Source organism: Elaeis guineensis, chromosome 4 (genome assembly GCF_000442705.2).
Source record: "Elaeis guineensis isolate ETL-2024a chromosome 4, EG11, whole genome shotgun sequence".
In the NCBI taxonomy this organism is placed as follows: Eukaryota; Viridiplantae; Streptophyta; class Magnoliopsida; order Arecales; family Arecaceae; genus Elaeis; species Elaeis guineensis.
Window position 1 is genome coordinate 102010693 of NC_025996.2, and position 144179 is coordinate 102154871.

The 144179-nt window shown below is 40.0% G+C and overlaps 1 protein-coding gene across 1 annotated transcript; it reads left to right on the top strand.

Moving 5' to 3' along the window:
- Positions 1–113439: 113439 nt before the first annotated feature.
- On the top strand, positions 113440–116265 carry LOC105034825 (expansin-A10). The gene is made up of 3 exons (XM_010910121.3): positions 113440–113785; positions 113904–114219; positions 115797–116265. Exons 1-3 carry the CDS (start codon positions 113524–113526, stop codon positions 116107–116109), a joined length of 891 nt encoding a protein of 296 aa, XP_010908423.1. The 5' UTR covers positions 113440–113523; the 3' UTR covers positions 116110–116265.
- Positions 116266–144179: the final 27914 nt, after the last annotated feature.

A 144179-nucleotide genomic window follows, 5' to 3' on the forward strand; every position in this document is an offset into this window, starting at 1 on the left:
TGCAGCGTATGAATAAGATTCCTTACACCTCGGCCATAGAGAGCCTCATGTATGCCATGCTATATACTCGACCTAATATTGCCCTTGTTGTGAGTGTCACAAGCATGTATCAGTCAAATCCAGATGAGGAGCACCGGATAGCTATGAAGAATATCCTTAAGTACTTGAGAAGGACTAAGGATTTGTTCTTGATTTTTGAAGGAGACTTTGATTTGTGAGTCGAAGGATATACTGATTCAGACTTTATGTCTGATCCTGATGATAGAAAGTCTACATCAGGATATGTGTTCATTTATAATGGTGGTGCAGTTAGCTGGAAGAGTTCCAAGCAAACCATCGTAGCAGATTCGACTACAGAGGCTGAGTATGTCGCTGCTTCGGATGCTACAAAGGAAGACTTCTAGTTCAAGAAGTTTATTGCGAACTCGGAGTTATGACATCAGATGTCATACCGCTGTACTGCGACAACAATGGAGCCATAGCACTTGCTAAGCAGCCGAGGTCTCATCAAACATCGAGCGACAGTTTCATATCATACCTAACTATCTCGAAAAGAAACATATCAAGGTGCAAAGAGTAGACTCTGCAGACAATGTGACAGACCCGCTGACTAAGCAGTTGAGCCAACTAAAAATGGAAGCCCACCTTGAGAAGATGGATTTAGATTTGTGGCCAAATTGGCTTTAGTCCAAGTGGAAGATTGTTCGATGTATGTTCTAAAAATCAATACGGCTGATATATTGTAATAAATCTAGGACATAATTTTATACTTAATATATTAATATGATCAATAAAAAGATAAGTTCTTTTTCATTCAAGTGTGATGTGTCCTTAAATTATCCATAAAATTAGCTTCGATACATACTCTCAAGGTATTGAGAATTAGAAACATATATTTCATTGCTAAATGCTCCATATTATAGGATCATCATGAAGACGATGATAGATCAGGATAGACTGACACATAAATCACTTTCTTCAGGATAGATGAGTCTTTAGTCTATTATGTAAAGACATAGGACGACGAGTGTGGATAGTTGTTAGAGAACAACTCGTATTGAGCGTGACCATACGAGAGTTCACTTGGATTTTTATTTGATTGTCAGTGATTATCTCGATGCTGTAGTTGTGTGACTGATCTTTTGACTTGAGATGGTATTACTACTCACAGTGAGGCTGTTGGAATTTGACTGACACATAAACATGAGTCTCAATGAGCCCTTATAGTGGATGTTGGCAATAGTTGATCCACTATAAAGGTAGGGTGTGCATCAAGATAGGATCTACCGATCTTGATAAAGAGGAGTAGTCCTATGAAATTTGAGAGGCTAAGTCTAAGAGTCTGTGGCCACGGCAGTGTGATTGATGGAAAAGAGTTTCCATAGAAGTCATAACTGGACTTGAGCTAATCGAATCTATTATATGACTGATGTTGAGGTTTGACGATTTATCCATGACCTGCCATCTAGTCGGGACTCATGATAGAGGGACTGAATCACACATTAACTATATCTAGAGGTTCATTTCAGTTCTATTGGGTTGTCACTATATACTACTAGATATCACTGTGGATTATGATAGCTCAATAGGATTGTTCTGGATCGATAATCCTTGCTGAATTAGAGTGGAATTGTTCCGACCCATTGAAAAGAGTTTTAATAATACAATGATAGAGATCATTGTATATCTTACTACCATATAGAATTAAACCTATTGGATCACACAACAAAGAGATTAGGTCTGAAATAAGTAATTGAGCTTATGAAGTATCAATTAGGTTTAGAGAAATCCATTAGGTTCATGGTAACCTTGCTAGCACATGATTGGACCCAATTTCTCTTTTCATTGGGATTACTTATTTGATAAGATAATTCTAACTTAATTATCTACTAATAACCTATATGAATAAGATTTATGAGACTCTAATTGTTGGGTGTCTAAGGTTATGGATCATATAAATTAAGGGTGTAAGTCCCTAATTAATTTTTTTGATAGTTATTCTTGGGCACCACCTTGATTTGATCAAGTTGGGCATGTCCATTGATTAGAGAGCCTTTAGTTCACCTTTGAGGTGTCTCTTGGGTATATTTTGGAGTGTCCAATTATGTGTGCAAGGGTTCCAATTGTTGGCACCTAAAGGATCTTTTAAAGTAAGTTGGATAACTTAATTTAATAGGAAACCCAATGCAAGTAGGACTTGTATTACATGATTGAATAGGATTCAATCCTTATGCCTATTTAAAGGGACCTCTCTTAAGGGCCTAAAGCATCCAAACTAGTAGCCCCTCATGCCTAGAAGAAGTCCCCATGCCTTCTCTTCCTCTCCCTTCTCCTTCTCCTTTGGGCATCCCACATGCCCCCTTACTTGGGACGTCCCAAGTCCATCATGCCCAAGCTATTGGGCGTCCCACCTATTTGCTGATTGCTAGTGTTTTATAGCAGCACAAAGCAAGGAGAAAGGCTAGAGAAGAGGAGAAGAAGAAGATCAAGGAAAGAGATCAAGTGTTGATCGCGATCCAGACTTCGTTCAGATTCAGCAGGCTGAATTTTTTGAGAATAAAATTCAGATTGAAGAAGGCTGTTCCAGGCTGATTCTGAGTGGATACTCATAGAAGTCAGATACTTCTATGTCTAAGAGAGAATTTTTTCTCTTTCAGATCTAGATTTGAAGAAAAAGATTGTGAAATAGGTATGTGATTTAATCACAATCTAAATTTTAGCATATATCAATTTCAGCATATGAGATAGATCCATATGGTTTTATATTTATATGCATACATAATTTAGATTAAAAATATTTTAATCTTGTTCTCTGCTATGGTATTTAGAAAATAAAATTTTAAAATAATTTGCATGTACCAAACCTCGAATTCCAACAAAAGGATTGTCCAACAACTCCTCAAGAGAGAGAGAGCATATGAATAGATTTTCATATGCTTCGACAATGGATTTTATAATGTACACCATGATATGTACAAGATCAGATATGACATACTCACTAGGGGTAGTGAGTAGATACCAATCTGATCTAGGAGAAAATCACTGAAAGGTCGTAAAGACCATCCTTAGGTATTTGAGAAATACTAAGGACCAGTGGCTTATTTACGGAGAAACTTGAAACTAGTGGGGTTCACCGACTCTAGCTTTCTATCAGACCATGACGATAGCAAGAGTGTCTCAGGATATATTTTTATCATAAATAGTAGAGCAATCAACTAAAAATATTTCTAGCAATACACTATGGCAAACTGTTTGCAAGGTGGAATATATCACAGCATCTGATGTCATGAAGTTGTGTGGTTGTGAAAGTTCATTGACGAGCTTGGAGTAGCACCCTCTATTGATGGCTCCATCCTATTATACTATGACAACACTGAAACCATTGTTCAAGTCAAAGAGCTGAAGTCTCATCAGTACACTAAGCATATTCTGTGTCGCTACTATCTTATCTGATAGATCATGAATCGAGATGACGTTGATCTTAAAAAGATCGATAGAAAAGAGAATCTAGCCAATCCATTTACTAAAGCTCTCAGAATCAAGGAGTTCGATGATCACAAATTGAAGATGGGTATACAATACTATACCGATTGGCTTTAGTCCAAATGAGAGTTGTTCAAAATTATGTCCCAAAGCCAATCGTCAGTCAATTGATGATTGTGCTCATATTTATACATTATATATAAATTTTTATTAATAAAATTATTTGATTTTTTTATCACATTTTGTCCATCTTCTTTAAACTTCTGTGTTGTGATGAAATCTTTAAGACAATGTTTAATCAATAAAGGAGGATTTGTCATTTAGTCCTTAAAATATGTTCGCGACCCAATGATATGTTGTTAATAGAATGATAGCAATATCAAGTATAGATCATTGTATGCCATATAGATTGATTGTCCTCTTAATCAAGGAGTGTAGAGACACTGGTATGGCATGCAGATGGAATGTAGAAGTATATTCGCATCGAACGTGATCAAATATCGAGCACTCTGCTATCAAGAGTAGCTCACAAAGGGTATATGGGTATAAGTATACCTCCGACCTGAGATCATCATGGTAACTTGTAAGCAGCTCAATATACTTTATTATCGGACTATCTGAATTTCTAATTCAGTGACGAAAGATTTCTGGGTGCAGTCAAGTACTTATCAAGTCGGTGTATGAGTCAAGATGGGATTGACCCCTCTAAATAAGTAGAAGTTAATGCATCAGTGTATTTCAATTTAGTAAAATCTTGGTCAGGATAATCCATGTGATAAATTTGAAAGATTGAAATATAATGTGGTTGACTATTTTAGGTTTGACAGTTAAACCCTAGGTTACCTTGAGCATTAGGATCAAAGGAATGAATTATACGATAACTATATTCTAGAATGTTGCTTTACAATCTTTTGACTTATCCGGATATCGGGTCTCATTGCTAGATGGTTACATCAATTAGTATAAGAATTTATTCCTATGCTACCGACTTAGGTTCGAACCGATGGGGTCACATACATTAGAAGTTTCGATCTGATCGGAGGCTGAAGAGTCTAATAGGTTCTAGAATGTTGCTTTGCAATCTTTCAGCTTATCTAGACATCGGATCCCATTGCTAGATGGTTACATCAATTAGTATAAGAATTTTTCCTATGCTACCGACTTAGGTTCGAATTGATAGGGTTACATACATTAGAAGTTTCGATCTGATCGGAGGCTGAAGAGTCCCACTAGATTGAACTCTAGTGAAGAGTCCACTGGATTGGGACTCTGGAGGAGAGTCCTACTGGACTGGAATTCTGCTGTTAATGGAGGATTTATTAGTAACTAGATTGCTAATTGACTCAATTTAATTAAGCAAAGAGGTTTGGATCAAGTCTAATTGAATTGGATTCAATTTGACTTGGATTGGGTTTTATTAGATCAAGCCTAATTGCAAGAAAAATTTGTTCCTGATTTGATCAGAGCTTGGATTCAGTTAATTCCTAATTAGGTTAGAAATTTATTGAGGAGATTGTATTCCTAAATTAGATTAGGTTCCTTCCTCTCATTGGGTCCAAACCAAATCTGATTTGGACTGAAATCAAATTAGAAATAAAAAGCCCCAGCCAACTGGAATTCTCTCCCTTGTACATGCCCTAGGTCCCATGCAATTCCTTACATGCAAAAATAAGTTTGCGTGAAATATTTTGGGTGTGAGAAAGGAGGGTACTGTTGAAATGCATAAGGGTTTCATGCATGCATTTCAAAAATTTTGCAGCGAAAGAACATTAGATTAAACTATTTAATCTACAGATACATGTATAAGATCTAATCTTAAAACTCCTACAAATAGATCTATGACATGAATTTATATGCATAAAAATTTGAATCTAAAACAACAAACATGTAAACCAAAAATCAGCATTCAGCAATAGATCTAATCTACTACTATTAGGGTTCCGAACCCAATACCTGAGCATGGGTAGTCAAACACCACGATCAAAAATGTGGATCTAAAAGTTCTCTCAAGTTTTTCGTAGTTGCATAAGCATCCGACCTCTACGGATAGTTCACACGAAGTCCTAGGACCGATCAGTCCTCTGTGGGAGTGCAAGCTCCCGCAGTCGGCTTTTGATGGCAGATCTAATTTGATCTCCTTCTTTGATCACCTCAGATATTTCTAATGTCAAAGATAGATTAGAGGAGGATGCTAGATAGTGGAGAAAAATTAGATAAAGACTTTCTTCTTTTTTGGTTTTTTTCTCACCCAGAAATCCAAGAATAGTTCTAGGTCTCTCACCCGAGAAGAGATAGATCTCCTCCTTTGTTCATGCCAAAGAAGATAGAAGCTCATCCAAACCTCATACCCCAAAAAAAGATATTTAATCCCTCCTTCCCTTTGATATCTCATGGTAAAAATTAGAGAGTAGTTGGTGCACAAAAATGTGAGCTTTTTATGGTTGTCGCGCAAATGGGCTTAGATAGGATAAGGGAGGGAGTTTATTGCAATTCAAACTATTTTAAATTTTAATTTAACTTCAACTTTTTCTCACCTTTATCTAACTTAAAGAGGGACCTACCATAGAATTTTAGGCAAATAAAATAATCAAGAACACTTCCTTTTGGTCACACATAAAAGGTATCTTCACAAGGAACCAATGTGTGGAAGGATAGGGATAGGTTTTAGGTTTAAATTCAAACCTTTTGAATTTAATTTAAAGCCAACCAAATTCTATCCCTAATGGGTGGCAAAACAAAGATTTTGGCATAGATTTTTAAGTGCACAAACCAACTTGTGCGATGAAAGAAGGCATGGTGTGAAGGGAAGGTGCAAGGGAGAGAGTTCCATTTGTCTAAGACTCTAGGGTTTAGCCAATTGGGTTTCTATCAAATCCAATCCAATTAAATCCAAAAAAAATATGATAAACCTAATATAATTAGGCTCCTATAACCTCAATTAAGCTTGATCAAATTATTAAATTAATTAAGGCATAGATCCGATCAAATCAAGATCATTTTTCTCTTACCGATTAAGTCATCTCATAACCTAATTAGACCTGACCTGATTGAATTAATTCAATCAAATTTGATCTGGACTTTAATGATCAATCAAATTAAGTTAATTAGTGATCTAACCACTAATTAATCCTTCATTAATTATAGAATCCCAGTCCAATGAGACTCTTCAGTAGAGTCCTCATCCTGTGGGACTCTTCAGCAGAGTCCCAGTCCAGTGGAACTCTTCAGATAAGCCATCTGATCGGAGAGGAACATCTTATGTGTGTGATCCTATAGGGTCGAACCTAAATCGATAGTATAGAAATATATTTTTGTACCAATCAGAGTAACCATCAAGCAATGGTACCTGATGTCCGGATAGGCCGAATGTATGCAAAGCAACACTCAAGAACCTACTTGGATATAGTTACCATATAATTCATTCCTTTGACCCCTGATGCTAGGATGACTTAGAGCCTAAATTGTCAACTCTTAACAGTACATCTATTATGTGTCTCAACCTAATAAATCCTGTGACTCCTCACAAGGACTGCCTTGGCCAAGGTCTTACTAAATTGAAACACAAAGCATTCTCTTCAATCTTTTAGAGTGGTCAATTCCATCTTGACTTACGCATCGACTTCATAAGTATTTGACTGTGCCCAGAAATCTTCTGATCTTGAATTAAAAATTCTAGTAGTCCGGCACCAAAGCATAGTGAGTTGCTTGCAAGTCATCCTAGTGATCTCAGATCGGAGGGACACTTATATTCATATCCCTTTGAAATAACTCTTGACAACAGAGTGCTCCAAAGTTGGTCACGTTCAGTGAAATATACTCCTATATTTCACCTACATCCATACCAGCATCTCCAAGCTCTTTTGTTAAGAGGACAACCAACCTATATAGCACACAATGACCTATACTTGATATGTCTATCTGTTGGAAAATATATCCCAAAAGCCAATTGCCAAGCTGTTGATGGTTGAGCAACCAAGTATTGTAATTGGTTTGTTAATAAATAAAATATATTTTTGGCATTTTCATCATAAGCTTTCATCTTCTAATGAACTCTGTTGTTATGATGAAGTTCTTAGGACTATTTAAGTTCGATAAAGAGAGGATTTATCGATTAGTCCTTAAAACTGTTCACGATCAAATGATAGGCTATTAATAAGATGACAGCTTCTATCGAGCATAAGTCGCTGTAGGCCATATGGGTTGGTTGTCCTCTTAACCAAAGAGTATGGAGACACTGGTATGCATACAGGTGAGATGTAACGGTACATCATCATTGAACGTGATCAACTCCAGAGCATTCTGCTGTCGAGAATGACTCTGATGGGATATAGGTATAAGTGTCCCTTAGACCTGAGATCAACTCAGTGACTTGCAAGCAACTCACTATGCTTTGGTATTGGACTAACTGAATTTTTAATTTAGTGATAGAAGGCTTCTGGGCATCGTCAAGTACTTACGAAGTCAGAGTGTGATCGAGATGGGATTGACCACTCCAAGAGTTAGAGAAGAATGAGTCACTGTATTTCAATTTAGCAAAACCTTGGCCAGGGTAATCGATCAGATGGATTTGATATTTTGAAATACAATGTCGACAACCTGATCAGAGTTACAGTTGAACTCTAAGGTGTCTATGATCATTTTGGTCAAGGAAATGAATTATATAGAAACTATATCCGTATGGGTTCTAAGGATGTTGTTCTACACATTCGACCATCCGATCGTCGGGTACCATTGTTAGATGGTCACTTTGATTGGTACAAAAATTTATTCCTATGCTATCGGCTTAGGTTCAACCTATGAAGTTACACACATTAGAGTTCATGATCCGATCGGATGGTTGATCAATGATTAAGAATCGTTCTAGGGTTAAATGATCAATACGATTGATATTTAATCTAGTGCAAGTGTTGCAGGAGGATCGATTAGCAATTTGATTGTTAATTAGCTTAATTTGATTAAGCCAATGGACTAAGATTAAGTCTAATTAAATATTATTTAATTAGATTTAGTTTGGGCTTGATTGGATCAAGTCTAATTGGTTTATTGGATAAGCCAAGTGTAAGAAAAAAACTAGTCCTAGTTCAATTAGGACTTGGGTCAACCTAATTTCTAATTTGATTAGAAAATTAAATTAGATTTAAATCTAATTTAATTTTAATAAATTAGGTTCATAATTGGTTAAGATTTATTTTAATTAGGTTGATCTAATTTTAATTTGATTTGATTTGAGATATCAAAATAAAATAAGTCATAAGATAGAATCCTAGTAAGACTAGGATTCCACCTTGCGCCACATAAGCCCCCCCATGCCCTCTCTCTTATTCCACGCCAATCCCCTCTTATTTTGTGTGACAAAAGCCCTCTCCTAGGTCTTTTCCATGTCCAAAAGGTTTTCTCTCTTCTTTCATACATGAAAAGTGGTTGTGGATCAAATCAAAGTAGGAATAAGCTTGGATTTCAAATTCTATGAGATAGAGTTTTAGAAATCCAAAACTCTTTTCTTTTTGCACCGAATTTACCTAAATTTTTTTTGAAATTTTCATAGTTTTTAGGGAACACATTGTGCACCCTTTGCTAGTGGTCCATGCATGAAAATAAGGAGGAGGCACCTAAGAGTTGGGTGCCCCTTATCCTGCCATATTTGGATAAGCCTTGACTAGGTATTTGATCTGGACAAGGACTCTATCATATCTCTCTCTATAAAATGAGTTTCTTCATGAAATTTTTGAAGAAAACAGATTTGAGAAACCTTTGGGGCATCCAAAAATCAGAGAGAAAGACCTTTGGGTCATGGATATATAATAGACACAAGACAGGGTGTCTAAGAGAGAGTAAAGAGAAGAAGAAGAGGGTCTTCTTCTAGGGTTGTTAGTTTCATCTCTTTCCTTCCTCCATCTTGAGTTTTCTGAGAGCATCTCAGATCTAAAACTCCTCCTCCTACTTTTCATTTTTGGAAGAACCCAAATCAAGAAGAAGGAGACATCGGATCAACCATCGAAGAAGGATCAGCGCAGTACTAGCATACTGTGCTGATTTTTTGAAGCAGGACTTCTGGTCGAGATTCGTAGGCTTGTGTGGATCACTCCTAGAGATCGGACATGTATGCGGTTTGCAACATCATTCTCAAGCCCGGATCAGCAAGGTTAGAACATCTAACTTGCAAGGTAATAGATCTGATCTATTGTTTAATACATACATTAGATGTAGTATAGAAACATGTTGATATGATCAACATGTAGTTCACGCTCTATATATTTTAATTTCTGATTTAATGCTATGTAATAATCATGTAATACGATCTTAGATCTAGGAATTTTTTGGTTTTAGAAAATAAATTTTGATTTATTTTAGTCTTTCACTATCTGATCTTGAAAAAGTTTCAAGATCTAACTCTGAAACCCTAGATCTAGTTCCTTCACTATCATCCTAGTAATAGCATATCATTTGATCGTGAACTCATTTTAAGGACTAAACGATAAATTCTTCTTTATCAATTCAAAATAATCCTAAGGACTCATCATAATACAGAAGTTTAATATAGAAGATGTACAAGCTTATGATAAAAATTATCAAATAAATATTTATTAATTAATTTATATATAATTACATTAATCAGCACAATTGTCAATAGACTGACGATTGATTTTGGGACACATTTTTCAATAACTTTCACTTGTACTAAAGCCAATCAGTATTGTATCGTATACCCATCTTCATTTTGTGATCTTCAAACTCTTTTATCATAAGGGCTTTAGTGAATGGGTCAGTCAGATTCTCCTTTCCATCGATCTTCTGAAGGTCGACATCACTTCGATCTATGATTTCTCGGACAAGATGGTAGCGACGTAGAATATACTTCATCCTTGATGTGCCATCGGCTCCTTTGCCTAAACTATGGCTCCAGTACTATTATAATAAAGCAAAACTGGACCATCGATGGAGGGTGCCACTCCAAGCTCAGTGATGAACTTCTTCAGCCACATAGCTTCCACTGTAGCATCGGATGTCGTGATGTTTTCCTCCTCGCATACAGAATCGACTACAGTATGCTACTTGAAACTTTTTAGTAGATAAATTCCACCATTTAGGGTAAAGATATATCCCAACATGCTTTTGCTATCATTATGATCTAACTGAAATTAAAATCAGTATATCCCATAAGTTTCAAGTCAGATTCTGCATAAACAAGCCACTGGTCCTCAGTATTCTTAAATATTTAAGGATGGTTCTCATCCAGATCTGATTGGTATCTACTCTGTTGGGTTCTAATGATGTAACAAAATATAAATTTTAAAAATTTTTATATGTATTCAATAATTGAAAATAAGTTTAACATTTAAACTAGACTATCGGAATACAAAAGCCATAGGAACACCTTGATGATTACAATCAAATAACATAAGCATGTATAACAAGAGAAGATCAGAAGCCATATACCAACATAAAGATCATGAATTGGTAATCTTGATATCTCTATGAGACTCCAAAGTAGAAGCCCTCTAAGGTGATCCACACAGGATTGATCAGGGTTCTTCCCAATTCGATATGGTGCTGCAGCCTTCTTCACAAGCTCGCTGCCAATCATCCTTCGCAAGAACAGGTTGCACCATCACTTGTATGCCTTCAAGATCTCTACAAGTACTACTTTAGATATTTTTTTCCAAATGATCAAACTACATAAAAAATCAAATCAGATGTTCGACACTTAAATAATCTGATTTTAGGACAAGCATCACATGCTTTCCCTTTTTCCTTCCTCTCTTCCTTTTTATTTTTCTTTCCCTTTTTCTTGTCTTTTTCACTTCAAATTTTTCTTGTCTTTTCCTCATCTAATCCCATGTTTAAACCACTCTTGGATTGACTTTTATGCCATATGGGATGCCCCTTATATAAGGTATGAAGGGGCGCCACATATTCTTCCAAGAGGCACCAACTCTTGGCATCCCTTAATTCTTACACGATGAAAATTAATTTTTCAGCATGGAAACCCAAGTGCAAGGCATAGAATAAGAGGTGTTTTATCTACAGAAGGACTCTTCCTCTACATAGAAAAATCTTGATGCCATCTTATGGCATGTGAAATTAAGGGAGCGCGTGAGAAATTAAAGAGCCCATGACATTAAGGACTCTTCCATAATCTCATCGCATATTTGTGACGTCCCATTTATTTTGTGGCATTCAAATTCTTTCCAAAAGAAGGACTCCTCCTCCTCTTCCACGCTATATATCCCAAGGCATCATCTGATGTCGCACAAAATAATAGGATATATGGAACATGCAAGGAATTTAAGAGAAGTATGAAAGAAGGACTCTCCTTCTTTAACGCCAAAAATAAATATGGCATCCCAATTAATTTGGTGTATGGCTTGGTGTGGAGGAGGTTGATCTGATATTAAACACTTTCAAAAAAAATTAGATCAGTCACCTATTTAAATATAGGTTCAAACCCAATCACATTAAGTCAAGGCTATAAGTCAAGGGTTAGTACAAACACCTTTGCACTAAACCCAATTGGGAACTTTGATTAATTCATGTGCTAGCAATTCAATTAACCCATTGGATTTATAATAAATCCAAATAGATTGGACCAAGACCAAATTCCTATTGTATGTAACCTATTGGGTTCCAAATCTAGCTAGCAGTGGACCCAGACTCATGTCATAACCCTAATCCGATTAGATTTGATCAGCTCAAGAGTCCCATCAACTAGGACTCTTCCTAATTGATTTTTGAATTAAACTATTTTAATTTCAATGAGTCCACAAGTCAAGATTAATATCTAGCAATGTATCATGACTATCCAAAAAATTTAAAATTGGGTAGAAATACCAAAATTATCCTTCCATTGTGAGTTACCATGCAATTCAATCATTCGATCACACAACATCTCGGAAAGGCCATGAGTATGGAAATATATCAAATCTAAATACTATCCATACGTATCTTAATTTGATGATGATGAGTTGGTTGATGAACCAGTAGAAATCTTTTTTACTGTTCATCCCTGCTCTGGCCAGAGACTCTCAGAGTCATCATCCTATGAGATCACATAGAATATTTTCTCCTCCTACAAGGAGTGACCGATTCTTTATTGACCACTCACAACCTTCATGCATACTTCACCATACCCAGAATATCTCACACACATCTCAAAGTAGTGTGCTAGGAAATAAATCAAAGGGTCCATGTACATAAGGTACCATGGTGATCTCAAGTCAAAGGATCACTTGCACCACTCTCACTGGAGAACCATATGTCGAGAGAGACATCAAAAGAGAGGAACATGCCTTATCCCAAAAGGCTTATCTGATCTGATTATCAGAGATAAGAGTTCCTTCAAGCAGAAGGACTCTTATCCATGATACGTCGATCAGCACCCTGGTCTGCACGCGTGCAACCAAAGAAGGGATATTTTCATATCCCTTCTCAGATCAGAAAAATCCTCAAAAATTTATATGAATTGAGAATTCAATCTAGATTCAGAAAATCAAAAATAGTGATAAAATTCTCATGAAAGAATGCTATGCTCTCACCTCTTCACACGAGTGCTGATCGTCATGCGCACAGGCATCAAGACCGACTTATGGCATCCATGTGGCATCCAGATAAGTCTGGAAAAATTCCAAAAAAATTATCAAAAATATCTTATCAAATTCAAAATATTATCACTAAAAGTCATTCAATCTAAAAGTATTTGATAGGGATAAAGACTCTCCAAATCACAGAGAGATGCGACATTTCTGCGCTCGTGTGCGAGACATCCTTCTTTTTCTAATTTTTTATCTTCCCCAAACATTCCAAAAAAATATATCTCATGCTTTGAGATATGTACCAGAGAATGGAGGATGATGTGAGTTATCACACATAACTTTAATCCCACAAAAAATAATATTTTTACTTCTGCCCATGCCAACACTTGTACGCAGAACCTGTTTTGCACCAAGAGTCCACCACAACTTAGACTCTTCATAATTGGTGTTAATATGAGACGTGGTGCCCCAATTTAGGCTGCTTCTAGGTGATATGTCTTGACCCAAATGCCTGCTAAATTGGGCTAGCTAATTAGCAAGGAATGGGATCAAATTGGTCTTCAAAGGAGCAAAGATTTCCACACGTGCTAGCATGCTTACCAGAACCCTGATTGAATCCAAAATTCCAATCAACCTTTTTCAAAAGGGTCCTTAGCTAAGTTTCATATGTGTATGACCCATTGGATTCCACATCTAGCTAGTTGTAGGTCCGGGTATAAGTTGACTAAATTTGATTAGATTTCAATCTAATCGATTTTGGTCCAATCGAGCTAACCTGAGTTTAATAATTAGAATCATTTCTAATTGGGAATCGAATTAAACTCTTTAATTCGGTCAAAAATCTATAAGTCAAGATTGACATCTAGCAACGTATCATTACTATCCAGAAGATATAAAATTTGATGAAAATACTAAATCTACCCTTCAGTGGCAAATTACCGTGCAATTCAATCCTTCGATCATCCTTGCACCCTGAATATGTTCATGAGTATGGAATTATGTCAAACTCAAACACATATTCATATTGATTCTCAATTAATCAATAATGACTCCAATAAAGAAACATTAGAAACTCTTTTTAATCTCCTTCCTGCTTTTGGCCAAAAGACTTTTCTGAGTCATCTAGAATTGAAAATACACAGGATGTAATCTCCTCTTACTAGGAGTGATCGATTCCATATTGACCTACTCACAACCTTTATACACACTCCACCATATCCAGAACACCCCGTACATGTCTTAATGCCATGCCTAGGTATGAACCAAAATATGGTTCATATGCACAAGATTCCATGGTGGTTTCAGGTCTAAGGATCACTTGCACAACTCCTACTTAGAGAACCATCTTTGACATGCAAATAAGACTTCCATTAGATATTCTCTTTCATCAAGTCAATTCAGTGGATTCATTTCTCAAATGAGCATCCACATCCTTGTATTAGTTTCTCACACAAGTGGCTAGTGAGATCTGCCACCCTCTCCATTGAGCATACATAGGATGTGCCAGTCTATCTGGAGCATTGATCTCTGACTCAATGCTTCTACGATCAGAAATATTTAAGATTAAGATTTTAGGATTTTAGGTCTCACTAGTATGACCCATTCATATCTTCTAAAATCATTATCCTAATCTTTAGGGTTCATCGTAATCTTAGACATATTAAGATGCAGCTAATATGATGAATCAATGTCTCAAATAATAAATGTCATTTCATGAGTTGAAAAATTTTAAAGAAAGTCCCATCGCAATACACTTACGATTGACTTATAGAGCACTCTTCTTTCAGATTCCTTATATCTCGATGATAGGGAGCCTCATGTACGCCATGCTACATACTCGACCTAATATTGCCCTTGCCGTGAGTGTCACAAGCAGGTATTAGTAAAATTCAAGCGAGGAGCACTAGATAGCTATGAAGAACATCCTTAAGTACTTAAGAAGGACTAAAAATTTTTCTTAATCTTTAGAGGTGATTCTGAGTTGCGAGTCAAGGAGTATATTAATTCAGACTTCATGTTTGATCCTGATGATAGAACATCTATGTCAGGATACGTGTTCATTTGCAATAATGGTGTAGTTAGCTGGAAGTGTTTCAAGCAACCCATCATAGCGGATTCGATCATGGAGACTAAGTATGTCGCTGTTTTGGATGCTACAAAAGAAGGCTTCTGGTTCCAGAAGTTCATCGGAAACTTGGGGTTATGACATCGGATGCCATGCCATTATACTGCGATAATAATGGAGCCATAGTACTTGCTAAGGAGTCGAGGTCTTATCAGAAATCTAAGCACATCAAGCGGTGGCTTCATATCATATGCAACTACCTCGAAAAAAAATATGTCGAGATGCGAAGAGTAGACTACGCAGACAATGTGGCAGACCCACTGACTAAGCATTGAGCCAACCAAAAATGAAAGTCCACCTTGAGAAGATGAGACTTAGATTTGTAACCAATTGGCTTTAGTCTAAGTAAGAGATTGTTAGATGTATGTCCTAGAAGCCAATATGGCTGACATATTGTAATAATTCTAGGACATAATTTTATACTTAATATATTGATATGATCAATAAAAGAATAAGTACTTTTTTATTCAAGTGTGATGTGTCATTGAATCTTTCATAGAATTAGTTTCGATACATATTCTCAAGGTGTTGAGAATTAGAGATATGTATTTAATTCCTAAATACTTTCGATCATAGGATCGTCATGAGGACGATGATAGATCCAGATAGACTAGTGCACAAATTGCTTTCTTTGGGATAGATGGGTCTTTAGTCTATAGTTTAGAGATACTGGGTGACGTGTGCGGATAGTTACTAGAGAATAATTAGTACTGAGCGTGACCATATGAAAGATCATTTGGATTTCTATTCGATTGTCAGTGATTGTCTCGATGCTGTAGTTGTGTGACTGATCTTTTGACTTGAGATGGTACTGCTACTCACAGTAAGGCTACTGGAGTTTGACTGACACATAAATATGGATCTCAATAAGCCTTTGTAGTGGATGTTGGTGACAGTATTGGGTGGATGTCTGACCAGGACACCACTTCTCAAAATCTTTTCGGTACTGTACGATGCAGCAGGAAGAAAGAAGAAATAAAATAAAAAATAATCAAAATATATGAATCAGTCAAAAAAAAGCTCATCTCTATGGGGCATGCAAACTTCACTTTGAAAAAAAAAATTTACAAGAAGAGATCTCACCCTCAACCCTCGTACACTCAATTTTTCTCTCACAGAAAGTTCTTCCTCGTAAAAGCTCTCTCCTAAAAGACCCCCTGAATCCCTGAAGCGACCACTGTCCGCTGTCCAAGAGCCTCCTGCTCCTTCTCAGCATCATCGGTTCCCTCTCTTTATGGGTCTTGATCTTCGTGCGAAGCCCGTCCATGTCCCGCGTCCAAGCACGGGTCCTCTCTCATGAAAAAACAAAGCCACAGCACCACACCCAGCCATGTTCCCTGTATACAGGCCTTAAACCTTAATTAGATAAAGATTAGGACTCCTAATCAAAGCTTAAAACCTCTCCAGCCATTGGATTGTCATCGTAATCAACCCACGCCTTCCGATCATGCTGCGATCCATAGAATAGTGCCGTGGACCATAAGAAATGGGTGGAAAATGAGTCTGCAGTCCATGCAGTCGGCCATTGACTACCCGATCCACTGTGGACTGGAGAAAATGGGCTCCAACAGTGTGCCTAGGCCTGGGCCAGCCCGCACACTACGCGCCTAGTCTTGGGCCGTGCCCCATGCACCTGAGCCTGGGCCAGCCCGCGTGCCCCGCATGCCTAGGCCTGGGCCAGGCCCGCCCACTGGGTCGCACCCTACGCATTCCCAGCCCGCACACTGGCCGCATCCCACCACGTGGGACCATGCTGCCACCGCTCCACCAGCTCGTCGCTGGCCACCGGCCATCCTCCACCACCTTAGTTTCGTACCATCTTCAAAAGTATATATCTCCTCCGTCCAAGCTCCGTTTGGGATGATCTTGATCTCGTTGGACTTCATTTTTCATCACGAACCTCGCTGTGGGCTCAATATAGATCGAATCTCAAGATATCAAATCTTAACAATCTTCACCTCGACTCGATATTCGATTTCTCCTAACTTCAAGAGCTTCTAGATCTCCTCGCCCCTATGCCTTAGGGCAATCGCTTGCTGATCATGGATGAGCAAACATGAGAGTCGAGCTAGGCTGCTCGATCCCATCTCCATCTATGCTGTGCTCCTCCTAATCTGAGACCTGCTCGGGGCATCATCCTGTGGCAATAGGAGTCTCACCTTGCGACGCCCCCTCTCATCCTCCTGAGTCTCCTATCTCATACTCGATCCACCTCCACCTAGAGCTCTACCTTGCTGTGGACTCCACCTGACTCTTGAAGCTTCACCTCGTACTGGGCTCTTAATCAGATAATAATATCTTCTGCTCCCCTTCTTCCCCTCCAGCACAATCCTATCGCCGCATAGCACCTTCAGGATTTCTCCATCGGCTACCATTTTGTAGGCTCTCGAATCCAATCTGCTCAGTGAGATAAGATTTCACCTGAAATTGGGTATGTATCGGACCTCCTTCAATCTCCTCACTGCACCATCATGTATCCTCCAGCTGACCATCCTGATGCCTCTGATCGCATAGTTCGATCCATCCGGTAGATAAACAGTGCCCTCACTATTCTCTAGGGAGTCAAACTGTTCCTCTCTACAGTATACATAATGGGTGCATGCAAAATCTAATATTTACTATTGGAAAGAAGTAGATACCTCATCAGATATCTCCAAGATATCTTCCACTGAATCACTGCTGGCCATCGCCATAGCAGCCATCAACTAATTTTTGAGTTGAGGGCAATCTCTGGTTAGATGCCCCAACTCCTCACATCGATAACATCTGATTTTGCTTAAGTCCCTCCTGGACTTGAACCACCCTCGTCGCGATCTCCTATCGCTCTATCTACCACCTCCTACTCCTCTAGAAGCCACCAAAGCTGAGTTGCCACCACCTGAGCTCGAAGCCAGATTCTCTCTCTTGAGAACATCATTCTGGAGTATCACCGCAGTGATCTCATCCATCTTGATGGTGCTCTTTCTCACTAGAAGAGTAGTCACCAAGGACTCGTGCGTAGGAGGAAGCGACGCTAGCAAAACCAACATCCTGATCTTCTCCTCAACATTCTCACCAACGCTGAGGAGGTCGGTGAGGATCTTCTGGAAGTGACTTAGATGCTCCTGCACACTGTCCCTCAGTCATCTGCAACTAGTAGAACTATCTCTAGAGGAAAAGAGTGTTGCTAAGAGATTTCATTATGTACAACTCCTCGAGCTTCGACCACAGTACCGTCGGAGAAGTCTCACTAAGCACATGGATCACCATCTCATCTGTTAGGTACATACAAATGGTACTCACCGTCTGTATTTGTAGCCATCTCTAATCCTGTACCTCCATGGTGGTCGACTTTTCCTCACACAAGAGAGCATCAATCAACCCTTGCTGGATGAGCACGTCCTTCACCCTTGTCTGCCACAAGAAGAAATTGCTCTTTCCATCGAACCTGTTGATCTCCATCTTGATTGATCCTGTCTTCTCCATCTTCAGTCTTGCTCACCACTGCTGCAATTTGCATCCTTGCACCGTCTCACTCTGATACCACTTGTTCGGTGGATGTCTGGCCAAGACACCATCTTTTACGATCTTTTCGATACTGCACGATGCAGTAGGAAGAAAGAAGAAATAAAACAAAAAATAATCAAAATACATAGATAAGCTAAAAAAAGGCTCGTCTCCATGGGGCACACAAACTTCACTATGAAAAAGGAATTTTTATAAGAGGAGATCTCACCCTCAACCCTCGTACATCCAATTTTTTTCTCATAAAAAGTTCTCCCTCATAAAAGCCCTCTCTCTGAAAGACCTCCTGAACCCCTGAAGCGACTGCTGTCTGCTATCCAAAAGACTCCTGCTCCTTCTCAGCATCACGGGTTCTCTCTCTTCATGGGTCTTTGGTCTTCATGCGAAGCCCATCCACGTCCCGCATCCAAGCACGGGTCCTCTCCCATGATAAAACAAAGCCACAGCACCACACCCGGCCATGTTCCCTGTATACAGGCCTTTGTAGGCCTTAAAACTTAGTTAGATAAAGATAGGACTCCTAATCAAAGCTTAAAACCTATCCGATCATTGGATCATCACCGCAATCAACCCACACCCTCCAATCGTGCTCCGATGTACAAAATAGTGTCATGGACCGTGAGAAATGGGTGGGAAACGGGTCTGCAATCTACATGCTCGATTGTGGACCACCCGATCCATCGTCGACTAAAGAAAATGGGCTCCAGTAGTGTGCCTAGGCCTGGGCTGGCCCGTGCGCTGCATGCCTGGGCCTGGGCTGCATCCCGCACACCCAGGCCTAGGCGGCATGCCCGCTCGGTCGCACCCTACGCAGCCCAGCCCACACACTGGACGTGCATCGGCCGCATCCCGTCGAATGCGGCAGCACCGCTGTCGCTCCACCGACTGTCGGCCATCCTCTGCCACCTCAGGTTCTATGCCGTCTTCAAAAGTATGTATCTCCTCCGTCCATGCTCCGTTTGGGGTGATCTTGATCTTGTTGGATTTTGTTTTTCCTCATGGACCTCGTTGTGGGTTCAATATGGATCGAATTTCAAGATATCAAATTCTAATAGATATTTGATCTACTATAGGGGTAGGGTGTGCATCAAGATAGAATCTATCAACCTTGATAGAGAGGAGTAGTCCTATAGGATTTGTGAGGCTAACTCTAAGAGTCTATGGCCACAGTAGTGTGATTGATGGAAAAGAGTTTTCATAGAAGCTACAACTGGACTTGAGCTAATCAAATCTATCATATGACTGATGATAAGGTTTGACGATTTATCCATGACTTGCCATCTAGTCGGGACTCACGATAGAGGGACTGAATCACATGTTAACTACACCTAGAGATTCATTTCAGTTCTATTGGATTGCCACTATATATTACTAGGTATCACTGGTGGATTGTGAGAGCTTACTAAGATTGTTCTGGATTGACAATCCTTGTTGAGTTAGAGTGAAATTATTCTGACCCATTGAAAAGAGTTTCAATGATACTTTGATAGAGATCATTGTATGTCTCACTACCAGATAGAATTAAATCTATGGGGTCACACAACAAAGGGATTAGGTCTGAAATAAGCAATTGAGTTTATGAAGTGTTAATTGGGTTTAGAGAAATCCATTGGGTTCATGATAACCTTACTAGCATATGGTAGGAGCCAATTTCTCTTTCCATTGGGATTAGTTATTTGATAAGATAATTCTAACTTAATTACTTGCTAATAACCTATGTGAATAAGATTCATGAGACTCCAATTATTGGGTGTCTAAGGTTATGGATTATATAAATTGAGGGTGCAAGTCCCTAATTAATTTTCTTGATAGTTATTCTTGGATGCCACCTTGATTTGATCAAGTTGGGCGTATCCATTGATTAGAGAGCTTTTAGTTCTCCTATATGGCATCTCTTGGGTGTGTTTTGGGATATCTAATTATAGGTGTAAAGACTCCAATTGTTGGCACCTAAAGGGTCTCCTAAAGTAAGTTGGATAACTTAAGTTAATAGGAAACCCAATACAAGTAAGACTTGTATTATGAGATTGAATAGGATTCAATCCTTATGTTTGTTTAAAGGGACCTCCCCAAAGTTCTCTAGAGCATCCAAACATGCAGCCCCCATGCCCATAGAAGGTCTCCACACCCTCTCTTCTTACCCTTTTCGCTTCTCTCTTGGGCATTCTACATGCCCCTTCTCTTGGGATGTGCGTCCCAAGGTGTTCCAAGCCCAAGGCTGTTGGGTGCCTTTTCCTTGCTGGTTTCTAGTATCTGGTAGCAGCACATAGCAAGAAGAAATTCTAGAAAAGAAAAGAAGAAGAAGATCAAGAAAAGAGATCAAGTGTTGATCGCGATCCAGACTTCATTCAGATTTAGTAGGCTAAATTTTTGGAGAAAAAAATTTAGATTAAAGAGAGCTATTCTAGACTGATCCTGAGTAGATACTCATAGAGGACAGATACTTGTGTGGCTAATAGAGAACATCTTCTCTTTCAGATCCAGATTTGAAGAAAAGAATTGCAAAATAGGTATATAATTTGATCACAATCTGAATTTCAGCATATATCAATTTCAACATATGAAATAGATCCATATGGTTTTATGTTTTTATACATGCATAATTCAGATTAAAAGTATTTTAATCTTGTTCTTCACTGTGATATTTAGAAAATAAAATTTTGAAACACATATGCATGTACCAAATCCTGAATTCCAACACGAACTTCATCAAGCTCGACTTTAGAGGCACTTATTTCTTCACTAAGGAACTCTCTTTTCAAAAAGTGTGCCTTACTGCTGATAAATACCTTTTGTTCAGTAGGGCGGTAAAAGTAATATCTCCTTATTTCCTTGGGGTACCCTATAAAATTATACTTATCAGACCTAGGTCTGAGCTTGTTGTTTTATAATCGTTTGACATAAGCCAAACACCCTCAAACCTTAAGGTAAGTGAGGTTTGGCCTACACCCTGACCATATCTCATATGGTGTTTTACTAACTGACTAGCTCAAAATATTATTGAGCATAAAATAAGCTGTCTCAAGTACATATCCCTAAAAGAAGATCGACAGACTTGCAAACTCCATCATGGATCGAATCATGTCCAACAAAGTTCGATTCTTTTTTTTTGAGACACCATTATGCTGTGGTATCCATGGAGGAGTCCATTATGAGAGAATCCCATTCTCTCCAAGATATGTTAGAAATTTATTTGAAAGGTATTCACCCTCTCAGTCAGACAAAAGAGTTTTAATACTTTTATCATTTGTTTCTCTACTTCATTACGAAATCGTTTGAACATTTCAAATGATTCAGACTTGTGTTTAATCAAGTAGACATACCTATATCTAGATAGATCATCTATAAATGTAATGAAATAGCTATACCCTCCTTTGGCATTAATGTTCATAGATTCACAAACATCACTATGTATTAGACCTAGAACTTCACTAGCTCATTCATATTTTTCGATAAAAGGTGACTTAGTCATCTTCTCAAGAAGACAAGACTCACAGGTCGGTTATAATTTACAATCATTGATATCAAGGATACTCTCTTGTGCTAACCTGTTTATCCTGCTCTTGTTAATATGATCGAGCCTGCAATACCAAAGGTAGGCATTTGTGACATTATCTAACTTGGGACGTTTATTTAGAGTGTACATCACACTCAGAATGTGACAAAACATAGATGCCATTTCTTAATTATCCTTAGATTATTGTAACAACATTCATAATGATATCACAATAATCATTCTTTATGATAAACTAAAACTATCTTTAGAAGGATAACAGAGATTATATTCATCAAGAAAGATGAACAATAGTGACAATCAAATGACTATTAGATTTGAAAATAAGCTCGGTGACTCCTAAAGCTAGAATTGAAACTTGGCTTCCTGATAAGTAGCATATTTTTACATTTATTAAAGATATTTTTGATAATTTATGGTGCTAATATCTTCTAAAAAATTTAATTTCATAAATAAATTAATTTTTTTTACAAAAATAGATAATTTTGAAAAAATATAAAATTAGAACATATTTATGAAAAATAGATGTTGATTTAATTGAGCAATTTAAGCACTAAAATAAAAAATAAAAAATAAAAAATTTAATGCATTTTTTTTTATTTTTTAGGTAAAAATTAGAGCAAAAATCAAATCAAAATATTTTAAAAAATAATTTTTATTACCTTTCATGCACGGTGGACTAAGCGCTCGATCCACAGAATCAAAGGCACAGTCCACAGGAGTAGTTTGCGGTCCACGACACGGTCTACAAGCAGGCAGAAGATTTTTTATGCTGATCAACGGTTCAAATCAAATCTGATGTGAGATCCGATGGCTATGGTGGTTCCCGACTTTGAATAGAAAATTCAAGGTGCTGATCGATGGCCCAGATTCCATCCGAGGCTTGATCCGATGGTTGGTATTCATCCCGACTGTGTTAAGGAGATAAAAGGCACGATCCAATGGCCAAAAACTCATCAAGGGCATGATCGAATGGCCAGCATTGTTTCTCATCATAAGAAGGACTCAAATAATATTTTTTGGAGCGATCTGGATGGTCCAATCAAGATCCGATGGTTAGAAATTAATCATAAGGGTATTATATGAATTCTAAAGATTTTAGGACTCCTTTTGCTACCAAAAAAAAGTAAAAAATTTATCTATAAATAGAGGATCCAAAAATAAATGTGAGAACAAAAAAATTGAATGAAAAAGTAAAAAAAATAAAAAAAAAGATAGTTTTAGGAACCCAAGGGGAAGAAGAAGAGAAGCCGGTTTGCTCTATGGAGTACGAAGGAAGAAGGAGAGGTCACCAACATCTTTCTGACGAGACTAGGCTGATCAACTTCAAATCTCTATTATAGTTTTATTTTTATTATATTTATTTTCTTTTTTTTAATTTTTTATACTTGAATTTTAATTTTAATTAATGTAAAATTTATTTTTTTGTACTTTAAATTTTTATCTTTTATTTTTATTGCAATTAGAGGCTAGGATCTAGTTAGTAGATCTTAGTGCCAATTTATTTTATATACTTTAAATTTTTATTATTTATTATAAGTAGAAGCTAAAATCTAAATAGTAGATCTTAGTATCCAATTTATTTTTTACACTTTTAATTTTTATTTTTCGACTTAAAATTACTTTCTTCAAAATTTTATTTTCTTTTTATAAAATCAAATATTTCAAATCAAAATCTTGCTTTCTCTGTGGATTCGATCTGACTCACTACTTTCTATATATTTTTAATTCTTATTGAAGTCAGAATTAGATTGATAATCATGGTGTCCTAACGACAACATCATGATCGTATCAATTTTTTATACCGTTGTTGGGACCATATCAATTTTTGACATCGTTGTCAGGGAAGACAATAATTTTATTTGATTTCTTTAATTTTCTTGTAAATATAGCTTATAATTTTTTATTTTTATTTTTTTATAAAAAAATTTAAAAAAAAGAGATAGGAAGCTTCCATTTTTTCTTGGTAAGATCAATCCTAACCCTAATCCTAACTATGTTTTTAGCATTAATTACTATTTTTTTTTCAAATTAATCTAAAATTCATCCACATAAACTTATAAAAATCGCATGATAAGAGAAGAAACTTAATTTTTTAGGAGCATTCATCATCTTAGATTTACTTTTGGTGATCGTTGGAGACAAGGTAAGCTTTCAAGTTTCATTAATTTCATGCATCTAATTTAGTTGTATAGAACCCCTTGTTTGAAATTGGTTGTGTATATTCATCTTAAATCAATTTAAGGGTAACACCCATAACAAGATAAGGTAGAGATTTCATCATCCTTCTTTAACTCAAAAACAACCAACTAGCATCCCGCATTAACCCAAACCTTAACTAAAATCAAGTAGACATTAGCCCCTATGATCAATTGAGTTCAGTTTGAGTATTGTGGTGAAGTCCAATGGAAAGTAAGTTTGGACTCACCCCTGAAACTAGTGTCTAAGGCTAGAGATTAGAAAGGCTCAGCCTAAGTGGACTAATAATTATTTAATTAGTTCTGTTAGCTTACCTGACCAATCCAATTGGTGTCTAAGGTAAGCAATGGGGAGACCCCCACGACCCCACCTCTTACCTAGCTACTTGAAAGAAGTGAGAACAAATTCAATTTGCATTTAGGCTAAGCCACTCTACATCGAACTGTTAGGTCTAAGAAACTCGTAGGTGTCTAGATTTAATTATCTGCTAACTTGATTACAATTAACACTCAACTACAACTAATTCTTCTCATCTTTCATCTTTAGGTCTAGGACTTTCTTAAGGATCTCACCTTTAGAACTTTTTTCTTTCTTCCCCTTCTCTTTTCTTCTCCCTCTTTCTTAAAAAAAAAATCTGAATCACACATATTAGGATTTGCACTGGTATATGCACGGTATAATTTTTTTTGATCTAGTTGAATCTAATTCTGAAATTAAACAGTTGATCTATATTACACCTAATAATCAAATGGCTGCAAATCTTGAGAACCACCTAGGCAGATAAAGAAATATTTTATTCCTTCTACTTATAACCCATCAATATTTTCATCATTCTATGAAATCAAATATTCAGATTCTAGTTCTAAGATCGATTTAAACTTGATAGCCCAAAAATTAAATAAAATTGACCTTTTTATAGATAAATGCCTAGTCCTAGGCCAACAATCTTCTGCGCAATACATACAACCTTTCAATTATCAGAAGATTTGTTCTATCTGTGCTAGTCCAGCCCATCATGTGAGTGAATGTCCTACGGCTGCACAGTTTTCACCTTTCATCCAAGAATAAGTTCAAGCTACCCAAGGTTACTCTAAGCCTGTCAATGATTCATTCTTAAATGCATATAACCAAGATTGGAGGAACCACCTTAATTTTTTTTATAGATCCCAACAAACTCAGGCTCAGACCTAAATTTTTTCTATGCAGAACTTTCAGAATAGGCCCCAATACCAAAATTATGCTTATAATAGAGGTCAGCCTACTCAGCCATCCTATTACAATCAGCCTCCATACCCACCTCCTCAACAGACCCCTCTAGCCGACGATAGGTTTAGCCAACTTCAACAAATGATTATGATCCAATAGAAATCCTTCGTCAGGCTAAAAGTACAAATAGATCAATTAGCTGAGTCTACCATTAGGAGAGAACTAGGTCAATTGTCGAGCCAAGCAATATCAAATTTCAAAAATAACCCACCCACCCACCAACCACCTGGACCTAGTCAACAAGCCAATGTTCCACCTAAGAATCTCCAATTTGAAAATGATAAAGTAATCTTTGAGCTTCAAAGTGGGAGGATTCTTAAGGACCCCTATCAAGACCAGGTGAGTGAGGCTAGTACTGATAGCCAAAATGAGAATTTAGAAGAGGAGGTTAGTATTGAGACTAATCTAATAGAAAAACCTGAGTCTGAAATTGTTACTGATCTAAGCAAAAAAGATAAAGAAAAGAAGAGAGCAGATAAGTTACCCGAGATATATTTATCAAGAGTCTCATTTTTTTCAGTCCTAGAGGCCGATTCTTCCACTCTAGAATCATCACCTCTTTCAGAACTGAAATCGTCCTCAGTCACACCTGAGTATGCATGTGAATAAAGTGATACCCTTTCAGTACCCATTGCTTCAAACTCAACTTCTAACCTGAAAACTCAATTTATGAGAATTTTAGAAGAACAAATAGAAAAAATTCTAAACAAACAAGGGTCTGTGAATGGGTTTATGAATTATCTTACTATAATTAAGAATAAAAATATGCAATATTTTTTAAAAATTGATAATAAAATATTAAAATTTATTATAGACCATCTCCCTAAGATTGGCAATCGAAAACCATTAAAATTTATTAATCCAATATTTGACACGGGATAGGTAAGAGAATCGACATGGTTTGGCTGAAGACGGTAAACTTAGCGCTTCCTGGGAGACAACTTAGTTTTCAATTTTTTCTTTTGCTTTTGCTCTCTTTTGTATTTTTTTAGATTAATCAAGTCTTACTTAGTATCTTTTGTAGGAATCTGAAGACAATGTCAATTAAGTTGGGGGAGAGAATAATAAAAATTTTTAAATCCTTAAGTAAGTTAGTATTTAGCATTTAAGCACCTGATTATACTTAAAATCGAGTTAAACTAAGCATTTTTTAAAAAAAATTAATGTACAGACCAGAGAGTTTGTGAGATATTGATGGATCAAGTATTAAGAAAACTCAATAAAGAGTTAAGTTTAGAACTTAAATAGATTTCTTTGAGCATTTTTAAATTTTTCTACCAGCATCAAAGAAGAGTTTACTTCTTATGGACTTGTGTAGGATAACTATATATTTTTTCACATATATATATATATATATATATAAAAGAGTTTTCAGTACTTCATACTGAGTAATCGGACCTCTTTGCCTAAACAAACATTGAGTTTCACGTCAAAAGGTATGAAGGACAAAGAGCTTTGTTGTAAAACTAGTGTTAACTCATAGCTTATTTGATTCAAGCAAGTAGGTCCGAAGGGTATTCTATGCCCTAAAGTCATCTGGTTTGGAAGTTATTGATTGAAAACTCGCTATATGGGTCAAACAAAAAGCTTAAGAGATTAAGACACTCAATAATGATATAATATTAAAAAAAAAAATTGAATCAATAAATGAAGGATGGAAGTAACAATATACTTATCTATATAAAAATTAATGATTTGCAGATAAAGGTAGGGATAATTTAAAAAAGTTTAGAAAAGATTTAGTATTCTTGGTTTAACTCCCACATTGATTAGTATTAATACTCCAATGACATACCTAATGAAGCGTAATTCAGTGCAGGGGTAAAATGATAATTTTAAAACTTTTTCAAAATCATTATTTTATAGTAAAATTATTAATTAATCTAATTAATTAACATAATTTATCCTACACTAGGATCTAAATATGATATATAGCATGCATTCATTTAAATTTGAAATTCAAATGTGAACAGTAAACACTTTATTGTAATGTGTTCAGAACACAATACCTTTGTGCGGGTAGAAGATCGTCGTAATCTGATCACCCTCGGGAGAGTCTGATCATCGCGATGCAGCCACACAGCATGTCTGGCCTCTCTGTGGATCATCCACATGAAGCTTCCGATCTGATCGACTCCTCACGAGTGCTAGCTCGTTGTAGAGCCCTTTTGACGGCCGATGCTGATCGAACTCCTTCGATCGATGTCTGTCGATTCTTCGGATGCTTCGGATCGTCAACAGATGTGCTTGAAAGGATGTTGAAGATTTTTCTAAGATTTTGTGGGCTCACAACACTCGTAGCTCACTTTCTCACTTCCCGAACCCCAGGCTAAAACTCTAGGGAACTCATCGAAAACCTTGCACCCCTTTTCTTTCTTTTCTTTCTTTTTCTCTTGGAAGGATATGGACTTCCTGCTCATGCATAAGACTTTTCACGCCCCAAAATTTTTCTTCAAAAATCTTCTTCTTACACGCCCCACTCTTCTCCTCCTTTTATAACAATATCAAACGTCTTATCCAAAAGAAAGGATAAAGATGAGTAATTGCACATTTGAATTCAAATCAAATTTTGAATTCAAATAGACACCAACTCATCCCTTATCCACTAAAGGCATGAGGCGTGGTTTAAATTATGCATGGAGTGATTTCATGAGAAACCTTTTCTTATGTAATAAATGGGGAGTTAAAAAAGGGATAATGTGCAAAGATTGATTGCCCATTCAAATTCAAACTTTATTTTGAATTTGAATGGTCAACCAATCATCCTTATCCATTCATTTGGCACATTAAAGTGGGGCGTGGAGAGGGCTTGGCATGAGGAAAAAATTCATGAGAAGTTCCTTCTCATGAATTCAAATGGGTGCAATGGAAGTGAGGTGGCGCATGGAGATTGGGTCAAGGTGGTTTAATTATTTAAACCAACCTAATTGAACCAAATAAGTTAGGTCCAATTAGAATAATTTAAATCCAACTTAATTAGGCTTAATTAGGCTTAATAAAATCTTAATCAAATTAGGAATTAACTAAGCCCAACCCCTGATCAAATCAGGGACCAAACCATCTCGACGATTAGGTCAACTCTTAACCTAATCGGGTCAAACCCAACTGAATCCAATTCAATTGGACTTGATCCAAAAATAATTACTCTATCAAATTGAGTTAATTAGTGATCAAATCACTAATTAAACAGTGATCAAATCACTAATTAAGTCTCTCATAAATACTGAGTCCAAATCTGATAGGCAATCGGGCATCAGAATTCATCGATATGTAATCCTGATCGAAAAGTCCCAACCAGTGGGACTCTTGACCCCGGTACCCATAATGTGTAGAACTCGTGATCAGAGAATCCTGATTCTCGATCACTGAGTCCCAAACATGTAGGATTCTACACCAGCCATCAGATCAGATAGGAACCTCTAATATGTGTGACCCCGCAGGTTCGAACTTAAGCTGGTAGCACAGGAACCAATTCCTGTACTAATCGAAGTGACCATCTAGCAATGGTACCCGACATTCGGATAGGTCGAAGAGTTGCAATCGCAATACTCAGAGCCTACATGAATATGGTTACTGTATAATTCATCCTTTTGACCCCTATATTTAGGACGACTCAGGGTTAAACTGTCAACCCTGATCAGATCATCCGAATCGTGCTCAACTCAAACAGTCCTGTTACTCCTCACAAAGACTACCCTGGCCAAGATTTTGCTAAATTGAAATATGACTGTACACAGCTCCTAAACTGGAGTGGTCAATCTCATCTTGACACACGCACCGACAAGTCAAGTACTTGACTACACCCAGCAGCCTTCTGTCACTGAATTAAAAATTCAGGTAGTTCAGTGCCTAAGTGCAATGAGTTGCTTGCAAGTCACCGTCACAGTCTTAAGTCGGAGGGATATTTATACCCATATTCCATCGGAGCAAATCTTGACAGTAGAAATAGCTCCGAGTCGGTCACGTTTAGTGCAGATGTACCCTTACATCTCACCTGTATGCAATACCAGTGTCTCCACACTCATTGGTTAAGAGGACAACCAACCTATATGGCACACAACGACCTATGCTTGATAAACATTGTCGTCCTTGGTAACAACATATCATTTGGTTGCGAACAGATTTAAGGACAAAACGATAAATCCTCCTTTGTCGAGTCTAAATAGTCCTAAGAACTTCACCACAACATAGGAGTTCATTAGAAGATGAAATATTTTATGATGAAAAATGTCAAAATAATTTTTATTAATTCATAATTTATGTACAAATATAAAAAAGAGCACAACTGTCAACAGGCTAATGATTAGCTTTGGGACACTATTCCCAACAATCTTCCACTTGGCCTAAAGCCAATCGGTGCAGTATCTAATACCCATCTTCGACTTGTAGTTGCCGAACTCCTTCACTGCAAATGGGTCAGCCAGGTTCTCCTTCCCGTCGATCTTCTGAAGATCGACATCACCTCGATCATAATTTTCCAAATGAGATGGTAGCGGCGCAGAATATGCTTCGTCCGCTAGTGTGCCTTTGGTTCCTTCGCCTGAGCAATGGCTCCAGAGCTGTCACAGTAGAGCAGAACTGGACCAACAAGAGAGGGTGCTACTCCGAGCTCGGTGATGAATTTTCTCAGTCACACCGCTTCTTTGGCAGCATCTGATGCAGCGACATACTCCGCCTCGCAAACTGAATCAGCCACTGTGTGCTGCTTGGAACTTTTCCAGCATATAGCCCCACCATTAAGGGTAAAAATAAATCCTGACACACTTTTGCTGTCATCGTGATCAGACTGGAAACTAGAGTCTGTAAACCCTATAAGTCTCAAGTCTGATTCACCATAAACAAGCCACTGGTCTTTAGTATTTCTTAAATACTTCAGGATAGTTTTAACAACCTTCCAGTGATTCTCCCCTAGATCAGATTAGTATCTACTCACTACCCCTAGTGAGTATGCCACATCTGATCGTGTACATGTCATGACGTACATGATAGATCTCACTACCGAAGTATATGGAATCCTACCCATACGCTCTCTCTCTTGAGGTGTTGTCGGACAATCCCTCTTCGAGAGAGAAATTCAATGGCCTATCGGAAGATAGCCTTTCTTGAAATTCTCATGCTGAACCTCTTCAGCATAGTATCAATGTACGTGGACTGAGATAAACCAAGCAACCTTTTAGATCTATCCCTATAGATCCTCATCCCTAAAATGTAGGAAGCTTCTCCCAGATCCTTCATGGAGAACTGTGATGACAGCCAAATCTTTATTCCCTGTAATGCAGGGACATCATTTCCGATTAAGAGAATGTCATCCACATACAATACAAGAAATACTACTACTGGACCATTAGCCCACTTATAAATGCATGGCTCTTCTCCGTTCTTAACGAAGCCATACGTCTTAATCGTCTTATCAAAACGTATGTTCCAACTCCGTGATGCCTGCTTAAGTCCATAAATGAACCTCTGTAGCCTGCACACCTTAGACTCATCTGTGGATGTGAATCCTTTAGGTTGTATCATATACACCTCTTCATCCAGCTCTCTGTTTAGGAAAGCTATCTTCACATCCATCTGCCAGATTTCATAGTTTAGATGGGAAGCTATCACAAGCATAATCTGAATGGATTTGAGCATTGCCACAGGAGAAAATATCTCGTCATAGTCTATACCATAATGTTGACGATATCCCTTGGCAACCAGATGGGCTTTATAGGTTTTCACCTTTCCGTCTGCGCCTCTCTTCCTCTTGAAGATCCACTTACACCCTATGGATTTTACTCCTTCGGGTGGGTCAACCAATGTCCACACATCGTTGACCTTCATGGACTTCATTTCGGATTTCATGACCTTCAGCCATTTCTCAGAGTCGAGTCTCTACATTGCATCCATGTAGGTGATCGGATCCCCATCGTTTTCATCAAGTTCGATAGGATCGCCATCCCGGACCAAGAAACCATAGTATCTGTCCGGTTGACGTGGTACTCTATCATATCGCCTTAAGGGTGCTTGAACAATAGGCTTCGGATCTGATCTAACCAAATCCGGTTCAGGTTCAGCAACTTGTATCGATTTTTCCACCTGCCGAACTTTGTCAAGTTCGATCTTAGAGGCAACAGTCCCTTCATCAAGGAACTTCTTTTCCAAAAAGATTACTTTAAGGCTGACAAACACTTTTTGCTTATCAGCTAGGTAGAAGTAATACCCTTTGATCTCTTTTGGGTACCCTATAAAATTATACTTGTCAGACCTAGGTCCAAGCTTGTCCGTAATTAAACGTTTAACATAAACTGACACCCCCAAACCCTAAGGTGCGAGAGTACTGGCTTACATCCTATCCATATCTCATATGGCGTTTTGGTTACAGACTTACTCGGAATTCTATTTAGAAGGTAACAAGCCGATTCGAGCGCATATCCCCAGAGAGAGATCAGCAGACCAACAAACCCCATCATAGATTGAACCATATCCAACAAGGTCCAATTCCTCCTTTCAGATACACCATTATATTGTGGTGTTTCAGGAGGAGTCCACTGAGAGAGAATCCCATTCTTCCCAAGATATGTCAGAAAATCATTGGAAAGGTATTCACCTCCTCGATTGGATCGAAGAGTTTTAATACACTTTCCAGTTTGTTTTTCTACCTCATTTCGGAATAGTTTGAACATTTCAAATGACTCTGATTTATGCTTCATTAAATAGACATACCCATACCTCGATAGGTCGTCTGTGAAGGTTATGAAGTAGAAATATCCACCTCTTGTACTTGAGCTCATGGGTCCACATACATTAGAATGTACCAAAGCCAAGAGTTCACTGGCTCGCTCACCTTTTTCAGTAAAAGGTGATTTGGTCATTTTACCAAGAAGACAGGACTCACAGGTTGAAAGTGAATCACAATCACCTACTTCAAGAATTCCTTCTTGAGCCAGCCTGTTTATCTTGTTCTTATTGATATGACCTACCTACAGTGCCAAAGGTAGACTTCTGACACATTATCTATTTTAGGGCATTTACCGAAGGTTTGAACCACATTAACAGGTTGTGATAGGAAGTAAATTTCATTATTAAGTTGTCCAACAAACATTGTAACACCATTCAAAATGATATTGTAAATATTTCTTTTTATTAAAAATTGATAACCGTTCATGGCCAAAAGGCCTACAGAAATAATATTTAATAAAAAGCTTGGACAATAGTGACATTCACTCAGAATTACGTTTCAAGAATTGATTACAAGGTTCATGATTCCTAATGCTTGAACTGGAACTTTGCTTCCATCTCCAACGTTCAGGAACTTCTCGCCTTCATCAAATCTCCTACTAACCTGCAGACCCTGCATCGAATTGCAAATATGATAAGAGCTTTCGGTATCCAATATCCAGACAGTAGTATCACAAATGAAAAAGTCGCAAGGTATTATCATATAAGTACCTTGCTTCTTCTTCGGCCTGTTCGGATCCAGGGAAGCAATGTATAGAGGACAGTTCCTCTTCCAGTGCCCTGCTTTTTGCAAAAGAAGTACTCCGCCTGGCTCTGGTCGGGCTTGTGCTTTTTGGTCTGACCCTGTGCAGATGTCCCAGCATGCAGCTGCACCTTCTTATTCTTCTTCTTCTTGTTCTTCTTCTTCCCTTTCTTAAAGGGTCGACGACTAGAAGAAGACCCTCCCATAACATTCACCGACTCCTTATGGAGCTGGTGATCCTTCTCAAATTCTGCAGCAACCCCAACAAACCGTGGTAGTTCACTGCAGGCTTTGTCATATGAAAATGAGTAAGGAAGGGGAGGAAGGACTTGGGCAATGAATTAAGATCGCATCCTTACCGAGCTGCTTGTGCAGGGAAAAGCTCAGTTTAGTTAGGCGCTCAATCATTTCGATCATGTACAGTACATGATCAGTGACTAAGGCTCCATCCCTCATCCGAGCATTGAAAATGGCACAACTAGTTTTGTGCCTTTCAACATCGTCAGGCATGCCAAAAGAGTCGTTCAACATTTGAAGCATCTCCTGTGGCTGGGCATTCTCGAACGGTGGTGCGGTCGTTGAGCCACTTCTGATAAGTATCTGGACCGCCCCTCTAACGTTCGGGGCTGGCTCCTCAGGTGCCGGATCCGTTACTACATAAAGGATCCGCTCATGCTCAAGGACGATTTTGAAGGAACCAAATCTAGGGTTTCAGGATTAGATCTTGAAACTTTTTCAAGATCATACAGCAGAAAACTAAAATAAATCAAAATTTATTTTTTAAAATTAGAGAATCTTTAGATCTAAGATCCTATTACATGATTATTACATAGAATTAAATCAAAAATTAAAATATATATATACAGCATGAACTACATGTTGATCATATCAGCATGTTTCTATACTACATCTAATGTATGTATTAAACAATAGATCAAATCTATTACCTTGCAAGTTAGACGTTCTAACCTCGCTGATCCGGGCTTAAAGATGATGTTGCAAGCCGCAGACACGTCCGGCCTCTAGAAATCATCCACACAAGCCCACGAATCTCGATTAGAAGTTCTGCTTCAGGAAATCAGCACAGTATGCTAGTACTACGCTGATCCGTCTTTGATGGTTGATCAGGTGCCTCCTTCTTCTTGATTTGGACTCTTCTAAAAATGATAAGTAGGAGGAGGAGTTTCAGATCTGAGATACTCTTAGGAAACTCAAGATGGAGGGAGGAAAGATATGAAAACAAACAACCCTAGAAGAAGACCCTCTTCTTCTTCTCGTTTTTCTCTCTAGACACCCTATCTTGTGTCTATTATATCTCCACGACCCAAAGGTCTTTCTCTTGATTTTTGGATGGCCCAAAGGTCTCTGAAATCTCTTCTTTATCAAAACTTTTGTGAAGAAACTCATTTTATACAGAGAGATATGATAGAGTCCTTGTCTAGGTCAAATACCTAGTCAAGGCTTATCTAAACATGGCAAGATAAGGGGGGCCCAACTCTTGAGCACCTCCTCATTATTTTCATGTATGGATCACCAGAAAGGATGCACAATGTGTATCCTAAAAGCCATGAAAATTTAAAAAAAATTTGGATAAATTTGGTGCAAAATTGAAAGAGTTTTGGATTTCTAAAACTCTATCTCATAGAATTGAAATCCAAACTTATTCCTCTTTGATTTGATCCAAACCACCTTCCATGTAAGAAAGAAGAGAGGAAACCTTTTGTAAACATGGGAGAGACCTGGGAGAGGGCTTTTGTCACACAAAATAAGAGGAGATTGATGTTGAATGAGAGAGAGGGCATGGAAAAGGCTTATGTGGTGCAAGGTGGAATCCTAGTCTTACTAGGATTCTATCTTATGACTTGTTTTAATTTGGTTTCTCAAACCAAATCAAACCAAATTAGATCAACCCAATTAAAATAGATCTTAACTAATTAAGAACCTAATTTAATCAGATTAAATTAGATTTAAATTAGATTTAATTTTCTAATCAAATTAGAAATTAGATTGACCGAAGTCCTAGTTGAACTAGGACTAGTTTTTCCTTGCACTTGGCTTATCCAATAAATCAATTGGACTTGATCCAATCAAGCCCAAACCAAATTTAATTAAATTATATTTAATTAGACTTAATCTTAGCCCATTGGCTTAATCAAATTAAGTCAATTAGCAATCAAATTGCTAATCGATCCTCCTGCAACACTTGCACTGGGTTAAATGTCAATCGTATTGATCATTTAACCCTAGAACGATTCTTAATCGTTGATCAACCATCCGATCGGATTATGAACTCTAATGTGTGTGACCTCATAGCTCCGAACCTAAGTCAGTAGCATAGAAATAAATTTTTGTACCAATCGAAGTGACCATCTAGCAATGGTACCCGACGACCGGATAGGTCGAATGTGTAGAACAACATCCTTAGAACCCATGCGGATATAGTTTTCATATAATTCATCCCCTTGACCAAAATGATCATAGGATACCCCAGAGTTCAACTATCAACTCTGATCAAGTTGTCCACATTGTATTTCAAAATATCAAATCTATCTGATGGATTACCCTAGCCAAGGTTTTGCTCAATTGAAATACAGCGACTCATTCTTCTCCAACTCTTGGAGTGGTCAATCCCATGTCGATCACACTCTGCCTTCGCAAGTACTTAACTGTGCCCAGAAGCCTTCCATCCTTGAATTAGAAATTCAGTTAGTCCAGTACCAAAGCATAGTGAGTTGCTTGTAAGTCACTTAGGCGATTTCAGGTCTAAGGGAACTTATACCTATATCCCATCAGAGACAATCTCGACAGCAGAATACTCTGGAGTTGGTCACATTCAATGATGATGTACCAGTACATCTCACCTGTATGCCATACCAGTGTCTCCACACTCTTTGGTTAAGAGGACAACCAACCCATATGGCCTACAGTGACCTATGCTCGATAGAAGCTGTCGTCCTTATTAACAGCCTATCATTTGGTCATGAACTATTTTAAGGACTAATCGATAAATCCTCTCTTTATCGAATCTAAATAGTCCTAAGGACTTCATCATAACAACGGAGTTCATTTGAAGATGAAAGCTTATGATGAAAATGCCAAATATATTTTATTTATTAACAAATCAATTACAATACTTGGTTGCTCAACCATCAACAGCTTGACGATTGGCTTTTTGAGACATATTTTCCAACAACTCCCACTTGTCCTAAAGCCACTCGGCACAGTATCTAATACCCAACTTCGACTTGTGGTTGTCGAACTCCTTTATCGTCAGGGCTTTAGTGAAGGGGTCAGCCAGGTTCTCCTTTCCATCGATCTTCTGAAGGTCGACGTCACCTCGATCCACGATCTCCCAACCAGGTAGAAGCGGTGCAAGATGTGCTTCATCCGCTGATGTGCTTTGGATTCCTTCGCCTGAGCTATGGCACCAGTGCTATCACAGTAGAGCAGGACCGGACCATCGAGGGAGGGTGCTACTCCGAGCTCGTTGATGAATTTCCTCAGCCACACAGCTTCCTTTGTGGCATCCGATGCTGCGATGTACTACTCTGCTTTACAAACAGAGTCTGTCACAGTATGCTGCTTGGAACTCTTCCAGCAGATGGCTCCACCATTCAGAATAAAGATATAACCCGACACGCTCCTGCTGTCATCATGGTCAGATTGAAAGCTAGAGTCTATGAACCCCACAAGTTTCAGATCTGACTTGCCATAAACCAACCATTGGTCCTTAGTATTTCTCAAATACTTAAGGATGGCTTTAACCACTTTCCAGTGATTTTCTCCAGGATCAGATTGGCATCTACTCACTACTCCTAGTGAGTATGCCACATCTGGTCTTGTACATGTCATGGCGTATATGATAGATCCCACGGCTGAAGCATATGGGACTCTACTCATATGCTCTCTCTCTTCAGGAGTTGTCGAACAATCCTTCTTAGAGAGAGAAATTCTATGGCCTATCGGTAGATAGCCCTTTTTGGAATTCTCTATGCTGAACCTCTTCAGCACAGTATCTATGTACATGAACTGGGATAACCCAAGCATCTTTTTAGATCTATCCCTATAGATCTTCATCCCTAGGATGTAGGATGCTTCACCCAAGTCCTTCATGGAGAACTGTGATGACAACCAAACTTTTATTCCCTGTAGTGTGGGGATGTCATTCCTGATTAAGAAAATGTCATCCACGTATAAGACAAGAAATACCACAACTGGACCATTTGCCCATTTATAGATGCAGGGCTCTTCTCCATTCTTAATGAAGCCATACATTTTGATCACCTTATCAAAATGCATGTTCCAACTCCGAGAAGCTTGCTTCAATCCATAAATGGATCTCTAAAGCTTGCACACCTTGGACTCATCTGTGGATGTAAACCCCTCAGGTTGTATCATATACACCTCTTCGGTCAGCTCTCCATTCAGAAAAGCTGTCTTTACATCCATCTGCCAGATCTCATAATTCAGATGGGCAGCTATTGCAAGCATTATCCAAATGGATTTGAGCATTGCCATAGGGAAAAATGTCTCGTCATAGTCAATACCATAACATTGACGATACCCCTAGGTGACCAGACGGGCTTTATAGGTCTCCACCTTTCCGTCTCGCCCCTCTTTCTTTTGAAGACCCATTTACACCCAATGGGTTTAACCCCTTCAGGTGGGTCAACCAATGTCCATACATCATTGACCTTCATGGACTCTATTTCGGATTTTATGACTTCAAGCCATTTCTCGGAATCAGATCTTTGCATTGCATCCATATAGGTGATCAGATCCTCATTATTCTTATCAAGTTCGATGGGATCACCGTCCCGGACAAGAAACTGTAGTATCTGTCCGGCTGATGCGGTACTCTACCGGATCGCTTGAATGGTGCAGGTACATTGGGCTCCGGATCTGATCTAATCATATCTGACTCAGGTTCAGCTATTGGTGTTGGTCTTCTACCTGTTGAACTTCATCAAGTTCAACCTTAGAGACAACGGTTCCTTCACCAAGGAACTCTTTTTCTAAAAAAATTGCCTTAAGACTGACGAACACCTTTTGTTCATCAGTATGGTAGAAAAAATATCCTTTTGTCTCTTTGGGATACCCTATGAATGAGCATTTGTCAGACCTAGGTCCAAGTTTGTCTGTGACTAATCGTTTGACATAGGTCGGGCACCCCCAGACCCTAAGGTGTGAAAGTGCTGGCTTATGTCCTATCCATATCTCATATGGAGTCTTAATTACAACTTACTTGGAACCCTATTTAACAGATAACAAGCCGATTCGAGTGCATATCCCCAGAAGGATATCGGCAAGCTAGCAAAACCCATCATGGATCGGACCATGTCTAACAGAGTCCGATTCCTCCTTTCAAACACACCATTATGCTGTGGTGTTCCTGGAGGAGTCTATTAGGAGAGAATCCCATTCTCTCCTAGATATGTGAGAAACTCACTAGAAAGGTATTCTCCTTCTCGATAAGATCGAAGAGTTTTAATACTCTTCCCAATTTATTTTTCTACTTCACTTCAGAATCATTTGAACATTTCAAATGAATCCGACTTATGTTTCATCAGATAGACATATCCATATCTGGATAGGTCATCCGTGAAAGTTATGAAGTAGAAATATCCACCTCTAGCACTGGTGCTCATGGGCCCGCATACATCAGTATGTACTAGGCCCAAGAGCTCAGTAGCTCTCTCATCTTTTCCAGTAAAAGGTGACTTGGTCATTTTACCAAGAAGACAGAACTCATAGGTTGGAAGTGATTCACAATCACTGACTTCGAGGATTTCCTCTTGAGTCAACCTGTTTATTCTGTTCTTGTTTATATGACCTAGCCTACAGTGCCATAAGTAGATATCTGACACACTATCTAATCTAGGGTGCTTGCCAGTAGAATAGACTCTTATCGGGCTTGATCTTTCTGATCTGGCCCTGCACTGATGTCCCAGCCTGAACATGCACCTTCTTCACTTTCTTCTTCTTGTTCTTCTTTCCTTTCTTAAAAGGTCGAGAACCAAAAGACGAACCTCCCACTAAGTTCACCGACTCCTTGTGAGTTGGTGATCCTTTTCAAAGTTCTGAAGCAACCCCAGTAACCCATGGTAGTTCTCTTCAGGCTTTGTCATTCTATAATGAGTGAGGAATGGGAGATAAGACTTGGGCAGCGAATTCAGTATTGCATCTTTCCCAAGCTGCTTATGCAAGGGAAAGCCGAGCTTGCTCAATCATTCCATCAGCTCGATCATGTATAATACATGATCAGTGACAGAGGCACCATCCCGCATTTTGGCGTTGAAGATGGCACAACTAGTCTTGTGCCTCTCCACGTCATCGGGTGTGCCAAAGGCATCTTCCAACACTTGAAGCATGTCCTTTGGCTGAGCTGTCTCGAATCTACGACTGAACTCGTCACTCATGGCAGCCAGCATGATACAGCGCACCGTGGTCCGGTCACTGAGCCACTTCTGATAAGTGTCTTTGACTGTTCCACGTGCATTGGCAGCTGGCTCCTCAAGTGCAGGATCCATTATCACATATAGGATTCGTTCATGCTCCAGGACTATCTTCAACTTTCGATACCAGCTACCGAAGTTGGGTCCCACCAACTTATCATGGTCCAACAATGATTGGAGCGATAGGGAAGTGGCCATATTTGCACAAAGGAGAACCATAACCTAATTAGTAATTGATTCGTTAAACCTAAAGATTTGGACTTTAATCAAAAGGTTTCTTCCACTATTTTATTCGAATTGGTAGCCTCTACCTCCAATTCGAGGAACTACCCCAATTTTTTAGTGGGTACTAGAATCCACTTAGACTGCATACAAGCCTTAACTTTGTTTGGCCAACCCATGTACATCTAAGGGTAGGTCCATAACCAATTATTTTTCTAAATAATTTCTAGTAATTTTAATTTTGCCCTAGAAACCTAATCAGTAGGCTTTGGCCTCCACTGTAAGGATCCGGTTAGGTCCAACCATTAACATGATCATACTTGGTGTATCTAACCAACGAATGATTAAGCCCAACTTTGGTTGGCTCACCTAACCACCATTAGAGAGACACTTCCAAGTCATCATATGATGAGTGATAATTTCATTAGTCAACAAGCACCAAGCCTTTGGGTCTGCAATAATTATTGAGTTAATGGACTCATTATCAAACACCTTAATGAGAGGCTATGACTCAGTTATCTCCATAACTTTGTCATTTTAAGGACCTAATAATTTTAGAAGATTTAAATAATTTAGAGGATGAGGTCAGATGAACCAGCTTATCATGATCCTCCCACTGGCTTCACCAAGTCAGCTTAAGGGAGACCATTAAAAGGGCTGGTCTAGGAGCACCTAAATCAGTCACACTGATTTACCTAGCTGACATGGGTCAGCTCGAATAGTCAAGTGATCCGATCAAAACATAATTTCATCAAGAGGCCAGGTAAGTTCGATCAGTGGGAAGGTCTGCCAAAGCTTGCCTTAGACACCATCAGAAATGGCCAGGTAAGCGGGCTCACAATTAAAAACCACTGGTCTGGTTTACCTTAGACACCAACTGGTTTAATTAATTTCGATTAGATCAACCTAACAGTTCATGCTAGACCACTTAGCCAAGAATCAAATCCATTTGGTTTTCGTTAAAGATATGGACTTGACCAACTACAACTATTGTAATTGATCTAGAGAATCCTTGACCTAATCCAAGACAACAATTGATTAGATTTAGTCAATTCTCTAATTAAGTCCATCTTTAATCTAACCATAGGTCTAACCCAATTAATGGACCTAATTCCCACTAACCCATTAACCCAATGTGTTATGGTTTGTGTCTTAGGTTCTTCAATTCACAATCCTAGAACCTAATCAAATAACTTCTTAATTCTTAATTAAGTTTTGGACTGAGGGTTGGGTTTAGCTTTTCAAAAAATAATTTTCATATTTGTAAAATAATTTTATAATATGATTCTACCAACCATATTGCATGTTTGATTCATAATCAAGATACAAGTGAAATAAACATGAAACTACTTTAGATCTAATCTAAACAGGTTCATGTAATTGAAACAATTTCAACTTTAAACAATTTTTTTGCATAAAAATTATTAACAAAGAGATTTTATTTCAAATTTAAACATCTTTTAAATCTAATAAATCATAAATTTAATCTAGATCATATCTAACAAATTTATGATTAAAGATAGATCTACACAAACTAGGACAACCTTTGCACTGTAAGGGATAAACCTTACAGCAGGACAACCTTCCAGTTCATGATTGATCTAAAATTTTAATTTTAGATTTAATAATCAGATTATCAATTAGATCTAATATAAGAAATAATCTAAGCATGTATAAATAATCATGGAATAAAGAACCTAGGCTCTGATACCAATTGAAGGAACCAGATCTAGGGTTTCAGGGTTAGATCTTGAAACTTTTTCAAGATCATACAGCAGAAGACTAAAATAAATCAAAATTTATTTTCTAAAACCAGAGAATCCCTAGATCTAAAAGATCCTATTACATGATTATTACATAGTATTAAATCAGAAATTAAAATATATATATACAGCATGAACTACATGTTGATCATATCAACATTTTCTATACTACATCTAATATATGTATTAAACAATAGATCAGATCTATTACCTTGCAAGTTAGATGTTCTAACCTCGCTGATTCGGGATTGAGGATGATGTTGCAAACCGCACACGCATCCGACCTCTAAAAATCATCCACACGAGCCCACGAATCTCGATCAGAAGTCCTGCTTCAGGAAATCAGCACAGTATGCTAGTACTGCACTTATCCTTCTTTGATGGTTGATCAGGTACCTCCTTCTTCTTGATTTGGACTCTTCCAAAGATGGAAAGTAGGAGGAGGAGTTTCAGATCTGAGATACTCTCAAGAAACTCAGGATGAAGGGAGGAAAGATATGAAAACAAACAACCCTAGAAGAAGACCCTCTTCTTCTTCTCATTTTTCTCTCTAGACACCCTATCTTGTGTCTATTATATCTCCACGACCTAAAGGTTTTTCTCTCTAATTTTTGGATGGCCTAAAGGTCTCTCAAATATCTATCTTCACCAAAAATTTTATAATGAAACCCATTTTATACAGAGAGATATGATAGAGTCCTTGTCTAGGTCAAATACCTAGTCAAGGCTTATCCAAACATGGCAAGATAAGGGGCGCCCAACTCTTGAGCATCTCCTCCTTATTTTCATGCATGGATCACCAGCAAAGGGTGCAAAATTCTAAAGCCACGAAAATTCTAAAAAAAAAATGGATAAATTCGGTGAAAAATTGAAAGAGTTTTGGATTTCTAAAACTCTATCTCATAGAATTCGAAATCCAAACATATTCCTATTTGATTTGATCCAAACCACCTTCCATGTAAGAAAGAAGAGAGGAAACCTTTTGTGAACGTGGGAGAGACCTGGGAGAGGGCTTTTGTCACACAAAATAAGAGGAGATTGGCATTGAATGAGAGAGAGGGCGTGGGGAAGGCTTATGTGGCGCAAGGTGGAATCCTAGTCTTACTAGGATTCTATCTTATGACTTGTTTTAATTTGGTTTCTCAAATCAAATCAAATTAAAATTAGATCAACCCAATTAAAATAGGTATTAACCAACTAAGAACCTAATTTAATCAGATTAAATTAGATTTAAATCTGATTTAATTTTCTAATCAAATTAGAAATTAGATTGACCCAAGTCCTAGTTGAACTAGGACTAGTTTTTCCTTGCACTTGGCTTATCCAATAAATCAATTGGACTTGATCCAATCAAGCCCAAACCAAATCTAATTAAATCATATTTAATTAGACTTAATCTCAGTCTATTGGCTTAATCAAATTAAGCCAATTAGCAATTGAATTGCTAATCGATCCTCCTGCAACACTTGCATTAGGTTAAATGTCAATCGTATTGATCATTTAACCCTAGAATGATTCTTAATCGTTGATCAACCATTCGATCGGATCATGAACTCTAATGTGTGTGACCTCATAGCTTCAAACCTAAACTGATAGTACAGGAAAAATTTTTGTACCAATCGAAGTGACCATCTAGCAATGGTACCCGACGACCGGATAGGTCAAATGTGTAGAACAACATCCTTAGAACCCATGCGGATATAGTTTTCATATAATTCATCCCTTTGACCAAAATGATCATAGGACACCTCAAAGTTCAACTGTCAACTCTGATCAGGTTGTTCACATTGTATTTCAAAATATCAAATCCATCTAATGGATTACCCTGGCCAAGGTTTTGCTAAATTGAAATACAGTGACTCATTCTTCTCCAACTCTTGGAGTGGTCAATCCCATCTCGATCACACTCTGACTTCGCAAGTACTTGACTGTGCCCAGAAGCCTTCCATCCTTGACTTAGAAATTTAGTTAGTCCAGTACCAAAGCACACTGAGTTGCTTGCAAGTCATTGAGGTGATCTCAGGTCTAAGGGACACTTATACTTATATCCCATCAGAGACATTCTCGACAGTAGAATACTCTGGAGTTGGTCACGTTGAATGATGATGTACCAGTATATCTCACCTGTATGCCATACCAGTGTCTCCACACTCTTTGGTTAAGAGGACAACCAACCCATATGGCCTACAGTGACCTTTGCTCGATAGAAGCTGTTGTCCTTATTAACAGCCTATCATTTGATCGTGAACTGTTTTAAGGACTAATTGATAAATCCTCTCTTTATCGAATCTAAATAGTCCTAAGGACTTCATCATAACAACGGAGTTCATTTGAAGATGAAAGCTTATGATGAAAATATCAAATATATTTTATTTATTAACAAATCAATTACAATACTTGGTTGCTCAACCGTCAACAGCTTGACGATTGATTTTTTGGGATACATTTCCCAACAGATTTTTAATTTTCGATACCAGCTATCGAAATTAGGTCCCATGAGCTTGTCATTATCTAATAATAACCAGAGGGACAGGGTAGTGGCCATAGCTGCATAAAGAAAAACCAGACCTATATTAGTACATAAATTATTAATACTAAAGACTTGGACTTTAGTCTAAAGTTTCTCCCAGTATTTTTATGAATTGGTAGCCTCAATCTCCAATTTGAGGAATTACTTTAATTCCTTAGTGGGTACTAGAATCCACACAGACTACACACGAGCCCAACTTTGGTTGGTCAATCCATGTGCATCTATGGGTAGGTTTATAACCAGTTGTTTCTCTAAACAACTTCTAGTAATTGATTTTGCCCCAGAACCTAATCAGTAGGCTTTGGCCTCCACTGAAAAGATCTGGTTAGGTCCAACCATTAACATGATTTGATTTGGTGAATCGGACCAATAAATGATCAGGCCCGACTTTGGCTGGCCAACCTGACCACCATCAGAAAGACTCAAATCAAATTATCATATTATGAATGATAATTTTATTAGTCAATAAGCACCAGGCCTTTGGGTCTCCAATGATTATTAAACTAATTGACTCATTATCACTCACTTAATGGGAGACTATGACTTAGTTATCAATATAACTTAATCATTTTTAGGGGCCTAATAATTTTTGAAGATTTTATTAAAGGATGATGAGAAAAAAATATCCAGCCAATTTCAATCCTCCCACTAACTTCACCAATCAGATTAAAAAGGATTTAATTAAAGCTGACATTAGGAGCACCTAAATCAGTCAAACTGATTTACCTAATGACATGGGTGAGCCCTAATCACCAAGTGATCTAATCAAAACCTAATTCACTAGGTTGGCCTAATAAGTGAGATTAGTGGTGGGTATAAGCCATTAACTCGTCAGAGGTCAAATCACTGCGAGTAGCTCCCGCTTAAAAATCACTGGTCAAACTGCCAAACTTATCTTAGACACCAACCGGTTCATTAGTTTTAATTTGATCAACTTAGTAAATTGGGTTCCATCGCGTAGCCATGAATTAAGTCCATCTTGGTCTAGTTAAAGACATGGACCATTCAACTACAACTATTGGAGTTGAGTCTAGAGTATCCTTAACCTAATTTAATTTAACTTTTGATTAGATTTGACCAATTACTCTAATTTAGTCTATTTCTTTAAGCTAACCTTAGGTCTAACCCAATTATGGACCTAATCCATCTAACCCATTGACCCACAAGTTTATGCAATTGTCTTAGGTCTTAATTCACAATTCTAGACCTACTAGACAACACTTAATTCTTTTAATTAAGTATTTGGGCTGAGGGGTCAGGGTTTGGAATTTGAAAATAATTTTCAAATTTGAAAAGTTTTATTTTCTATTCACCAAATATGTTGACTCATTTCACAAATAGATCAGTACATTTTATAAAATAGCAATCCTATTGTTAATTACATAACAGAAAATAACTCAATCAAAATAAATCATGAATATTCTTTTAGATCTAATCTAACACATTCACGATAAATTTCACAATTGAACCTTTACAATTAATTTCTTTCGCTGTTTCATCTGCATGGGATACAATTGCAGCGACACCCCTACCGCCATAGGAGACCCCATCGAATGGGAGGAGAGGGCCTTTAAACCCTGCTTTTCTCCTATGATCGAACAGCCTGGCAACCAACCCAATTCGATTACTTTCTACTTGGATCAAGTATATCTAAATATACCAATTTCAAAATTTAAATTTTAAATTTTAAATTTCAAATTTTGAATTTTGAATTTCAAATTTCAAACAAATTTCAAATTTCAAATTTTTGAATTTCAAAATTTGAATTTCAAATTTTGAATTTCAAATTTGAAATTTCAACCAAATTTCAAATTTCAAATTTCAAATTTTGAATTTTAAATTTTTGAATTTTGAATTTCGAATTTCAAATTTCAAATTTTGAATTTCAAATTTTTGAATTTTGAATTTCAAACAACTTTCAAAATTCAAATTTAAATTTTAAATTTTAAATTTCAAATTTAAACTTTTATATTACAACTTAATCTACGCATGCAAATATATATATCATATCTAAGAACCCGCTCTGATACCATTTGAAGCGTAATTTAGTGCAGGGGTAAAATGGTAATTTTGAAACTTTTTCAAAATCACTATTTTATAGTGGAAATTATTAATTAATCTAATTAATTAACATAAATTTACCCTATACTAGAATCTAAATATGATATATAGCATGCATTCATTTAAATTTGAAATTCAAATGCGAACAGTAAACACTTTACTGTAATGTATTCAGAACATAATACCTTTGTGCGGGTAGAAGATCATCGCAATCTGATCACCCTCGAGAGAGTCTGATCATCACGATACAGCCACACAGTGTGTCTGGCCTCTGTGGATCATCCACACGAAGCTCCCGATCTGATCGACTCCTCACAAGTGCTAGCTCGTTGTAGAGCCCTTTTGACGGTCGATGCTGATCGAACTCCTTCAATCGATGTCTGTCGATTCTTCAGATGCTCCGAATCATCAGCAGATGTGCTTGAGAGGATGTTGAAGATCTTCCTGAGATTTTGTGGGCTCACGACACTCGTAGCTCACTTTCTCACTTCCCAAACCCCAGGCTAAAACTTTAGGGAACTCACCGAAAACCTTGCACCCACTTTTCTTTCTTTTCTTTCTTTTTCTCTTGGAAGGATATGGACTTTTTTCTCAAGCATAAGACTTCTCACGTCCCAAAATTTTTCTCCAAAAATCTTCTTCTTGCATGCCCCACTCTTCTCCTCCTTTTATAACAACATCAAACGTCATATCCAAAAGAAAGGATAAAGATGAGTAATTGCACATTTGAATTCAAATCAAATTTTGAATTCAAATGGACACCAACTCATCCCTTATTCACTAAAGGCGTGAGGCATGGCTTAAATTGTGCATGGAGTGATTTCATGAGAAACCTTTTCTCATGTAATAAATGGGGTGTAAAAAAAGGGATAAGGTGCAAAGATTGATTGCCCATTCAAATTCAAACTTTATTTTGAATTTGAATGGCCAACCAATCATCCTTATCCATTCATTTGGCACATTAAAGTGAGGCATGGAGAGGGCTTGGTGTGAGGAAAAAATTCATGAGAAGTTCCTTCTCATGAATTCAAATGGGTGCAATGGAAGTGAGGTGGCGCATGGAGATTGGGTCAAGGTGGTTTAATTATTTAAACCAGCCTAATTGAACCAAATAAGTTAGGTCCAATTAGACTAATTTAAACCCAACTTAATTAGGCTTAATTAGGATCAATAAAATCCTAATCAAATCAAAAATTGACTAAGCGCAACCCCTGATCAAATCAGGGACCAAACCATCTCGACGATTAGGTCAACTCTTAATCTAATCGGGTCAAACCCAACTGAATCTAATTCAATTGGACTTGATCCAAAAATAATTACTCAATCAAATTGAGTTAATTAATGATCAAATCACTAATTAAATCTCTCATAAATACTGAGTCCAAATTCGATGGGCAATCGGGCATCAGAATTCATCGATATGTAACCCTGATCGAAAAGTCCCAACCAGTGGGACTCTTGACCCTGGTACCCATAATGTGTGGAACTCGTGATCAGAGAATCCTGATTCTCGATCACTGAGTTTCAAACATGTAGAATTCTACACCAGCTATCAGATCAGATAGGAACCTCTAATATGTGTGACTCCGCAGGTTCGAACCTAAGCCAGTAGCACAGGAACCAATTCCTGTACTAATCGAAGTGACCATCTAGCAATGGTACCCGATGTCCGGATAGGTCGAAGAGTCGCAATCGCAACACTCAAAACCTACATGAATATGGTTACTGTATAATTTATCCTTTTGACCCCTGTGTTTAGGACGACTCAGGGTTAAACTGTCAACCCTGATCAGATCATCCGAATCGTGCTCAACTCAAATAGTCCTATGACTCCTCACCAAGACTACCCTAGCCAAGGTTTTGCTAAATTGAAACACGACTGTACACAGCTCCTAAACTGAAGTGGTCAATCCCATCTTAACACACGCACCGACAAGTTAAGTACTTGACTACACCCAGCAGCCTTCCGTCACTGAATTAAAAATTCAGGTAGTCCAGTGCCTAAGTGCAGTGAGTTGCTTACAAGTCACCATGGCGGTCTCAGGTCGGAGGGATATTTATACCCATATTCCATCGGAGTAATCTTGACAGCAGAAATAGCTCCAGAGTCGGTCACGTTCAGTGCAGATGTACCCTTACATCTCACCTGTATGCCATACCAGTGTCTCCACACTCATTGGTTAAGAGGATAACCAACCTATATGCACACAACGACCTATGCTTGATAAACGTTGTCGTCCTTGGTAACAACGTATCATTTGATCGCGAACAGATTTAAGGACTAAACGACAAATCCTCCTTTGTCGAGTCTAAATAGTCCTAAGGACTTCACCACAACATAGGAGTTCATTAGAAGATGAAATATTTTGTGATGAAAAATGTTAAAATAATTTTTATTAATTCATAATTTATGTACAAATACGAAAAAGAGCACAACCATCAACAGGCTGACGATTGGCTTTGGGACACTATTCCCAACACCTCACTCACTCTCTACTAAATATCAGTGGCCTTTTTTTAAAATACTTGGTGAAATTTAAAATTTTAAGCTAAACAGTATTTATTTCTAAATTCTTTCTTTACTCGAGGATAAGCAAAGTTCAAATTGGAGGGTGTGATAAGTGGCACATTTTTATATTTATTGAAGATATTTTTGATAATTTATGGTGCTAACATCTTCTAAAAAATCTAACTTCATAAATAAATTAAATTTTCTTATAAAATTGAATAATTTTGAAAAAATATAAAATTAGAGTATATTTATAAAAAATAGATATAGATTTAATTGAGCAATTTAAGCATCAAAATAATAAAAAAATTTTAAAAAATTTAATACATATTTTTTTTATTTTTTAGGTGAAACTCAGAGTAAAAATCAAGTCAAAATATCTTAAAAAAAAATTTTATTACCTTCAATGCATGATGGACTGACCGCTCGATCCACAGAATCAAGGGCGCGGTCCACAGGAACAGTTCACGATCCATGGCACGGTGTACAAGCGGGCAGGATATTTTTTACGCTAATCAATGGTCTAGATCAAATCTGACGTGAGATCCGACAGTTCTAGTGGTTCCCAACTTTGAATAGGAAATTCAGGGTGCTGATCGATGACCCAGATTCCATCTAAGGCTCGATCCGACGGTTGGTATTCATCCCAACTGTGTTAAGGAGATAAAAGGCATGATCCAATGGCTAGAAACTCATCAAGGGTGTGATCGGACACCCAGCATTATTTTTGATCGTAAGGACTTAAATAATATTTTTTGGAGCAATCTGGATAGTCCAATCAAGATCCGACGGTCAGAAATTAATCATAAGGGTATTATATGAATTCTAAGGGTTTTAGGACTCCTTTTGCTACCCAAAAAAGGTAAAAATTTTATTTATAAATAAGGGATCTAGGAATAAGTGTGAGAGCAGAAAAATTGAGTAGAAAAGCAAAAAAAATAAAAAAAATAGGTAATTTTAGGAACCCAAGGGGAAGAAGAAGAGAAACCGGTTCGCTCTATGGAGTACAAAAGAAGAAGGAGAGGTCATCAACCATCTTTCCGACGAGGCTGGACTGATCAACTTCAAATCTTTATTATAGTTTTATTTTTATTTTATTTTATTATTTTTTTTAAATTTTTTGTACTTGAGTTTTAATTTCAATTAATGTAAAATTTATTTTCTTACACTTTAAATTCCTGTCTTTTATTTTTATTGCAATTAGATGCTAGGATCTAGTTAGTAGATCTTAGTACCAATTAATTTTATGTACTTTAAATTTCTATTTTTTATTACAAGTAGAAGCTAGGATCTAAATAGTAGATCTTTATACCCAATTTATTTTTCACACTTTTAATTTTTATTTTTCGACTTAAAATTACTTTCTTCAAAACTTTATTTTTTTTTATAAAATCAAAGATTTCAAATCAAAATCCTACCTTTTTATGGTTTCAACCTGACTCACTACTTTCTATGTATTTTTAATTCTTATTGAAGTCAAAACTAGATTGATAATCACGATGTCCTAATGACAACATTGTGATCATATCACTTCCATCTCCCACATTCAGAAATCTCTCGTCGTTCTCAAATTTTCTACTAACTTGAAATCCTTGCAATAATTGTATATGTGAACTAGACTTCCAGTATCCAATACCCAAAAAGTAGTGTCACATATAGAAAAATTATAAGGTGTTATCATATAAGCACCTTGACCAGCAACTAATTGCTCATTTCTATTTAGCCTATTTGGGTCGTAGTCTACTTGACTCAGTTCAGCCCTAAACTTTTTAGCTAGATTAGGCTCAAGACTAATGATCAACTTCTGATACTGGCTATCAAAGTTGGATCCAATAAGCTCATCACTGTCAAATAGTGATTGGAGCGACAAATTATTAGCTATTTCTAAAAAGAAAGAAAAACACAGACCTAATTAGTATCGAATTAATCAAGCCTAAAGACATGAACTTTAGTCTAAAGATTCTTCCAGTATTTTATATGAATTGGTAGCCTCTACCTTCAATTCAAGAAATTACTTTAATTCCTTAATGGGTATGACAATCCACACAATTGCATACAGATTCGAGTATGATTCGGCCAACCTATATGCATCTATGGGTAGGTCCTCAACCAATTATTTCTTTAAATAATTTTTAGTAATTAATTTTGCCCTAGATTTTATTTTAGTAGGCAATGGGCCTCCACTGAAAGTTCTGGTTAGGTCCAACTATTAACATGAATCCACTCAATGATTCTAATTAATGAATAATCAGGTTGAGTATGGCTCGGCCAACCCAACCTTTCATCAGATAGTACAACAGAATCATCATATGATGAATAATAATTCTATCATTTAGAGAAACATCAGACATATGGTGCCTGCAATGTCAATCAAACATAATGGACCCATTACCATTCACCTTAATGGGAGGCTATGATCTAGTTATCACCATAACTAGCTCATTTTATAGACCTAATAATATAGAAGATTTGGTTAACACAATTTAACAGAATTAAATGCACAGACCAACTAATCTCAATCCTTCCACTGACTTCACCAAGTCAGATCAGGATAGACTAGAAATAAATCGATCCAACTGATAAGTTATCAATCCTCCCACTGACTTCATCAAGTCATATCGAGGATAAAGACACATCGAACTAGGAGCACCTAAATCAGTTAAACTGATTTCTTAGTAAGTATGGGTCAATCCTAATCATTAAGCGATCTGATCAAAACTTGATTCACCATGTTGGCCAAGTAAGTGAGATCGGTGGGAGGGATATGCCATTAACTCGTCATAAACTCAATCTATGCGAGTAGCTCCCAATTAATGACCACCAATCAAGACTGCCAAACTTACCTTTGACACCAACTAGTTAATCAGTTTCAATTGGATCAACTTATGGATTTAGGTTCGACCACTGAGATCAAGATCAAAGTCAATTTGGGTCTAATCAAAGACATGGACTCGATCAACTACAACTATTGTATTGCTCTAGAGAAATCTTGATTTAACTTAATTTCTCTTCTTAGTCTATTTACTCTTTAATTCTAACCCTAGGATCTAACCTAATTAGGAGGACCTGATCAACTAACCCATAAATCCATCACCCAAGTTTTATGCGAATGACATTAGATCTTTAATTCACAATTCTAGATCTAATTTGTTCAACTTAATTTTCAATTAAGTTTGGGGCTGTGGATAGGGGTTCGATATTTAAAAATAATTTTAAATTTTATAAAATATTTTTATAATTAATTTTTATGCATAATTATTTAGATCTGAAACTTAAATCGGCTCACCACTAGATTGAGCTGACTCATCACAATGGGTCAGCTAAATTTTCTAGACTTAGCCTATTCATTGAGTCAGCTCAACAGAAATTGAGCTAACTAAATAGGATCTTGAGTCGACCCAAATAATACTAAGTCGACTCAACAAGCAAACTACAACAATTGTATTAATTTTAGATCAAAATAATTCTATATAAATAGTAATAAAATTAATCATAAATTATTTTAGAACTATTCTAAATATGTTCATAATTTTAGATTTTATTTACAAAGATTAGATGTAAATACTTTTCATACAATGGATCATATACACAATCTTAAGATTTTGCAGAAAAATAAAGTTTTCTTTTCGCATTCATCTTAATGAGATATAGTCACAATGGCATCTCTACATATTATAAGAGGATTCAATTGAATGGAAAAAAGAGAGATCTAATCTCTTTTACATTCTATGATCGGATTGCCTGGGGATAAATCCGATCCGATTATTTCGCTACTCAGATCATCTAATCTAAATAATTTAGATCTAATCTAAATTATTTCAAATCTGATTATTATATTTTGATCATATCAAAATTAGATAATAATCATCATAAATAAATTTTATATGCTTCAATTTAAAATCAGATTTTATAAGGATCAGCACAAACTAGAACAATCTTTGCACTATAAGGGATAAACCTTATAGCAGGACAACCTTAAATTAGTTTGTGCGATCAGATCTATAACTAATTTGAAATTTAAATATCATATATCAGATCTAATCTAAATTAAATTATAAATCTAAACACATATAATATCATGTCATATTGAACCCTGGCTCTGATACAACTGTTGGGATGCGTAGGAGTTTCATGCATGTATTTTAAAAATTTTGCAATGAAAGAATATTAGATTAAACTATTTAATCTATAAATACATGCATAAGATTTGATCTTAAAAGTCCTACAAATAGATCTATGACATAAATTTATATGCATAAAAATTTAAATCTAAAATAACAAACATGTGAACCAAAAATCAGCATTCAGCAATAGATCTGATCTACTACTATTAGGGTTCCAAACCCAAACCTAAGCATGGATAGTCAAACTCCATGATCGAGAATATAGATTTGAAAGTCCTCTCTGGTCACTCATAATCGCACCAGCATTCGGCCTCTACAGATAGTTCACACAAAGCCCTCGAACCGATCAGCCCTCGACGGGAGTGCTAGCTTGTGCAGTTGGCTTCTGATGGCAGATCTGATTTGATCTCCTTCTTCGATCATCTCGAACCTTTTTGATATCGAAGATAGATCAGAAAAGAATGCTGGATGGTAGAGAAAAATCAAATAAAGACTCTTTTTTCTTTTGGTTTTTTCCTTACTTAGAAATCCTAAAATAGTTCTAGATCTCTCACCCGAGAGGAGATAGATCTGCTCCTTTGTTCATGCCAAAGAAGATAGAATCCCACTCAAACCTCATACTCTAAAAAAAGATATTTAGCCCCTCTTTTTTTGTCCAGTGGGACTCTTCAGCAGAATCCTCATCCAGTCGGACTCTTCAGCAAAGTTCCACTCCAGTGGGACTCTTCACTAGAGTCTCAGTCTAATGAGACTCTTCAGATTAGCCATCTGATCGAAAAGAAACTTCTAACATGTATGATCCCATAGGTTCGAACCTAAGCCGGTAGCATAGGATCAGATTCTTGTACCGATCAGGATAACTATCTAGCAATGGTACCCGATATCCAAATAGATCGAATGTATGTAAAGCAATACTCAAAAACCTACTTGGATATAGTTACTGTATAATTCATCCCTTTGACCCTTGATGCTAAGATGACTTAAAGTTTAAACTGTCAACTCTTAACAGTACATCCATTATGTGTTTCAACCTAATAAATCCTATGACTCCTCATAGAGACTATCCTGGCCAAGATCTTACTAAATTGAAACATAAAGTATTCTCTCCAATCTTTTGAAGTGGTCAATTTCATCTTGACTCATGCACTGACTTTATAAGTACTTGACTGTGCCTAGAAACCTTTCGATCCTAAATTAAAAATTTAGATAGTCTGGCATCAAAGCACAGTGAGTTGCTTGTAAGTCACCATAGTGATCTCAAATAGAAGGGACACTTATACTCATATCCTTTCGGAATAACTCTGACAGCAAAGTGCTCCGAAGTTGGTCACGTTCAATGAAATATACTCTTATATTTCACTTGCATGCCATACCAGCATCTTCATGTTCTTTGTTAAGATGACAACCAACCTATATGGCACACAATGACCTACACTTGATATGTCTATCATTCTAGTAATAGCATATCATTTGGTCACGAACTCATTTTAAGGACTAAACAATAAATTCTCTTTTATCGATTTAAAATAGTCCTAAGGACTTTCATCATAATCTGATAATTAGAGCCTAATGAATCGAATTCATTTAGGATTTTAGCAAGTAATTAATTCAAATTAATTTATATTAAATAAAGAATTTAAGTTAAAAGAGGAATTGGGTTCAATCTTGTGCTAGCAATGCTATTCTGAATCTAATAGGATTTCTTCAAACCCAATTGAGACTTCATAAATCCAATTTCTTAATTTAGGCCTAATCTTTTTATTGTATGACTCCATAGGTTCAATTCTGTCTGATAGTAAGATATACCATAATCTCTATCATAGTATCATTGAAACTCTTTTCAATGGATCGAAATGATTCCACTCTAACTCAATAAAGATCGTCGATCCTGAACAACCCTAATATGCTCTCACAATCCACCAATGACATCTAGCAGTATATAGTGGCAATCCAGTAGAATCGAAAAAGAATCTCAAGATATAGTTTCTGTGATATTCAGTCCCTCTATCATGAGTCCCGACTAGATGGCACGTCATGGATAAATCGTCAAACTTCATCATCAGTCATATGATAGATTCAATTAGCTCAAGTCTATTTATGATTCTCATGAAAAAAATTTTCATCAATCATACTACTGTGGTCTGTTGTGGCCACAGACTCATAGACTCGACCTCTCAAATTTTATAGGACTATTTTTTTCTATCAAGATTGATAGATTCTATCTAGATGCATACCCTACTCTTATAATGGATCAACTATCGCCAACATTCACTGCAAAAACTCAATGAGGTCATGTTTATATATTAGTCAAACTCCAGTAGCCTCACTATAAGTAACCATGCCATTGCAGGTCTATGGACATTCACACAACTACAGCATTAAGACGGTCACTGATGATTGAGTAAAAATTCAAAAAATCTCTCGTATGGTCACGTTCAGTACTAGTTATTCTCTAACAACTATTCATACTTATCGTTCAGCATCTCTGCACTATAAACCAGAGACTTATCTTTGTCGAAGAAAGTAATTTGTGCATCGATCTATCTGAATCGATCACCATCTTCATGATGATACTATGATCGAGAGTATTTAAAAATTATTTATACATGCCTCTAATTATCAACACCTTGAAAATATGTATCATAAGTATTAATTTTATGGACGATTCAAGGATACATAACACTTGAATAAAAATAAAACTTATCTTTTTATTGATCAAATCAATATTTTAAGTATAATATTATATCCTAGAATTATTACAATATGTCAGTCATATTGGCTTCTAGGACATAAATCCAACTATGGTGCTGCGTCGCTGATAACATTAGCGATGACAATTCAGTTATTAGCGATGACAGATGGCCATCGCTAATAATGAATTTTTTTTGTAGTGCCTCTAGTGCCAATTTATTGCCACTAAAATCTGAAACTTGATCGGAGTAGCTGGAGTGATGGCGTGCCCTTCTGGGAAGTAACCTGCAAGTAAGTCCTGATCAGAGTTGACTTCAGTAGGAACCCTCTGATGCTCTAGTTAGATCTTAGAAAAATAAAGAGAATGAGCATTAGAGAGATTGTATGCACATACCTTAGGGGTCCCTTAGAGGTTGTTTTATAGGAGACGGCTGGAAAGCCATTTCAAAAATGTTGTCTGGCTAAATTAGATACGATATAATGAGATTTTTGATAGAGATCTTCAAGATTGGATGGTTATGCCTATCTTATCTATTTTGGAAACAGCTATGGTGTCATAGCACTTTTGAATTCGAAATGAGGGCATAAATAGGATCGGACTAGCTTCGACTGAGGAGGTTTCGGAGGGGTCCGATATATGCAGGCACTGAAGGGAGGTAGATGGAGCCTATTATATTCACTGGGATAAAGATCATTGAGTCTGAAGCATATTTGGTGCTAAAGTCTGAGATCATGCTGTCCAGATGTTAGCCTATTGCGAAGACTGAATGTTGAAAATTATGTCCCAAAGCTAATCATCAGTCTGTTGATCATTGTGCTAATTGATATAAATGTATATGAATTAATCATTAATAAAATATTATTTGATAGTTTTCATCATAAGTGATACATCTTCATTTATGGACTCTAATATTGTGATGAAGTACTTAGGACTATTTTAATCAATAAAGAAGAATTTATCATTTAGTCCTTAAACCTGTTAGCGAACAAATGATATATTTATTATAAGGATGATAATTGTACCAAGTGTAGGTCGTCGTGTGCCATATGAGTTGGTTGTCCTCTTAACCAAAGAGCATGAAGATACTGGTATGGCATGCAGATGAAATGTAGGAGTATATTTACTGAACGTGATCAACTCTGGAGCACTCTGCTGTCAAGAGTTACTCTGAAGGAAAATGAGTATAAGTATTCTTCTGACTTGAGATCACCATGGTGACTTGCAAGCAACTCATTATGCTTGGTGTTAGACTATCTAAATTTTTAATTTAGGATCGAAAGTTTTTTAGGCACAGTCAAGTACTTATGAAGTTGCTGCATGAGTCAAGATGAGCTTGACCACTCCAAAGAATTGGAGAGAATGCTTTGTATTTCAATTTAGTAAGACCTTGGTCTGAACAATCATTGCGAGAAGTCACAGAATTTATTAGATTGAGACATATAATGGATGTAGTGTAAAGAGTTGACAGTTTGAACTTTAAGTCATCCTGAGCATCAAAGGTCCATGGGATGAATTATATGGCAACCATATGTCAGTAGGTTCTGAGTGTTGCTTTACATATATTCGGCCTATCCGGACATCAGGTACCATTGCTAGATGATCACTTTGATTGGTACAAAAATTTATTTCTATGCTATCGACTTATATTTGAATCTATGAGATTACGTGCATTAGAGTTCCTCTCCAATCAATTGGTAGATCAATGATTGAGAATCATCCGAGGATAAAATCATCAGTACGATTGATGATTAGTCCTGTGCAATATTGTAATAATATTATTTGCTAAGTGTTAGTGAAATTCAGAAAGATTAGTCAGTAATTAGATTACTGATTAGCTTAATTTGATTAAGCATTAAAGTCTGGATCAAGTATAATTGAATTAGGTCAAGCCCAATTAGGTTATGAGATGACTTAATCGCTATGGGAGAATTAATCCTGATTTGATCAGGACTATGGCTCAATTAATTCTCTGACTCGATCAGATTTAATTGAGGCCATAGAACCTAATTAGATTAGGTTCATCATGGTCTATTTAGGTCTAATTACATTGGATTTGGATGAAACCTAATTAAGGACTTAATTGACTAAACCCTAAAGTCCAATGTGATTGGACTTCCTCCCTTGCACCTTCCCTTCTCTCCATGCATTATTTCATTGCACAAATTGGTTTGTGTGCTGAATATTCCATGCCAAAGCCCTCTTGTAGTCACCCATTCCAGATAGGATAGATTAGTTAGGATTTGAATTCAAAAGGTGCTCGAATTCGACCTCAATGCTAACCCTATCTTGTCCTACCCACCGGTTCCTTGAGAAGGGACTGGTTTGTGCGACAAAAGGGAGGTGTTCCCATATTATTTTCTCCATGCCCAATGCTTTGTTTGGTCTCTTTGATCTAAGAATGGATGGGGATAAGCAGCGTTCAAATTTGAATTCAAAGTCAGTTTGAATTTAAACTAAACAATCCTTATCTCATCCCTTTTCTCTCTTGTTCGATTAGTATAAAATACTTTTATTTTTTGTGCACCGATCATAAGGGCTATTCCACCATAAGAAACTAGATAGAGAGAGGGGCTGAACATACCTTGGGATGTGAGGTTTGGGGTGGGCTTCTATTTCCTTGGCATGAGCATTGGAGGAGATCCAACTCCTCTTTAGGTGAGAGATGTAGAATTGTTCTAAGGTTTTTGAATGAGAGAAAATACAAGAGAGAAAAGAATTTTTTTTAATTTTTTTCTATCATTCATTACCTCCTCTGATCCATCTTTGACATTAGAAGGATTTGAGGCAATCGAAGAAGAGGATTAAATCAGATCTACCATCAAAAGCCATCTACATGAGCTAGCACTCCCGCAGAAGGCTGATCGATACGAGGGCTTCGTGTGGACGATCCGTAGAGGCCGAACACTCTGTGCAGCTATGAGCAACCAGCAGAGCCTTAGATCAGCAAGTTTCAGTTGCAGTGTTCATCTACCTATGCTCAAAAATAAGATTTGAAATCCTTATAGCTGTAGATATGATCTATTATTTGTGTAGATTTTTTTCACATGCTTATTGATTTTAAATTCAAATTTTTTTATACATGCTATATCATATCATAGATCCTTCTATAGGTATTTTAAAATCTGATCTTATACATGTATTTTTAGATTAAAATATTTAATCTAGCTTTATTCCACTATGAAAATTTTGAAATGCATGCATGAAATCCTATATTTTTCAACAGTGGTATCAGAGCCCTAGGTTCTTTATGACATGTATATCTATGCATATAGTTTAAAATCTAATTTTAAATTGAAGTATGTGATGTTTATTTATGATGTTTATTATCTGATTTTGATATAATCATGATGTGATAATCAAATTTGAAATAATTTAGATTAGATCTAAATTAATTAGATTAGATGATCTGAGTAGTGTAGTAGTCAAATTGGGTAGATTGCTATGGTCGTCTAGTCATAGGAGAAAATAAGGTTTCATGGCCCTCTCCTTCTATTTGATGGGATTCTCCTATGCTATGTAGGGGTGCTCTTTTTACCCATGAAGATGAACAGTGAAAAGAAGTAATATCTAATCTAGTGATTATGTTTTAATCATTGATGTGCAAAATAATTTTGAAAAAAATTTAGCAATCTGTTACTGTTCTGTTGAACTGAGCTGACTCAATCTTATTTGAGTCAACTCAATTCGGGAGTTTGTCGACCTAGTCTTTATTTGGGTCGACCCAGTGCCCTGATGAGTCGGCTTAGTTTCTTGCAGAGTTGATCCAATTTTTGTATCAAAAATCCTGATTTATGTATCACCATAGAGAGCTGACTAAATTTTGAAACTTGGTCAACCCACTTTGGTGAGTCGGCTCAATTTAAAGATGAGCCAATTCAATCATTCAGAACTATTATTTTGTGCATAAATTTACTTGTAAAAAATATTTTATAAAAATTTGAAACTATTTTCAAATATCGAATCCTAACCCATGCCAGTCCCAAACTTAATTAAAAATTAAGTTGAACCTATTAAATCTAGAATTATGAATTAAAGATCTAATGCCATTCACATAAAACATGAAGGATGGATTTATGGGTTAGATAGATCAGATCCTCCTAATTGGGTTAGACCCTAGGGTTAGAATCAAAGAACTAAATAGACTAAATAGAGAAATTGATTAAGTCTAACCAAAAGCTAAATTAGATTAAATCAAAATTTTTTAGAGCCAATACAATAGTTGTAGTTGATTGAGTCCATGTCTTTGATTAGATCCAAATAGACTTTCATCTCTAGCTCAATGGTGAATCCAAGTCTATAAGTTTATCGAGTTAAAACTAATTAACTAGTTGATGTCTAAAAAAATTTGACAGTCTTGATCAGTGGTCATTAATTGAGAGCTACTCGCATAGATTGAGTCTATGGCGAGTTAATGGTATATCCCTTCTACCGATCTCACTTATCTGACCAAAATAGTGAATTATATTTTGATCAGATCACTTAATGATTAGGGTTGATCCATGCTTACTAAAAAATTAGTTGTGACTAATTTAGGTACTTCTAGTTCAATTCGTCTTAGTCCTCTTCATGACTTGGTGAAGTCAGTGAGAGGATTTGTGACTTATCAGTTGGACCGACTTGTTTCTAGATCATTTTGATCTGACTTCGTGAACTCAGTAGGAGAATTATGATTAGCTAGTATGTGTCTTTAATTTTATTAAATTGTGTTAAACAAATCTTCTAAATTATTAAATCCATAAAATGAGCTGGTTATGGAGATAACTTGATCTAGCCTCCCATTAAGGTGAATGATAATGGGTCTATTATTTTAAATTGATATTGCAGGTGCCTTATGTCTGGTGTTTCTCTAAATGATAGAATTATTATTAATTATATGATGACTCTGTTGTACTATCTGATGAATGATTGGGTTGGCCAAGCCATACTTAGTTCTGACCATTCATTAGTTGGAATCACTGAGTTGATTTATATTAATAGTTGGACCTAACTAAGACTTTCAGTGGAGGTCCTTAGCCTATTGAAATAAAAATATAGAGTGAAACTTATTACTAAAAATTATTTGAAGAAATAATTGGTTGAGAACCTACCCATAAATGTACATGGGTTGGTCAAGCCATACTCGGACCCATATACAGTCTGTGTGGATTTTAGTACCCACTAAGAAATTAAGATAATTCCTCAAGTGGCCCGCCCAGTCACCAGATTCTGGAACTTCGGCGATGGTCATTCCAGCCGCACCGATGCCTACGGCTGCTGTGGCTGCATGGCCTGCACTGCTTCAGTGAGGCCCTGACCTACTGAACCAGCAAGTCAAACTGCTCCATGCCGACTGTTATTGTCGGAGGGGGAGGAGCCTGGGAAACTGGAGATGAGGCCGGAGCTTGCAGAGCTCACTGAGATCTGGCCGCAGAGGCCGTGGATCGCTTGGTGGATGCCTTTCGGAGAGGCATCAGGTGGAGATCTGGCAAGAGAAGGAGAAGAAGATGTCGGAGAAGATGACTGGAGACAGTCCCATTGAGCACTCCTTTAAGAACAAGGGTACTGTGAAGACACAGGCGCCCTTCCTCTAGCGCCAATTCTATTGGTGCAGAATTCCACCGACGTCGGAGAAGCTTGAGTCAAGGGGATCGCATCCACTGTCGGGACCTGCAAGGGAAGTCTAAACCGGAGTTGGGGGTGCTCCGGCAAGACCCTCCAATGCTCAAGTCAGTACTCTGCCTAATAGAAATGGAGTACTCGAATGGGATTTTAGCAGAGTTTTGAGATAGAGTTTAGAGCTTAGGGAAGAACGTATCTGGGGGTCCCTTTATATAGACGGAGAGTGTAACTGATCGACAACGACGTCTGTAACTGCCTGGTAGTGGGCCGTTCGTGGCCATGCAGAGTTTGTTGCGAAGAGTAGTGGCATTAGTGGGCCATTCAGAGCCACTGGAGTTTGTTATGGAGAGTGGAGTGGTGTCCGTTGTCGTGACTTATCAGAGAGTAGTGGGGCCACATGGAATCTGTTACAGAGAGTGGAGTGGGATAGTGACCATTGTCGTGACTTGCCAGAGAGTTCGGGCCTGACGGCTGAAGCTCGTCTGGGACGTCTGATGGAGCGAAATAGCTCTCTACCTCAGCAATCTGAGAGGAGCTCAGATGTTTCTGAGGTTGCTAATGGGTTAACTGTTGTTGGGTGCCATAGGTGCTGCAAATGGAAGTCATCTACTGTAGAAGCTCGGACGAGAACTACCTGTTGGAGAAGTCCGGCAGGAGTCCGATTGCTGGAGAAGTTCGTTTGGAATTTGCATGATGTAGAAGCTTGTCTGAAGAATTGTCTGCTGGAGAGGTCCGATTGCACAAGGAATCTGGCTGAAGGTCAGTTGATAGAAGAGTCCGAAAGACGTTGTGGGAGTTCATCCGCTGGAGGAGTCTGGAGGATCCTGTGGAAGTCCGGTTGGCAATGTTGAAGTCTGGCTAGCCTGTTGAAGTTCGGCTAACACTATTGACGGTTGATGGCTAGAGAGGTATGGAAGACACTAGAGGCAGTCGGCCATTGTAGAAATCCAGCTGCTGGAGCCCATCCGCTGTAGAAGTTCGTCCGGAATCCATCCGCTATGGAAGTTCAGACGGAGTCGATTCTTGTAGAAGTCCGGATGGAGATCGCTTATCGAAGAAGCTCGGCTGAAGTCCGCCTATAATAGAAGTTCGGAAGGAATTCATTTACAGTAGAAGCTCGGATGGAATTCGCTTACAGTAGAGGTCCGCTTGCAGTAGAAGTTCGGAGTAGACTGCTGTGGTAGAAGTTCGGAGTAGACTGCTTGTGGTAGAAGTTCGGAGTAGACTGCTTGCGGTAGAAGCTCGGCTGGAGACCGGTTGTCATAAAAGCCCGGGTAGAGATTTCTTATTATAAAAGCTTGGAGTAGAGACCCAGCTGGTGGAGCCTGTCCCGTTGCAGAAGTTCGTCTGTGATCCATCCACTGTAGAAGTTCGGCTGGGATCCGGCTCTTGTAGGAGCTCGATGAAATTCGGAAGGCGGTCGATCACCGTAGAAACTTGGAAGGAGTCTGGTTACTGTAGAAATCCTGCTGTCGGAGAAGCTCGAACATTGACGAAGTCCGAAGAAGTTTGGAAGAGATTCGGAGAATAGTTGATCACTGTAGAAAGTCAGCTGATAGCGAAGCTCAGAAAGCGTTTGGAGCAGCCCGGTAGATGAATGGAGTAGCTCATTATCGGAGAAGTTCGGATAGTATTATGGAAGCTCGGACGATCGGGGGAGTTCGAAAAGATGCCACACAAGGTCGGAAGCCGAAAGAGCCCTGGAAGGGTCGGCCCTTTACGAACTTCAGCTGGGGTTATTTTATACCCAACAATTCTAATTTTAGATCTAAACATAAAATAAGATATATTATATATGCTAATTTTTAGATCTAAAAGATTAATTTAATTACTTTGAAAATAGTTTTCAAAATCGATCAATCTTGTGCTAGGACAATCTTTACAATATAGAGGGTAAACTCTATACCAGGACAACCTTATATCAGCATAAGATCAATTTTAAATTACCAAAACTTTTAAATCTAAGACAAAAATCAGATTATATATATCTTTAAAAAAATCAGCGGTTATGATATCACTGTTAGAAAATCAAGTAAGGTGCATGTGTAAATTTCAAAAATCTTTACAATTATAATGAAAAATCAATCAGATTAAATCTTTTAACCTCACATATATAAGATCATATCTAATCCTATCCAAGTCTAGAAGTGAAGACACATATAATCTGAAAAATAAAATAAGTATGATATCAAATCTCAATACCTTAGTACAGATAGAAATTCACCACTATCGATGATCTCAGGTTCAAAAGTCCTAGAGCGATATACGTGTCCGATCTCTATAGATATCCATCGAGATCAATCTCGAATCCTTCTTCTCATGGTAGATCCTTCTTCTCCAAGTAGGATCTCAATCTTTTAGAACCTCGATCAACTCTTTGATCTTGACTGCAAAATCAACTCTTGAACTATAACCTTCTTCTCCTCATTCTTCACTGTAGAAGAAGATCTCCTCAACCTTGGCGTGTAGAAAAGTGGAATGCCCAACCTTTAGGCATGGAAAGGGAAGAGGGAGAGATGGTGTGGCATGAAGAAGGAGAGAGAGGAATTTTTGTTTCACAAAATTTTACTAACTCCAAATCCTAAGAGACCTTCTCTTTATATAGTAGGCCCTTCCTTGATCCAAATCAAGAACCAATTAACTTAAAAAGGTATATCCTTATCTCATAAAAAGTTGTAGCTTTTTAATCTGATTTTTTTTCAATAAAATCAGACTTAATTGGTAGGATATTAACCCCTTTTGGTAAGCACATGGGGCACCCTAGTCAAATAAGGTAATCTGAGTGGGTGCCTCATGGAATATTGGGCAGGTAGTTGGGGCACCAACCCTTGGCACCCTATTCTAGAGTTTTTATTCAAGAAAGGGGGCATGGTCCCTTTCTCTCTCTCCTCTATGCCAAGCCACAAGAGGGGGTGGGCCCCTCTTGCATTATCCAGGGGTTGGTGCCCCTTGATCCTACCAAAAAATGGAGGAAGGCACCACCCTTCTTTCTAATTATTCCATACACACATTAGGAGATAATAAGGATATAGTGAAGAGATAATGAGGAGACAATTTAGCCAACTAATTGACTTAGTCCAATCTTCTTGGGCTCACAATTAGGTGCCTAATTAAATTCAAATGGATTTAGGTTAGGTTCAAGGCTATAGACTTGATCTAATCGAAGTCCTGAGAAGAATTAGGTTTAACCATGTGCTAGCACGATTCTCTTAAATCTAATAGAATTTCAATAAATCCTAATCTAATTAGAACTTCATAAGCCTAATTAGAAAATTCAAGATTAAATCCTTAATGTGTGACCCTATAGGTTCTATTCTATCTGGTAGTGAGATACATTATGATCTTCATCACAATATCATCAAAACTCTTTTCGATGGATTGGAACATTTCTAATTCTATCCTTCGAGTGTCATCAATCATCAAGACGATACCCGATAAGTCTCACAATCCACTAGTGACACCTAGCATATGTAGTGGCAACCCAATAGAATAAAAGTATGAACCCTTAGGTACAGTTATCGTATGATTCAATCCTTCTATCGTGAGTCCCGACTTAATGGAGGTCATAGAGAACTCGTTAGACCTAATTGTCAATCATATGTAAGATTGGCTCGACTCGAGTTCATTTGTGAATCCTATGAAAATTCTTTTCTAGTATTCATACTTGCTTTGACCAAAGACTTTCTAAACTCAATCTCGTAAATCGTATAAGACTTTTTCTTTTCTACCAAGGTTGATAGATTCCATCTAGGTGCGTCCTACTCTAAACAGCGAACCTGAACCTACTGAAGTCAATATACACAGTAAATATTTGAATGGCTAGAGATCAAGAAAATATACAGTCAAACTTAGTAGCCTCACTACGAATAGCCAATGATACCATAGGTCAAAGGACCATTCACACCACTGCAGCATCGAGAAGGCCATTGACAAGTGAGTAGACCTCCATGTGATTTTTCATATAGATCACGCTCAGTGCAAGTTATTCTCTAACAACCACCCACACCCTCATCTCAGTGTCCCTACACTGCAGATCTGAGACTCATCTGTCCATAAGGGAGGTGGATCATGCACCGATCTCGAATGGATTGATCACTATCCTCTGTGACGATCTTTTGATCGAGAGCATTTAAAAATTAACCACTAATTAATGTATGTCTCAAATTTTCAACACTTTGAGAATATACAAAAATCATCTTTATTAATTTCTAGGACAAATCATGGATACATAAACATGATTGAAATGAAAAAATCCTTTATTGATAATAAAAACTTACAAGTATAACTTTAAGCCCTAGAATTACAAAATGCATTAGCCAACAATTGGCTTCTAGGGCACAAATTTAATAAATTTTATTTATATTATATTTAAAAGTATCTGTGAATCGTCTATTGGGTTAATGGGTAAGATAATACATATTCTCAAGAGTTGAGAATTTGAGACATATGTTAATCTTAGTTAACTTATAAATTGCTCTCAATCATAGGATCGCCATGGAGATGGTGATCGATCCAAAAGATTGATGTACAATCGCTTTCTTTGCATAGATGAGTTTTGAATCTACGATGTGAAGACATCAAGGTAAAAGTATAGGTGCTTGTTAAGAACAAGGGCACTGAGCGTGACCATTTATGAATAGTCATAAGGATATCTATCTTCTCATTGGTGACATGTTCATAGCTATGATTATGTGTTTAGTTGTCTGACCTGAAATGTATCGATAGTTTATCTTGAGGGTGCTATAGTTAGACTATACCATAACTCGGTCTCTTAGCCATACGGAATCTTGAGATGTATGTTGGCTGCAGTATGTTCATTATAGAAATTAGATTATATCAAAATAGGATCTATCAATCTCAGTAGAAGAGGAGCAGTCCTATGTAGATCATGAGATTGAGTCCAAAAGCCCATAGCCATGGCAATGCGAAAGATAGAAACTAGTTTCTATTGGATTTCACATTGAACCTGAATCGATTGATTCTATCATATGACAGATATGAGGTTTGACAAGTTTATCTTGACCTCGATTCTATCAAAATTCATAATAGAAGAATCGAATCACGTAGTAACTGCACCTAGAGGTTCATCCTTTAGTTCTACTAGGTTGCTACTACATACTGCTAGATGTCACTAGTGAATTGTGGGACTAATTAGAATTATTTTGATGATCAATAATTCTAATTGACTGAATTGAAAAGAGTTTCAATCAATCAAAAAGATTTTGATGATGTTGATGATAGAGATCATAACATATCTCACTATCAGATATAATTGGATCTATGGGGTCACACAAATAAGGATTTTGGTCTTGGATTGCATAATTAGGCTAAGTGTAGTCTAATTAGGTTAGGAGCTATTGAGTCCTAGCTTTAAGTTTAAGAAAACCATACTAGCACATGGTTAAACCCATTTTTTTTCTCCTTAATTTTGGATCCTATTAGATAGGATTTAATCAATTTGGTATAAGCTCCAATTGGGTTCCAAATGCTAGTTCACCCAAGTTTGAATTTGACCGAACTAGGTTAGATTTGTGAGGGCACCAAATGTTGGCGCCACCCAATGTTGTTCGACAATGTGATGGGGCACACCCACATGGATTGGATCCATATATGTGTCACTCAAATCAGATAAGAGAGAAAGAGAGGGATAAGCCTCATCCACCAGTGGATGAGGATAAGAGATTTGATCTCCTTTGAATTCAAATTCAGATTTGAATTCAACTTCAAATTTAAATCATTTGAATTTGAATTAGAGGCGGATTAGAATGAGATGACAATAACTTTATCCTATATGCATGCCAATTTGATTTTCTCATTGGTTTTGTGTGATAAAATAAAGGAGAAATCAGGTTGGGGTGGACCTAGGAGAGTCCTTCTATTTTAAGGCATCTGATCTAAATAGATTCCTATAAAAAGGGGTTCCTTTTGATCGACCAAAGGAGTTATAGCCAATAGATCATTTTTCACATCTTTCTTCCTCCTTTCTATATCTCCTTCCTCTTCTATCTCTGATATCTATCTGTCTTCCATGTCCATGGATGTTGGATGAGCCATCTGGTGGGTTCAAGGTATCGAACGCCATTGGTTCTATACGAAGAGTCAAAAAGCTGCGATCAGGGACTGATCGGAGTCCTGTCAGTGATCAGATTTGAATCTGATAAAGGAGTTTGCAATTCTACCTGGGAGTAGACGGGTTGATCGAGAAGAAAGTATCCTAGATTAAGCCTGAGTGGATACCTATAGAGGCCAGGCATGTGCGCGGCTCCACAGCGAACCTCGAAGATCATCGAATCATCAATTACGGAGATTATCTACCCATACATGATGATGAGATCACCTCTTATCTCTTATGTATACTGATTTTTATTATTTAATATGCTATTTTTCTGATTTGGATCTAAATCTCGCACATTGGATCAGATTAAAAAATTTTTGAATTTTGCTGCATCTGATCCGAACCGATCCGATGCGCTATCCGATCTTTCATAAAACCCATAGGGTATAAGTGGGTCTTCAAAAGAAAAAAGGGTGCAAATGAAAAGATGGAGACCTATAAAGCTCATCTGGTTGTCAAGGGATATCATCAATGTTATGGTATTGACTATGATGAGACGTTTTCTTCTGTTATAATGCTCAAGTCCATTCGGATCATGCTTGCGATAGCAGCATACCTGGACTATGAAGTCTGGCAAATAGATGTAAGGATAGCTTTCCTAAATGGAGAACAAAACGAAAAGGTGTATATGATACAATCTGAAGGATTCACATCGATAAAGGAGTCTAATGTGTGCAAGCTTCAGAGATCTATTTATGGATTGAAGTAGGTATTTCGGAATCAGAACATATATTTTGATAAGATAATAAAAACGTATGGCTTTATTAAGAATAGAGAGGAATCCTGCATATACAAGTGGGCTAATGGTTTAGTGGTTGTCTCTTTTATTTTGTTTGTGGATGATATTCTCTTAATCAAAAATAATATTCCTACATTACAGAAAATAAAAGTATGGCTATCGTCACAATTCTCTATGAAGGATTTGAGAGAAGTAGCCTACACCTAAGGATGAAGATTTATAGAGATAGATCTAAGAGGCTGCTTGGGCTCTCTCAGTCTATGTACATAAATACCGTGCTGAAACGGTTCAGCATGAAGAATTTCAAGAAAAACTATCTTTCGATAGGCCATAAAATTTTTTTCTTGAAGAAGGATTGTCCGACAACCCCTCAAGAGAGAGAGCATACGAATAGAATTTTATATACCTCGATAGTGGGTTCTATAATATACGCCATGATATGTATGAGACTGGATATGGCATACTCACTAGGGATAGTAAGTAAATACCAGTCTAATCCAGATGAGAATCAATGGAAGGTTACAAAAATTTTTCTTAAGTATTTGAGAAATACTAAGAATCAATGACTCATTTATGAAGAATCTGACTTGAAACTCATGGGATACACTAATTCTAATTTTCAGTCAGATCGTGATGATAGCAAGAGCATGTCAAGATATTTATTTATTCTGAATGATAGAGCAGTTTGCTGAAAAAATTTCAAGCAGCACACTGTGGCCGAGTCAGTATGCGATGCAGAGTACATCGCGGCATCTGTTGCTGCAAAGGAAGCTGTGTAGCTAAAAAAGTTCATCAGCAAGTTGGAAGTGGTACCCTTCATTAATAGTCTAGTTCTGCTCTACTACGACAATACTAGAGCCATAGCTCAGGCAAAAGAGCTGAAGGCACATCAGTGGATGAAGCATATTCTGCATCGCTACCACTTTGTCCGAAAGATCGTGGATCAAGGTGATGTCGAACTTCAGAAGATCAACGAAAAAAAATCTGACCGACTCATTCACTAAAACTCTTACGGTCAAAAACTTTAAAGATCATAAACAAAAAATGGGTACACGATGCTGCACTGATTGGCTTTAGTCTAAGTGGGAGTTGTTGAGAATTATGTTCCAAAGTCAGTCATCAATCTATTAATGATTGTACTAATTGATATAAATGTACATGAATTAATTATTAATAAAATATTATTTGATAGTTTTCATCATAAGTTGTACATCTTCATTTACAAACTCCTGTGTTGTGATGAAATCCTTAAGACTATTTTGATCGATAAAAGAGGATTTATCGTTTAGTCCTTAAATCTGTTCGCGACTGAATGATATATTTATTACAAGAACGATAATTGTATCAAGTACAGATTGTTGTATTCCATATGAGTTGGTTGTCTTCTTAACTAAGGAGCATGAAAATGCTGGTATGGCATACAGATGAAATATAGAAGTATATTTTACTGAACGTAATCAACTCTGGAGCACTCTGCTATCAAGAGTTACTCCAAAAGGATATGGGTATAAGTATCCTTTCGACCTAAGATCACCATAGTGACTTACAAGTAAGTCACTGTACTTTGATGCTAGACTATCTGAATTTCTAATTCAGGATCGAAAGATTTTTGGATACAGTTAATACTTGTGAAGTCAGTGTATGAGTCAAGATGGGTTGACCACTCCAAGAGATTGGAGAGAATGCTTTGTATTTCAATTTAATAAGATCTTGGCTAGGGTAATCCATATAAGGAGTCACAAAATTTATTAGGTTGAGACACATAATATGTTGGGTTCCGGTGGCACAGCGGAAGGGTTAGGTGTTTAAAATTTTCATTCAAAATATCCAATACACCAGAAGTCCTAATGCCCAGAAACTCTTGACTATAATAATCAAAGCATAATAAATATAAATTAGGATAAGAAAAATACGTATAGCGCTAATCTTAATTTTATAAGGCATCCAAGTGTCCGCCCTCCAATAGTGATCCACACGAAATTGAACCAAAGACAGCACTCTTTCTTCACCTTGCTTCAAGAGTTCTAGCCCCTAGAACTCGACTAGTCTCATACCGATCAAGCTTCTTCAAGAACCTGACCTCACCCTCTTAGAATCTCCTCTGAACTTTTGATTCTCCTTCTTTAGGACCCTTACAACCCTTGTTAGGACCAGATAAGGCTTTGTCTTAAATCCCAAAGCTTGTCCTAAAACTAAGATAGGTTGTAAGAAAGAAAAGAGAGCAACAGGAGAGAAATTGGAAACCCCTCTAAAATTCTTTGGATACCCAGCACCCCAGCCTATTTATAGCCACCAGAGGGATGCAAAAGAGAAGGACATGCCTTATCCAAAAGGTATATCTGATCTGATTATCAGAGATAAGAGTTCCTTCAAGCAGAAGAACTCTTATCCATGATACGTCGATCAGCACCCTAGTCTGCGCGCATGGAACCAAAGAAGGGATGTTTTCACGTTCCTTCTCAAATTAAAAAAATTCTCAAAAATCCATGTGGATTAGGGATTCAATATAAATTCTAAAACATTAAAAATAGTGATAAAATTCTCATGAAACAATGCTATCCTCGTACCTCTTCACGCGAGTGCTGATCACCGTGCATGCAGGCATCAGGACCGACTTATGGCATCCAGATAAGTCTGGAAAAATTTCAAAAAAAATATCAAAAATATCTTATCAAGTAAAAAATGGCATCAAAAAAAATAATTCCAATCTAGAAGCATTTGATTGGGATAAGGACTCTCTAAATCATGGAGAGACACGATGCTTTTACGCGTGCTAGCATGCTTACCGGAACCCTGATTGAATCCAAAATTCCAATCAACCTTTTTCAAAAGGGTCCTTGGCCAATTTTCATATGTGTGTGACCTATTAGGTTCTATATCTAGCCGACAGTAGGTTCGGATATAAGTTGATCAAATTTGATTAGATTTCAATATAATTGATTTAGGTCCAATCGAGCTAACCCAAGCTCAATAATTAGAATCATTTCTAATTGGCAATCAAATTAAACTCTTTAATTCGGTCAAAAACTTATAAGTTAAAATTGACATCTAGCAATGTATCATGACTATCCAGAAGATATAAAATTTGATGAAAATATCAAATCTACCCTTCAGTGGTAAATTACCGTACAATTCAATCCTTTGATCATCCTTGCACCCTGAATATATTCATGAGTATGGAATCATGTCAAACTCAAACACATATTCATATCGATTCTCAATTAACCAATGATGACTCCAATGAAGAAGCTTAGAAACTCTTTCTAATCTCCTTCCTATTTTTGGCCGAAAGACTTTTCTCGAGTCATCTAGGATTGAGAATACACAGGATGCGATCTCCTCTTACTAGGAGTGATTGATTCCATGTTGACCTACTCACAACCTCCATACACATTTCACCATATCTAGAACACCCCGTACATATCTTAATGCCATGCCTAGGTATGAACCAAAGTATAGATTCATGTGCACAAGATTCCATGGTGGTCTCAGGTCTAAGGATCACTTGCACAACTTTCACTTAAAGAACCATCTTTGACATGCAAATAAGGCTTTCATAATTTGTTCTCTTTCATCGAGTCAATTCAGTAGACTCATTTCTCAAATGAGCACCCACATCCTTGTATTAGTGTCTCACACAAGTGGCTAGTGAGATCTGTCACCCTCTTCATTGAGCATACATAGGATGTACCAGTTTATCCGAAACATTGATCCCTGACTCAATGCTCCTATGATCAGAAATATTTAATATTAGAATTTTAGAATTTTAGGTCTCACTAGCATGACCAATTCATGTCTCCTAAAATCATTATCCTAATCTTTGAGTTTATCATAATCTTAGACATAATAAGATACAGCTAATATGATGAATCAATGCCTCAAATAATAATAAATATCATTTCATGAGTTGAAAAATTGTAAAGAAAGTTCCATCGCAATACACTTGCGATTGGCTTATAGGTATTTTTCTTTCAATCTCCCACTTGCACTAAAGTCTATCGTCTTTGTATCTCATACAATATGATGATAATCATATAGTTATTATGGTATGACCTTAGTGAATGGGTCTGCTATATTGTTCTTTCTGTCTACTCGTTTAAGGATAACATCTTGTCTCTAACGAGATAGAAACATCTGAGGATGTGCTTGGATCTATAATGAGACCTAGGTTCCTTATCTTGAATAACGGCCCCAGTGTTATTACTCTAGAGTGACACTGATCCTTCAATCTTAGGAATGACTCTTAAATCCATGATGAGTTTCTTTATCCAGACAGCTTTCTTAATGGCTTCACTAGCAGCAACATACTCTGGCTCAATAGTTGAGTCAGCTACTATCTACTGCTTAGAACTCTTCCAACTTACTACTCCATCATTTAGGATAAATACATACCCTGATATTGACTTGCTATCATCTGCTTTCTAATGATCCTTCCTTGGATCAACCTGAAATCTATTAGCTATGCCCAAAGCATAAGCTACATCAGGTTTGGTACATAGCATAGCATACATAATTGATCCCACAGCTGAAGCATAAGAGATTTTATTCATCTTTTTCCTCTCTTCTGGTGTTTAGAACACATTCTCTTAGAGAGACGTATACCATGACTTGCAGGCAGGTAACCTCTTACTTGCCTCCATATTAAATCTCTTTAATATGAGATCTATGTACCATGATTGGGATAAGCTTAACATCCTTTTAGATTTATCTCTATAGATCTTTATATCCAGAATATAGGATGCTTCACCCAAGTCTTTCATGAAAAACTTATTCGATAGCTAAGTCTTGATGATTGCATCATTGGGATATCATTCCCAATGAGCAGTATGTCACCAACATACAGAACCAAGAAGATAATAATACTCTCACTTGTCTTCTTGTATACACATGATTCATCCGTACTTTTGATAAAGCCAAACTCTTTGACTGTCATATCAAATCGGATGTTCTAGCTTCTCGAAACTTGCTTCGATCCATAGATGGATCTTATTAGCTTGCATACTTGATTTGCTCTCCCACTTGAGACAAATCCCTCTAGCTGAGTCATATAGACCTCTTCCTCTAGCTTACTATTAAGAAAAATGGTCTTAACATCCATCTACTAGATTTTATAATCATAGTATGCTACTATTACAAGCAAAATTCTGACGGACTTGAGCATAGCCATTGGTGAGAAGGTTTCATCATAGTCAATTCTTTGCCTTTGACTGAAATCCTTCGCCACTAATCTAGCTTTATAGATTTCTACTTGGCCATCTACTCTGATCTTTCTTTTAAAGACCCACTTGCACCCTATATTGGGGTCACATCCTCAGGTGCATCAACCAAGGTCTATACTTGGTTGGTATTCATCAAGTCCATCTCAGATTTCATAGCTTCCAGCTATCTGTCTGAGTTTCTACTCATGACAGCTTCTAAATAGGTCAATAGATCAACATCCTGAATGATGTTGATAGAATTATTATTCTCAATGACAAAATTATATCTCAGAGATGCTTGACGCACTCTATCTGACCTTCAGAGAGGAGGGTGTATAGTGGATGTACCTCATCCTTGGGTACTTTTGATTGAGGATCTTCTTGTGATCCAACCACTGATATTTCTGGATCGGTTTGTAGATCATGAACTTTCATAAATTCAATATTCCTTCTACTGCCACCTTCTTGGATAAATTCATGTTTAAGAAAGTGGCATACCTACTAACAAATATCTTTTGTTCAGTAGGGTGGTGAAATAATATCCATTAATTTCATTAAGAAACTCTACAAACCTACACTTGTCTGATCTAGCATTAAGCTTATGTCCAAAAATATTTTTGACATAAGTAAGACAGCTCAAAGTCTTAAGATGTTTAAGATTAGGTTTTCTTCCATTCCATATCTCATATGGAGTGCTTGCAACAGACTTTGAAGGCATTCTGTTTAATATATATATGGCAGTCTCTAAGGTATTATCCCTAGAAAGATATTGGGAGATTGGTGAAGCATATCATAGACTGCACCATATCCATTAAAGTGGATTCTTCCTTTCTACTACACTATTTAACTGAGGTGTATAAGGAGGGGTCCATTCAGAAAGAATACCTTTACTTTTAAGATGATCAAGAAATTCACTGGATAAGTACTCTCCTCTTCGATCAGATCGAAGAACTTTGATATTTTTTCCAGTTTATTTCTCGACCATACCTTGATACTCTTTGAACTTATCAAAAGCTTCGAATTTATGTTTTATAAGATACACATATCCGAATCTTAATAAATCATCTATAAAGGTAAAATAGGAGTATCTTCTTCTGGCTTGAGTTGTTATCAGTCCATATACATCTATATGTACTAGAGCTAATAACTCACTTGTCCTCTCTCTATATTAAGAAAATGAAGTCTTGATCATCTTACCCATGAGATAAGATTTATAAGTCTCCAATGATTATAATCATTTGGATCAAAAAATTTTCTTTGCATAACTTATTTATCCTTGACTCACTAATATGACCAAGGTGATAATACCAGAGATATGTGACATTCATATTTTCTCTCTTTCTTTTCATATTTCTTTTAATATAAAAAATATTTTTATTGAGTGTAAGAATTAAAAGATTATTATCAATATAACCACTACCATAAATTTATTTTAAAAAAATGGAGCATCTATTTTCCATTAGTCTTATTTCATATCCTTATTTTAACAACAAAGATATAGAAATAATATTTCTAATGACCTTTAGCATATAATAATAGCTTTTTAATTCTAAAGTTTTGTCCGAAGGTAAATCAAGCATATAGGTTCCTACAGTCTTTGCATTAATAGACTCTCCACTTGCGCTATAAAGCTCGAGGTCACCTCTTTTCAGACCTTTGATATTTATAGTCACTGTAATGAACAAATGTATGATCCACAGATGGTATCTAATACCCAAATATCAGAGTCTGAATCACTCAATGAAAATTAGATCTGTATCATATATATATCTTTTGGTGTTACACTTGCACCCTGCTTCAATCTTGCAAAATAATTCTTCCAATTATACTCCCAATATCTAAATTTTTCATAAATAATATCCATACGAACATCATTACCTTCTCATTATTACTAATCAATCTAGGGTTAGAAATATCCAGAATATCAAAGTTCTTTTTCGATATAAACCTAATTTGCAAGTTTCTCAACCAATCCACATAGTTGTATCAGTCAACATAGTTTTATTTATGATATCATGGGGTGAAAATAAAGAAGCCATAATGTAGACTAAAATCTACATAAAATAATAGTATAAGTAGATCACTCATGTTTGACATACATAACTAGATGAGAATTTTTAAAACTAGTTATGTCTCCACTATTTTATCAGATACCATAGTCCTCTCCTATGGTAAACGAGATATATTTTATATTTATCTTAGTGGGATTAAAACCCTAATTCTTCATAACGATCTTGTGTTAACACAACAAACCCTTATGAGTTCATAGGTAGAAAACTCTTTCCAATTACATCTCATGTAATTCTCAATATTTTATCTTGGTCTCTAAAATATTATTAGCCTTGTGTTAACATAACAAGCTATAATATTTTAGTTAAGTAAGACTCTTTATTTCAATACAATCAAAATTGAATATAATTGTCCTTGTGTTAGCACAATAAAGCAGTATATCCAAAATTACCGTAAGCATCTTTTATGCACCAGGATTATATTATATCAATCTTTATGACAAGCCTTATGGTAACACAATAAACTAGCCATAGTTCATGATGTAACATTAACCTAGCATGAAGGAAGGCCCTTAGTAGTGTTTAAAATACTAAGCTACCTTCATTCAAGATTCGAACTAATCTAATTGATCAGAAAAATATTAAGATTGGTGGGGGTGCCCCCATTGTTTTCTTAGACACCAATAAAATTGACCAGACCAGCAATAGAACTAATTAAATAACCACCGCACTTGAAATACTCCTTAGACACCAATTAATTAATCGATTCAAGAAAATAGGTCAGCTTCTGGTTCACAACACTATGACTTAATATGATTTTTATGAGGGCTTTAATGGTCTCAAACATATCCTAATTCAATCTATCACAAGAATACACTATAATAGTTGTATCTTAATAATCATAATAACTAATTATGGCATCTTATCATATCTCTAAGATATGGAAGCAGAATCATATAATATGATTATTACTAAACATCTCAAGCATATCATATATGCATGAAGTTCTAATAACATGTATGAATATAAAACACTCTTTTCACGGTTCTTCTTCTTGGAACATCACAATGGCATCCCTACACGCCATAAGAGTACCCTATTGAATAGGAAGAGAGGGTCTCTAAACCCTACTTGCTCTTATGACTGGATGGTCTGGTGATGAACTCCAATTAAAGTACTAAGCTACTAAAAAAATTTTACACATACATCATGCATTTTATATTTAAAATATATCTCTAAGACATGATAGGGTTTGGATGTTCAATCGGATTCAACCCTTGACCTGACTTGAACCAAACCAAAAACTCATGCTTGATCACAATCAAGATAATAATTTAATCTTTAATTACATAAATCAAGATAGGCTCTGATATCACTGTTGGGTTTCGGTGGTACAGTGGAAGGGTTAAGTGTTTAAAATTTTCATTCAAAACACCCAATACACCGGAAGCCCTAAAGCCCAAAAACTCTTGACTATAATAATCAAAGCATAATAAATATAAATTAGGATAAAAAGAATACCTATAGTACTAATCTTAATTTTCATAAGGAATCCAAGTGTCTGTCCTCCAATGGTGATCTACACAAAAATTGAACCAAAGACAGCGCTCCTTCACCTTGCTTCAAGAGTTCTAGCCCCTAGAACTCGACTAGCCTCGTACCGATCAAGTTTCTTCAAGAACCTAACCTCACCCTCTTAGAACCTCCTCTGAACTTCTGATTCTCCTTCTTTAGGACCTTTACAACCCTTGTTAAGACCAAATAAGGCTTTGTCTTAAATCCCAAAGCCTTGTCCTAAAACTAAGATAGGTTGTAAGAAAGAAAGGAGAGCAATAGGAGAGAAATTGGAAACCCCTCTTAGATTCTTCGGATATCCAGCACCCTGGCCTATTTATAGCCACTAGAGGGATGCTAAAAGAGAGGGATATGCCTTATCCAAAAGGCATATCTGATCTGATTATCAGAGATAAGAGTTTCTTCAAGCAGAAGGACTCTTATCCATGATACGTCGATCAGCACCCTGATCTGCGCGCGTGCAACCAAAGAAGGGATGTTTTCACATTCTTTCTCAAATCAAAAAAATCCTCAAAAATTTATGTGGATTAGAGATTTAATTTAGATTCTAAAAAATTAAAAATAGTAATAAAATTATTATGAAAGGATGCTATCCTTGCACCTCTTCATGCAAGTGCTGATCACCATGCATGCAGGCATTAGGACCAACTTATGGTATCTGTTTGGCATCCAGATAAGTTTGGAAAATTTTCAAACAAATTATCAAAAATATCTTATCAAGTTCAAAATATCATCACCAAAAATAATTCCAATCTAAAAGCATTTGATTGGGATAAGGACTCTCCAAATCATGGAGAAACGTGATGCTTTTCCGTGCGTGCGAGACATCCTTTTTTGTCAATTTTTTTTCTACCCCATAAATTCTAGAAAAAATATATCTCATATTTTAAGATATGTAGCAGAGGATAGAGGGTGATGTGAGCTATCACACATAATTTAATCTTATAAAAAAATAAATTTTTTCTTCTACCCATGCCAACACTTGTAGGTAGAACCTGTTTTACACCATGAGTCCACCACAACTTGGACTCTTCATATTTGGCGTTAACATGGGATGTGGTGCCCCAATTTAGGCTGCTTCTAGGTATCACAACCTGGCCTAAATGTCTACCAAATTGGGCTAGCTAATTAGCAAGGGATGGGACCAAATTGGTCTCCAAAGAAGCAAGGGTTTCCACACGTGCTAGCATGCTTACCGAAACCCTGATTGAATCCAAAATTTCAATCAATCTTTTTCAAAAGGGTCCTTGGTCAATTTTTATATATGTGTGACCCATTAGGTTACATATCTAACCGACAGTAGGTCCAGATATAAGTTGACAAAATTTGATTAGATTTCAATCTAATTGATTTAGGTCCAATCGAGCTAACCTGAGCTTAATAATTAGAATCATTTCTAATTAGCAACCGAATTAAACTCTTTAATTTGATCAAAAACCTACAAGTCAAGATTGATGTCTAGCAACATATCATGACTACCCAAAAGATATAAAATTTGATGAAAATACTAAATCTATCCTTCAGTGGTAAATTACCGTGCAATTCAATCCTTCGATCATCCTTGCACCCTGAATATGTTCATGAGTATAGAATCATATCAAACTCAAACACATATTCATATCAATTCTCAATTAACCAATGATGACTCCAATAAAGAAACTTAAAACTCTTTCTAATCTCCTTTTTATTTTTGGCCAAAAGATTTTTTTCGAGTCATCTAGGATTGAGAATACACAGGATGCGATCTCCTCTTATTAGGAGTGATTGATTCTATGTTGACCTACTCACAATCTCCATACACACTCCACCATATCCAGAACACCCCGTACATATCTTAATGCCATGCCTAGGTATGAAACAAAATATGGATTCATGTGCACAAGATTCTATGGTGGTCTCAATTCTAAAAGATCACTTGCACAACTTCCACTTAGAGAATCATCTTTGACATACAAATAAGGCTTCCATAAGTTGTTCTCTTTCATCGAGTCAATTCAGTGGACTCATTTCTCAAATGAGCACCCATATCCTTATATTAGTGTCTCACATAAGTGGCTAGTGAGATCTGCCATCCTCTTCATTGAGCATACATAGGATGTACCAGTCTATCCAGAATATTGATCTCCGACTCAATGTTCTTACGATCAAGAATATTTAATATTAAAATTTTAAAATTTTAGGTCTCACTAGTATGACCAATTCATGTCTCCTAAAATCATTATTTTAATCTTTGGGGTTCATCATAATCTTAGACATAATAAGATACAGCTAATATGATGAATCAATACCTCAAATAATAATAAATATCATTTCATGAGTTGGAAAATTGTAAAGAAAGTTCCATCGCAACACACTTGCAATTGGCTTATAGAGCACTTTTCTTTCATAATGGATGTACTATAAAGAGTTGACAGTTTGAACTCGAAGTCATCCTAAGCATCAAGGGTCAAAAGAATGAATTATACGGCAACCATATGCCAGTAAATTTTAAGTGTTGCTTTACATACATTTGGCCTATCCAAATATTGGGTACCATTGTTAGATGATCACTTCGATTGATATAGGAATATATTCCTATACTACTGGTTTAGGTTCGAACTTATGGGGTTACACACATTATAAGTTTTTTTTCAATCAATTGGCAGATCGACGATTGAAAATTATCCGAGGATAAAATCATCAATATGATTGATGATTAATTCTGTGCAATAGTTGTAATAACATTATTTGCTAAGTATTAGTGAAATTTAGTAGGATTAGTAAGCAATTAGATTACTGATTAACTCAATTTGATTGAATATTAATATTTGGATTAAGTCTAATTAAATTAAATTCAATTAGATCAAGCCCAATTAGATTATGAGATGATCTAATCGCTAAGAGAGAATTAATCTTGATTTGAACAGGACTGTGGCTCAGTTAATTCTTTGATTCAATCAGGTTTAATTGAGGTGATAGAGACCTAATTAGATTAAGTTCATCATGGTATATTTTGGTCTAATTAAATTGGATTTGGATGAAACTTAATTAAGGACTTAATTAACTAAACCCTAGAATCCAATGTGATTGGACTTCCTCCCTTGCACCTTTCCTTCTCTCCATGCATTATTTCATCGCACAAATTGGTTTGTGCACTCAATATTTTATGCCAAAGCCCTCTTGTACTTGCCTATTCCAGATAGGATAGGTTGGTTAGGGTTTGAATTCAAAAAGTATTTGAATTCGACCTAAACACTAACCCTATCTTATCCTACCTATCGGTTTCTTAAGAAGGGACTGCTTTGTGCAACAAAAGGGAGGTGTTCCTATATTATTTTCTCCATGCTCAATGCTTTGTTCAGCCTCTTTGATCTGAGAATGGAGGGGATAAGCAACGTTCAAATTTGAATTCAAAGTTAGTTTGAATTTAAACTAAACAATCCTTATCTCATCCCTTTTCTCTCTTATTCAGTTAGCATAAAATACTTTTGTTTTTTGTGTGCCGATCATGAGAGCTATTCCACCATAAGAAATCAGATAGAGAGAGGGGATGAACATACCTTGGGGTGTGAGGCTTGGGGTGGGCTTCGATTTCCTTGGCATGAGCATTGGAGGAGATCCAACTCCTCTTTGGGTGAGAACCTAGAATTGTTCTAGAATTTTTGGATGAGGAAAAATACAAAAGAGAAGAGAGTTTTTCTTTGATTTTTCCTCTACCATCTAGCACCTCCTCTGGTCCATCTTTGACATTAGAAGGGTCCAAGGCGATCAAAGAAGAGGATTAAATTAGATCTACCATCAGAAGCTACCTACGCGAGCTAGCACTCCTGCGGAAGGTTGGTCGGTATGAGGGCTTCGTATGGACGATCCATAAAGGCCGGATACTCTGTGCGACTGCGAGCGACTAGCAGAGCCTCAGATTAGTGAGTTTCAGTTGCGATGTTCATCTATCCATACTCAGGTATAGGGTTCAGAATCCTAGTAGCTGTAGATATGATTTATTACTTATACATATTTTTTCACATGCTTACTGATTTTAAATTCAGATTTTTTTATGTATACTATATCATGTTGTTGGTGCAAAAATCCACCTGTGCCGGAGAAGCTGGAGTTGTGGGGGTCCGGTCGCCGCCGGGACCTGCAAAAGAAGTCTAAACCAGAGGTGGGGTTGCTCCGGCAAGACCCTCCGATGCTCAAGTCAGTTCTCTGCCTCAACAAGAATGGAGTGCTCGAACGAAAATTTTAGCAGAGTTTTGGGATAGAAAAGTAGAGCTTATAGAATAACGTATCTGGGGCCACCTTTTATAGGCGAAAGGGGGCAGCAAACTGATAGCGATATCTGTAACCGTCTGACGGTGGGCCGCCCAGAGTCAGGCGGAGTTTGTTGCGAGGAGTAGTGGAGTGGGATCGTGGCCACCGCGGGACGTGCCACGTGGAGTCTGTTGCGGGTAGTGGGACGGTATCTATTGTCGCGACTCGCCAGGAGGTGGGAGGAATCGTGCGGTATCCGTCGCAGGGAGTAGAGCAAAATCATGGTCATTATGGCGATCTGCCAGGGAGTGATGGAGCCGTGCGGAATCTGTGGCAGGAGGTGGAGCAGTGTCGTGGCCATCACTACGGCCTGCCAGGGAGTGATGGAGCCATGCAAAATCTGTTGCAGGAGGTGGAGCAGGGTCGTGGTTGTTGCTGCAGCCTACCAGTGGGCCTAGGCCTGTCGGCCGAAGTCCGGGGAGAGGTGGCTAGCCACCCGTCTGAGAGGAGCTCGGAGTCCAGCTCCTGTAGGAGTCCGGATGAAGTCTTCTTGCAGCCGGAGTTGGGGACGAGACCTGATTCCCATAGGAGTTCGGGTAGAGTCTTCCTGCAATTTAAGTCAGGTGCGAAGTCTGGCTCCCGTAGGAGTCCGGATGGAGTCTTCCCGTAGTCGGAGCTGGGGACGGAGCCCGGCTCCCATGGGAGTTCGGGTGAAGCCTTCCAGTAGTTGAGGTTGGGGATGAAGTCCGGCTCCCGTAGGAGTTCGGACTAAGTCTGCCTATAGCTGGAGTCGAAGACGTGATCTGGCTCCCGTAGGAGTTCGATCGAAGCTCACCTGCGATCAAGGTCAGGGACGAAGTCCGACTCCCGTAGGAGTCCGGACGGAGTTTACCCGTAAGTGAAGTCGCGGGTGGAGCTCGGCTCCCGTAGGAGTCCGGGCGAAGTCTTCTCACAGTCGAGGCTGAGGACGGAGCCTGACTCCCATGGGAGTCCGGGTGAAGCCTTCCAGTAGTTGAGGTTGGGGACGAAGTCCGGCTTCTGTAGGAGTCCGGACTAAGTCCACCTATAGCTGGAGTCAGAGACGTGATCTGGCTCCCGTAGGAGTCCGATCGAAGTCCACCTGCAATCAAGGTCAGGGATGAAGTCCGGCTCCCGTAGGAGTCCGGATGAAGTTTACCTGCAGCTGGAGTCATGGGCGGAGTCTGCAGGTGAAGTCGTGGGTGAGGTCCGGCTCCCGTAGGAGTCCGGACAAAGTTTACCTGCAATTAGAGTCAGGACGGAGTCCGGCTCCCGTAGGAGTCTGGATGAGGTTTACCTATAGCTGGAGTCGTGAGCAGAGTCCGGCTCCCGTAGGAGCCCGAGCGGAGTCTGCAGGTGAAATCATGGGCGGAGCTCGGCTCCCGTAGGAGTCCGGGCGACGTCTTCTCACAGTCGAGGCTGAGGATGGAGCCCGACTCCCATGGGAGTCCGAGTGAAGCCTTCCAACAGTTGAGGTTGGGGACGAAGTTCGGCTTCTGTAGGAGTCTGGACTAAGTCTGCCTATAGCTGGAGTCGGAGACGTGATCTGGCTCCCGTAGGAGTCCGATCGAAGTCCACCTGCAATCAAGGTCAAGGACGAAGTCCGACTCCCGTAGGAGTCCGGATGAAGTTTACCTGCAGCTGGAGTCATGGGCGGAGTCTGGCTCCCATAGAAACTCGGGTGGAGTCTGCAGGTGAAATCGTGGGCGAGGTCTGGCTCCCGTAGGAGTCCGGACAAAGTCTTCTCGCAGTCGAGGCTGAAATGGAGCCTGGCTCCCATGGGAGTCCGGGTGAAGCCTTCCAGCAGTTGAGGTTGGGGATGAAGTCTGGCTTCTGTAGGAGTCCGGACTAAGTCCGCCTGTAGCTGGAGTCGGAGACGTGATCTGACTCCCATAGGAGTTCGGTTGAAGTCCACCTGCAATCAAGGTCAGGGATGAAGTCTGGCTCCCGTAAGAGTTCGGACGAAGTTTACCTGCAGCTGGAGTCGTGGGCGGAGTCCGGCTCCCATAGGAGCCCGGGCGGAGTCTGCAGGTGAAGTCGTGGGTGAGGTCCGACTCCTGTAGGAGTCCGGATGAAGTTTACCTGCAATTACAGTCAGGACAGAGTCTGGCTCCCGTAGGATCCGGATGAGGTTTACCTGCAGCTGGAGTCGTGGGCGGAGTCTGGCTCCCGTAGGAGCTCGGTGGAGTCTGCAGGTGAAGTCGTGGGCGAGGTCCGACTCCCGTAGGAGTCCGGGCGAAGTCTTCTCACAGTCGAGGCTGAGGACGGAGCCCGGCTCCCATGGGAGTCCGGATGAAGCCTTCCAGCAGTTGAGGTTGGGGATGAAGTCTGGCTTCTGTAGGAGTCCAGACTAAGTCTGCCTGTAGCTGGAGTCAGAGACGTGATCTGGCTCCCGTAAGAGTCCGGTAGAAGTCTACCTGCAATCAAGGTCAGGGACGAAGTCCGGCTCCCGAAGGAGTCCGGATGAAGTTTACCTGCAGCTGGAGTCGTGGGCGGAGTCTGGCTCCCGTAGGAGCCCGGGCGGAGTCTGCAAGTGAAGTCGTGGGCGAGGTCTGGCTCCCGTAGGAGTCCGGACAAAGTCTTCTCACAGTCGAGGCTGAGGACGGAGCCCAGCTCCCATGGGAGTCCGGGTGAAGCCTTCCAGCAGTTGAGGTGGGGACGAAGTCCGACTTCTGTGGGAGTCCGGACTAAGTTCGCCTGTAGCTGAGTCGGAGACGAGATCTGGCTCCCGTAGGAGTCCTGTCGAAGTCCACCTACAATCAAGGTCAGGGATGAAGTCCGACTCCCGTAGGAGTCCGGATGAAGTTTACCTGCAGCTGGAGTCGTGGGCGGAGTCCGGCTCCTGTAGGAGCCCGGGCGGAGTCTGCAGGTGAAGTCGTGGGCGAGGTCTGGATCCCGTAGGAGTCCGGACGAAGTTTACCTGCAATTAGAGTCAGGACGGAGTCCGGCTCCCATAGGAGTCCGGACGAGGTTTACCTGCAGCTGGAGTCGTGGGCGGAGTCCGGCTCCCGTAGGAGCCCGAGCGGAGTCTGCAGGTGAAGTCATGGGCGACATCCGGCTCCCGTAGGAGTCCGGACAAAGTTTACCTGCAATTAGAGTCAGGATGGAGTCTGGTTCCCGTAGGAGTCCGGATGAGGTTTACCTACAGCTGGAGTCATGGGCGGAGTCCGGCTCCCGTAGGAGCCCGGGCAGAGTCTGCAGGTGAAGTCGTGGGTGGAGCTCGACTCCCGTAGGAGTCCGGGCAAAGTCTTCTCGCCGTCGAGGCTGAGGACGGAGCCCGGCTCCCATGGGAGTCCGGGTGAAGCCTTCCAGCTGTTGAGGTTGGGGACGAAGTCCGGCTTCTGTAGGAGTCCGGACTAAGTCTGCCTGTAGCTGGAGTCGGAGACGTGATCTGGCTCCCGTAAGAGTCCGGTCGAAGTCCACCTGCAATCAAGGTCAGGGACGAAGTCCGCTGCCGTAGGGGTCCGAACGAAGTTTACCTGCAGCTGGAGTCGTGGGTGGAGTTCGGCTCCCATAGGAGCCCGGGCGGAGTCTGTAGGTGAAGTCGTGGGTGAGGTCCGGCTCCCGTAGAAGTCCGGACAAAGTCTTCTCGCAGTCAAGGCTGAGGACTGAGCCCAGCTCCCATGGGAGTCCGGGTGAAGCCTTCCAGCAGTTGAGGTTGGGGACGAAGTCCGGCTTCTGTAGGAGTCCAGACTAAGTCCGCCTGTAGCTGGAGTCGGAGACGTGATCTGACTCCCGTAGGAGTCCGGTTGAAGTCCACCTACAATCATGGTCAGGGACGAAGTCCGGCTCCTGTAGGAGTCCGGACAAAGTTTACCTGCAGCTGGAGTCGTGGGTGGAGTCCGGCTCCTGTAGGAGCCCGGGCGGAGTCTGCAGGTGAAGTCATGGGCGAGGTCCGACTCCCGTAGGAGTCCGGACGAAGTTTACTTGCAATTAGAGTCAGGACGGAGTCCGACTTCCGTAGGAGTCCGGACGAGGTTTACCTGCAGTTGGAGTCGTGGGCGGAGTTCGGCTCCCGTAGGAGCCTGGGCGGAGTCTGCAGGTGAAGTCGTGGGCGAGGTCCAGCTCCCGTAGGAGTCCAGACGTCGTGAAGAATCTAGTCGATGCTGGCGGGGTCCTACCCGTCGGCAAAACTTGGGAGTGCGGCGGCGGCTCGGCCGCCCGGGAGGTTTGAAGAGATGTTGCTGGAGGTCGAAAGTCAGTTGGATCCCCGGAGGGTCACTCCCATCACGAACTTCGACTGGGGTGTATTTTATGTCCAACACCAGTCCCCCTACTTTCAAGTTCGAATTTCGAATGAAGAAAGTACAGAAAAATTTTCGCAGCCGAAGTTATCCCCTTGAATCCCGTGTACGATCGCCCCCAGATATTTTGGCATTAAATGCGCGCGTGCTGGAGTCTTTTCAAATTGGGGCAATTCGAAGGGACCCTTCGAAATTCCCACTGGTACGTTGGCCCAGGTACGGTGCAGTAATGGCTCCGTCAGCTGTCAGTCGCTTTTAGCCGCCTGTCGAGGTGAGTGGGACATGCATCGAGCGCGGGCCGGCCTGGGGTATTCGCGATCATTATGGCGTCGGATTCCAGGGTCTATTTAAACCCGCCTTTTCGCCTGAAAGTTCTATCGGTATCTGCCTTTTCTTCGAGAGCCCTGACCCTCCTTGGTGTCTTCTTTGGCCCTAGGCGTCTTTCGAGTCATCCCTGTCCTCGCCCTTCTGCATCCTCCAGAGCGATCTAGATTAGTCCCAGAACTTTCGTTTTTCTTCTTGCCACTTAGGGGCCTTTTCTCCTCTATTTTCTTCTGTCGTATTCTCCCGATTTGGTCTCCCGCAACCTCTCATCCTTTGTCCCATCTGATTTCTCTGGGATCTTTAGGGCCTTCGTTTGAAGTCATTTGAAATGTCTTCCGGCACCTCCGCCTCTAGCGGTTCCGGAGTTCTTCCACCTCAGCCCCCCAGGACCCTCATTCTGTAGACGAACCCACATTTGGGATTGGGCTTTGCTCGATTTTTATGCCGAGTGCCATTCCCTGCTCCCTGACTCCGGATGAACTCCTACTGATAAGGGTTCAGTACGGAGTTCCTCCGGAGTACGACCTGGAGCTTCCTGGCCCCTACGACTGGGCTAGCACTCCCCCACCCGATCGTTTTTGCCTGTATCAGGAGGCGTTCCGTGCCAGACTCCGGCTTCCGCTTCCGCCCTTTATTGTCACCCTTTTCCGCTTCTTAGATATCTCTTTGGCTTCAGTTGCTCCGAATTCCTTTAGGTTTTTGATAGGATTTCTTTCCCTTTGCCACGTAGTCAAAGTTCAACAATCCCTTTCTTTGTTTAGGCATTTCTACACTTTCAAGCGTCACCCTTCGGTGAAGGACTGGTGGTATTTCTCCCCCCAGTTTGGCAAGAAGGGGTTGCTGAAAGGTGCTCCCTCTTCAATCTACAACTTGAAGAGAAAATACCTCTTCATCCACTGCCCGACCTTGAGGCTGGGCCTGCCCCCTGGGGCTCTCTGAGGGACTCTGTCCGTCGGACTCCCAGCCTGGGGGAGGATGACCTTCAGGCCACCCAGAAGCTTCTTGACTATTTCGCTCCTTCCCTTCCCAACCTTCTGAGGGAGCAATTTTTGTTCAACTTTGGCTTGAGCCTCCAGGATCCTGCGAGTATTCCATCTTTTCTCTTCTCTTCTTTTCTTCCGTCCTCCTTCTTTCTCTTTCCTTTTTTCTCTTTTTTTTTCGTGTGTCACTTCTTTCTTTTTACCCCATTACTGATTTTTGATTTTTTTTTTTTTAGGAATGGACGCCGAAGCGGCACGGATGCTTGCCAGACGCCTCAAGGCCCACAAGAGAAAAGGTGCCGCGGCCTTCGGATCAGCAAAGAAGGCCAGAGTGGAGGAGACGAGCTCAACCGCGCCTGTCCGGGTGGCTCCCGCGATCGACGTTCCTTCGGACGTCGAACCACCGGCCCCCCAGCCTCTTCAAGGAGTCCGCCGACTGGGGCTCCCATTTCGGGGGTCCGTTCCACGGAGGTGCCCGGAGTCAAGAGGGGGATGAGAAGGAAGTCGGTGGCCCGCAGGGGGAGTAGCCGCCGAGCCGCTATTGAAGAGTCCCTTGGTTCTGAAGAAGAGTCGGAGAATCCCTTCAATGACAGGGACTTGATCAAGCGGTTGATCGACGGCTGCATTATGCCTGAAGTCGTCGAGAGGATTGATCGCGCCGATCCTAAACAGAGGGTTTGGAACTCCCTAGGGTCCTTTCTTGAGGAAAACAAATCTTCATTTAATTGGCCTTTCGACCCTTGTTCTGACCCCCTAGCCATCCTTGCAGATTGGGCACCAGCTCCTCACCAACATCGAGGCGACGAACCTGGCGAGGAGGGACATCATCCAGGCGGAGGAGCATCGTCGGGCCGAAGTCGCTCGTCTCAAAGAAAAGGCCACCGAAGTAGTTACCCTCCAAGAGGCCCTGAAGAAAGAAAAATAGGCCCGGGAGGAAGAGAAGCAGACCTCGGAGGAGACGGTGAGAAAGGCGGAGGTTGAGGTCGCCAATTTGGTAGAGCAGATTTCGATCCTGATCTCGAAGGCCAGGGTTCTTGCAGTAGAGGAGTTCAAGACCTCCACGGAGATGAGGGACCTGAACGTCCGATTCGGCCAGGAAGCGTTCATCAAGGGGTTCGAGCTTTGCCAGGAGAAGGTGGCCAGAAAATTTTTTGAGCTCGACCTCAGCTTCTTGGGCGAGGAGTCTGAAGATGAGGCCGGTCTCTCTCCTGTCGCTACTGCTGCCGCAGCTCCCCTTCCAGGGATACCGAGCTCCCCAACTCCTACCGCAGAGGTCTGAGACCTCCGACCTTGTATTTTTCTTTTACTGTAATTTTTTCTTTTCTTTTTGTCTCTAAGAAATATTCAATCAATAAAGTTGAATTTCTCGTCATGGATGGCTTCTCCTTTCTTCCTTCCTCCTTTTTGTTTTTCTTTCTGCGATGAGACACGCCTTGACGCTTTTGTCTCTCGATGGCAGTGTCTTGCCGAAGCACTTCCCCTGCCCCTGGGGATTCCGTTGAAGTCCACGATCCAGCGGCTAAAGAAGAAGTTCTTCATTTGACAAAAAGGTCAAAGAAGATGGAAGGCGAGCTTCGCAGGTTGAGGGAGGGTTACTCTGAAGCTACCTCGGAGGCCACCCGCTTTCAGAATCTCCACGTGAAGGGGATCATGGAGTACAGTCGGAGGAAGGCGGACTTCGTGAAGGAGCTTGAGGAACACAAGAAGAGTGCCAGCGATCGAATTTGGGCTCAAGCTGCCAAGATCAGTTCTCTCAGGGTGGAACTGTCAGCTGCGCAGGAGAGGATTGGCCAGCTGGAGGGAAGTTCGTCCCGACTCTTGGCTCGGGCCGACGACAATCGGGAGTGGTCGAAGAAGGTCTCCGACCTTCAGCAGCAGCTTCAGGATGCCGAGGTGAGCTACGACATGCATCGGGCCGGCTGGCGTAGGCAGGTGGATGAATATAAAGGGAGACTCAGGGTGGCGACCGACGAAGTCGCCCATCTTCAAGGGCAGCTGGCTGACAGGGCTCAGCCCGCTTCCTCTCGGGATTCCAATGAACTCCAATCCCTAAGAAGAACTGCAGAAGGGCTTTCTGCCGCCCTTGGGGAGAGGACAGCTGAGCTGCAGCAATTGAAGATCCAGCTGGCATGTGAGCAGCAGGCCGTCAAGGACGCGGAGGCGGAATCCGAGGTCCTGAGAAAGAGGCATCGAGAGGCAGAGAACGAGAGCCAGCGACTCTGTCGGGTGCTCCAGGATGCGCTGCTGAAAAAGAGAGAGCTAGAAGAAGTTGAAAATCTGAGGCAGTCCTGGATAAGGGGTGATGCAGATAATTTGAGGTCGGAAGGAGCAGAGCTTTCCTAGGGCTCTTTTTGGCCTTCCGTCTTTTCATGCATATATTTTTTCTTTTGTTGTTTTTTCTTGCTCTTGTCATTTTGCTTTTCTTCCTTTGGCCTTCTGGGCTTCGTGGTGTATATTTCACAAATGGAATGAAAAGGAGATTTCATGTTACCTCGTCCACATATTGTATTGAATTGTCACCCGCCGAACTTCTTTTGTCTTTTGACTTGTCCGATGTTGACGTCGTTTGGAGGTGTCCAGCCGTCGCTACGCTGACTTGCTTTTCTTGTCATCCATGGTCGTAGGCTCGAGCTTGGTGGTCCGAACTCCGCATTACCTTGAAAGTGTCGCTGTTTTCTTGACCTGTGTCGAGAGCCTTCTTAGAGGCCGGGGATGTTTGGTAGGAACTTCCCGTCTTTATTGAGATGAGGTTCCTTAGGTCTTTGGTGTGGTTTGTTTTTCGTCTGTTACCGACGTAATTCGTCGCTTTCCTTTTTAATTTTCTCCTCTCTTCGAGTGAGGGTCCTCCCCTTGCTTTTTGAGGGGTCGCGTAGAAGTGTAGAGGTGCCATTGAGGGGACTTTTCCCTTTATCCAATTTCATTGGGCGGCTGAGTTTTTGTCATCATCGAGATGAGGTTCTCCTTCTGTTCTTGACGTAGTCGATCTCAGCTCAGGATAGGATGAGGTTCTCATCCTGTTCCCAACGAAGCTGTGGGGCACATAAGGGTCATTGCAAAGGCCTCTCCCCCCATCCGGTTTAAAAGAACCGGACCTTCGACTTTGCTCATGTTAGGACGAGGTTCTCCTCCTGTCCCTAATAAGGCTGTGGGGGCACATGTGGATGCTGTTCGGCCTCCCCCCCATCCGATCTAAGGGAACCGGGCCTTCGACTTTGCTCATGTTAGGGCGAGGTTCTCATCCTGCCCCTAACATGGCTGTGGGGGCGCATGTGGGCGCTGTTCGGCCTCTCCCCCCATCTGGTCTAAAAGAATCGGGCCTTTGACTTTGCTCATGTTAGGGCGAGGTTCTCCTCCTGTCCCTAGCATGACTGTGGGGGCACATTAGGGCATTGTAGGGCCTCTCCTCCCATCCGATCTAAAAGAACCGGGCCTTTGACTTTGCTCATGTTAGGACGAGGTTCTCCTCCTGTCCCTAACATGGCTCAGGGGGCATTCAAGGGCCATTATATGGGCCTTTCCTCCGATCCGATCTTAAAATAATCGAACTTTCATTTGGCTCATGTTAGGATGAGGTTCCCTCTTGTTCCTAACACGACCTTGTTTTAATTGTTTGAAGGGGTCATCCCCAATCGTAACAAATCCATGCCAAAAGAGAAAGACATGCAAAGTCAAAAGAAATTTAGATTCAGAGCAAAGTCGTGAGCAGTACATTTACAGGTTTCTCGAGTTCCATGGTCGTAGAAGTTCTGCTCCTCCTTGAGGCCCTCCGGTGATGGAGTCGATGGTCCCGATTGGAGGCCGATCTCCGGGTTGCTCTTCCCTCCTTGGCGGTTCAGGTTGCAGTAGGGCCCTTGGCCGATCTTCTCTACCCTCAGGCCGACATCGAATGAACCTATCGAGTCGACCTCACCGGATGAGCTCCTTGATCTCGTCTCGGAGATGGATGCATTCCTTCGTGTCATGACCGTGGTCACGATGGTAGAGACAGAACTTGTTGGGGTTGCACTTCTCGGGGTGTGTGCGCATCCTCTCTGGCCTAGGGAGCTGCTCCCTGACCTCCATCAGTATTTGGATTTTTGAGGCATTGAGGGGGGCATAGTTGCGGAATCTTCCCGGTGGAGAACCCCACCGGACTCTGCAGTTCGAACTTCTCTACCTACATACCCGGGGAGGAGTATGGATACGTTTGTGCCCGGGAGGAGTTCGAGAACGTGGCCGAGCTTCTCTCGACCCTTTTTTGACTGTGGGCTTGCTCGAGTCTCCCGCCTGCCGTTCTCTCACAGTCTCCTCATCCTTGATTTTGAAGGCTTCTTCCGCTCGGGCGTACCCTTCGGCCCGAGCCAACAGATCAGCAAAATCCCTGGGGTACTTCTTCTCCAGGGAGAACAAAAGGTCATTCTTCTGAAGGCCGCCCTTCAGAGCGGCCATTGCTACCAACTGGTCCAAGTTTCGGACCTACAGCACGGTGATATTGAAACGGTTGATGTAGGCTCGAATGGACTCCCCCTCCCTCTGCTTGATATTGATGAGGGACTCCGAACCCTTCCGGGGGCGCTGGCTACTGACAAAATGGGCCACAAATTGGTGGCTCATCTGATCGAAGGAAAAGATGGTACCCGACTTCAGCGTTGAGTACCAGTTTCTCGTCGCTCCTTTCAAGGTGGATGGGAAGGCTCGGCATAGAATGACGTCGGGTGCGTCATGAAGCAGCATCATCGTCCGGAAGGCCTCCAGATGATCAATCGAGTCCGAAGTCCCGTCGTAGCTTTCGAACTGGGGAGTTTGAAGTTTGGCGGGATCGGTTCCTACATGATCATTTGAGAAAAGGGAGGGTCAGTGCAAATATCCTCACCATAAGCGGAGGGTGCGTGGTGGAGTTCTTCGATCCGTCGGTTCATCTCCTGGAGTCTCCGATCCAGAAAATCCTCTCGACTTTGGGTCTCGAGGGTCCTCTGGCAGAATGGGGGTAGAGATCTTCCAGGGGTGGAGTCGTGGTCAGATTGGGGGCTTTCCACCCTTGGATTCGTCTTTCGGGAAAGACTGGGCGGCTGGCCCAAGTGGCCCATCCCGCCACCGGATTTTGGAGTTCTGGCGATGCTCTTTCGGCCGCACCGATGCCTGCGGCTGCTGCTACTGTTGCATGGCCTGCACAGCTTCAGTGAGGCCTCTGATCTGCTGCACCAGTAGGTCAAATTGCTCCATGCCAACCGCCATTGCCGGAGGAAGAGGTAGAGACTGGGAGACTGGAGGTGAGGTCGGAGCCTGAGATCTGGCCGCGGAGGTCGTGGATCGTCGTGTGGATGCCTTGCGGGGAGGCATCAGGCGAAGATCAAGTGGGGGAAGGAGGAGTGGACGTCGGGGAAGATGACCAGAGGTGGTCTCGTTGAGCGCTCCTTTAAGAACAAGGGTACTGTGAAGACACAGCCCTTCCTCTAGCGCCAATTCTGTTGGTGCAAAAATCCGCCTGCGCTGGAGAAGCTGGAGTTGTGGGGGTCGCGGTCGCCGCCGGGACCTGCAAAAGAAGTCTAAACCGGAGGTGGGGTTGCTCCAGCAAGACCCTCCGACGCTCAAGTCAGTTCTCTGTCTCAACAAGAATGGAGTGCTCGAACGAAAATTTTAGCAGAGTTTTGGGATAGAAAAGTAAAGCTTATATAATAACATATCTGGGGCCCCCTTTTATAGGCGAAAGGGGGCAGCAGACTGATAGCGATATCTGTAACCGTCTGGCGGTGGACCACTCAGAGTCAGGCGGAGTTTGTTGCGAGGAGTAGTGGAGTGGGATCGTGGCCACCGTCGGGACGTGCCACGTGGAGTCTGTTGCGGGTAGTGGGACGGCGTTCGTTGTCGCGACTCGCCAGGAGGTGGGAGGAATCGCGCGGTATCCGTCGCAGGGAGTGGAGCAGAATCGTGGTCATTATGGCGATCTGCCAGGGAGTGATGGAGACGCGTGGAATCCATCGCAGGAGGTGGAACAGTGTTGTGGCCGTCACTGCAGCCTGCTAGGGAATGATGGAGCCGCACAGAATCTATTGCAGGAGGTGGAGCAGGATCGTGGCTGTTGTTGCAGCCTACCAGTAGGCCCAGGCCTGTCGGTCGAAGTTCGGAGAGACGTGGCTAGCCACCCATCTGAGAGGAGCTCGGAGTTCGGCTCCCGTAAAAGTCTGGATGAAGTCTTCTTGCAGCCGGAGTTGGGGACGAGACCCGATTCCCGTAGGAGTCCGGGTAGAGTCTTCCTACAATTTAAGTCAGGTGCGAAGTCCGACTCCCGTAGGAGTCCGGACGAAGTCTTCCCATAGTCGAAGCTGGGGATGAAGCCAGGCTCCCATGGGAGGCCGGGTGAAGCCTTCCAGTAGTTGAGGTCGGGGACGAAGTCTGGCTCCCGTAGGAGTCCGGACTAAGTCTGCCTGTAGCTGGAGTCGGAGACGTGATCTGGCTCCCGTAGGAGTCCGGTCGAAGCTCACCTGTGATCAAGGTCAGGGACGAGGTCCGGCTTCTGTAGGAGCCCGGACGGAGTTTACCCGTAAGTGAAGTCGCAGGCGGAGCTCAGCTCCCGTAGGAGTCCGGGTGAAGTCTTCTCGCAGTCGAGGCTGAGGAAGAAGCCCGGCTCCCATGGGAGTCTGGGTGAAGCCTTCCAGCAGTTGAGGTTGGGGATGAAGTCCGTCTTCTGTAGAAGTCCGAACTAAGTCCGCCTGTAGCTGGAGTCGGAGACGTGATCTGGCTCCCGTAGGAGTCCGGTCAAAGTCCGGTCGAAGTCCACCTGCAATCAAGGTCAAGGATGAAGTCCGACTCCCATAGGAGTCCGGACGAAGTTTACCTGCAGCTGGAGTTGTGGGCGGAGTCCGGCTCCCGTAGGAGCCCGGGCGGAGTCTGCAGGTGAAGTCGTGGGCGAGGTCCGGCTCCCGTAGGAGTCCGGACAAAGTTTACCTGCAATTAGAGTCAGGACGGAGTCTGGCACCCGTAGGAGTCCGGATGAGGTTTACCTGCAGCTGGAGTCATGGGCGGAGTCTGGCTCCCGTAGGAGCCCGGGCGGAGTCTGCAGGTGAAATCGTGGGCGGAGCTCGGCTCCCGTAGGAGTCCGGGCGAAGTCTTCTCGCAGTCGAGGCTGAGGACGGTGCCCGGCTCCCATAGGAGTTCGGGTGAAGCCTTCCAGCAGTTGAGGTTGGGGACGAAGTCCGGCTTCTGTAGGAGTCCGGACTAAGTCTGCCTGTAGCTGGAGTCGGAGACATGATCTGGCTCCCGTAGGAGTCCGATCGAAGTCCACCTGCAATCATGGTCAGGGATGAAGTCCGGCTCCCGTAGGAGTCCGGACGAAGTTTACTTGCAGCTGGAGTTGTGGGCGGAGTCCGGCTCCCGTAGGAGCCCGGGCGGAGTCTGCAGGTGAAGTCGTGGGCGAGGTCCGACTCCCGTAAGAGTCCGGACAAAGTCTTCTCGCAGTCGAGGCTGAGGATGGAGCCCGGCTCCCATAGGAGTCCAGGTGAAGCCTTCCAGCAGTTGAGGTTGGGGATGAAGTCCGGCTTCTATAGGAGTCCGGACTAAGTCCGCCTGTAGCTGGAGTCAGAAACGTGATCTGGCTCCCGTAGGAGTCCGATCGAAGTCCACCTGCAATCAAGGTCAGGGATGAAGTCCGGCTCCCGTAGGAGTCCGGACGAAGTTTACCTGCAGCTGGAGTCGTGGGCAGAGTCCGGCCACTGTAGGAGCCCGGGCCGAGTCTGCAGGTGAAGTCGTGGGTGAGGTCCGGCTCCCGTAGGAGTCCGGATGAAGTTTACCTGCAATTAAAGTCAGGACGGAGTCTAGCTCCCGTAGGAGTCCGGACGAGGTTTACCAGCAACTGAGTCGTGGGCAGAGTCTGGCTCTGTAGGAGCCCGGGCAGAGTCTGCAGGTGAAGTCATGGGCGAGGTCCAGCTCCCGTAGGAGTCCGGCCGAAGTCTTCTCGCAGTCGAGGCTGAGGACGGAGCCCGGCTCCCATGGGAGTCCGGGTGAAGCCTTCCAGCAGTTGAGGTTGGGGACGAATCCGGCTTCTGTAGGAGTCTGGACTAAGTCTACTTGTAGCTGGTGTCGGAGTCGTGATCTGGCTCCCGTAGGAGTCCGATCGAAGTCCACCTGCAATCAAGGTCAGGGACGAAGTCCGGCTCCCGTAGGAGTCCGGACGAAGTTTACCTGCAGCTGGAGTCGTGGGCGAAGTCCGGCTCCCGTAGGAGCCCAGGCGGAGTCTGTAGGTGAAGTCGTGGGCGAGGTCCGGCTCCCGTAGGAGTCCGGACAAAGTCTTCTCGCATCGAGGCTGAGGACGGAGTCCGGGTGAAGCCTTCCAGTAGTTGAGGTTGGGGACGAAGTCCGACTTCTGTAGGAGTCCGGACTAAGTCTGCCTGTTACTGGAGTCGGAGACGTGATCTGGCTCCCGTAGGAGTCCGGTCGAAGTCCACCTGCAATCAAGGTCAGGGACGAAGTCCGGCTCCCGTAGGAGTCTGGACGAAGTTTACCTGCAGCTGGAGTCGTGGGCAGAGTCCGGCTCCTGTAGGAGCCCGGGCGGAGTCTGCAGGTGAAGTCGTGGGCGAGGTCTGGCTCCCATAGGAGTCCAGATGAAGTTTACTTGCAATTAGAGTCAGGATGGAGTCCAGCTCCTGTAGGAGTCCGGACGAGGTTTACCTGCAGCTGGAGTCATGGGCGGAGTCTGACTCCCGTAGGAGCCCGGCGGAGTCTGCAGGTGAAGTCGTGGGCGAGGTCCGGCTCCCGTAAAGTCTGGACAAAGTTTACTTGCAATTAGAGTCAGGACGGAGTCCGGCTCCCGTAGGAGTCCGGACGAGGTTTACCTGCAGCTGGAGTCGTGGGCGGAGTCCGGCTCCCGTAGGAGCCCGGACGGAGTCTGCAGGTGAAGTCGTGGGCAGAGCTCGGCTCCCGTAGGAGTTCGGGTGAAGTCTTCTCGCAGTCGAGGCTGAGGATGGAGCCCGGCTCCCATGGGAGTCAGGGTGAAGCCTTCCAGCAGTTGAGGTTGGGGACGAAGTCTGGCTTCTGTAGGAGTCCGGACTAAGTCTGCCTGTAGCTGAAATCGGAGACGTGATCTGGCTCCCGTAGGAGTCCGGTCGAAGTCCACCTGCAATCAAGGTCAAGGATGAATCCGGCTCCCATAGGAGTCCGGACGAAGTTTACCTGCAGTTGGAGTCGTGGGCGGAGTCCGGCTCTCGTAGGAGCCCTGGCGGAGTCTGCAGGTGAAGTCGTGGGCGAGGTCTGGCTCCCGTAGGAGTCCGGACAAAGTCTTCTCGCAGTCGAGGCTGAGGACGGAGCCCGGCTCTCATGGGAGTCCGGGTGAAGCCTTCCAGCAGTTGAGGTTGGGGATGAAGTCCGACTTCTGTAGGAGTCCGAACTAAGTCCGCCTGTAGCTGGAGTCGGAGACGTGATCTGGCTCCCGTAGGAGTCCGGTCGAAGTCCACCTGCAATCAAGGTCAGGGACGAAGTCTGGCTCCCATAGGAGTTCGGACGAAGTTTACCTGCAGCTGGAGTCATGGGCGGAGTCTGGCTCCCGTAGGAGCCCGGGCGGAGTCTGCAGGTGAAGTCGTGGGCGAGGTCCGGCTCCCGTAGGAGTCCGGACGAAGTTTACCTGCAATTATAGTCAGGACGGAGTCCGGCTCCTGTAGGAGTCCGGACGAGGTTTACCTGCAGCTGGAGTCGTGGGCGGAGTCCAGCTCCCGTAGGAGCCCGGGCGGAGTCTGCAGGTGAAGTCGTGGGCGAGGTCCGGCTCCCATAGGAGTCCGGATGTTGCGAAGAATCCAATCGACGCTGGCGGGGTCCTGCCGTCGATAAAACTTGGGAGTGCGGTGGAGGCTTGGCCGCCCGGGGGGTTTGAAGAGATGTTGCCGGAGGTCGAAAGTCAGTTGGATCCCCGGAGGGTCACTCCCATCACGAACTTCGGCTAGAGGGTATTTTATACCCAACACATGTCATAGATCCTTTTGTAGGTGTTTTAAGATTTAGTCTTATACATGTATTTATAGATTAAAATATTTAATCTAACTTTATTTTGCTATAAAATTTTTGAAATGCATGCATGAATCCCTACATTTTCTTACATTGGGATCGGTCAATGGAGCCTTGGTTATCAATCGAAGTCAGGATCAGCCAGACTCTAGTATCCTGATTGGGAGGATTGATGAGTGTAAGGATCATCAGGGATTGAAGTTAGGATCGGGGATGTTCAAAGCTATGTATTGAATGACCTTCTTCAGTCTTTTCAAGGTTTGGAGAGACATATCTACTTCCAAAATTGATTACTCATCTCCAATAGTACCGTGGCATCAACCTTGTAGACTTCATCATATGCCTGATTCGTGTCTTTAGCATGAATAATAGATTACCCCCCAATAGTTATTGTTCATCTTATATGAACCAACTTGAAACTTTTGTATAGTTTAACATTAGCAAACTCCAATGAACAATTGAGCTAGATTCACATTATATTCTTAAATATAAGTGTGGGGAAGAAAATTAAATAGAAAACCTCATAAAGTTCTTGAGTGAAATATGCAATCTCTTCATGATGATTTGACAATATCTTTTGATGCTCTATTCTCTCTTGAACTAGAGCTTATTTCTTTCTTATACATTTCATTTTGTGTTTTGCAAACTAAAGCTCCTTTTTTTTTAATTTTGATGATAATTTTTCCCCCAACAATCTTTTAGCCTAGGTATGGCTACCCAAGAGGGGGGATGAATTGGATATTTTAAAAATTTTAATCAAATTAAATTTTTTAATAAGTATGTGCTTCTAACTTAAATTATTATATAGTGATAACAATATATATCAATGAAATTAAAACAAAGCTAAGCAAGAACAGGAATAAATAAGGTAAGTAAAGCAAACACAATAAGCACAATATAAACACAGAGATTTATAGTGGTTCGAAGTAATCCGCTCCTATGTCCACTCTCCAAGTTTTTCTTGAAAATTTTATTATAATCCCTTGACTATAGTATGTTTATTTTTTTAGACTCACAAACAAATCAATTGATTTTTTCGGACTCACCAACTATAATCTTACATTGATAATTTTTTAGGCTCATTATCAACCCAGTTAGTTTTAACCTTGGCTCACCAACCATAACCATACAATGATTATTTTTTTGGGCTAACAATCAATCCACTACAATATCCAACTCAAGGCTTGGACCAACCCAAGTTTCTCACCCCAAGATACTCGAAACAAAATAAAATACAAAAGGTAAACAGATTCAGCACAAAATAAAAACAAAAAGAACTCTTTTAAAGCTCAAAAGAAGTTGATGATGAGTTGCTCTTTTGATGCTTCAATTTTTTTTTTTTGAAAGTTGAGAGGATGCTTGAAAGATTATGGATGATATCTCTTAAGAGCTCTTTGATTTTGAAACTCACACTCTTCTCTTTTCTCTTTTTTTTGGATTTATAATGAAACTCACACTTTTGATTGATTTTTTTTTGATAATCTATTTTCTTTCTTTTCTAATTGATTCTCCATCTTTAAATACACTTGAGAATGACTGGAAAAGAGGTTCTAGTCATTGGAGATGACAAACTACCCGTTGGAGGATGTTTGAGAAAAAAGCTGAAGTTTTCAAAAACTAACCGTTACAGTCCATTTAATCGACTAACTTTTCTCTTAGTCGACTAAATTTCTTACTGGATCGACTCAAAATTCTCTTAATCGACTAAGTTTTCAACCTTCAAAAATTTAGCCTTCTATCTTTTGCTGTCCTCTGAGATTTAGTCGACTAACTTTCTAACTTAGTCAACTAAGTTTGCATATCAAGTGTGCTAAGAATTCTTTGAAGTACTTTAGCTTAGCAACTTGAAGAGAATTTTTTCATGGATGAATTTTTCAATTTAAGTACTTGAAAACTCCTACGATTATCTTTAAAATACATGATTAGTATCATCTATACTCAATATTTTGAAATCATCAAAATCAATTCTAGGATCAACAATCTCTCTCTTTTTTATGATGATAAAATTTTGAATATATATGCAATAAAAATAAATAATATATTTTATCTAAATTGAATCATGGAGTGATAAATTAAATACATGTGAGTTCACACTTCATACATGTTCATAATTAATCTTTAATTCATTACATATTTTATATATACTCATATTAAAGAATATGTCAATTCAAATCAATGAGTATTAAGATTTTAATCATCAAGTTAATGAGCATCTTAAATATTAATTCTTTATACTCACCAACTCTCTCCTCTTTTTTGACATCATCAAAAAGGACAAAAGAAAGTTTTAGAAAAATAATCAAAATCAATTCAATCAATGTATCAAATTCAAAAAATCAATTTAAATGAATCATCATTTTCTTGAAAAACTTATCTTTTGATTCAAAATATGCTTAAAATATTTCTTTCTCATAAATTTTCTTGAATTGAAATATCAAATGTTTTCTCTTTTTTTTTGAATAAATTTTAATCAGATTTTCAATCATATCTCTTTTATTTTGGAATGTAATTAATTCATTAATCATATTTTTAGATTCAAATACTTTAGCTTCATTTTGTTATCAAAAATGATTTGGCAAACAAATTAAGTAAATCAAAGTTAATAAACACATAAAAGCTCAAATTAGAAAAAAAATATGATATAACTATTTAATGATTTCAAAAATTATTTCTTTCAAAATAAATCACTAGAATTCTTAATCAAAACAAGATTAAGTTCAAGAGTCATTTCTCCCCCTATTTTTAAGAGTTAATACTAAAAAGTTTATTTTTTTCAATTCTATCAATACTCAATTCTTACTCAATTTGATACTCAATCTTTTCAATTGATACTCAATTGATACTCATGATACTTATTCATTTGAACATTCATTTTAATTGATACTCATTCTTGTACGCATTCTTCTCCCCCTTACTATGTACCAAGAGTTTCAAATTAGTATTTTAGGATTATAATTTGTTCCAAATTTGCATTTTTCATATTTCAATCAATTGATACTCAATTCCATGTTTCAAATTATGACTTCTTCAGGTTTCAAATTTCAATGGCATATCAAAATTTTAAATTTAAAAGCATTCTCGTATCTAAATTGATATCACATTACGAGAAATATTACTTTATGACAAGATTTCAATGTAACTTGATTTGCTTTCTTCATTTACCAAAATTTTCTTTCCTTTTTTCTTTCAAGTTGTGCATGTTTAACATGAATTTAATCTTTAAAATTAGATTCTCTAAATTTCAAGTTCAAGAACATTTTCAATTAATTAATTATTTTATTTTTAAAGTTTTCTCCCCCTTCATTTTGGAAACTAAGGCATTTACAATTAAATAGCCTTTTAGGATCATAGTTTTCATTTTCTCCCCCTATCTTTTTATCGTCAATGCCATAAATTAAGTTGTTTCAAAATTTCTTTATAGGTTATCAACAAAGCATATTTCAAGATGAACATGATATGTACATAAGAAAAAGCAACACATGACCAAACAAATGGAGAATAGAAACAAGTTGATCCTGAACAAAAGGTTTTGAAATTCATTGATTTCAAAAAGATGTTTATAGTAGAATGTCTACAAGCATGACAAACATCAAAATGATCAATCAATGCAAAGCATTTTTGAAATATTAATTGATTTTCAAAGTATGAATAGACAAATTAAAAATCATATAATACTCAAATCAAAGATGAACAAATTTATCAATATATTCAAACAAGCAATAAGAAATCATAATATCATGGATACGTATTGTTGGTGCAAAAATCTGAAGGCGCCGGATGAGCTGGAGTGCAAAAATCTGAAGGCGTCGGATGAGCTGGAGTCGGGGAAGTCGCGGTCGCCCGGGACCTGCAAAGAAAGTCTAAACCGGAGGTGGGGTTGCTCCGGCAAGACCCTCCGACGCTCAAGTCAGTTCTCTCCTCAACAAGAATGGAGTGCTCGAATGAAGAATTTAGCAGAGTTTTGAGATAAGAAATGAGCTTATAGAATAACGTATCTGGGTCCTCCTTTTTATAGGCGGAGGAGGTAACGGACTGATGGTGATGTTTGTAACCGCCTCGTAGTGGGCTGCCCAGGGCCAGCGGAATATGCGGCGAAGAGTAGTGGAGTAGACTCGTGGCCATTGCTGGAGCGTGCCACGTGGGTGGGAGAATCGAGCGATATCCGTCGCAGGAGGTGGAGCAGAATTGGGGCCGTTTATCGTGGCCTGCCAGGCAGTAATGGAGCCGCGTGGGGTCTGCCGTAGTGAGTGGAGCAGAATCATGGCCGTTGATACAGCCTGCCAGAGGATAATGGGGTCGCGTAGGGTCCGCCGCAGTGAGTGGAGCAGAATCATGGCCGTTGATACAGCCAGGGGATGTGGGTCCATCGGTCGAAGCTGGAGGCTGATGGTGAAGCCCGACTCCCGTAGGAGTCCGGGCGGAGTCTTCCTGCGATCAAGGTTAAAGGCGAAGTCCGGCTCCCGTAGGAGTCCGGACAGTGCTTACCAGCGGTTGAAGTTGAGGATGGGGCCCGGCTCTTGTAGGAGTCCGGGCGGAGCCCGCTTGCGGTTGACGTTATCGGCGGAGTCTGGCTCCCGTAGGAGTCCGGACGAAGACTGCTGGCAGCTGTTGGAGTCGAGGACGAAGCCCGGCTCCCGTAGGAGTCCGGGCGGAGTCTATCTGCTGTTGGCGTCGTCGGCGGGGTCCGGCTCCCGTAGGAGTCTGGACGAAGACTGCTGGTAGCCGTTGGAGTCGAGGACGAAGCCCGGCTCCCGTAGGAGTCCGGGCGGAGTCTATCTGCTGTTGGCGTCATCGACGGGGTCTGGCTCCCGTAGGAGTCCGGACGAAGACTGCTGGCAGCTGTTGGAGTCGAGGATGAAGCCCGGCTCCCGTAGGAGTCCGGGCGGAGTCTATCTGCTGTTGGCATCGTCGGCGGGGTCCGGCTCCCGTAGGAGTCCGGACGAAGACTGCTGGCAGCTGTTGGAGTCGAGGACAAGCCCGACTCCTGTAGGAGTCCGGGTGGAGTCTTCCTGCAATCAAGGTTAAAGGTGAAGTCCGGCTCCCGTAGGAGTCCGGACAGTGCTTACCAGCAGTTAAAGTTGAGGACGGGGTCCGGCTCCCATAGGAGTCCGGGCGGAGCCCGCTTGCGGTTGACGTTGTCGGCGGAGTCGGCTCCCGTAGGAGTCCGGACGAAGACTGCTGGCAGCTGTTGGAGTCGAGGACGAAGCCCGGCTCCCGTAGGAGTCCGGGTGGAGTCTTCCTGCAATCAAGGTTAAAGGTGAAGTCCGGCTCCCGTAGGAGTCCGGACAGTGCTTACCAGCAGTTAAAGTTGAGGACGGGGCCCGGCTCCCATAGGAGTCCGGGCGGAGCCCGCTTGCAGTTGACTTGTCGGTGGAGTCCGGCTCCCGTAGGAGTCCGGACGAAGACTGCTGGCAGCTGTTGGAGTCGAAGACGGCCCGGCTCCCTAGGAGTCCGGGCAGAGTCTTCCTGCGGTCGATTCTGCTGAGAACTTCGGCTGTGGGTATTTTTATACCCAACACCAGTCCCCTACTTCCGAGTTTGAATTTTAAATGAAGGAAGTACAGAGAGAGAGATGAGCGCAGCCGAAACCGTCCCTTCGAACTCTGCGCGCTGCCGCCTCCAGATATTTCGGCATTGAATGTGCGCGTGCAGGAGTCTTTTCGAGTTGGAGTGGTACGAGGGGATGCTTCGAAATTCCTGCAGGTACACTGGCCTAGGTACGGTGCAATTATGGTCCTGCCAACCGTCAGCCGCTTTTAGCCGCCTGCCAGGGGGAGTGGGACACGTGTCGGATGCGGACCGGCCTGGAGGGATTCACGATCATTATGGCGTCGGATCCCAGGGTCTATTTAAACCCGTCCTCCCACCTTTAGGCGTCTTACTCCATCCCTGAGCTCTCGCCAGCGCCTGTCTTCTCTTCTAAGCCTTGTTTCAGCGAGCGTCTTCCCAAGTCGTAGGCGTCTCCTGCTTTCGTCTCCCAGGTCCCTCAGAGTGATATAGGTTAGTGCCAACCTTCCTCCCTTCACCTAAGGACCTCTCCTCTGTCGTTATATTTCTTACATCTCTCCAAGTCAGTCTGTGGTCTCTCGTTCTCCTTTCTGTCCGTCTTCTTAGAGTCCCTTAGACCCCCCTTTCGAAACTACTCAAAATGTCCTCCAGTTCTTCTGCTCCCAGCAGTTCTGAGAGCTCTTCTGCCTCAAACCCCCAGGTTCTCGTCGCTGTAGACGAACCTGCATCTGAGGTCGGCCCCGCTCGGCTTTTGCGCCGGGCGCCATTCCGTGTTCTTCGACCTCGGAGGAACTCCTTCTGATAAGGGTTCAGTACGGAGTTCCTCCAGAGTACGATTTGAAACTGCCAGGCCCTTCTGACCGGGCCAGTAATCCTCCATCCAGTCGCCTCTGTTTATACCAGGAAGCGTTCCGCGTCGGACTCCGGCTCCCGCTTCCTTCTTTTTTGCCACCTTCTTTCGCTTTTTAGACATCTCCTTGGCTTCCGTGGCCCCGAACTCCTTTAGGTTCTTGATAGGATTCCTTTCCCTCTGCCACGTAGTCGAGGTTCAGCCGTTCCTCTCCTTGTTTAGGCACTTCTACACCTTCAAACGCCACCCTTCGATGAAGGACTGGTGGTAGTTCTCCCCCCAGTTCGGCAAGAAGGGGTTGCTGAAAGGCGCCCCTTCTTCGATCCATAATTGGAAGGGAAAATTCCTCTTCGTTCACTGCCCGACCTTGAGTCTGGGCCTGCCCCCTTGGGGCTCTCTGAGGGATTCTGTCCGCCGGGCTCCCAACCTGGGGGAGGACGACCTTCAGGCCGCCCAAAAACTTCTAGCCTATCCCGCTCCTTCGCTTCCTAATCTCCTGAGGGAGCAGTTTCTTTTCAACATCGGCTTGAGTCCCCAGGATCCAACGAGTATTCATCTTATCTTTTCTCTCTTTGTCTTTCTTCGCTTCTTCTCTTTACCTTTTCTTCTCTCTCTCTCTCTTTTTTCTTTTCTTCTTTTTTCTTCTTCTTTTTTTTTTTTTTTTTAACTTCTGACTCTTGATGGATTGGTGTTGCTTCTTTTTCCCTTTTTTCTTTCTTCTTTCTCTTCTCTTTTTTTTTTTTTTTTTATTATTTAGGGATGGATGTCGAAGCAACGCGGATGCTCGTCCGGGGCATGAGGGCCCAGAAGAGGAAGGGCGCGGCGACCTCTGGATCGGCGAAGAGGGCTAGGGCGGAAGAGACGAGCTTGGCTGCGTCCGTCCAGGCGGCCCCGACCATCGACATTCCTTCAGATGTCGAGCTAGCGGCCCCCCGGGCTTCCTCGAGGAGTCCGTCGACTGGGACCCCCACCCCGGGGGTTCGCCCTACGGAGGCGCCCGCTGCGGGGAGGAGGAGAAAGACGGTGGCTCGCAGAGCGAGTAGCCACCGAGCTGCTGCAGACGAGTCCGTCTGCTCCGAGGAGGGGGCGGATAATCTCTTCAACGACAGGGACCTGGTCAGGCGGCTGATTGATTGCTGCATTTTGTCAGATGTCGTGGAGAGGATCGACCGCGCCGACCCTGAGCAGCGGGCTTGGGACACTTTGGGATCTTTCCTTGAGGTAAGCGGATCTTTATTTATACGGCTACTTGGCCTTTGTTCTCATTCCCCAGCCGCCCTTGCAGATTGGGCACCAGATCGTCGCCTATGTTGAGGCGGCGAGCCGCGCGAGGAGGGAGGTCCTTCAGGTGGAGGAACACTGCCGGGCCGAGGTTGCCCGCCTCCAAGCCAAGACGGCTGAAGTTGCCGCCCTCCAGGAGGAAGTTGCCACCCTCCAGGAGGCCCTGGAAAGGGAGAAGCAGACCCGGGAGGAGGAGAGGCAGGCCCTGGAGGAATCGGTGAGGAAGGCCGAGGCCGAGGTCGCCCACTTGGTCGAGCAAACTCCGACCCTGGTCTCGGAGGCCAGGGCCCTTACGGTGGAAGAATTCAAGGCCTCCGCGGAGATGAGGGGCTTAAATGTCCAATTCGGCCAGGAAGCATTCACCAAGGGGTTCGAGCTCTGCTAAGAGAAGGTGGCCAGCAAATTCCCTGAGCTCGACCTCAGCTTCCTTGAGGAGTCTGAAGACGAAGCCGGTCCTTCGTCGGCCGCCACCACCGTCGTAACCCCTGCGTCGAATTCTCCACCCCCCGCCCCTGAGGTCTGAAACCTCAGATTTTTGTACTTTTTCTTTGTTGCAATTTTTCTTTTCCGTTTGTCTTCTTCAAAAATCATTCAATAAAGTAGAATTTCTTGTTGCGGATGGCTTTTCCTTCCTCCTCCCTCTTTCTCCCTGCTCTTCTTCCTGCAATGAATGCTCTTTGACGCCTTTACCTTCCGATGTCAGAGTCACGCAGAAGCACTCCTCCTGCCCTTGGGGGTCCCATTGAAATCGGAGGTCCAGCGGTTGAAAAAGGAGGTCCTTCATCTGACGAAGAAGTTAAAGAAGACGAAAATCGAGCTCCGCAAGTTGAAAGAAGGTTACTCCGAAGCCGCCGCTGAGGCCGCTCACTTTCGGAATCTCCACGTGAAGGGGATCATGGATTACAGCCGGAGGAAGGCTAACTTCACAAAGGAGCTCGAGGAATGCAAAAAGAGCTCCAGCGACCGGATTTGGGCCCAGACCGCCAAGATTAGCGCCCTTAAGGTGGAACTGTCAGCTACGAAGGGAAGATCGGCCAGCTGGAGGAAAACTCATCCCTGCTCTTGGCTCGGGTTGATGATGAATAGAAGTGGTCGCAGAAGGTCTCCGATCTTCAAAAGCAGCTTCAGGACGTCGAGGTGAGCCACGACGTGCAGCGGGCTAGCTGGCGCAGGCAGGTGGAAGAGTATAAGGGGAGATTTCGGATGACGGCCGACGAAGTTGTCCGACTCCAGAGGCAGCTGGTTAACAGGGCACCGCTTATTTCCGCCCAGGATTCTGAAGAGCTCCAAGCCCTGAGGGGCACCGTTGAGGGGATTTCTGTCTCCCTTGGGGAGAAGACAGCCGAGCTGCAACAAGTGAAGATCCAGCTGGCGCTTGAGCGGCGGGCCGTTGCGGACGCGGAGGCGGAGTCTGAAGTTTTGAGAAGAGGCATCGAGAGGCGGAAGCTGAGAGCCGGCAACTTCGTCGGGCGCTCGAGGATGCGCTGCAGAAGAGGGAAGAGCTAGAAGAAGAAATAGAGAATCTGAGGCAGTCCTGATCGAGGGACGGAGTAGATAACTCTAGGTCGGAGGGAGCAGGGCCTTCTTAGAGGTTGTTTTTGCTTTTCTTTTTTTTTTTTTTTCATGTAGTTACTTCCTTTTTGTCGTTCTGCCCTTCTTTCCCTGATTTTGTAGTGTGTATATCAGAGATGGAATGAAAAAGACGTTTTGTGTTACCTCGTCCGCGCGTTGCATTAACATTGCTGCCTGTCGAACCTTTACGGTTGTTCGGTTTGTCTGATGTAGATGTCGTAAAGAAAAAGGGGGGGGCTTTTTCCTTTCATCCAGCCTTGATAGATGGCTGGACTTCGCCACCATTAACCCTTGCTGCAGAAGTCGTGGGTGGAGCCCGGCTCCCATAGGAGTCTGGGTGAAGTCTCCCCTGGCGTTGTGGTCGGAACCCGGCTCCCTTAGGAGTCCGGGTGAAGTCTTCCTGGGTGTTATGGATGGAACCCGGCTCCCTTAGGAGTCCGGGTGAAGTCTTCCTCGGTGTTGTAGATGGAACCCGGCTCCCTTAGGAGTCCGGGCCTTCCCCTTGAAACAGGGTGAGGTTTTCCTTCCGTTCCTGGTTTGGTCGTGGGGGCGCGTTAGGGCGTTGTAAGGCCTCTCCCCCCATCCGGTCTTAAAAGAACCATGCCTTCGACTTTGCTCATGTCAGGACGAGGTTCTCCTCCTGTTCCTGACATGGCTGTGGGGGCACATTAGGGCATTGCAAGGCCTCTCTCCCCATCCGGTCTAAAAGAACCGGGCCTTTGACTTTGCTCATGTCAGGATGAGGTTCTCCTCCTATTTCTGACATGGCTATGGGGGCACATTAGGGCGTTGCAAGGCCTCTCCCCCCATCCGGTCTAAAAGAACCGGCCTTTGACTTTGCTCATGTCTGGACGAGGTTCTCCTCCTGTTTCTGACATGGCTGTGGGGGCACATTAGGGCATTGTAAGGCCTCTCCCCCCATCCGGTCTAAAAGAACCGGGCCTTTGACTTTGCTCATATCAGGATGAGGTTCTCCTCCTGTTCCTGACATGGCTGTGGGGGCACATTAGGGCATTGTAAGGCCTCTCCCTCCGTCCGGTCTAGAAGAACAGGACCTTTGTCCTTGATCCTGTCAGGACGAGGTTCTCCTCCTGTTCCTGACATAACTTCATTTTTGAAGGGGTCATATCCAATCATACTAAATCCACGCCAGGTGGGAAGAGTACGTTAAGCAGAAAGAAACGTAGATTCAAAGTGTAAGTGATACATTTACAGGTGTTCCGAGCCTCACGGTCGCGGGTAGCCCGATCCTCCTTGAGGCCCTCCGACGATCGAGTCGATAGTCCCGATGGGAGGCCGGTCCCCGGGTTGCTCCTCCCTTCTTGGTGGTTCAGGCTGTGGGAGGGTTCTTGGCCGGTCTCCTCTACCCTCTGGCCTACGATGGATGAATCTGTCGAGTCGACCTCGCCGAATGAGCTCCTCGATTTCATCCTGGAGCTGGATGCATTCCTCTGTGTCGTGGCCGTGGTCGCGGTGGTAGAGGCAAAATTTGTTGGGGTTGCGCTTCCCGAGTGTGTGCGCATCCTCTCCGGCCTAGGGAGCTGCTCCCTGACCTCCATTAATACCTGGGCTTTCGAGGCGTTGAGGGGGGCGTAGTTGCGGAATCTTCCCGGTGGGGAACCCCGCCGAACCCCATTTGGCTTCTTTGCCTGCGTGCCCCAGGTGGAGTATGGGCGTGCTTACGCCCGGGAGGGGATCGAGAGCGCAGCCGGGCTTCCCTTGGCTTTTTCTCAATGGCGGGTTTACTCGAATCTCCCGCCTGCCGTTCCCTCGCCGTCTCTTCATCCTTCATCCTGAAGGCTTCTTCCGCTCGGGCGTATCCCTCGGCCCGAGCCAGCAAATCGACAAAATCTCTGGGATACTTCTTCTCCAGGGAAAACAACAGATCATTCTTCTGGAGGCCGCCCTTTAGGGCGGCCATGGCCACTGATTGGTCCAAGTTCCGGACCTCCAATGCGCGATGTTGAAGCGGTTGATATAGGCCCGTATGGACTCCCTTCCCTCTGCTTGATGTTGATGAGGGACTCCGAACCCTTCCGGAGGCGTCGGCTGCTGACAAAATGGGCCACGAATTGGTGGCTCATTTGATCGAAGGAAAAGATGGTACCCGATTTCAAAGCCGAGTACCAGTTCCTCGCTGCTCCCTTCAAAGTAGACGGGAAAGCCCGCAAAGGATGGCGTCAGGAGCGCGTGAAGCAGCATCATCGTCCGGAAGGCCTCCAAATGATCAACCGGGTCCGAAGTCCCGTCGTAGCTTTCAAACTGGGGAAGCTTGAAGTTCGGCGGGATCGGTTCCTGCATTATCATCTGGGAGAAGGGAGGGTCAGTACAAATATCCTCACCATAAGCGGGGGGCGCATGGCGGAGTTCTTCAATCCGCCGGTTCATCTCCTGGAGCCTCCGGTCCAGGAAATCCTCTCGACTTCGAGTCTCGAGGGTCTTCTGGCAGAACGGGGGCAGGGATCTTCCCGGGGTAGAGTCGTGGTTCGATTGAGGGCTCTCCACCCTTGGGTCCATTTTCCTCAGGAAGGACGGGGCGGTCGGCCCAGGTGGCCCATCCTGCCGCCGGGTTCTGACATTCCGGCGATGTCCTTTCGGGTGCGCCGATTCTGCGGCTGCTGCTGCTACATCGCTTGCACAGCTTCGACGAGGCCTTTGACCTGCTGCGCCAGCAAGTCAAACTGCTCCCGCCGACTGCCATCGCCGGAGGAGGAGGAGGAGGAGGTTGAGAAACAGGAGGGGAGGCCGGAGCCGGGATCTGGCCGCGGAGGCCGTGGACCGTCGCGTGGACGCCTTGCGCGGGGGCATCGAGTATGGATCCCACGGGGAGGGGACAAGAAGTGGATGCCGTAGGAGACGATCGGGGTGGCTCCGTTGAGCGCTCCTTTAAGAACAAGGGTACTGCAAAGATACAGCCCCTTCCTCTAGCACCAATCCTGTTGGTGCAAAAATCTGAAGGTGCTGGATGAGCTGGAGTCGGGGAAGTCGCGGTCGCCGTCGGGACCTGCAAAGGAAGTCTAAACCGGAGGTGGGGTTGCTCCGGCAAGACCCTCCGACGCTCAAGTCAGTTCTCTACCTCAACAAGAATGGAGTGCTCGAACGAAGAATTTAGCAGATTTTGAGATAAGAAATGAGCTTATAGAATAACGTATCTGGGTCCTCCTTTTTATAGACGAAGGAGTAACGGACTGATGGCGACGTTTGTAACCGCCTCGTAGTGGGCTGCCCAGGGCCAGGCGGAATATGCGGCGAAGAGTAGTGGAGTGGACTCGTGGCCATTGCTGGAGCGTGCCACGTGGGTGGGAGAATCGAGCGATATCCGTCGCAGGAGGTGGAGCAGGATTGGGGCCGTTTATCGTGGCCTGCCAGGCAGTAATGGAGCCGCGTGGGGTCTGCCGCAGTGAGTGGAGCAGAATCATGGCCGTTGATACAGCCTGCCAGAGGATAATGGGGTCGCTAGGGTCCGCCGCAGTGAGTGGAGCAGAATATGGCCGTTGATACAGCCAGGGGATGCGGGTCCATCGGTCGAAGCTGGGGACTGATGGCGAAGCCCGGCTCCCGTAGGAGTCCGGGCGGAGTCTTCCTGCGATCAAGGTTAAAGGCGAAGTCCGGCTCCCGTAGGAGTCCGGACAGTGCTTACCAGCAGTTGAAGTTGAGGACGGGGCTCGGCTCCCGTAGGAGTCCGGGCGGAGCCCGCTTGCGGTTGACGTTGTCGGCGGAGTCCGGCTCCCGTAGGAGTCCGGACGAAGACTGCTGGCAGCTGTTGGAGTCGAGGACGAAGCCCGGCTCCCGTAGGAGTCCGGGCGGAGTCTTCCTGCGGTCGATTCTGCTGAGGACTTCGGCTGGGGTATTTTTATACCCAACACGTATGAAGCATCAAAATCAACCAACCAATCATTAAAATCTATATGTATTCTAATATCATGTATGCACAAATATAAATATAGCTTCTAAATCAATCAATTATGAAAGATAATTTTAGCAACTAATGGTGTTATAAGATTTAGCTTTTATCAATTATCATCCATCGAATTTTATTTTCAAGGTATCCATCCATAAGAATTTTTCTTTTTTCATTCCATTGGATCCTTGATACACCTGCAAAATCATTTATTCAACTTTGGTATCAAAGCCATCTTGGGTCTATGGGAGTTAGAGCATATAGTTCTTTTAGAATCTAAATTTGTTTAATCACAGTATGATCAATTCTTTTAGTGTCACATTCTGAAATTTTATGTCCTACTTTATTGTATTTAAAATAAGTAATATGATGATTTTCAAAAGAAGCTCTAATAAGCATATTCTTGATAAATTTTTGTTTTCTTAAAGGTTTAAAACCAATTCCAGCTTTATCAAAAATATCTTTTTGATTATTTAAAATTAATTGAAATTTTTATGATCCATAAGTAAATTTTTTAAGCATGAGCTTCAAATCTTCAATCTCTTTTCTTGATTTTTCATTTTCTTTCAAAAAAAATTTCAATAATTTTTTTATCATTAATAAAATTTTTTAACATTTTAGATTCTTCTTTTAACTTTTTATTTTCTTCAACTAATAATTTTTCAGATTCAAAAATCATATCTTTTTCTCTAACTAAAGTATTCATTTCATTCAAGATATCTTCTTTTTTTATCAATAATTCACTCTTTTCATTTGCCAAAAAAAGATTTGATCTTTTAAGTTCTTTATTTTTTAGTCTTAACTTTTTAAACTCATTCATTAAATCAATGAAAATTTTTAATAATTCATCAAATATAAATTAGAAAGAATTTTTAAAATTTACCTCATCTTCATTGGTCATGAGGCAAAGATTTGTATCACTTTCTTCTCTTTCTCATTTCTCATTTCTCATTTCTTTGTTTTGCTCCCCCTTAATTAATGCTTTCTTTTTCTTTTGTTTCCTCTTTTTCTTCTTCTTTTCATCCTCATGAGCCATGAGGCATAAGTTAGGAGAAGCTTCCATATCTTTCTTGGAGCATGATTCTTTTTTTTGATGTGCTCCCTCATAAGTTATTTTTAATTTTTTTTCAAACTTCATTTGCTGAAATATAAAAAAAAAATAGATTGAATTCATTTAAATCTAATGCACAATAAAGAAATTTAAAGCCTTAGCATTAAGTTGGGTCATTTCTTTATCATCAATCAATGCATAGGGCGAGTGTGGGTCATTAATTATAATCTTCCATAAATTATAATCATGTGATTGTATGAAGATTTTCATTCTAGCTTTTCAAGATATGTAATTTAAACTATTTAATAAGGGGGGATGATCTATAGAATAACCTTCATTACATAAAAATTTCATTTGGGTTATCACAGATTCTTTAGCTCTTGACCGGTCAACAACTACTATTAGAGCACCTACTCTGATATCAATTATTGCCCAGGCATGGCTACCCAATAGAGAGGGTGAATTGGATATTTTAAAAATTTTAACCAAATTAAATTGTCTAGCAAGTATATGCTTCTAACTTAAGTACTTGTGTTGTGATAACAATATATAGCAACGAAATTAAAACAAAGCTAAGCAAGAACAAGAATAAATAAGGCAAGTAAAGCAAACACAATAAGCATAATACAAATACATAAAGATTTATAGTGGTTCGGAGTAATCCGCTCCTACATCCACTCTCCAAGCTTCTCTTCGAAATTCTACTATAATCTCTTGACTATAGTATATTTATTTTTTTGAACTCACAAATAAATTTAGTTAATTTTTTCAGTCTCGCCAACCACAATCCTACACTGATAGTTTTTCGAGCTCACTATCAACCCAATTGGTTTTAATTTTAGCTCACCAACCACAACCATACAATGATTATTTTTCTGGGCTAACAATCAATCCACTACAATATCCAACTCAAGGCTTGGACCAACCAAAGTTTCTCACCCCAAGAAACTTGAAACAAAACAAAATACTAAAGGTAAATAAATTCAGCACAAAATAAAAATAAAAAAAACTCTTTTAAAGCTCAGAAAAAGTTGATGATGAGTTGCTCTTTTGACGCTTCAACTTCTCTTCTTTGAAGGTTGAGAGGATGCTTGAAAAATTATGGATGATGCCTCTTGAAAGCTCTCTGATTTTGAATCTCACTCTCCTCTCTTCTCTTTTTCTTTTAGATTTACAATGAAGCTCATACTTTTGAATGATTTTTCTTTGATAATCCACTTCCCTCCTTTTTTAATTGATTCTTCACCTTTAAATACATTTGAGAATGGCTGAAGAAAAGATTCTAGCTGTTGAAGATGACAAACTAGCCGTTGGAGGATGTTTGGGACAAAAAACTAAAGTTTTCAAAAACTAACTGTTACAGTCTATTTAGTCGACTAACTTTTTTTCTCAGTTCACTAAGTTCCTTACTAGATCGACTCAAAATCCTCTTAGTTGATTAAATTCTCAGCTTTTAAAAATTCAACCTTCTATCTTTTGCTGCCCTTTGAGACATAGTCGGCTAATTTCTGACTTAGTCGACTAAGTTTGCGTGCCAAGCGTACGAAGGGTTCTTTGAAATGTTTGGCTTGACAATTTGAGGAGATTTTTTTCATGAATGAATTTTTCAATTTAAACATTTGAAAACTCCTACAATTATTCTTGAAATGCATGATTAGTATCATTTATACTCAATATTTTGGAATCATCAAAATCAATCTTAAGATCAACAAGCCTGCTAATATGGCAATCTTTTGTCTAATTATGTCTGTCATGTTTTGACCATGTAAATGACCTCTTTTTGCCATGTCATAAAACATATATCATCTATATAATTCTATTTGATTAGTAAGAAAAAAAGTGATGGTAATTGTTGGGATATACCGACCGATCCCTCTCACGCCGACTCACCATCGAGCCCGCCTAACCGGCATCCGACTCTACCGACCGCACCGACCACACCGACCGACGACTGCCGATACCGTCCGACCGAAGGTATGTCGGTCGGGAAGACCCTTTCCGTTCCCGACTGGCCGAACGACGGGGCCCGACCTCCGACTTTCGCAACGCATCAGACTGACCGTCGGGGGGGGGGAGTCTCTGGGTTTTCACCCGACATCCCAGCCGGTCGGCTCCTCCAAATGCCGTACGACTGCTGAAGGCCATCGCCCTGACAAAGCATGCGGCATAGCTGCCCTGGGACATTGTCCTGCCAAGGATATAGATTAATCCCAGCGATTTGACACCCTACGACGACTTGACAGTCCGTGATGATCTGACAGCCTCCGACGATTTGACAACTCTCCTAGTTGTCTGCACCATTAATGACGACATCATGCCGCGCTCTACTATAAAACGGGGAAGGCAACAATGCTACAAAGAGGTTCCTTCGAAGTCTCTGAACTTCCCCTCTCTAGTTCTCTCTCTCGCTGAGCTCTCCTGATTCTTTTCTACTGTTGTCTAGTCTCTTCTCTGACTTGATCGTCGAAGGGTTCCCGCCGGAGACATCTCCGGTCAGTGTGGACTTTTCCTGCAGGTGCTTGTTCTCGACGATCAGATGATGAGAGGATTGGCCGCAACAGTAATGATTTAAATAGATTTTTTTTTTAAACATATGACGTTATAACTTCTAAAAAGTTAGGGCAGGATCAATTTACTAATTTTTTTTTTTTAATTTAGAAAACTATCGAATAAATCGTGTACCACCCCGTTAATATGATAGAGGTGGCCAGCACACCACAATGGAACCAACACACGGACTCACCGAGAAGTGAGAGACCGCGACTCGTTCACATGGGACTCTTTTACACGGGACCGTAGGAGCCCTGTGGGGTTTGGAATCTAGCCCCCGTCTCCGACACAAAAGTAAAGCCAAAATAAGAAAACGCACCAAATCCCCTGCATCTCTTTCGATCAGTCTCTTCTTCTCCACTCTTCTGCTCAATGAGCTTCTCCGCGTCAAACGCCTTCCTTCCCCCAACCAAAGGGGAGAGCGATCGCCCGAAGATGCAAGCAATAGCATCATCAAGAAATACCGCTCATCCATTCCCCTTTATATTCTTGCAATTCCTCCTACTTGTATTACAAGCGCTAGCGCCTGCTGGAGCCCACCGGAGCCCCTCCTCCTACGCGTCGTCGGCCCTGACGGAGTGGCGATCCGCCCACGCCTCCTACTACGCCACCTTCGAGCCCCGCGACACCGTCGGTTCGTTCCCAAATCCCAGCACTCCAATACCCTAGATCTATAAATAAAATCCCAATCGATCTAATAAATCTCGCTCTCATTTCAATTTTTCTTCTCTTTCTGAATGTGTGTTGCACAGGAGGTGCCTGTGGATATGGGGATCTGGGGAAGAGTGGGTACGGGATGGCGACGGCGGGCCTGAGCGAGGCTTTGTTCGCCAAGGGGGAGGCGTGCGGGGGCTGCTACGAGGTGCGGTGCGTGGAGGAGCTGCGGTACTGCCTCCCGGGGACGTCCATCGTGGTGACGGCGACCAACTTCTGCGCCCCCAACTACGGCCTTCCCTCCGACGCCGGCGGGATCTGCAACCGCCCCAACAATCACTTCCTCATGCCCATCGAGGCCTTCGAGAAGATCGCCATCTGGAAGGCCGGCGTCATGCCCATCCAATATCGCCGGTAAGTCACCGGTAACCGCCTCTTTTTATCCTTTTCCTTTTTTTAGCCTTACCGTCGATCTTCTTTTCTTTTCTGTTATTTTTTTTGTTATACTCCTAATTTGATTTAGCCATTCGAATTCGATCGGACTGAAGTGTGGATTTGTAATTCTGGTAAATTGGAAGGGCGTCTTTTAGGATGGAGAGTTTGGAGACTCCGCATAGTTGCATGCTGGAAGGCCGACAAAGGGCCATTTTGATTGTCGGAGAGTAAGAAGTCTCAGTTCCGGCTGTGCTCAGTGAAACAACTATGCGGGTGAAGGGTGGTGAATTAAGTTCAAACCTCCACGGTACAAATCTCTACGAAAAAAAAAAAAGAGAGGAGAATTGCTAAAGTAACTGGGACTTATTAGTACTTTTAAAATGGAGAGATGAATCCATTGAACTGATATTTGAGCTGGACTGTAGGATTTGTGGTCATTGTTACATGGTTGGATGCAGCTCAGCTGTCTTGCTTCCGATAGCAAACATGCTGTCTGCTGATTAGTCCTCTCCTAATTGGTTGAATTACGGGGCCCTACCACCACAGGAATTAGAGGACTTGTTGCGAGGGCTGGGGATGGGTCACTCATTAATGATTACAGTCGCCACATAGCTGTTTGCTGTTCGAAGGAGGCGGCAACCCTAACCACGCAAACAGTGGAAGAGCTGTTTGACTTGGAAAACTAGCAGCTGATCCGTTGAACAAGGCCATTATCGTCCATCAAACCTCTGTTCGGTCCTGTTTACCTACCGTAAAACGGAAGATGCTAGTCCATCTCTGGTCGTGTGGCTGCCTCCGGCAGTGGGCGATTAGTCAACATTTCCGTCCCGAGCGAGCATCCAGAGGTTTCTATCTCTCCCTTCTCTCCGATGAGAGAACCCTAGCCGCCCCTCCCTCGTGCCCATCATTATCATCCCGCATGATGTGAGGGTAATCGGTGGCGCTCAGATTGATCAGCCAGCACAGCCGCCCGTTTCTTTAGCTTCTATTCGCTCTCGATATACCGTTGTTGGAATGAGCGATTGCGATTTTGATGACGTGCAGAGCCATTTAATTTTTTGTCCCGATGCATGCAGTATAGATTTTTAATGGCAAGATTAGTTGATGTTAATTATGTTAGTGACTTATCCTAGCTAGTGGTTTCTCAATCTGAGATTTTTCCAACTCCAATAGGGAACGGCATGGAATTTTTTTACTGGGCTCCGGTCCTGCTGGCTTTGGCTTTGATTCGTTGGTGGGAAAGTATTGGGTCTACGATTTTGACTTGATCCGTCTGGGATTTAGACTCTTGCCTAGGTAGTAGGATGGGATTGCAACGGTTCGGGAACCTGAGGAGTGGTTCATCAATTGAAGCTGTGATGGCCGTGTAAGGTCCATCCAATCATGACCCTCGTGTTAATCATGGACGGCCGTCATTAAAACAAGAACAAAAACGTTCCGATTCACATTCAAACTTCGCATCCAGAACTCAGGACGTACGATTAGCCTCTCCTGAATTCCTTTTCTTTAAAAAAATAAAATAATTCGATTTCTGAGTTTAAAATGGGTTGCTACAGGGTCAAGTGCGTCAGGCAGGGAGGCATCCGATTCACGATGGAGGGCCGGGGTTTCTTCATTAACGTGCTGATCAGCAATGTGGCTGGTGCCGGAGACGTGACGGCGGTGAAGGTGAAGGGGACGATGATCGGGGGGTGGCTGCCCATGGCCCGGAGCTGGGGCCAGAATTGGCATATCAGCGCCGACCTCAAGGGGCAGGCCCTCTCCTTCGAGCTCACCAACAGCGACGGCGTCACCCTCACCTCCTACAACGTCGCCCAAAAGGACTGGGAGTTTGGCCGGACGTATATCGGCAAGCAATTCCCTTTCTAATTATAATGACTAAACCCACTTTTATTCTTAAAAAAAATTTTGTTGCTTGCTACTATTTGTGTATTCCTATCATGCAAACTCTGTCCATGAAAGGTGGAAATTAGCCACAAAAAAGCCCAAAGAAAATTGGGCGCAGGAAAGTCCATATTTTGTCTTCGTCCGGATTCGTGATTGGGTGATTGTGAAAGTTCCCTGCCTAACCCCTTTTTTCCCTCCCTCTTTTCCAAATTCTGTTGGTGGGTGGATGGGTGGTGCTGCTTTTTAACGTGGGATGCGACTTTACTTTGGCTGCGCACCAAGGATGTCACTTTTTTTTTCCATCCGAACTCCACTGTTCAAACATGGTATTTATTCGTTATTAAGAAAATCTCTCTGCTTGCTCTTGGTGGCCTAGCACGATGATCTCCTGGATCTCCTATTTTATGAAGTTCGACGAATGATACGGAACGCCATCCAGCAGGGATAGTTATTGTGGTCGCCGTGGAGCTGATCTAACCTAGGCTGCTGAGCTGGTGTCGGAGAGAAGGAATGCAGTCACAGTATGGTTGGATGAGACCTCCAAGAGAGGTACTGTCATCTGAAACTCGATTGATTCGGCAGATCGGATCCTGTAAACCATCAAATACGAGAAAGTTCTCACGCTGGAGTTCTCCCACGGTGGACTTTCAATGCCTAAATCAGTCTTTCATGGAAGCAGACAGGAGATGTTTGAGTTCTTAGAGAAAATTTAGCGGTGGAATTGAATATGAAGTGGAATAGATTGGAGATGAAAATAGTAAAGGTGAAGGTGTAATGGATGCCACGTAGAGTACGATGCATTCTGGGATATTTAAAATTACTCAGAGCTTTGGGAAAGAGATAAACCTAATTTGTATGGAATTAGTCTATGAGAGAAGGCATACAAAGTAGGCCTTCACTTACTCAGAGGATTCTGGAAAGTTTTGTTGGGATTTAAATATACAGCGAAATATAATTTTTAAAATTTTTAGGCATGCATCAACTATTAATTATACTTGAATTTCAATTTCAAAATCATCTTGATGATTACAATCAAACGTATAATGGACAGTCAATAAAATATAAAGGGCAATAGGGATATCTTTAAGAAGATCCTGATTGCTCGTTTATCGACAGGTATCTTGATTTACATCTACGAGGCACCCATGCATGTGCCTTCCAACAATGATCCACATAAGAACCAATTAAGACCTTTCTCCAATCATTTTTTTGAATCTGATAAGAAATCCAACTCTTACTTCTTGATTCCCTTTCCAAGGAAATCAATATCTTTCCTTTCTAAGTATCTTTTTTGGATTCTTTCTCCTTGAACCAAAATCTTTCTTGATTTTTTTCTCGATTTCCTTCTCAAAAAAATCAGTCTCTAATTTTTATTGCTGAATTCTTCTCAAGAAATCAATATGTCATTTCTAATAACATTTCTTGGATTCTATCCTCCCATTATCAAGAACACTTCTTGATTTCTTTTCTCCCTTTTTCAAGAACTTTTCTTGAAAGAAATTAGCATGCCTCTTTCTTCTTTTTCTTTGGCCAAGAACTCTTTTTGGCTTGCTGAATTTTTTCACAAGAAATCAGTACCTGTGGCGTGAGAGTTAGGCCGTGAGAGAAGGGGGACGCTAACCTCCAAGGAGCATGGAGTTTTTTTTCATGTGAAGAGACAAGAGGGGCGTGGGAAGATATGGAGCGTGAACATCTCACAAGAAGTTTTGCCTCCTCTCAATTTAACATGAAGAAGTGGCATTAATTCATGTAGGGCATGGAGATATGAAAGGGTTTAGGAGTCTTTCTGCTTTAAGGAACTTTCTCATATATCAACTCTTGACTTAACCAAGTCTCTATCATATAAGAGTTTAGGAGTCTTTTTGCTTTAAAGAACTCTTTCATATATCAACTCTTGACTTAACCAACTCCCTATCATATAAGGGGTCATTAATTAGGCTCTACTAGTTTGACTCGATCAAAATCAAATTCAATTAGGAGTCCAATCTTGATAGAGATGCATGGGTTTAATCATGTGCTAGCATGCATGTCCAAAATCCATTAAGATTTCAACCAAATCTTTATTGAATTAGGTCTTCTCAAGCCTAATCAAAGTTTTTGACCAATTTTTTTTTGTTTGTAATTCATTAAGTTCCATATCTAGTCAGCAGTAGTCAGCAGTAGGCCCAGACTTGTGTCAACCTAATCTAATTAGATCCAAGATATATTTAGCCCATGCATTATAATTAATTAGAACTCTTCTAATTTAATTGCTGAATTAATTTTTTAATTCAATAGAATCTACAAGTTAAAATTGAAGTCTAGTAATATGCAATGACTACTTAGAAGATATAAAATTTTAGTGGAATGATCAAAACACCCTTCCATGATAAGTTACCGTATAATTCAATCATTCGATCACACAATATCCTAGATAAGCCATAGGCATGAAATCATGCAAGTCTAAATATCTATCCATATGTATCTCGATCTGATGATGATGATTCGATTGATGAAACATTAGAAATTCTTTCTAATATTCATCCTGTTTTGGCCAAAGACTTCTTGAGTTATCATCCTATGAGACCATATAGGATATTCTCTCATCTTACAAAGAGTGATCGATTTTTTATTGACCACTCACAATCTTTATACATATTTCACCATATCCAGAATATCCTACACAAATCTTAGAAAGTCAAGTTAAGGTATGAACCAAAATATAGATCCATATGCACAAAATATCATGATGATTTCAGGCCTAAGGATCACCTTCACCACTTTCACTGAGGAACCATCTTTTGACATACTTGCAAGGCTCCATCAGATATTCTTCATGCGGATCAATTCAGTGAACTCATTTTCTAATGAGCACCTACATTCCTGTATTAGTGTCTCCACACAAATGATTGTGAGATCAATCATCCTCTCCATCGAACATATATAGAATATGCTAGTCTTATCGATATCATTGATCTCCAACTCAATGATCCTATGACTGAAAATATTTTAGATAAAAACTATTAAACTTTAGGTCTCATTGGCATGATCTCATCATGGTCCTAAAAATATTGTCATAATCTTGAAGTTCGTCATAATTATAATCAAATCACAAATGAAATAATGAGATGCAGCATATGACGAAATATAATACCTCACATTATCTAATGAATAATCAATATCATGTACATGAGCAGGAAGATAACTAAAAAAAATACCATCGCATCATCCATGCGATTGGCTTATAGGATACTATTCTTTCAATCTCCCACTTGCATCAAAGCGAATTATCCCTATGACTGATGTCCATGCAATCAAGGTGGCGGTCAAACTATTGCTATAACAACGTCTTAGAACTAGTCCGTTATGTTGTTCTTGGTGTTTATTCGCTTTGTGATCATATCATGAATGAGATGGGTGAAAGAATAATGCCATACAAGCCAATCGTATACGGGATGTGATAAGATATTTTCTGTAATTTATCTTTCAGACTTATGTAATTAACATTAATATATTAATCAAAAGATATTTTTGATTCATTATATGCTGCATCTTTTTATTCTTAAGATTATAATAAACCCCATAGGTCCGGATAATGATTTTACGGTCGTGATGAGATCACGTCAGTGAGACCTAAATTCTTAATAACCATGACCTAAAATATTTTCAGTCGTTGGTTCATTGAGTCGGGGATCAATGATACCGAAAAAACTGGCATGTCTTATATATGCTCAGAAATAAGGATGGTTGATCTCACAATCACTTATATGTTGATACTAATACAAAGATATAGATGCTCATTAGAGAATGAATTCACTGAACAAATCTGCGAGAGAACATCAGAAAGAGTTTTATTTACATGTCAGTTGATGATTCTCTAGTGAAAGTTGTGTAAGTGATCTTTTGACCTGAGATCGTTACGGTATCTTGTGTACATAAATCTATATTTTGGTTCACTTTCTAACTTGATTCTTTGATCCTTGTATGAGATGTTTTGGATGTGGTGAAGTGTGCATGGAGGTTGTGAGTGATCAATAAGGGGTCAGTCACTCTTAATAAGGAGAGTAAACATCCTATGTGATCTCATAGGTCGATGATTCTGGAAGTCTTTGGTCAAAACAGGATGATAATTAGAAAAGAATTTCTAATGTATCATCAACTGAATCATCACCTTCTAATCAAGATACATAAAATAAGTGATTAGATTTGACATATTTTCATGCCCATAGCTCATCTAGGATGTTGTTTGACTGAATGATTGAATTACATGATAACTTGTCACTAAAGGATATTTTGATAATTTTTCATCAAAATTTCAAATCTTTTAGATAGTCATGACACGTTGCTAGACATCAATCTTAACTTGTAGACTCATTAGAATTAAAAGAGTTTAATTCAAAAATTAATTAGGAAGTATCCTAGTTGATTGAAACTCTTCGAGTAATCTAATCTAATCGAATTAAGGTTACATTGAAAGTCTGGGTCCACTGCTGGCTAGATTTAGAACTCAATGGGTCACACACTTTGGGATTTGGCCTTGGTTTGATTTAATTAGGATTTAATATAAATTCTAAGGGTTAATTTGATATGCTAGCATATTGTATTAACCCAAGTTCCTAAATTGATTTAGATCAAGGTGTTTGAGCTAACCTAGACTAGTTGTCTTTGACTTAATGAGATTGGGTCAATTTTGATTGGATCCTTATCCAACTTGAAATAGTTTCAAGTGGAGAAGGATTCCTCTGCGCCCACCAAATGCCATGCCAAAATATTAATGCTGCCCATCTCCTTTTAGCGTGTAAAGATTAAGAGTCCTTCTTCATGAAGGATCATATCTTAATGTGTTGCTTTAAATATGTTGGAGTTTTATGATTTCATACATGTAAAATTTTTCAAAAATAAGTATACAGTGAAATTTAAAAATTTTCAGATTAAATCTAATTAAATCTAAATATGTATAAGATCAAATCTTCAAACTATAAATAGGATTATCATATGTGAGATAAGATTCAGATACAAAAATCAAATAGAAAAAAATAAATAAAGAACATACCTTAATATGGATCAATCTTCACCGCGAACTGATGATCATGGATGTCTTCCGAAGGTCCTTTATAGCCGTACAAGTGTCCGACCTCTACGGATATTCATACAGACTCTGATTTGATCAGAAGCCTTTTATCTCACCGGAGTATTAGCTCCCTTGTAGAGATCGCATGTTGACGGTTGAAAATCTTCTTTTCTCTCAAGACACTCTTTAGAGAATAAGAAGAAATAGGAGGATGTTGATCTTTTACGCTAGAGATCATGAGAAGAACCTTTTTTCTCTTTTCTTCTAAAATCCATGCACCAAATCTCTACAATAGAGATGTAAAAATTTTTATCCAACTTTTAGATAAAGAGAAGAGAAGACACCTATGTCTAAATATGAACAAAAGAGAGGGAGAGATGTCCTAACAATCAACTTTTGGTTGTGTAAAAAAGAAGGGATATCACCTATCTTTTCTCACGCCATGAAGCACCATGCCATCCTCCTCTCTCCTTAATTTTTCTCCATGCACAAGTCCCTCCTTTTGTGGCATCATAACCTAATCTCTATCACGTCCATACCATCCCATATGGCCATGGTTTAAATAGGCAAAAGAGGAGATATAGTTTGAGTAGGAGATAAGAGTCCAAAGCACCTAGGACTCTAGGATTTTATGCCACCCAATCCAATCTAATTTGCGCCCAAATTTTTTACGGGAAGAAAGGGGTTTTAGGAATGCTTCTTACACGCTAAAGTGGAGAAGTGAATCACGTTAAAACCTGATGGGCATGGGTTGTTTTGGGCATCCAAATCTGGTTGGCCTGGAACCTCTTTTGTGGCACATGGAAGGAAAATATTTTAATCTCATGGGACTCTTAGATTAGGTGGCTGTTTAAAACTAATTTAAACTCCAATCAATCTTAATCATATTAGGTACAGATTATACCTAAATAGATGAAAAATCAAATTTGGTTTGGAGCTCAAACTATTTAGATTAGATGTCACCTAATTGGAGGAGTCCTAGTCTTTTTGGACTCTCTCTTGGTGCTTGAGTCAAACTAAATTTAATCCTAATCCAATTAGAATTTGGTACGCCTATTAAAATAAAAATTTTTAGTCCAAATAGGAACTCATACATTCTAGTCTAATTAGAACTTGAGTCGAATCCAAATCCTAATTCAAATAAGAATGATTCTCCCATGTAATTTAGGTTATCTTATAACTCAATCAGGTTTGATCAAATCAAACCCATGTCAAGTCAAATTAAATCCAATTTAATTAGACTTGATATAAGCCCCATAGCTCAATCATATTGAGTCACTTAGCAATCCAATTACTAATTAATCATCTTTTAACTTCCTAATTTTTTAGCGAGTTACATAATGCAAATTTTGCATTGGATTAATCATCAATCAAATTGATAATCAAATCCTATCATATTTCATAATCATAATTCAACCATCTGATCAGGCAAAAGCCTCTTTGTGTGTGACTCCATAGGTTCTATTCTGTCTAGTAGTGAAATATATTGTGATCTCTATTATAATATCATAAAATTCTTTTCAATAGATTAGAACAGTTCTAACTTTGCCCATCAAGGATCATTGATCATCAAAATGATGCTCGTAGGTCTCACAATCTATCAGTGACACCTAACAGTATGTAGTGGCAATCTAGTAGAATAAAAGATAATAAATTTTTAGGTACAGTTAATGCATAATACAGTCCCTTTATCATGAGTCCCAATCAGATGGCAGATCATGGATAAATTGTCAAACTTCATCATCGGTCATATGATAGATTCAATCAGCTCGAGTCTATATACGATCCTCATGAAAACTCTTTTTTATTAATTACACTGCTATGGCCATAGACTTAAAGACTTAGCTTCATAAATCTCATAGGACTACTCCCTTCTGCTAGTATCGATAGATCTCATTTAGGTGTACACCCTACTCCTACAGTACATCAACTGTCGCCAACATCCACTATAAGGGCTCATTGAGATCCATGTTTATGTGTAGTCAAACTTCAGTAGCCTCACTACGAGCAACTGTAGCACCGCAGATCAAAAGACTAGTCATACAACTGCAGCATCGAGAAAGTCACTAACGAGTGAGCAGACATCCATGTTACTTCTCGTGTTGGTTATGCTCAGTGCTAGTTATTCTCTAGCAACCATCTGCATTCTCGCTCTAGTGTCTCTATACCTTAGACTCGAGACTCATCTATTCGAAGGAAGCGATCCTTGCACTGGTCTATCTAGATCAATCACCATCTCCATGATGATCCTATGATCAGGAGCAATTTAGGAATCAACTATCAATGACACATATCTCAAATTCTCAACTCTTTGAGAATATGTGTCATCATCTTGTTAATTCCTTGGATGATTCATAGACACATAAACATGAATGATAATATAAATATCCAATAAGTATAAAATTATATCTTAAAAATATGATATGTGTCAGTCAGGATTGGCTTCTAGTACATACATCCAACAATCTCTCACTTGCACTAAAGTCAATCTGCCATGTACCAAGCTCTATCTTCACAAGACAGGCTTTTGTCTCTGGCTAGCTAAGTGACTTACCAATGGATTATCCGCATCTTATGTAGAATTTGCTCTCTGCACCTCTATGTATTTCTACTTGAGGTAGTCGCATATTTTGCTGCTCTATGTTCTTGGATATTTGATGAGACCTAGGCTCCTTAGCAAGGGCTATGGCGTCATTATCTTTGCAGTATAGTGTCATGGCATCTGATGGCATGACATTCAATTCTGCAACTAATATTAGAATCAGAATACATCCTACACATCTATAGTGTACTCAGCTTCCATCGATTGATTACTTGGAATCTTTTTAAGATATCGACACAGGAACACACCCCATGATGTAGATATTCTACCATCAATATTAGACATAAAATCTGAATTGGTGTATCATTCCATTCCTAGCTTTGATCCTTCTCCAAATTAAGAATAAATCTTTAGTTCTTCTAAAGCACTTAAGAATATTTTCACAGTAATCCAGCGCTCTCAGTCTGGATATAACTGATATCTATTTGTAACATTCACAGTATTAACTATATCAGTTGAAGTACATTATATGGCATACATCTATATCCGAGAGGATAGTAGACCCCTCTCCGAGATTTGCATGCTGAATTCTTTCAGCATCTAGTCTCTGTATTTTATCTGTGAAAACACAAGCATTCAATTGCATCTATCTCTATAGATCTTTAGGACACTCGCTTTATGTTTTTTATGAAAAAATCTATATATAACCATATATTAACCAATGTCAGTATTGGACACTCCCACCGACCCTTTTGAAAATACATAATTTCTCTTTTCTGATCAAACAATTTGATCGTATCATCGAAATAAATATTTCAACTCCAAGAGTATTATAGACTTTGTGATCTCCTATCACAAGAAGTGAAATCCATAAGCTATTCCATATAAAAATTTCAAAAGATATCCAGTCAGGAAAGCTAATTCACATCTTTTTTTTGGAATCGATATCTTATATCACCTCATTATAGATTTTGGCATCATCTCTATGTTTCCATCTCCTATGAGAAATGATTTTCTCTATATTCTCTATTAAGCATACCTAAGTACCTTTCGAGAGGATTGGAGATCCTACTATGTGAACGAGATGGAGGAGGAATATACATCTTATGATGATAGGTTCTTAAGGTCCCATGGCTCACTGCTCTTCAGAGACACTCTCTTAGAGCTTAACTTTCCTCTCATTGTTTCATCTTGGTTAAATAATTTTTCAAGAAGATAGCATATCGGGTCACAATCACATTGTAATCTTTTTAGAAAGTAGTATCCCAGACTCTTTTAGGATGAGTTTTATAGACTTATCCTCTAACATATCCACTTGCTGTGCTTAACACATGCCAGACATCCTTGGATCTTGAAATAATCAAGATTCAGTTCTCACCATGCCATATCTCATATGGTGTGGTAGAAACAGGTTTAGAAAGAATCTAATTTTATAGAAATAAAGTATATCCCTAAAGAAACATAAATAAATTAGTGAAGTTCATTATGGATCAGGCCATATCTCATATAATCCCATGACTTTTCTTATCTCATTGAGTTGAGATGTACTAAGAGCAGTCCAATATGAAACTATATCATTTTATGAGATAATCGAGAAATTTTTTATATTAGTATTGCATCTTCGATCCAATCGAAGTATTTTTAAAAATTTTTTAATTTATTTCTCTACTTTACATTTGAATTCTTTGAACCTTTCAACAATTTCAGATTTGTATCTCATATATTTACCCATATCATGACTGATCATCGGTAAATGTAATAAAGTAGAGACAACTCCTTGGCTAGTACATCATATGGGCTACACACATCAAATGTGTACAAGGATAAGTATCTCGGTAGTCTTTTTTCTCTTGTCCCATAAGAGTAGCTTGGTCATATTTTCTCAAAGAGATGATGTACAAACTAGATATGACTCAACAGTCAATAAGCCCAAAGCCCATATTTCTCCAGTTTGTTAATCATTTCTTCTTCAATATGACTTAGCTATAGGTTTCACATATACTTTAGGTTTATTTCAATTCTGAATCTTTCAAATATGACTTAGCTATAGGCATTTACTGCTTGCTCAATTAAGTTCACAGATGCATCACCATGCAAACGATAGAGACTGTCTCTAAGAACTAAATTCAAATGATAATCACAAAGGACAGATACCCATGGCGACAGTAGCAACTCTTGCCCTATTCCCAATTTAAGAGTTACTTCTTTAGCCCTCTACTTTTTCATCGACTCTATATAAAACTACTAGAGTCTATATAGCTCAACTGAGAGAAGAGAAAATTGTAAGGATTGTATTGAGCAATTTTGACTTGCATACTTTAGGCGTGTTTTTTTTTTTAGGCTCTCCAGGTATTTACCTCTGAACTCTTTCAAGATTCCTTTGTTAGCAACACTTTGATCAATTCAAATAGGATGCCAAGATGATCTTTCATATGGTAGTTTATCATAAACTATCCATATAAACTAACTAGAGATTGCAGGATCAAATTCACAAGCAATTCTTTGTGCATGATCATGTCGAGCATTTTTAAGCTCCTTAATATCCTCGATCATTATCAAATAATGATCATAGACTGACTGCTCATTACGTATCAGATGCACTATGTAACTCTGATCATCTCACAGTACTTGTAGATAAATCAATGTGTCGTTGGCAGTGAACATGTGCTCATACATATATTAGAGTTCATCTAACATGAACTTCAATATTTAGCACCTATCTTAATTGTCATTGTCCTCCACTCATCAAGTATAGCTCGTTGACTTTGGGTTGGACAGACTATTAATATTAGAATAATCTGATAGAGAATATTACTTAATTTTTTAAAATTAAGAATAATTTTTAGATTTATGAGTCAGTCTATGTAATTGATTTCGGTTAATCGGTTGATATCTAAGATTTAAGCTAGAGGATTGGAAGCTGATACAATAAATAGCAGAGAGCAAAGATTCTAGTTAGATATTTATACTTATTTTTATAATTTACTCTTAGGACTTTTAGATGTAAAAAGAGACTCCCACTATTTTATCAGATCTCCCACACTCTCTGGATGGAGAAACAAAAATCTTAACACGACAACTGAGTTTTTAATGGGTGCTGCGATCCCACCGATGTCGTGCACCTCACCTAACAATTATTGGTAACACGAATGAATACCGATACGTGGATAACTCTTTATCTAGATGTTTCTTTAAGCATGTTGCAGCCACTTAGTCTCTAAATCATGTGGGCTCACCTAACAGTTATTGTCCACACTTCTTAGTTAAGTCAGACCCACCATTTATAAATAGGTACAAAGCCGTCATTGAGTCCCTCACTTAATAGTTATTGGGTCCAACCCCATCTTTATCCTGAAGCAATTTTTACTAATAGAGTGGTTGCATATTTTCGATGCAACTGAACCACTGTGATCAGTCGAGAATAATTAATGCCAGTAGCACGTCCGCACATCTACAACGATGGAAGATGTTAGACTTAATATTTGTGGAGAAATTTAGATTTAGATCTCATCTAATCAGTCATCACATGACTGATATAATTGGTATGGGCTAATTCAAACCATCAAGTAATCATATTTGAGACTCAATCTTCCAAATTGACCAGATAAATAGAGATTGGTGGGGGTCCCCCTGTTGCTTTCCTTAGACACCAATAAATTGGTCAGATCAGCGAACGGAACTAATTAAATAACCATCTTTCAATTACTTGTCTTAGACACTAATTGGATAATTGATCCAAATAGGTTAGCTTAGGTGAATCAAATTCAATCTATGGAGCCGAATTAAGTCCTTAGGTTAATCGATTCTACATATGAGTGTCAATTGATTCGATCACCAATAATTATATGATCTTAAGCTCTATTGACCTCACTCTAATCAATATTTGACTCGGTTTGATCAACTACTAAATCTATTTAGATCCAATATGATCAAATTAGAAATCTTATGATGTAATTCAATTACATGACCTAATTTGATCTATCCATGATCAATCTCTCATGTACAAATACTAATTTCAGATCTTAAATCTAAATTTTCAGATCTAAATTTTTTACATAAATAGTATATTTTGACGTCAAAATAATTTCAGATCATACATACAAATATGTATCATATACATAAATAAATTCAGATTATAGAAATAAATTTTAACCCTAAACATACTTTAATATATCATATATATGAATCAAAATAGATCTCAATTTTTTTTTAGATCTAAACAATAAAATATATATCACATATATTCTAAAAAAATTAGAACTAAATTTTTTTTAATTAAAAATTTTAACATGATTCTAGAACAACCATATAGCATAACAAGTTATGCCAGCGCAACTTTATGTCAAAACGACATCAAAAACTTTTAGATCTAGAATTTTTTTCTACCGATTTCAGATCTAAATCCTAATCTCATGCATATAATGTGGGTCTGATATCATTGTTGAAATTTTATGATTTCATGCATATAAAATTTTTTAAAAACAAGTATGCTGCAGAATTTAAAAATTTTTAGATTAAATCTAATTTAATCTAAGCATGCATAAGATCAAATCTTCAAACCATGAACAGGATCATGATATGTGAGATAAGATTCAGATACAAAAATTAAAAAAAAAATAAATAAAGAACATACCTTGGCATGGATCAATCTTCACCACGAACTGATGATCATGAATGTCTTCCGAAGGTGCCTTATAGCTGCACAAGCATCCGATCTCTATGGATATCCACATGAGACTCTGATCTGATCAGAAGTCTTTTGATCTCACTAGGATGCTAGCTTCCTTGCAGAGATTACATCTTGATGGTTGAAAATATTCTTTTCTCTCAATATATTTTTTAGAGATAAGAAGAAATAGGAGGATGCTGATCTCTACGCTAGAGATCATGAGAAGAATCCTTTCTTCTCTTTTCTTCCTAAAATTCATGCAACAAATCTCTACAATAGAGATGTAGAAATTTTTGTCTAACTTTTGAATAAAGAGAAGAGAAGACACCCATATCTAAACATGGACAAAAGAGAGGGAGAGATGTCCTAACAACCAATTTTTGGTTGTGTAAGAAAGAAAGGATATCACCTATCTTTTCTCACGCCATGAAGCACCACGTTGTCCTCCTATCTCCTTAATTTTTCTCGACACACAAGTCCCTCCTTTTGTGGCGTCATAACCTGATCTCTATCAGGTCCATACCATCCCATAAGGCCATGGTTTAAATAGGCAAGAGAGGAGATATAGTTTGAGTAGGAGATAAGAGTCCAAAGCACCTAGGATTTTAGGATTTTATGCCACCCAATCCAATCTGATTTGCACCCAGATTTTTCATGAAAAGAAAGGGGTTTTAGGAAGGCTTCTTACACGCTAAAGTGGAGAAGGGAATCACGTTAAAATATGGTGGGCGTGGGTTGTTTTGGGCGTCCAAATCTAGTTGGCCTGGAACCTCTTTTGTGGCGCATGGAAGGAAGATGTTTTAATCTCATGGGACTCTTAGATTAGGTGGCTATTTTAAACTAATTTAAACTTCAATCAATTCTAATCATATTAGGACTAGATTAGACCCAAATAGATAGAAAATTAAATTTGATTTGGAGCCTAAACTATTTAGATTAGATGTTACCTTATTGGAAAAGAAGTCCTAATCCTTTTGGACTCTCTTTTAGTGCTTGAGTCAAACACCAAAATAGGAACTCATACAATTAGGATTTGGTGTACTTATGAAAATAAGAATTTCTAGTCTAAATAGGAACTCATACATCTTAGTCTAATTAAGAATTGAGTCGAACCCAAATCCTAATTCAAATAGGAATGATTCTCTCATGCAATTTAGGTTATCTTATAATCCAATCAGGTTTGATCAAATTAAATCCATGTCAAGTCAAATTAAATTTAATTTAATTAGACTTGATACAAGCCCCATAGCTCAATCAAATTGAGCCACTTAGCAATCCAATTGTTAATTAATCATCCTTTAACTCACAACTCTTTAACGAGTTACATAATGTAATTTTTATATTATATTAATCATCAATCAAATTGATAATCAAATCCTATCATGATTCATAATCGTAATTCAACCATCTGATCAGACAAAAGTCTCTTTATGTGTGATCCCATAGGTTCTATTCTGTCTGATAGTAAGATATATTGTGATCTCTATCACAATATCATTGAAATTCTTTTCAATAGATTGGAACAGTTCCAACTCTACCCACCAAAGATCATTGATCATCAAAATGATGCTCGTGGGTCTTACAATCCACCGTGACATCTAGCAGTATGTAGTGGTAACCCAGTAAAATAAAAGGTGATGAACCTCTAGGTGCAGTTAACGTATGATACAGTCTCTCTATCATGAGTCCCAACCAGATGGCAGGTCATGGATAAATTGTCAAACCTCATCATCAGTCATATGATAGATTCAATTATCTCGAGTCTATGTATGATTCTCATGAAAATTTATTTTCATTAATCACACTACTACAGTCATAGACTTAAAGACTCAATTTCATAAATCTCATAGGACTACTCCCTTCTGCTAGGATCGATAGTTCCTATCTAAGTGTACACTTTACTCCTATAGTGGATCAACTGTTGCCAACATCCACTATAAGGGCTCATTGAGATCCATGTTTATTGTAGTCAAACTCTAATAGTCTTACTGCGAGCAGCTATAGCACCGCAGGTTAAAGAACCAGTCATACAACTACAGCATTGAGAAAGTCACTAACGAGTGAGCAGACATCTATATGACTTCTCATGTTGGTCACACTCAGTGCTAGTTGTTCTCTAACAATCACCTGCACTTTCACTTCAGTGTCTCTACACCGCAGACTTGAGATCCATCTGTCCAAAGAAAGTGATCTGTGCACTGATCTATCCGGATCAATCACCATCCCCATGATGATCCTATGACCAGGAGTAATTTAGAAATCAACCATCAATGACATATGTCTCAAATTCTCAACTCTTTGAGAATATGTGTCATCATCTTGTTAATCTCTTAGATGATTCATAGACACATAAATATGAATGGTAATATAAATATCAAATAAGTATAAAACTATGTCCTAGAAATATGATATGTGTTAGTTAGGATTGACTTCTAGGACATACATCCAACAAAATACTCGATCAGATCTCTTATGATTTAACATCAATTTTTAATGAGATTTTTATGAGGCATAGAAGAGGAGGAGTCCTTCTATGTGAAGGCTCTCTTACAACAAAAGTGATACACGGTGAATTTATTCACCGTATGAGAAAGTGGAGCACTAAAGGTTGGTGCCCCTTGGTCCTTCTCACGTCCCTTGGTTCCTTATTTAAATGGGACATCCCATATGGCCCAGGTGCTGGGTTTTTGGGTGAAAACCAGAGATAAGTGGCATGTAAATTAGAAAAAAAAATTTAGAAAAAATTTGAGAAAAAAATAAAACAAAATTGAGTGGTAAAAGTTGTAAGAAGGATGGTGAGAGAATTAGCAAGTATTGCTAGTGTGCCCTAGGATTTGGTTTTTTCATATGTTGGAGCCCAAAATCAAATCCTAGGTTGTGAGACATCTGAAAAGTATTTTTTTGGTATGATTTTGATGGCAAGATCGACAGCAACTGGATTTTGGTGTGATCATTTTTCGAGTTCGAAGCTGGCAGTGTTCTTAAGAAGGCAAGGCTACAGCGGTGCACCGGTTAGGAAGGACCTTGGCCAACTTTCATATGGATTACCATTGGAGAGCTTCTACTTTGGAGTTTCGTGGAGATCACAAACTGTTAGAAAATATATCCCAAAAATCAATCGTCAACCTGTTGATGGTTGAGCAACTTTGTATTGTAATTGATTTGTTCATAAATAAAATATATTTTTGATATTTTCATCAAAGTTTTCATTTTCTAATGAACTCCGTTGTTGTGATGAAGTCCTTAGGACTATATAGGTTCGATAAAGAGAGGATTTATCGATTAGTCCTTAAAACTGTTCATGATCAAATGATGGGCTGTTAATAAGTATGATAGTTTCTATCGAGCATAGATCGCAGTAGGTCCATAGATTGGTTGTCCTCTTAACCAAGGAGTGTGGAGATACTGGTATGGCATACAGATGAGATGTAAGGATACATCATCATTGAATGTGACCAACTCCAGAGCATTCTGCTGTCGAGAATGTTTCTGATGGGATATAGGTATAAGTGTCCCTTAGACCTGAGATCGCCTCAGTGATTTGCAAGCAACTCACTGTGCTTTGGTACTGGACTAACTAAATTTGTAATTCAGTGATGGAAGGCTTTTGGGCACGATCAAGTACTTGCGAAGTTAGAGTGTGATCAAGATGGGATTGATCACTCCAAGAGTTGGAGAAGAATGAGTCGCTGTATTTCAATTTAGCAAAATCTTGGCTAAGATAATCCATCAGATGGATTTGATATTTTGAAATACAATGTGGACAACTTGATCAGAGTTGATAGTTGAACTCTGAGGTGTTCTATGAGCATTTTGATCAAGGAGATGAATTATATGGAAATTATATCCATATGGGTTCTAGGGATGTTGTTCTACACATTCGACCTATCCGATTGTCGGGTACCATTGCTAGATGGTCACTTCGATTGGTATAGAAATTTATTTCTGTACTACCGATTTAGGTTCGAACCTATGAGGTCACACACATTAGAGTTCATGATCTGATCAAATGGTTGATCAACGATTAAGAATCGTTCTAGGGTTAAACGATCAATACGATTGACATTTAACCTAGTGCAAGTGTTGCAGGAGGATCGATTAGTAATTCAATTGCTAATTGGCTTAATTTGATTAAGCCAATATACTGAGATTAAGTCTAATTGAATATGATTTAATTAGATTTAGTTTGGACTTGATTGAATCAAGTCTAATTGATTTATTGGATAAGCCAAGTGTAAGGAAAAACTAATCCTAGTTCAATTAGAAATTAGGTTGACCCAAATCCTAATTGAACTAGGACTAGTTTTTTCTTACATTTGGCTTATCCAATAAACCAATTGGACTTGATCCAATCAAGCCCAAATCAAATCTAATTAAATCATATTCAATTAGACTTAATCTCAGCCCATTGGCTTAATCAAATTAAGTCAATTAGCAATCGAATTGCTAATCGATCCTCCTACAACACTTGCATTAGGTTAAATGTCAATCGTATTGATCGTTTAACCCTAGAACGATTCTTAATCGTTGATCAACCATCCGATCAGATCATGAACTCTAATGTGTGTGACCTCATAAGTCCGAACCTAAGCCGATAGTACAGGAATAAATTTTTATACCAATCGAAGTGACCATCTAGCAATGGTACTCGACGGCTGGATAGGTCGAATGTGTAGAACAATATCCTTAGAACTCATGCGGATATAGTTTCCATATAATTCATCCCCTTGACCAAAATGCTCATAGGACATCTCAGAGTTCAACTGTCAACTCTGATCAGGTTGTCTACATTATATTTCAAAATATCAAATCCATTTGATGGATTACCTTGGCCAAGGTTTTGCTAAATTGAAATACAGCGACTCATTCTTCTCCAACTCTTGGAGGGGTCAATCCCATCTTGATTACACTCTGACTTCGCAAGTACTTGACTGTGCCCAGAAGCCTTCCGTCACTGAATTAAAAATTCAGTTAGTTTAGTACCAAAGCACAGTGAGTTGCTTGCAAGTCACTGAGGCGATCTCAGGTCTAAGGGACACTTATACCTATATTCCATCAGAGACATTCTCGATTGTAGAATGCTCTGGAGTTGGTCACGTTCCATGATGATGTATCCTTATATCTCATCTGTATGCCATACCAGTATCTCCACACTCCTTGGTTAAGAGGACAACCAACCCATATGGCCTACAGTGATTTATGCTCGATAGAAGCTGTCGTCCTTATTAACAGCCCATCATTTGGTCGTGAATAGTTTTAAGGACTAATCTATAAATCCTCTCTTTATCGAACCTAAATAGTCCTAAGGACTTCATCACAACAACGGAGTTCATTAGGAGATGAAAATTTATGATGAAAATACCAAAAATATATTTTATTTATTAACAAATCAATTACAATACAAGGTTGCTCAACCGTCAACAGATTGACGATTGACTTTTGGGACATATTTTTCAACAACTCTCACTTGTCCTAAAGTCACTCGGCATAGTATCTAATACTCATCTTCGACTTGTGGTTGTCGAACTCCTTTATCGCCAGGGCTTTAGTGAAGGGGTCGGCCAAGTTCTCCTTTCTGTCGATCTTCTGAAGGTCGACGTCACCTTGATCCATGATCTTCCGGACCAGATGGAAGCGGTGCAAAATGTGCTTCGTCCACTGGCGTGCTTTGAGTTCCTTTACCTGAGCTATGGCACCAGTGCTGTCACAGTAGAGTAGTACTGGACCATCGAGGGAGGGTGCTACTCCAATCTCGATGATGAATTTCTTCAGCTACAGCTTCTGTCGCAGCATCCCATGCTGTGATGTACTCTGCCTCACAAACAGAGTCTGCCATAGTGTACTGCTTGGAACTTTTCCAGCAGATGGCTCCACCATTCAGAGTAAAAATATAATCCGACATATTTCTGTTGTCATCATAGTCAGATTGAAAGCTGGAGTCTGTGAACCCCACAAGTTTCAGATCTGACTCGCCATTAACCAACCATTGGTCCTTAGTATTTTTCAAATACTTAAGGATGGCTTTAACCACTTTCCAGTGGTTTTCTTCAGGATCAAATTGGTATCTACTCACTACTCCTAGTGAGTATGCCATATCTGACTTTGTATATGTCATGACGTACGTGATAGATCCCACGATCGAAGCATATGGGACTCTACTCATATGCTCTCTCTCTTCAGGAGTTGTCAGATAATCCTTCTTAGAGAAAAATTTCATGGCCTATCGGTAGATAGCCCTTCTTGAAATTCTCCATACTGAACCTCTTCAGTATAGTATCTATGTATGTGGACTGAGATAATTCAAGCATCCTTTTAGATCTATCCCTATAGATCTTCATCCCTAGGATGTAGGATGCTTCACCTAAATCCTTCATGGAGAACTGTGATGACAACCAAACTTTTATTCCTTGTAGTGCGGGGATGTCATTCCCGATTAAGAGAATGTCATCTACGTACAAGATAAGAAATACCACAATTGGATCATTTGCCCATTTATAGATGCAGGGCTCTTCTCCGTTCTTAATGAAGCCATACGTTTTGATCACCTTATCAAAATACATATTCCAACTCCGAGAAGCTTGCTTCAATCCATAAATGGATATCTGAAGCTTGCACACCTTGGACTCATCGTGGATATAAATCCCTCAGGTTGTATCATATACACCTCTTCGATCAACTCTCCATTCAGGAAAGCTATCTTTACATCCATCTGTCAGATCTCATAATCCAGATGGGCAGCTATTGCAAACATTATCCGAATGGATTTGAGCATTGCCACAGGGGAGAACGTTTCGTTATAGTCAATACCATAATGTTGACGATACCCTTTGGCAATCAGAAGGGCTTTATAGGTCTCCACCTTTCCGTCTGCGCCCCTCTTCCTTTTGAAGACCCATTTACACCCAATGGGTTTAACCCCTTCAGGTGGGTCAACTAATGTCCATACATCGTTAACCTTCATGGACTTCATTTCAGATTTCATGGCTTCAAGCCATTTCTCGAAATCAAATCTCTACATTGCATCCATATAGGTGATCGGATCCTCATCGTTCTCATCGAGTTCGATGGGATTACCGTCTCGGACCAAGAAATCGTAGTATCTGTCCAGTTGACATGGTACTCTATCAGATCGCCTTAATGGTGCAGGTACATTGGACTCCAAATCTGATATAATCAAATCCGACTCAGGTTCAGCTATTGGTGTCGGTCCTTCTACCTGTTGAACTTCATCAAGTTCAACCTTAGAGGCAACGGTTCCTTCACTAAGGAACTTCTTTTCTAAAATGGTTGCCTTAAGACTGACGAACACCTTTTTGTTCATCAGCATGGTAGAAAAAATATCCTTTGGTCTCTTTGGGGTACCCTATGAATGTGCATTTGTCAGATCTAGGTCCAAGTTTATCTGTAACTAACCATTTGACATAGGTCGGGCACCCCCAGACCCTAAGGTGTGAAAGTGCTGGCTAACGTCCTGTCCATATCTCATATGGAGTCTTAATTACAGACTTACTTGGAATCCTATTTAACAGATAACAGGCCAATTCGAGTGCATATCCCAGAAGGATATCGGCAAGCTGGCAAAACCCATCATGGATCGGATCATGTCTAACAGAGTCTGATTTCTCCTTTCAGACACACCATTATGCTGTGGTGTTCTTGGAGGAGTCCATTGGGAGAGAATCTCATTCTCTCTTAGATATGTGAGAAACTCACCAGAAAGGTATTCTCTTCCTCGGTCAGATCGAAGAGTTTTAATACTCTTCCCAGTTTGTTTTTCTACTTCACTTCAGAATCATTTGAACATTTCAAATGAATTTGACTTATGTTTCATCAGATAGACATATCCATATCTGGATAGATCATCCGTGAAAGTGATGAAGTAGAAATATCCACCTCTAGCACTTGTGCTCATGGGCCCGCATATATCCGTATGTACTAGGCTCAATAGCTCAGTAGCTCTCTCACCTTTTTCAGTAAATGGTGACTTAGTTATTTTACCAAGAAGACAGGACTCACAGGTTGGAAGTGATTCACAATTACTGACTTCGAGAATTTTCTCTTGAGTCAACCTGTTTATCCTGTTCTTATTTATATGACCTAGCATACAGTGCCCTAAGTAGATATCTGATACACTATCTAATCTAGGATGTTTGTCAGTAGAATAGACTACGTTAACAGGTTGTGATAACATATACACACTATTGTTCAAATATCCATAAAAAATAGTAATACCATTTATAATGATATTACAAACTTGTTTTTTTATTGAAATTTCATAATCATTTTTGGCCAGAAGGCCTACAGAAATAATATTTAAAAAAAAATTGGGACAGAAATGACAATCATGAAGAACAACGGTATGGGACTCAAATACAAGTTTCAAGATTCCTAATGCTAGAATTGAAACTGGTCTTCCATCTCCAACGTTCAGGAACCTCTCGTCTTGTTCGAATCTCCTACGACTTGCAACCCCTGCAACGAATTGCAAATATGATAAGGGCTATCAGTATCCAATACCCAGTCAGTTATATCATAAATAGAGAAATTGCAAAGAGTTATCATATAAATACCTTGTCCAGCAACAGCTTGCTTCTTTCTCTGCCTGTTCGGATCTAGAGAGGCAATATACTGAGGACAGTTCCTCTTCCAGTGCCTCCACTTCTTGCAAAAGAAGCATTCAGCTTGACTCTATCGGGCTTGATCTTTCTGGTCTGGCCCTGTACTGATGTTCCAGCCTAAACTTGCACCTTCTTCACTTTCTTCTTCTTGTTCTTTTTTCCTTTCTCAAAGGGTCGAGAACCAGAAGACGAACCTCCCACTAAGTTCACCGACTCCTTGTGGAGTTGGTGATCCTTCTTAAAGTTCTGAAGCAACCCCAGTAACCCGTGATAGTTTACTTCAGGCTTTGTCATTCTATAATAAGTGAGAAATGGAAGATAAGACTTGGGCAGTGAGTTCAGTATTGCATCTTTCCCAAGTTGCTCATGCAAGAGAAAGCCGAGCTTGCTCAAATGCTCCATCAACTCGATCATGTACGATACATGATCAGTGACAGAGGCACCATCTCGCATTTTGGCGTTGAAGATGGCACAACTAGTCTTGTGCCTCTCCGCATCATCGGGTGTGCCAAAGGCATCCTCCAACACTTGAAGCATATCCTTTGGCTGATCCGTCTCAAATCTGTGACTGAACTCGTTGCTCATGGCAGCCAGCATGATGCAGGCATCGTGGTCCGATCACTGAGCCACTTCTAGTAAGTGTCTCTGACTGTTCCACGTGCATTGGCAGTTGGCTCCTCAGGTGCAGGATCCGTTATCACATATAGGATCCGTTCATGCTCCAGGACAACTTCAACTTTTGGTACCAGCTACCGAAGTTGGGTCTCACCAAATTTTCATTGTCCAACAATGATCAGAGCGATAGGGAAGTGGCCATATCTGTACAAAGAAAAACTATAACCTAATTAGTAATTGATTCATTAAACTTAAAGATTTGAACTTTAATCAAAAGATTTTTCTCACTATTTTATTCGAATTGGTAGCCTCTACCTCCAATTCAAGAAATTATCCTAATTTCTTAGTGGGTACTAGAATCCACTTAGTCTACACACAAGCCCAATTTTGGTTGGCCAACCCATGTATATCTAAAGGTAGGTTCATAACCAATTGTTTCTCTAAATAATTTTTAGTAATTTTAATTTTGCCCCAGTCCCTAATCAGTAGGCTTTGGCCTCCACTGAAAAAGTCTGGTTAGGTCCAACCATTAACATGACTATACTTGGCCCATCTAGCCAATGAATGATTAGGCCCAATTTTGGTTGGCTAATCTAATCACCATTTAGAAAGATTCAATCAAGAAATCATATTATAAATGACAATTCCATCGACCGTTAAGCACCAGGCCTTTGGGCCTCCAATGATTATCCAACTGATGGACCCATTATCATCCACTTAATGGGAGGCTATGATCTAGTTATCACCATAACTATTTCATTTTAAGGATCTAATAATTTTAGAAGATTTAATTGATTTAGAGGAGGAGGTCAGATGAACCAGCTTATCATGATCCTCCTACTGGCTTCATTAAGTCAGCTTAAGGGAGACCATTAAAAGGGCTGGTCTAGGAGCACCTAAATCAGTCACACTGATTTACCTAGCTGACATGGGTCAGCTCGAATAGTCAAGTGATCCGATCAAAATATAATTTCACCAAGAGGTCAGGTAAGTTCGATCGGTGGGAGGGTCTGCCAAAGCTTGCCTTAGACACCATCAGAAATGATCAGGTAAGCGGGCTGCCAATTAAAAACCACCAGTCTGGTTTACTTTAGACACCAACTGGTTTAATTGTTTCGATTAGATCAACCTAACAGTTCGTGCTAGACCGCTTAGCCAAGAATCAAGTCCATTAAGTTCTCGTTAAAAATATGGACTTGACCAACTACAACTATTGTAATTGATATAGAGAATCCTTGATCTAATCTAAGACAACAATTGATTAGATTTAGTCAATTCTCTAATTAAGTCCATCTTTAATCTAACCTTAGGTCTAACCCAATTAATGGACCTAATTCTCACTAACCCATTAACCAAATGTGTTATGGTTTGTGTCTTAGGTTCTTCAATTCACAATCCTATAACCTAATCAAACAACTTCTTAATTCTCAATTAAGTTTTGGGCTGAGGGTTGGGATTCGATTTTTTGAAAATAATTTTTATATTTATAAAATATTTTTACAACATGGTTCTACCAACCAAGTTGCATGTTTGATTCATAATCAAAATGCAAGTGAAATAAGTATGAAACTACTTTAGATCTAATCTAAACAGGTTCCTGTAATTGAAATAATTTCAATTTTAAACTGTACAAATTTTTCAGACAAATATATGATGGTTCTTTGTACAAAAATTATTAACAAAAAAATTTTATTTTAGATTTAAATACCTTTTAAATCTAATAAATTATAAATTTTAATTTAGATCACATCTAACAAATTTATGATTAAAGATAAATCTATACGAACTAGGATAATCTTTGCACTGTAAGGGGTAAACCTTACAGCAGGACAACCTACAGTTCGTGATTGATCTAAAAATTTTAATTTCAGATTTAACAATCAGATTATAAATTAATCTAATCTAAAAAATAATCTAAGCATGTATAAATAATTATGTAATAAACAACATAGGCTCTGATATCAATTGAAGGAACCAGATCTAGGATTTCAGGGTTAGATCTTGAAATTCTAGATCTGGTTCCTTCACAAACATGCCACATTTTTTTTTTGGTGAAAGTAAAAAATTTTATATTTTTTGCATGCTTGTTTTATTTTGATCGACATCGATAAGATGATTTTAGGATTTAGATTTCAGCTCGATAGTTTTAACTGTTAAAGCTATTGATTTGTTTGATTTTAAATTTTTAAAAATTATTTTTTATTATGTGGCTGAAATTCAACAGTGGTATCAAAGCCATCCTTGTTAGATTCGATCAAACAAGTGCAAAGTTATAGTATAGAATTATTCTTGTTCATATATTGTCAAGAATATTGTTTCGATTTTTTAGCATCGATCTTTAAAATCAAAAATTATTTTTGACTTCATAAGGAACCATGAATTTAAATTTTAATTATTAAATTTATAAATTTATGATAATTTAAAATTTGTATTATCATGGTAGCTTGATGATTAAATCGATTTATGGTTAGGGTGTTATGCAAGCCTAATATGATTAAGGTTTGCTTTATTACTTGAATATGCTTGACATATATTATGTCTTCTTTTGCACCATTATTTGCTTTTTTGGCATGATTATATGATTGCTATTATAACTTATAGATGCATATCGAATTACATAATATGTTTAGCACATTTTATGTAGTTATAGTTAGGATGTGCCGAGACTTGTTCAAAGATCCTCTTAAAAATTATATTAAGTTGTAATATCGGGATTCACTTTCAATTCAAATGTCGAATTCATGTGATCAATTGGTGTCGAAAAAAGTGTGAAAGGTAGTTTTCTAATTAGATCCGTATGTTTGCCTGACCAACTTTGTTGGTGTCTAAGAAAAGCTACGGGAAGCCTCTGTTGGGAAATGTGTTTCAAAAAGCCAATCGTCAAGCTGTTGACGGTTGAGCAACCAAATATTGTAATTAATTTATTAATAAATAAAATATATTTGGCATCTTCATCATAAGCTTTCATCTTCTAATGAACTTCATTGTTATGATGAAGTCCTTAGGACTATTTAAGTTCGATAAAGAGAGGATTTATTGATTAGTCCTTAAAACTGTTCACGACCAAATGATAAGCTGTTAATAAGGACGACAGCTTCTATCGAGTATAGGTCGCTGTAGGCCATATGGGTTGGTTGTCCTCTTAACCAAGGAGTGTGGAGACACTGGTATGGCATACAGGTGAGATGTAAGGGTACATCGTCATTGAACGTGACCAACTCCAGAGTATTCTGCTATCGAGAATGTCTCTGATGGGATATAGGTATAAGTGTCCCTTAGACTTGAGATCGCCTCAGTGACTTGCAAGCAACTCACTATGCTTTAGTACTGGACTAACTGAATTTCTAATTCAGGGACGGAAGGCTTCTGGGCACAGTCAAGTACTTGCGAAGTCAGAGTGTGATCGAGATGGGATTGACCACTCCAAGAGTTGGAGAAGAATGAGTCGCTGTATTTCAAATTAGCAAAACCGTGGTCAGGGTAATCTATTAGATGGATTTGATATTTTGAAATACAATGTGGACAACCTGATCAGAGTTGACAGTTGAACTCTGGGGTGTCCTATGATCATTTTGGTCAAGGGGATGAATTATATGAAAACTATATCCGCATGGGTTCTAAGGATGTTGTTCTACACATTCGACCTATCCGATCGTCGGGTATCATTGCTAGATGGTCACTTCGATTGGTACAGGAATTCGTTTCTGTGCTACCGACTTAGGTTCGGACCTATGAGGTCACACACATTAGAGTTCATAATCTGATCAGATGGTTGATCAACGATTAAGAATCATTCTAGGATTAAATGATCAATACGATTGACATTTAACCCAGTGTAAGTATTGCAGGAGGATCGATTAGCAATTCGATTGCTAATTGGCATAATTTGATTAAGCCAATGGGTTGAGATTAAGTCTAATTAAATATAATTTAATTAGATTTATTTTGGGCTTGATTGGATCAAGTCCAATTGATTTATTGGATAAGCCAAGTGCAAGGAAAAACTAGTCCTAGTTCAACTAGGACTTGGGTCAATCTAATTTCTAATTTGATTAAAAAAATAAATCAGATTTAAATTTAATTTAATCTAATTAAATTAGGTTCTTAATTGGGTTAAGATCTATTTTAATTAGGTTGATCTAATTTTGGTTTGATTTGGTTTGAGAAACCAAATTAAAATAAGTCATAAGATAGAATCCTAGTAAGACTAGGATTCCGCCTTGCGCCACATAAGCCTTCCCCACGCCCTCTCTCTTATTCAACGCCAATCTCCACTTATTTTGTGCGACAAAAGCCCTCTCCCAGGTCTCTCCCACGTTCACAAAAGGTTTCCTCTCTTCTTTCTTACATGAAAGGTGGTTTGGATCAAATAAAAAAGGAATAAGTTTGGATTTCGAATTCTATGAGATAGAGTTTTAGAAATCCAAAACTCTTTCAATTTTGCATCAAATTTATCTAATTTTTTTTTGAAATTTTTGTGGCTTTTAGGGTATACATTATGCACCCTTTGCTAGTGATCCATGCACGAAAATATGGAGGAGGTGCTCAAGAGTTGGGCGCCCCTTAACTTGCCATGTTTGGATAAGCCTTGACTAGGTATTTGACCTAGACAAGGACTCTATCATATCTCTCTGTATAAAATGAGTTTTTTCATGAAATTTTCGATGAAGACAGAGATTTTAGAAACCTTTGAGCCATCCAAAAATCAGAGAGAAAGACCTTTGGGTCGTGGAGATATAAAAACACAAGTTATGGTGTCTAGAGAGAAAAATATGAAGAAGAAGAGGGTCTTCTTCTAGAGTTTTTTGTTTTCATATCTTTCCTCCCTCCATCTTGAGTTTCCTGAGAGCATCTCAGATCTGAAACTCCTTCTACTTTCCATCTTTGGAAGAGTCCAAATTAAGAAGAAGGAGGTACTTGATCAACCATCAAAGAAGAATCAGTGCAGTACTAGCATACTGTGCTGATTTCCTGAAGCAGGATTTCTGATCGAGATTCGTGGGCTCGTGTGGACGACTCCTAGAGGCCGGACACATGTGCGGCTTGCAACATCATCCTCAAGCCTGGATCAGCGAGGTTAGAACGTCTAACCTGCAAGGTAATAGATCTGATCTATTGTTTAATACATACATTAGATGTAGTATAGAAACATGTTGATATGATCAACATGTAGTTCATGCTATATTTATATATTTTAATTTCTGATTTAATGCTATGTAATAATCATGTAATAGAATCTTAGATCTAGAAATTCTCTAATTTTAAAAAATAAATTTTGATTTATTTTAGTCTTCCGCTGTATAATCATGAAAAAATTTCAAGATCTAACCCTGAAACCCTAGATCTGTTCCTACAGTTGGTATCAGAGCCTAGGTTTTTTATTACATGATTATTTATACATGCTTAGATTATTTCTTAGATTAGATCTAATTTATAATCTGATTATTAAATCTGAAATTAAAATTTTAGATCAATCACAAACTGCAAGGTTGTCCTGCTGTAAGGTTTACCCCTTACAGTGCAAAGGTTGTTCTAGTTTGTGTAGATCTATCTTTAATCATAAATTTATTAGATATGATCTAGATTAAATTTATGATTTATTAGATTTAAAAGATATTTAAATCTGAAATAAAATCTCTTTGTTAATAATTTTTGTGCAAAGAAATTGTTTAAAGTTGAAACTGTTTCAATTACATGAACCTGTTTAGATTAGATCTAAAGTAGTTTCATGTTTAATTCACTTGTATCTTGATTATGAATCAAACATGCAATATGGTTGGTAGAATCATATTATAAAATTATTTTACAAATATAAAAATTATTTTTTGAAAAGCCGAACCCAACCCTCAGCCCAAAACTTAATTAAGAATTAAGAAGTTATTTGATTAGGTTCTAAGATTGTGAATTGAAGAACCTAAGACACAAATCATAACACATTGGGTTAATGGGTTAGTAAGAATTAGGTCCATTAATTAGGTTAGACCTATGGTTAGATTAAAGATGGACTTAATTAGAGAATTGACAAAATCTAATCAATTGTTGTCTTAGATTAGGTCAAGGATTCTCTAGATCAATTACAATAGTTGTAGTTGGTCAAGTCCATGTCTTTAACGAGAACCAAATGGACTTGATTCTTGGCTAAGCAGTCTAGCACGAACTGTTAGGTTGATCTAATCGAAACTAATTAAACCAGTTGCTGTCTAAGGTAAACCAGACCGGTGGTTTTTAATTGGGAGCCCGCTTACCTGGCCATTTCTGATGGTGTCTAAGGCAAGCTTTGGCAGACCCTCTCACTGATCGAACTTACCTGGCCTCTTGGTGAAATTATATTTTGATCGGATCACTTGACTATTTGAGCTGACCCATGTCAGCTAGGTAAATCAGTGTGACTGATTTAGGTGCTCCTAGACCAGCCCTTTAATGGTCTCCCTTAAGCTGACTTGGTGAAGCCAGTGGGAGGATCATGATAAGCTGGTTCATCTGACCTCATCCTCTAAATTATTTAAATCTTCTAAAATTATTAGGTCCTTAAAATGATAAAGTTATGGAGATAACTGA

Bases quoted from the DNA above. Each gene is read 5' to 3' on its own strand.
- LOC105034825 (XM_010910121.3), top strand. From the start codon at position 113,524: ATGAGCTTCTCCGCGTCAAACGCCTTCCTTCCCCCAACCAAAGGGGAG. The intron at 113,786-113,903 runs GTTCGTTCCCAA...TGTGTTGCACAG, and splicing joins CGAGCCCCGCGACACCGTCG to GAGGTGCCTGTGGATATGGG. The intron at 114,220-115,796 runs GTAAGTCACCGG...GGGTTGCTACAG, and splicing joins ATGCCCATCCAATATCGCCG to GGTCAAGTGCGTCAGGCAGG.